This window comes from Meles meles, chromosome 9 (genome assembly GCF_922984935.1).
Source record: "Meles meles chromosome 9, mMelMel3.1 paternal haplotype, whole genome shotgun sequence".
NCBI classification, from domain to species: domain Eukaryota; kingdom Metazoa; phylum Chordata; class Mammalia; order Carnivora; family Mustelidae; genus Meles; species Meles meles.
This window is the reverse complement of record NC_060074.1, coordinates 55,321,883-55,443,846: the sequence shown is the minus strand read 5'-3', so window position 1 is coordinate 55,443,846 and position 121,964 is coordinate 55,321,883. Positions and strand designations below refer to the sequence as shown.

Sequence of the window (121,964 nt, the reverse complement as noted above, 5' to 3'; positions counted from 1 at the left end):
CATAGGATAAAATAAATATCCAAGTCTGCACTGATAAAACACATAATTGAACAAATAACTAAATACATACAAAAGAAAGGGCTGTTTTTCCTTACAGTGAAATTCCAATGAGTAAATGTAATAAGAACAGTGGAAATATAAAACCGACATTTGGCAAATGCCACTGTAATAATTGTTTTAGGGAAACCTCAATGGATGCTAAAATTAGTGGGCAAACATATAATTAGAAACAAGATATTTGCATAATCTCAGAATATCTCACCACAAGATATGAATTGCAAAGGAAAAAGTAGTATCCTTGCAGTGAAGAAACGTGGCAGACACTAACTTCACCAAGTAATCAAAATTAACATCACCAATAGCATGACGTATTGACATCCTGGACTTCCTAATAGGATGGCCTGGGAAGGGCATGACACCAATTCTGTGGTTTCTTGTCAAAAGTACATAACTTTCATTTAATCATGAAGAGACATCAGACAAACTCAAACTAAAGACCAGTATCCTCCAAAAGTGTTAAGGTCATAAAAGATGAAGGAAAAGAGACTGAGGACCAGTCCCAGACTGGAGGAGACTGAGAAAACATAACAGCCAAATGCAATGTGGGATCTTCAATTACATCTTGTTTGAGGCTTGCGCAAGGCTCTCTGGAGGGCCAGGCAGGACTCGGTGCTTTTAGAATAGGTGATTGCTTGAGTAATTTAAGAAGTCGGGCCAAATGCTCAATCCAGAATGTGGTAATGAGCCACAGAGTTCAAGAATGGTCTTGTGGCACCCTGTATTTTCCAGTGTAGCATTTACTAAGTTAAAATCACATACCTGTTTCTGCTACAAGAATATAAGCTCCATGAACACAGATAGGTACCCATCTATCTCATTCACTGCTCTGTCCCAGTGCTGAATCCCTTATTCAAAATATGTGCAGAAAAACATAGCCTCAGTCTTTGTTTGCTGGTCAGGCCCCTGCAAGCACATTCGTCTCTCACCTTTACTCCAAGTACCTCCACTAGTGGGAATGCTCTGGTCACAGGTAACTGGGGGCTCTATCCCTTTATTTAATGCCTCTCCTTCCTTTGGATTCAAAGTAAGCCCCATTTTTATTAGGCAGCGTCTTGGGCTTTGGAGACTAGATAACGTATTCAGGTGCCTGTTCTTTCACACTACAGCCTACAGTCCACCTCAGGACTCTCCTCCTTTCCAGGCTTGGCTACTTCAACAGTAAAGAAAGGTCTTTGTGTTTTTGAGCAGTGATCATCAAACCGTTTTTAAAATTTGTTGTTTTGTAATTATTGATGAGTAGATTGTTTACTTATGTTTACAAGCTCCATTTCATTGTATGATATAATGAATAAATTCATTATATAATGAATAAATTCATTCATTGTATGATACCCAGAGGTGTACATAAATAATACAGGTAAAATGGAACTACTCTCGTCTAGTTGGAGGAGGGGAGTGGAAGGGGGTGGGCTGGGGAATAATGCAGAGCGTTCTCAGCTGACCACCCTATTCCCAACCACCACTCCTCTCTGGGAGCATTTGAGGTACAGGAGACAAACCTTTTGTCCATAGTTTGAAAATTCTGGGATAGAAGATTGCTACAATTTTGCTGCCATCTTTAGAAGCACTGGTTGGTATCTCCTGAGAACTATGGCACTCGTCCTGCTCCCTTCTATTTTGTATTTACCACGTTACAATCTTGACTAGAAAAGATGGAGTGCATCTTTTTAGACCCAAGACCTAGTACAAAGCCTTCCCCTCTTGGTTCACTTGATGAAAGTTTCTTGATGATGATCACAGGACCAGGATTTCTAGAAATTTTCCTGAGATGGCCCCAAAATCGGGTCTGGGGACAGAGAGAGGATTTGAATTAACGGGCAGAGGTCATTATCTCTTATCAATGAGGACTGCAGTAGTAATGTCAGACAGAGGAGGTCAGGGAACAAGAAACCATTGGGAGTTTTGGAAGACACCAGGAGATATCATAGGTGCGGGATGGACTGAGGATAGGGGGCTGACGAGGTCCATAGTGTCATAGCCTACTGCTACCCAAGATGGCCTAAGTCTAGAAACGGAAGTGATCACCCCACGGTGACCTCCTCAGCAAGTTATTTGGATTCCAAGGTAATTGGAACTGGCCAGTTTCCAGGTACCTTAAAGATCAAATCCCAACAGAACATGGGCAGGCTCCGAAGCAAAACTTTCCCCGACATTCCCCAGTCCTCATCTCTCAGCCCCTATTCTCAGTTCAAGCCTGAGCTCTTTTTCCAGATCCAGATGAGAAAATGATGACGTCTGGAACGCTGGAGCACTCTCCACTAGGGAGTTGTGCGGGCTTGATGGGTGGCACAGGCTTGCTGGCTATTGGTGGGAGCATCCTGCCCTCTGCTGGATTTGGCAAGAAGAATGCATTTGCATTGCCTGCTAAGGAATTAATTAGATGGAAAGTTTTTTTTTATTTTCTCTGAAAACAAAAATTTGCTTGCATGTTGATGAGGTCTAATTAATCAGGGAGCATATCCTTTAAACGACAATGGTTTCTTAGGGGATTTCCAGGTATCCAGGAAAAAAAATCCTTTTCACATGTCTACTTCCTTGCTCAGAAAGCAGAGGTGTAAAATATACAGTGCAGACATTTTTAAAGAAATGTAAAGTCTCAAAGCCACATTTCTAGTAATTTTTAATGATTTGTATAGTCTGATGTGATAGAACTTCGGAGTATGGTCGGACGGACTGCTTGGGTTTAAATCTGCAAGATACTGAATCTCCCTGAAACTGAGTCTCTTCACGTGTCAGGGTCAAACCCACTTTGAAAGGTTGTCGTGAGGATCGAGTGAGCTAATCACATATGTGAAAGGACTTGAGTGTGCTCACTAACACCGTGGCATTTTATACATATGCACTGTGTGCAGGTTCACACGAGAGTATGCATGCACATGCTCATGCACACTCACACATGCACTCATGCACACACACACACATACACACAAAGTTCACACAAAAGCATCAAGCAATGTTTTTTGATTATTGACTTTTATTTACTTCCTGAAATTGATTCTGAGTAAAACTAGAAAACGGACACCAATATTTCAAATCTAGAGAATGAAAGGAGCCTTCTTAAACATGTTGAAAGAAAGCAGGATGCCCTTAACATAATTTTTGTAAGACGGCCTGGAAACAGAGCAACTTTTTGCTAAGTAGTATTTACCTTCGAGGGCCTGTCATCATGTTCCGTATAATCCATAAGAACATCTGTATTTCTCACTTTCATAAACAGAAAAATGGCCAAAATGAATTCTCATGAGAATCTCGTATAGGTATCCAATAACCTCCCTTCCTCCCTTTCCTCTTTTGTTATGAGTTCTTCTCTATTCCTTACTGTCCTGTTCTTTTCCTGTTTGATTTGAAAGCATAAATAAGTTATTTCCACCAGCATTGTCATAGCTGGCGAGGCTGAGCCATTTCTTGTCCCCTATAACAATTTTCTCTTCGGTGCTATTATTACTACTGGAGTAGAATACGGTCCCGGCTCCTGAATCGTTGGTCATCCAAAGGGTGAAAAGTTGAATGACAAAGGTGTTGATATTAATGTAGTAACTCTTTAATTAAAAAACCAGATTTTAACTGAAAATTTGTTTAATTGATTTTATCCTCTTCATTAGCAGATCTGCTTAATAAAAGGTTTTAAGGGGTGCCTGGGTGGCTCAGTGGGTTAAAGCCTCTGCCTTTCGCTCAGGTCATGATCCCAGGGTCCTGGGATCGAGCCCCAATCGAGCTCTCTGCTTGGCAGGGAGCCTGCTTCCTCCTCTCTCTCTCTCTGCCTGCCTCTCTCCCTACTTGTGATCTCTATCTGTCAAATAAATAAATAAAATCTTTAAAAAAAAATAAATAAAGGGTTTTAAACCTCCCATTTGTGCTTGCACCTGAAGAGCAAACCCAAGTAATTGATCTCCTTGCCAGCCTCAATAAGTGCTATATTGATGTTTTATAGAAAATTTAACTTCAAGAGAAATTTAACACGAGTTGTTGAAGACACAAAGGAATAAGATACGATCTTGGTACGTGAGATATTCAGGCTTTAGGTACCTATATAAATAAATAGGTGATAAGGTGGTGATGTGGAAATTGAGGAAGAAATAACCAGAAGAAGTCATTTAATCTTGAAGAACAAAACATTTTCCAGGTGGGCAAAGTGTGTATGTGTGTGTGTGAGTGTGTGTGTGTCGGTGTGTGGTTGAAATAGTAGGCAGGAGAGCAGCCTTCAAGGCAGAGTGTACCAGATAAGGATGATACAGTATTATGGAAATCTGTGCTGTCGCTAGAATAACAGGGCTGGTGAGCTTGAGGCTAGAAAGGTAGTTTGGAACCAAATGAAAACCCTATTTAAACACTAAGATATGGACCTTCAATCTCACTGGGTATGTGTGTTAACCAATACACTTGAGTGATGGATAGATACGATGCCTCTATAATCTGTTAAGGAAGTGTTTACTAGGGAGGAAATTTGGGTTTAGGGTGGTATTTTAATTCCCTAGTCTTTAAAAATACGTGTGACTTGCTGAGTGGGAACTGTACTAGCCTCTATGTTCCATGCAAACTGGGTTGAATTAGTGACTCCCAGAACAGACCAGAATCCTTAGCATCTTTAAAACACAACAGCTTAAATCCCTTTTGATGCATCAGAGAGTCATGCATTTTTTAAAAGTCGTTGTCTTGTTATTATTAGATAACCATATACTCTAAAATATCTGGAATTCAATGCCTGAAGAGAAGGGTTTGCAAACGGCATAAGTCATTTCCTATATCCGACCTGCCATTTTTTTTCACGTAAAATAAAAAGGACATCAAGAAAGGACCTGTGGATAAAAGCTTTCTGCTTTGCCAAACATGCTTGCTCACCTGACCAATCATTTTTAAAAAGCCAGATTATGTATACAAACTGCTTGGCGTGGCGTTACTGATCCTAACTCTCCTTGTCTGACTATAGTCATTCCATAAACATCATGAGAGACAGAATTGCTTCCAATAAAGCTTTGTTTATGGCATCTTAAGGGAAAGCACTTTGAATTGATACTCCCAATCCCTATCCTCATAATGAGATTTACCGGTAGCTTAAAAAAAATTTTCTTTTGTGTGTTTGCTCAGCACTTAGTTCGTTATAGACATTCTGAAGAATGGAGCACATTCCATTAAACAATTTGAACAAAAGTAATGTGTAAATAAGTATAAGTGGCGTAGCTTGGTGCTTAGTGCCCCCGCTGCAGCTGTAGGAGCACAGACCATGTCTGTCTTGTTTGTGCCTCTGTCTCTAGTCCCCGGCACAGAGCAGGTGCTCAGTAAACACCTGAGGAATAACGAGACAATGCATAGACTCCCTTTCCTTGTGACTTGGCTTGCCATGGTTATCCTAAGGGCAAAATAAAGTAATACTTGCTCCATGACTACTTGGGCTCATGAGTTAATGTTTGCAAAGAGCTTTGAACTTCTTGGGAAAAAGAATGGTGTTTTTGTTGGCACTGTGTCATGTTTGCAGTGGCTCATGAATTACTCCTCCTTCTCTTCCTCCAGCTGCTCGCACTGTGCCCTCCCCCAGCTCTATGCCAGGCCAGGATCTCACAGAGGACAGCTGCACTCCTCTTCCTGCCTTCTTCCAGCCACCTCCAGTACTCCAGGAGAGGTAGGGACAGAGCAAACACGGGAAAGATTTCTCTCAGGCCTCCTAAGAGACTCCGGGGTAATGGAATTTGGGTCGATCCTAAGGACTCTTGGAGCAGCAGGAGTAGAGAGGGATGCAGGTTCTTGTCCCGCCATGGAAGAAGCTGTTAGGTTAGACAGGCCGATCTGTGAGGACTAGATTCTGAAGGTGAACTAGAGGCCATCATACGGGCAACTGGGAGTAAGTGCCAGCACAAGTGGTTTCTTTTGTGTATGTTGTTTTAAATACATAATACAAAGCTTTGAGTAGTAACTGGCAGAAAATACAGTTTCATTACAAGGAACTCCTAAGACAAGCCCGATTGCTTTTATATGGGTAAAACTTTCAACTGTTAGGACTACTTTCTCTGTAATTCTTAAATATTTGATAGTGACAAATAAAGGGGTTCTATTTCACAGCATATACTGGCTTCAGTGTTTTACAATGTACTTATGATTACAAAAATCGCGTTTATTTTTAGGAACTCAATAATTAAGCAGTTCAAGTGTGATTTGGGAAACAAGAGTTTTTGGTTTTGCTTTGTTTTGTTTTAGTAAGAATGGCTGTCCCTTATGAACAAATTCGAGAAAAAGAGATTTGTGTTTTTTTTTGTTTTTTTGTTTGTTTTTTTTTTCAGGTTACCATATATTGACTTTCAGCTGATCACACACAACAAATATCTCAAAGGAATACAGGGAGAGCTGGTTACAGGCAGAATAACCAAATTGACAATCAGGGGCAGGGTTTACCTTAAAGGCAGGAACAGTTCCCATTTTCCACAACTTTGAAGTGACTTGTTTTCCAAACCAACTCATGAGGTTTCCTCTGTGTGTGGAAATTTTTTTTATTATATGTATTTTTTTCCATGATACATATTTGTATGCTTGTTGCTGTACATGTACCAGATCTGTTCTCTCTATATATTGTTCCTAGGGACTGGAAATGGATGTCATGTGGACAAAAACTAACCTGGTTTCCTGTTAAAAAAGCCACATAAACGATGCCTGTTTTGTTTCCAGAAAAATCTCAGGTAAGTCTGGCTTTAGTTGACAGCATGAAGTTAACCAAAAGTCTTACATTTTGTTTAAAAAATTATGGAAGGGAATGTCTCTGCAATTAAATTGGGCTCAATAATCTGAAAACAAACACAAGCAGAGTTTATTGTATAGTTATATAAGCAACATTTGAAACCCTGAGAGCTTAATGTCTCCATTAAAGCCACGTGTGAAACATTTATTTGAGAGTGACTCCAGATAAGAAATGGTTTCCTTCTCCACTTGATTCATTAGCAAATGAAGGACCCTGATTTTCCATTTGTTTGGGGCTTGAGAATCGCATAGGCATTATTGACTTTTTGTTGGTTTTTTCCCTCTTTATTTGTGAGGTGTTTGATACTAGGCAGTTTGCCCACATCTTAAAATAAACAGATGGGATCCCCCTTCAAGGAAAGAGGAGGAGGGCAGTAGGAATTAGGGAGAGATCAAATTTCTTTTTCAGAATGTTAGTGTCCTGTGGTATTGCAGGGGACTGTAAGTTCTCGTAGAGAAGACAGTAGGGAATCTTGGGAGCCCCGGCTGGCTCAGAGACCAGGAGGAATCACAGTCTGAGATTTGCCACCCAAAGTTCTATGGTAAGTTTGAGTTTGGAATGTGTGGGTTGACTCTCATTTTATGTTATTTTCTTGTGGTCGGGAGAGGAGGAAGTGAACAAGTTTTAATGAAGTGTTATATATTAAGATAAATAAAATATTGGAGGAAATATTGCTGGGAATTCCTCATTCACATGTTTCATGAGTAAACTGACAGGCAATTTTAAGGTTTCTTTCCTAAATATTTTGGACTTTCTACTCTTTGTTACTCAGTCTCTCTTTTTTGTTCTTGTTATTCTTGTTACTAGAATTCTTCCACTTTTTCTTTACTAATAGGGTAGGTGGATTTGCTAATAGGGTCAGTGGATTCCCTTGGTGGTGGAAATGTCTTCTGTAAAAAGAGATGTTAAGTTTGTGACAACCTGACTATTTTTTGCTCATAGCCGGAAGGTCCAATAAATATGGGAGTGTGAAATTACAGCAAGGAAAAGGGAAAAGAGAAGAGAATAGACTGGAAAGGTGGAAGTTCTTATTTAGAGAAAAGAAAGATGGTGAGGAGCCAAGTTTAAGTTGTTTAAGCACTGGACTCAAACACGATAACCTAGTGTTGAAGACTGTGTAAGGCCACTTATGGAAATTCACCGTGTGTGTGTGTGTGTGTGTGTGTGTGTGTGTGTGTGTTCTTAAATTCTGTATCATCTACAAAGAATAAACAATCAAATATTTATTGAACAGGGGCACCTGGGTGGCTCAGTGGGTTAAAGCCTCTGCCTTCAGCTCAGGTCATGGTCTCAGGGTCCTGGGATAGAGCCCCGCATCGGGCTCTCTGCTCAGCGGGGTGCCTGCTTCCTCTTCTCTCCCTGCCTGCCTCTCTGACTACTTGTAATCTCTATCAAATAAATAAAAATAAAATCTTTAAAAAGAAATTTATTGAACAAAAAAGCTATCTCTTTTTGTAGGTGCTACAAGAACTAAAAAAGTTTAGCAAGTTAGTTGCTCTTGGGTCCTTTCTGTGTGATGGGGCTCAAGAAGGTAAGCAGAACTCAGACAGAGGCTGCTGAAACCCAATAGAAGTTGCAGCCAAACAGTGAGCAAGCAGTGAGCAGATCACCTAGTGCTCCCTCAGATCCTCATGAGGGCAGTCACACTTTTGGGTTAGACCACCAGGGGTCAGGGCATTGTCGTCAGGAAAGCTTTTTTAAAGGACATTGGGTGTCAAAGGCACCGGGCAGTGGATCTCACGCTTTTAAGAATGACAAGTGTTTAAGTTCCTGGTTCCTGGGTCTTGCCTGTAGTGATTCTGATTCAGGAAGTTGGGGTGGGAAGTGGGGTAATATCCCTGGGAATCTTCAGCTTGTAAAAGAGGCAGGTATTGAAGGACCTCATGTTCCAGATAGATGTGTGGGGTTTCTCTAGCTTGTTAATCTTATCAGAGGACCATTGGTTCAGAGACCACCAGGAAGGAGCCTGGTTCTGAGAGAGACTCACGGCGGGGGAGTTGAAGAGGTAGTGTCTTTGCCACACAGACCCAAGTTTGAATCCCCTGTGGCTTTGCACAAAGTGCTTTTCTTGTCTGAAATTCAGGCTTCTCCTTTTTAAAAGAGCACAACCATATTGTCTACCTCTGGGATTTACAGAAATAATGGACACAAAGCACTTAGAAGAGTGGCACACAATAATGCAATTAATACATACTACCACCTGCAGTGGGGAGAGAAGGGGTAATATCAGCGATAACCCTCTGTGGCCAGGAAAATGGTTTGGGGCAGACAGAGCTAAGGTGTGACCAACCAGAAGGCTAGTTCTTAGATCTTGGGGGTCCAGGGGCAAGTTCTGAAGATAGACCATAGACCAGAAAATGCATAAACATGAGGGTGGGAGAAACACTTTCTCAAATGTTTCCCAAGAGTGGTAATAAGGAACCCAGATGGCACAGTTAATTGGAATTGTAATTGATCCCCAAATAGTATTTAAGTCAATAGTTCATTGATTTTCCTCAGGAAAACCTTTATAAGAACGTCTAGAAAGGAACAAAGTGAAACGCATCAAATGCAGTGATTTGTTCATATCTGCCACTCACCCTACATAGAAGGAGTAATGAATGAGGAGAAAAATGGAAAGGAACAGGGACCACAAATCATAAGGCTGTAATGAAATGAAATCCTTTTCTGGTAATTCAGTGTGATGTCGGGTCGTACTGAACTGGCTGGCTCACTTGCATGTGACTGTTGCCAAGGTATTCTCCCAAGATAAAGCACGAAGGGTAGAGAAAACAGGCTGATACCTTAGTTAGGTGCCTTTCTTCAAAGACAAAGATAAAATTTAGAGGCACTTAAGTGTATGCTGTTACTGAAACAGCCAACAAAATAATGGATGGAGGAAAAGAGGAACCGGTGGGAGTGTGATGCAACCAGAGTGTCCCTAGAACTTCCTTTCTACCCTGAATGCCCTTCTGATCCTGATGCACTGTGATAAGGCATAGATGGTGAGACAAATCCCAGTAGCTTCATATTTTCACCTGGGAGATAGTCCCTAAACTGGGGTACCTAAGGTATTGCCAAAGGCTAGCTATTTTGAAGAATTTTGTTTATTCTGAAATACAGTTTTTTTCAGTGATTTTCCATAAACCCAAGATTCAACTTAAATGTATTTTAACCAGTGCTGTTACTTCTCTGGAGGCTACTGATATCTTCTCAGTAAATAACCATGATAATGCATGGCAATGAAATAAGTGATGAGGAAAGAAATGTTAAGAGGAGTCACCATTTTGGGGGCTCTTATGCTCTCCTGGGTATCAGGCTGGTTTTATTTCCTCCTTGCTCCTTATACTGACCCTGTTAGGAGGCATCATTGTGGAGATTTTTCTATGAAAATTTTAAGAAGTCACAGAAGTAGCAAATAGTAAAACTGAGATTCGAATCCAGGTCTTTCTAACTCTAAAATCCATGTTTCTAGTCCTATAAAATACCATAAATCTGTCTACTAAGTGTATTTGTAGTAAGCCTGTACAGTTTGCTCCTTGATTCAGGGTGTCCTATTATTCAAAAATACAAAGCAAAGTGTGTGTATTGTCCCCCTCCTTCACCCTTCACATGTGAGCACTTTAAGGGAGCTCTTTTCCTAACAGCAAATATATATGAAATTTATTTATTTATATACTTACTTACTTATCAATTTGAGAAATGAGTTACTGACTAGTCTGAACTTGCTTGCTGGCATATACATGAGAGTGACCATTTTTTCTTCTCCAGTTACTTAAGCCTGGTCAAATTTCCCTTTTTCTTGGGCAGATACCATCATCTTTGTTTTTTCTATAAAAAAATGAAAACAAAACACACTGATTCTGTGTTCTAAAAATTCAGTCTCAGGGCGCCTGGGTGGCTCAGTGGCTTAAGCCTCTGCCTTCGGCTCAGGTCATGATCCCAGTGTCCTGGGATTGAGCCCCGCATCAAGCTCTCTGCTCAGTGGAGAGCCTGCTTCCCTCTCTCTCTCTGCCTGTCTACTTGTGATCTCTCTATCAAATAAATAAATAAAATATTTTTTAAAAATTCAATCTCAATCCAATTTAAAAATATCTCCTTTGACATCATCTGTTAGTATAAGGTCTTAACATGGAAGGATGGACTGTGGTATGCCTCTGGGATACAAGGTTCTCTCTCCCTCTCCCAGGCTACTATAATTTGAGGAGATTTAAGACAGGGAGGAAGGAGAAGAAAAGGATGAGTTTCTTACATTTCATGGTGAAGTTTTCATCCTTCTTCTGTTCAAGATTTTGACTCTATCTCTGGTTAATGTTGAGTAGCGGGTTGAGGTCCTGTGTACAGTAGGCATCCCCATGACAGTTTTCAGAGTGCTCTTTGGGGTCTCTCCAAATTACTGAGCTGGGAGATCCACCTCCAGTAAGATCTTATCCACATAACACCTCACTTCCCCAACACTACCACCCAGCCTCCTCCTGCTGGGTCTTCCTGGTCAGCAGCCCATGGTTGCTCATGGAATATGGGAAGGCAGGACCAACTAGCATCTTCCCCTGAGTTTGTTTGGTCCACAGAAAAAGGTTGCAAGTTTCCCCAGGAAACTCTCTCCACAGTTCTTTTTTCCCTCAGTTCAAATAGATACAGTAAGTGAATTGATGAGGCCACGGCTTATGCGGATGTCAAAGTTAGCCAGGGCACACTGGAATCCCCTTCCCACAGCCTCCCTGCCTGGATTGAAGAATAGTTCTCTTGGTGGCCCCTGAACTGGGTTCAGCAGTGAGAGGTGTGTCTTCGGGGAGTGGATCAAATACCAGCACTCTCTTCCAGCCCTCGTCAAGGGGCCCACACAGCTTTGAAGACTTGCTACTTCTCTTTTCTGGCTCCAGCCATGCTTTTAGACTTCCCTGGGGAAGGGGAGGGCACAGTCTGAGGTGGCAATCGAGAACAGCAGAGCCATTTACCCTCTCCTGCAGGGAGCCTGGAAGGAGATAGAAGCCGAAGTTGTTCTCCAGCTTCTTTATCCCAATATTGGAGTCCTAATGGCTCATTGCAGGGTGGCAGAAAGACTTACACTTAACAGCTTTGTTACAGGTGTACACTTCTTGGGGCAAAAATTAATTGATATAAAATGAAAAACATCTTCTTTATAGAAAACACTGTCAAGACAATGAAAAGGCAAGCCACAGACTGGTAGAAAATACTTCCTAAAGACATATCTAATGTAAGATTGTTATCCCCAAAATACCAAGAACACTTAAAACTCAATGATAAGAAAATGAACAAACCGATGGAATAAATGTGCAAAAGATTTGAACAGACCCCTCTTCAAAGAAGATATACAGATGGTTTATAAGCCTCTGTATGATGTCCAATATCATATGTCATTAGGGAATTGCAAATTTAAACAACAATGAAATACCACTACATACCCATTAGTACAATGAAATCCAAAACATTGACAACACCAAATGCTGGCCAGAATACGGAACAACAGGAATTCTCATTCATTGCTAGTAGGAATGCAAAACAGTACAGCCACTATGGAAGACAGTTTGGCAATTTTTTACAAAATTAAAAATACTCTTACCCTCAAATGCAATGATTGCTCTCCTTGATATTTACCTAAGTGAGTTAAAAAAAAAAACAAACAACAAAACTTATGTCCATAAAAATCTGCATAGAGATGCTTATCAGTTTTATTCATAATTTCCAAAGCTTGGATACAACAAAGATGTCCTTCAGTGGGTGAATAGATAAACTGTGGTATGTCCACACGACAGAGTATTATTCAGTACTGAGGGGAACCTGGGTGGCTCAGTGGTTAAGCTTCTTTCTGCCTTCGACTCAGGTCATGATTTCAGAGTCCTGGGATTGAGCCTCACAGAAGCTTCTCTACTCAATGGTGAGTCTGCTTCTCCCTCTCCCTCTGTCTATGTGATATCTATAATAATAATAATAATAATAAAATAATATTATTCAGTACTAAAAATACCCATTAGCTAAAAATAGCTCTAAAAATAGCTAAAATAGCTCATTAGCTATCAAACCATGAAAAGAAATGGAGGAATAATAAATGCATATTACTAAGTGAAAGAAGCCAATCTGAGAGGGGCAGTTGGGTGGCTCAGTGGGTTATGGCCTCTGCCTTCAGCTTGGGTCCTGGTCCCCGGGTCCTGGGATCCAGCCCTGCATCTGGCTCTCTGCTGAGTGGGGAACCTGCTTCCCACCCCCCTGCCTGCCTCTGCCTACTTGTGAACTCTGTCAAACAAATAAATAAAATCTTAAAGAAAAAAAAAAAGCCAATCTGAGAGGCTACATACTGTGTGATTCCAACTATATGACATCTTAAAAAGGCAAAGCTATGGGGACCATAAAGAGATAACTGATTTAGGAGGAGGGAGGGATGACTAGGTAGAGTGCAGAGGATATTTAGGGCAATGAAACTAATCTGTACATATTACAAAGGTGGATACATGTCATTAGGTATTTTTTCCAACTCATAGAATGTATAACAGTAAGCGTGAACCCCGATGTAAACTATGGACTTTCGGTGATAATGATGCACCAGTGTAGGTTCAGTAATTGTAACAGATGCCCTATTGTGGGACATTGATAGTAGGAGAGACTGCCCATGTGCAGGGGCAAGGGGTAGAGGAGAACTCTATACCTCCTGTTCCGTTTTTTGGCTCTAAAAAAATAAAGTCTATTGAAAATTAACTTATATTAAATCTATTCTAATAAAGAGTCACAGGTATCCAAAAAAGAGAAATCTGCTTTCCAAATGCATAACAGATTTCTTCACATCTGTACGGGACCAAGTAACCTGTTCTATGTTTGGCTATCCCTTGGACAGAGAATGCCTAGCAAATGATAGCTGCAGTTTAGTCTTCTATCTCCTCTCTGTATTTTATGCTAGGGGATGCTGATCCTGAGATGACTAGGCAGCAGCACAGGTGGAGGGGTACAGACACCTCTTCCTGGAAGCCTTCTCCTCGATAGTGCAGCCAGCCAACCTCAAGGCTGCAGAGAACTCTGCATCAGTTACAGTTCTGAATGATGTAACTCTACAGTGAGTCATTGTTACCTAAAAAAACGACAGCTGGGATTCTGTTTTCTTAGAACACTCTTTTCTCTGTTCACGACTTCAGTTGGTCTTTAGTCGGTATGAGAAGCAGAGAAAGACGGAACTGAACTGTCAAGTCAGACATGGTATAGCTCTGAGATATTTAGTCACTTGCACCAAACTGACATTTGACTACTGTAGTTTTTTTTTTTTTTAAGATTTTTATTTATTTATTTCACAGACAGAGATCACAAGTAGGCAGAGAGGCAGGCAGAGAGGAGGAAGCAGGCTCCCTGCTGAGCAGAGAGCCCGATGTGGGGCTCGATCCCAGGACCCTGAGATCATGACCTGAGCCGAAGGCAGAGGCTTTAACCCACTGAGCCACCCAGGCGCCCCTGACTACTGTAGTTTTATTTCACATTTAGTGTGGACATCCATTCTGTGCCTTGCTCTCTCAGACACCCGCTATCAACATGAGATGTGGCACACAACTAATGAAGAGTTAATATCTGGCGATTTCCTACAAGTATCTCTGGGTAATGGGGTTATAAGTGATTTTAAATTACATCCATGCCTTTTCTGAAAGTTGTTCCTATAGTGACTATGTATTGTTTATTGTCAGAAAATAAATAAATCTATTTCCATTTGAAAACTTAATGCAAGGAAAAACAGCTAAAGTAGTTATGAAAATTTTGAAATATGAAGGTTACATGGGCTTGCCCTGTTAACATCAAAGAAGGACAACAACAGAGAGAGTGCCCCAAAAGTGCAGGCTAGTTGTTGTCCTTCTTTGACGTTAACAGGGCAAGCCCATGTAAACTTCATATTTCAGAATGAATAGTGAAATGTTAGAAACTACTTAATATTTAATAAAATTGGATTAGTTGGTAATAACTGGAAAATATAGCATAGCTATAGAGTGCACTATCCCACCACAATCATGTCATGATTGGTTCTTAGTGAGAAAACAACATGGCCGTTAGATAGTGCCTTAAGTGTAATGGAAGAGGATACAGAATTATTTACGCATCCAGTCAAAAATAATAAAAATAAGAAAGAACTTGAAGGATTGTGAAAGTGTTCACCATGGTTATAAGTGGTGGTAGGGATTTCTGTGTCTTACAAGTTGCCTAAAACAGAGATAATAATGGGGAAAAGTTTATTTTCAATAAAAAAATAAGAAGTAGAGAGGCAATATGGGAAAAAAGAAAAAGAGCAGATCATTGAAAATGGTGAGAGGCATACAAGTATCATCTCAAATTAGAGATGATGACAGCGGGAAGAAGTCTAGAGTGAATAAAAATAATGAAACCATTAATGCTCTTGGTCAGCCCCTTCAAAACAATAGTCTTTTTTTAAAATATATTTTTTATTTTTTTATAAACATATAATGTACTATTAGCCCCAGGGGTACAGGTCTGTGAATCGCCAGGTTTACACACTTCACAGCACTCACCATAGCACATACCCTCCCCAATGTCCATAACCCAACCACCCTCTCCCTACCCCCCACCCCCGGCAACCTTCAGTTTGTTTTGTGAGATTTAGAGTCTCTTATGGTTTGTCTCCCTCCCAATCCCATCTTGTTTCATTTAAAAATAATAGTCGATAGAAAAACTGCAAGGACAGTTAGTTGCTTCTCTCTCTTAACTTTGGTCAGAGCTGCCAATCCATCCCCTGGGATATGTTGATAGAAGCTAGTGTTTCTCTAAAACAGACCAGTTCTCTGTCCAAACTCTTGTTTTTACAGATGTCACATAGATTTTCAGTGTTACCTCTAAAATGTCTGGCTAAGATGTTTTCAGAGAAATGAATCTTGGAATTCGGTCTGTAACATTTCTCTTTCTTTAAGTCTGTGAACTTTCTAATTCACATTTTATTGAAAATTGGGGAGGGGGGCTGCAACAAAGGTAGACGTAATTGGTCGATTAGCTGTTGCCTTCATTTTTCTATAAATACACACAGAATTGTCCAACTTCCCCCTGTCATTTCAACTGGATTTTCTAAAATGTCTTAGAGAAATTTGAAGGTCTAATTACATTTTTCAAATTCTTGTCCCCCCAACCCCCCCACCCCCACCCCCGGGAAGTTGGATATATTTGTCTCCTGTAGTCTCTGCTTCGTATTCAGGAGGATTTATTTCCCTGCATATTTAGTTCTCATCTCAAACCCTTCCAGAGTTGGACGCTAACATGCTTGTTTTCAGCATACTGGATCCCTGGTCCACACTCAAGTTTATGTTCTCAGTTTATGTCTCCTCAAGTTACTCTGGGATCTCTTCCTATGTTCCCTTGCACTGGCCTGCCTACCAGCACCTAATCCCAGGTATCCATAGTGAGTGGCCATGATGTAGGCATGGTAGAAAAGAGTGCTGTTTTTCTGTTCCTTTTTGGGAGGTATTGATGTATTTGGTTCAAACATGACTGTAATCATTTCTAATAAACTTGAATAGAAAAAAGGTGTACCTAAAGCTGAAATTTCCATTGAGTCATTGCTGAGCTGTTTTATGTAGAGAAGAGCATTTTCTTTCTCCTGCCTTAGTAACATCCCGTGGGCTTCTGCTTCAGCCCAGGATAGGAGATTCTGGCTGTTGGATCTGAAAAGGTGATGTCGCCAATGCCAAAGCATGAATCATCGTGGCGTGAGCATTGTTTCACTGCTATGCTCTGTGGCTCCTAGGAGACGATGTGTGTGAATTCACACTCCGCCATGCTCTCTTTCTTTCCTCTTCATCTCTATTTTCTCTCTAAGGGCAGTTTTGGCTGTCACCAAACACTGTCTCCCAAGTGCCAAATTTTCAAATGGTGTTGTGCCTATTTATAGGACCATCTTGTCACTTGGGCCAGTTTGTCTTTCAGTGAACACATGCCTACTGGTAGTATAGCTGTGATTTTAGCTACTGTTTTTATGAATATAGAAGTCACGAACAGAATTGTAAAATGCTAATTTAAAATCAGAATGTCTATAGGTGGGTTCAGATGCCTGTGGAGTCACTCAATCTCTTCAGAGTTGTGGGGCTAGTTTAGCTGGGGGTTGTACTCCATGTCACATAAACCCCTTTGTTTCCTGTTAGAAATCCTGGTGCTATGGACCTGTCAGGTAACCCTGTCGTTATGTCCACCTCTAGCATTCAGTAATTCGTTTAGCAAATCTGAAGAGAGCGCCAATCGCCAGGCATTCTGGTAGGTGCGAGGGAGACACAAGTAAAAAAGAGTTGAGACCCTGCCCTGAGGAAACTTACAACCTACTAGAAAATATGGAAAAGAAAGAGCCAGTTAATAATATGGTGTGGTAAGAAAAATCCCCCACGCTGTGGAAACATGTGTTGAAAAGAGGAATGCTCAGAATGGCTTTAGAAAGGATTGGTCAGGGAAAGTTTCCTGGAAAGGCAGTCTAGAACCTGAAGGAGAGAGGCAAAACTGTGTGGGTCTGACACTTTCGGGTCCTTCCTCCATGGGAGGTACATACTTGCACAATGTAGGTGACCAGAGCACACACAGGGATTCCAGAAGCACTGGGGTGAGAGGGCAGTTAATCATGCAAACCGAACTTGGCCAGGCTCCGGGAAAACAACAACCATTAATCTGCTGGTTTTGAGGGTGTTTGGCTTTGTTAAAATTTGGGGGCATTTTCTAAGTGTTACTAAATACATGTTGAACAAAAACTATATATAAATGGTGGGTGTTTTTTTTTTTCTTTTGTGAACAAAGTTCTGAATGTGTCTTGCTGGATCCTGGGTTTCTTCTGGTGTCGGACTGCAGATCTCAATTTTTTGGAACTTAGTGTGAGGCCCAGACCGACCTCTGAGAATGGACCCACCTCATGAATAACCCCATCTGAGAGGATCATCACCAGGATGCCTTCTGTAAATCTTCTTTGTTCTCCCCAGATTCTTTGAATCTTCCTCTCCTAATGCTTGCCATGATTGCTCTTCAACTTGATCTGCCTGTAATGTCCAGGGTCTCCACTTAACTCCTCCCTTCTCAGCATTCTTCCTGTAGTGTCCAAATATCCTCGTTCATGTTATGATTACCCACCACCTGCTATTACTTGCACAACTACTACAACCACTACTACGGTTTCTACTACTCCTGTTATTTGTACTTCTATTCCTCCCACTGCTGCTACTGCTAGTAAACTACTACTTGTACTACAACTACTACTTCTACTACTACTTCTACTACTGTGGCTGTTGTATCAACAGCCACTACTTCCACTACTGCTCAGAGTCCTACTACTTCTAGTTCTCTGTCTCCCACTACAGCTACTACTACCGCTATTGTACTACTACTACTATTTGTACTTCTTAAAGATTTTTAAAATTTATTCATTTGAAACAGAGAGAGAGAGAACAAACATGGACAGGGGAGGACCAAGGGGAGAGGGAGAAGCAGACTCCCCACCGAGCATGGAGCCCGCTACAGGACTTGGTGCTACCCAGGACCCTGGGTTCATGACCTGAGCTGACAAAGGCAGATGCCCAACCAGGCATCCTTTGTACTTCTACTACTATTTGTACTGCGGATGCTGCTACTATCACCACTTCTGCCCTTCCTCTTCTTACCACTACTACTAAAGCATTTTGTTGTTGTTGTTATTGTTAAGTGACTATGTTCCAGGCACAGTCCAAAGCATTTTCTCCTATCTGCAGAACAATTCTGCAAACACAAATATATTATCTTCATTTTGCAGGTGAGGTTACCGAGACACAGAGAGCTTAGAAATTTTTGGTTCATGGATTAGTATTCTCAGTTTATGGAACACATTAGAAGTTAATATACAATATGTAGCAGCAAAGTGCTCTTGGGCTCGGTATATAATCCCTGTGATTTAGAAGCCCCACAGGTCCTCATAGTGCTTCCTGGTCTGTGACCTACCAGCAGCAACATGACTAGAATGGCCTGGTGTGTTGGACAGTTCTCATTAAGTTTCAGGTATTTTAGTCTTGGACTGCTATAAGAAATACCACAGACTTGGGGTGCCTGGGTGGCTCAGTGGGTTAAAGCCTCTGCCTTCAGCTCAGGTCATGATCCCAGGGTCCTGGGTTCGAGCCCCGCATCGGGCTCTCTGCTTGGTGGGGAGCCTGCTTCCTCCTCTCTCTCTGTCTGCCTCTCTGCCTGCTTGTGATCTCTGTCTGTCAAATAAATAAATAAGATATTTAAAAAAAAAAAAGAAATACCACAGACTTGTTGACTTCACCGGCAAACATTTATTTCTCCCAGTTCACCCAGTTCATGGGACTAGGAAGTCCAAGATCACAGGGCCAGCGTGGTTGAGTTCTGCTGAGAGCCTGTTTCCTTCTTGCTCTGTGTCATATGCTGAAAATATCAGAGAGGCAGGCAAGCTCACTGTTCTTGTCTTATAAAGGCACTAATTCCGTCACTAGAGCTCCACCCTTATGACGCAATTACCTCCCAAATGCCTCATCGTCAAATACCAGCACATTGGGTATTAGGGTTTCAATATATAAATTTGGCGGGGGTGGGAATGTCAACATGCAGTTCATTCATAATACAAGCCAAACAAAGGGTCTTCTTGGGGGCAAGTGGGCCTCATTAGAGGAGAAACACAGTCTGGAAGGCTTCAGAGTCAGCGGTCAATGGGGAGCCCTGAATAGTCCATCCTGGGGCGGGTGTGTCACTAGATGTTCATTTTCTGTTTTGTTTTCTTTTTGTTTTTGTTTGTATTGTCTGCTGAGTGTTGGTTGTCATGGGCTTAGAGATGTTATTTCTTGGACAAAAACGTAATCTGAGGTACTGTCGTTGAAACCACAGCTCTTGGGGACAGGGAAAGAGGCTCCTGGATTATCAGACCGACATTGTTAACACCAGCGATTCCCATGTAACCCTGTAAGTATAGGGACTCTTTGACATACTATAAAAGTTTTATTATTTTTTAGAAACCACTTTTTATGGAAAATAATTTTACTTACTTTAAGAATACATAAAATAAAGAACACTAATTAAAAAGTTTCTACCCATGCTAGGTGAGGGGCTGTGTGCATGTGTCCACTTTGACAAATGGATTAGAAAGTGTAGAAATTCCTTACCTAGAGGGGATGAAGATAGAGCTGGTGTTAAATTGGTCCTAGTCAGATCACTGAAGAGGCAATTTTAGTGGTGGAGAAAGAGGTATGGACTGCGTGGCTAAGACTAGAACATGTATTCAACCTCAGGCTATTAGTTAGTAAGGCTCTATCTCTTGTTGTTTTGAAGTAATGTCAACCTTAATAGACATCTTTCTCCCCAACCTTATTGAGGTATAATTCACAAAATTGTAAGGTATTTAAAGTGTGTAACAGGATGATTTGACATATATATACACTGTGAAACGGTTTCCTTCCTTGAGCTAAATTATCTTATCACCGCCGTATTTATCCCTTTCTTTGGTGTAGGAGAACATTGAAGTTCTACTCTCCTGTCAAATTTCAATAATATAATATAATGTTAGCAACTACAGTCCCATGTTATACATGAGTTCCTCAGACCTTATTTATCTTAGACTGAGAGTCTTCTTGTTCATGCAGACTTTGCACTAAAGACTTGTGATAAAAGGGTACTTAAGAGATATGAAAGAGATTCATTGACTCTTTGCTATCTGAACACGAACCTTCGTTTCTCTTCCTTTTTCAGAATGTTGCCATAGACAGAGACAACAGAAGGCAGGGGAAAATGGTCTGGAGGAGGGCTGGCTATGACTGGAGTATCACATCAATCCTGTGTACAATGATTATGATTATTATTATTATTTTTGCTAGTGGTTTCTGAACCAACTTTCAGAAATCCCTGCTAAGTGTTGTCGCTGAATATTTGTAGATAATGCTTTTCCCCTTCAAGAACTTCATAAAGAGCTAATTAGGGATGCTCTGTGTCCCTACCCAATCCCACCCTATGTGTCAGGGAGAACTCGGAGTATGCAGCTTGTACAGTTTGTATATTCATTACAATTCACATGGACATTTGTTCATACTCACTATCCAGTGATGGAATCAGCAAGATTTGTTTGTTACATAGTCATTCTCTTGGCTTATTTAATTTTATCCCTGTTGATACCAAAAGGGATTTAAAGTGTCTACATTTTAGTAAAATTGAATAAGTTGGCTCTTAACCACATTTAGCACGATTTCTTTCTTTTACTATTTTTGTTGTTGCTTATTTCATTGTGAGCATAGAAAGTTCTCTTGCATTTGAGAAGCTGGTATTATCTCTAAGTAAGGAAAGGAAAATGGAGCTTTGAAACTGTGCCTGAAATGCCAGAAATTTGGAGAGATCAAATACCTGATTCATTAGAAAAGACATCAAGCCCAGTCGCCTTTAAGGAGCTGAAATAATAGTTCATCTGTTTCTAAGATACTTGGGGAAGTTAAATCAAACAGGAAACAACAGAAGTTTCTGAGTCAGAGAGGAACTGCTCATTACTCATTTGACTTTGCAAGCATAGTGATGATGCCATTGCCCTGAAACATACAGCGCTTTAGATAACTCATTGTCAGTTATCAAAATACTATGATAATACTCTCGCATCATGTCATCTCATAGGCAACTTCACCTTCTCCATTTCTTTAAGAGTACTCGAACCCTTCATACCCTTAGAACTAGACTGTTTTCACAAACGTTTTAGAACATGGGGCACTCTAAGGAAAAAGTTAACTTAATCCTCTCTATCTTTTGTGTGACCTACACCATCCTATATAACTCCAATGGGGAAACTACACATGAGAACAAATGGAAAGATCAGTGTTCCTCTGGTATGACTGAAACAATGCCCAGCTTCTTAAAGTACAGGGAAAAACTGAACGTTAGACGCAGACGTACTATAAACACTAATCTTGGCCTCCTGTGGATGGCAGTCATCTGTAAGTTGCAGGCAACTTGTTACACCCAATGAAAACCATGAAAGGGAGGGAGAATGGGGAAGAGGGATGGAAAGTTTTAAGTTAGTGGTCTCTTCACATTTTGGAAAAGGAGTTAGTCAATGTGGCATTGGCAGAAGTTGTTACATTGTAGTCACTGCTGTCATATGCTCTCTCTTGAAATGTACCTAAGAACGCTGGTTCTTTTTACTCTTTCATCTTTGGAGGAGAGAGACTGTCTCTCTTCCTAAAGCAACAGTCTGATTCTGTAACCTGGGACCCTCTGTCCACATGCCACGGCAACACTCAGCAGCTCAGAGGTGCTTAAAGTTTTGTATTCATGTTGGTTGAGTCCTTCCTCTGGTCAGGCACTTGTGCAGCACTTGAACGTTCACAGAACCTGACAAGGCTGGCGCTGTTTCCTACAGAGGTGAATGCTGGGGTATGGAGAGGAGATGCAGCCCTTCCCAGTAGCTCTCATCACTTCGTGGCATTCTGGCCCCATAAGATGCTTGAAGCACTAGTTCATTTTTTCCCCCCTCAACTTCCTTTATCATTATTTTAGACATTTAAATGGTTTTTCAAAGTTATAGAAGTAAGTATGTGTATAAATAAGGCAAGGCTTAAAACATATGAGGAGATAGACAAAAAGAAGTCTTCCCTCCCTTCAGCCCAAGGGCTACTCCACAGAGGGAACTACCATTAATTTTAGTGTATTCAAAAATTGCCTCTGCATAAACCAGGATGTACACACATATGTGTGCACATTCATTTTCATTTGTGGATCTCTTAAGGTCCTTGTGTTATACCTTGACATATGATAGTCGTTTGTGAATGTGCTTATTTCTCTGAACTGACTGTGAGCACTTGAGTTCACGCTATGCAGTCTGTTCTGGTTATTTATTATTAAGTAACAAGTGATCCCAAGATTCAGAGGTAAAAACTAATGACAACTTTTTTTTTTTTTTTAATTTCTCATGGATCTGCAATTGGGGGTAAAATCGTCTTTCCTCCGCTCATCATCACTAGGGATGGCTCAGATGCTGGGGCTGGAGTCATGTGAAGGCTCACTTGCTTATATGTGGGTGTTTGTGTTCCCTTCCAGCTGGGACCTCAAGTGATATGGTGGCTGGGATACCCACACATGGTCTTTCTGTGGAGCTGCTTGGCTTCCTTAGAATATGGTGGCTGCGTTGCATGCATCCCAAGAAAACAGGACAGAAACTATATATTTTTTTATAACATATCTTTGGATGCCACAGAGCATTATTTCTGTAGTGGTTATAGCCTTAACATAGACTCAAGAGGATGGAATGTATATTCTCCCTCTCCAAAATTGCATCGTAGGGGCACCTGAGTGGCTCAGTGGGTTAAGCCTCTGCCTTCAGCTCAGGTCATGATCCCAGGGTCCTGGGATCAAGCCCCGCATTGAGCTCTCTGCTCAGTGGGGAGCCTGCTTCCTCTCTCTGTCTGTCTGTCTCTCTGCCTACTTGTGATCTCTGTCTGTCAAATAAATAAAAAAACAAACAAAAAAACCCAAAATCGCATCGTAAGGAAAGTGTGTGGGTAGACTATGTCTATGAGTCCACCTTTAAAAAATACAATTTGCCTTAAGAAGCTTTTCATATTAGGCTCATCCCTCTACTGTCCTGATTTATCTCATAGCTTTGTATATAGCAGATGCTTAGTTAGTGTCCACAAAATTGAATTGTTGAATCCCAGTTAGGAGGAGGAAAAGGAATAAGTTTTCTGTACTGTGTTGGGCTACCAAGGATGGAGAGGTGGTGACTGCTCGTTAAGATATTTCCCATTACCTCAAAAGGATGATTGAGGTATAAAATCTCACCAGAGACAATTGCTAGGGGTTGCTGAGAAGGTGCTTATAAAATGACTCCCCTATGGTAACTGGCAGATGCAGATGCCTCTGAACTGTCTTCTTTGTCCAAAATGTGTGTGAAAAGTGTCATTTGACTATGCAGGAGAAACTGGGACTAGTGCTGTGCTGAGTTTCATGTGAGCAGGTGCACCAAACCTGCATCCTCTAGGGACCACAGGCAGAGCATAAAGGTCTGCTCTTTTCTTTGAAGCTCACATGAATTCCTCAAAAGCCTGAACAGTGGTTTGGCAATGGCTAAATGAGGATGAAAGTGAAAGCCCAGGTAGAAAAGATGTGGCCCAAGGTCCAGGCTGTGTCCTACTGGTTCCGAGACTTTGTAAAAATAGTTATTATAGGTGTTTATGAGAGAAAAGCCTGGACACGATGATATCTCTGTTGACCTTCTGGTACCAACACAAGGTCTATAACACCCAAGAGGTCTGGCATCAGAGAACATATCTCTCGACAAAGCAAAGCAGAGCAAGCTACGTATAGGGAGATGTGAACACAAAGGAAAGTCTTTACTCACAGAATTTGTTTCAAAACCCATTCTCAGTATGTCTGATTTTGTCTTTCTTGTTTCTCTATCTTCTCCTCTCCTCCTGCCCTTTATCCTCTCACACGTGGCTTCCTCACTCAGCTCTTTACCGCCTCTGCTCACTAGACATTGGCACATTTGTTGTCCTTTGGTGTCACATCACTCAAACCGAAAATCCCAAATCAGACCAGGCTGACCCCTGGGAATAATCTTTCTTCCACCTCCCCCCACACTCACATGTACACCTGCAATACAACATCGTTGTAGTCTCCCTCATAGGAGTTTTAATTGGGGCGTTCGAGCTCCAAGTGTTCTATTCTTCCTCCTAGTTTGGCCTTGGTAGAGTGAGAACATAGAATCACTAAGGTTCTGAGACAATGTGCTTATAAGAGCTTAGACCCCAAAATATAACTTCAAAAGAGTTTGTACTCATATTTAAGTGCATTTGGGAAAAAATCTAGCAGAGAGACAAAGGCAATATCTTTGGCCAAGTGTTTCTGGCTACCTGTAGGAGCTTTCTGTCGTATTGCCTATGTTGACTTCTCCCCCAATATGGGTACCCATTGTATTGCTTGATTCCATTTCCCCTTTAGTTTATTATTATTTTTAACATTTAAACTACTTTAATAAAACATTACATTTGAATAGGTCATTAAAGGCCAGCCTTCAGTTGCTTACCAATCACTGCACATTCTTCCTCTACTGATAAGATTCACTAGTAGAGGGTGACTTCTTGGTAACCATTAGGAGTTGTCTCATATAGAAAAAAACTGAAACAAATTCAATGACAGTCTTTGGATGCTCAACTCAGATTCTCTGGTTGGACATTAGTCTGAAGGGATGGTCAGACTGGAATTATCTAGTTAAGTTCAAGACATATATTTAGTTTACCTTTCAGAACGATTGTTTTTTTAGAAAACTACAGAATCTTAATACTTGTTGACCTCCAGAAATGCCTTCTGTAGCACTGGATAAAGAGAGAATTAGATTTCCCAATGTGATTTAATTGTTGGACCTCAGAGTTTGAACTAGAATTTGCTGTTTACTGGAGTTTAGCTCCAGAGGTGGCAGTGAAGTTGGAGTCAAACAGTGGCGTAAAATCATTAGGCCCCTTGCCATCAGTGTCCATGGTATCATCATCCTTCCTATCACCCAGAATGTGTCAGAATCCAACTCCCACTCCCGTGGCACCTTACATCTAGGAGTCACTATGTAAGTCCTATTCCTATCCTTCTCCTATGCTTCTTCTATTCTTTCCCTTTTTTTCTCCATAGACACTGCTCTAGTTCAAGCCTTTATTGTCTATTTCTAAGATTATGGCATTAGTCAAACTGGACTTTAGCTTTCTCCCTTCCAATTATCTTATAATCAAGTCAATTTTCCTAAAATTTCCATTTAGTTGACTTATGCCTCTGCTAAAAAAATCAGTGATTCCCCTTTTGACTATTGAATCAAGCCTGAAGTATTTAGCATAGTTGATAGAGCCCTCATCCATCCAGTCCTGGTAAGGTGTTTGGTAGCTCGCTCTTACCCAGCGGCCCACACTTCTGAAACACCAGCCTTGTTACCATCTCTGATCAATTCTTTGCATTTTCTCCTCCTGATAACTCTCTGTACTCTCATCCACAAGCAGAATGTTGATTCTTCCATGGCCACCATATCTAACTTTTGAAATTATACTAATATCTCTAAACTTATCTTCTTCTTCAAAGACAACTCCTGCCCCATCCCAAGGAGAAATTAATCTCTTGGTTTTGTCTTCCTGAAATTCTTTGTACCATTCTCTGTCTTTTATTCTGTGGAAGTAGGTATATTGATCCCTACTAGATTATAGGCTCATTCTGGGCAAAGATGATGTTTTAAAAACTTCAGCATTTCTTTTCCTTCACTTAGAGCCAGATATACAGTAGGCCTTTGCTAAATGTTGTTGTTTGGATTGAATTTTTCCAGCTTCTTTCTAGGGGTAAAAGTTAAATTTAATCCAGACTATCAACTCAAGTTTTTCTTTATATGAAGTGGGTAAAGCAAGTGTGGAAAATATATGATTGGTTTGTTTTCTTACTACTATGGTTTTACATTCCAAGTCAAACATTTTAAATATGATTGAATAAAGAATACTTAAGGTATATAATTGTTGAAGGACGATAAGACTCTTTGCTCAAACACCGGATGTACAGTGACTGCACTTATGTGTTAGAATTTATCAACTCTTGTAGATTAAAAACACCTACTATGTAGTAACACTGTTAGTTGCTCACTGGATATGCTGACATTGGAAGCCCTTGAATATTTTTGGTATATATAAATATCTAATATTTTTATTTTCCTCATCTCTTTTTAGAGGTGATTCTATTGTGTGGTGTGCTTCTGAGATGTGAGACCACAATGTCGATCTTCAACTATACTATCAAGATCCAACCAATGTGTGAGCTAGCCTGAGAATTAGGGTCACAGAAAATTGCATAATGAAATTGCACAAAACTGCTGTTTTTAAAGAAAAACTGCTTTTGTGATGTGTTGTTCTGAATCTTTCTTCCCTTGCATTAAAAATGATCACTTTCAGAACTGATTCTTTTTGCACCTTGTAATAATATTTAGTTATCCTGTTTTCAGTTTTGAATAGTGCATCGTTTTTCCATCCCTACCTTCAGGTAATGTATACTTTCTTGGGGTAATGTTATTCATAATGGACTTGCTTTTTCAGTCCCCCCCACACATTTAACTATTTCTCTTGGGCACAGATCTCTCTCTCTCTCTTTTTTTTTTTTGAAGCCAGTGGGAACTTTGTTCACAGATGAAATATGTGGCAGGAAGGGGGACATTTCCCACCTTCCTCTCTCTCTCTCTCTGACTCTTTCATCATGTGTAACAATGTTTTCCACTCCTCTGTAGATAAGAATCTTTTTGTGAATTTTCTATATTTAACACCAACACTAAATGCTGTTAAGCAACATCAGCCATTCTCACCACATCCACCCAGATTATAAAAGTGAGTCAAAGACAATTAGGTTACTCTAGCAGGAACTGTCATGCCACAAACTGATAATTTTTGACAGTATCCTCTAGTCCTTACAGATGCAAACAATGTGCTCTCTTCTGCAAATGCTAGGAGACAGACTAAGTTAATTTCTTTCTTTACCACTTAAAAAAATTTTTTTTAGAGAGAATAAAATATATTTTTTTGAATTTTGCATTCTTGATCTTTTGCTTGACTAGTTAGGGTGAGAAGGTTACTTGATAATACTCAGTTCTTCTACGTAATCACTTGGTTTCATCCAACACCCCTTCCCTAGATGTCTTGCCTAATTTTGTAAAATTTCAGGAAAAGAGACTTTACAAATTCCTTGATAGTATATGCTAATGCTGTGTGGTCTTCCCTTTCCAGAAAATGTCACCTCAAGTCACCACTGAAGGTAGTAATAACTGATTGCTCTTGTCTGGTCATCTGAGGATGTCAAGTCTTGTCCTCTTTTAGTCCATCAAAAAGCTAGTATCAGGTCAGCTCTCGTCCTTTATTTAAACCATGTAATTCATGTCTTTACTTCTTCCTGATTTCTTCTCAACTTCTTCTAAATATCCACAACTTATGACAGGCTAACCTTGGGGCTTTCTTTACTCTAAAGTTAGTCTCCATATTTAAGTGTCTTCTATATGAAATAAACCAAGTGGGAGAAGTTTGCTTTTCACCAATCAGTTCAACTCTGTCTGGCTTTCCTGGTCAAGACTAATAAAGGACATCCTTATTCCTATAACTGGAGTGTTTTCAGGTGCATGGGATTAAGCACTTGAAGGCTGGCAATATATCATTTCTAAATATGCAGCTGTAAATTAGTGTTAAACTGGTCTTTTAAACCAGTGTCATCACTCCCTTACCCTGAGTAATATTGTTTTGGCATTAATTTATTTCTTCTAATTTATTTAGAATAATTTTCTGTGTTCTTGGGCAAATCTAATACCAGATATGCTGACATGGGAAGTCCTTAAATATTTTGGTATATGTACATATCTTAGGCCTTAATTCTCCTCAGCTCTTTTACAGACAAATTTCCTTTCTGTCAAATGAAGCAGAGGAAGGGGATGTCCTGAGGACTTTTTTGCTTTACTAATATATATTTTTTCAATTTTGTGATTCTAGGTGAACTTTAGTGCAGATAGAAAGGTGCTTGAAAAGGACAGCAGGGTGGACAGACAATAATCATAAAGCTAAAAATGATTTGGGTGTTAAGTAGAGCCATCTTCCTCCCTCTGAAAGAGTATTTCCCTAACTCAGGACGTCGATGACTTTGTCTCTTCCCGCTACTTTCCTTCTTATTCTTTCTTATTTTCCTTCTCTTTCCCATTGTGTTCTGCTTTCTTTATCTTTCTTTTCATTTTATTCTTCAAGAGGCAAAAACACATAATTTTCTAAGCAGCACACTTGGAACGTTTTGGGAATGACCATCCTGAGTTCTTAGTCTTGTGTAGACGCATATTGAACAAAAAGACTGTGGCAGTGTCCATGTGTATTTTTTACACTTTACTACTAGTATATTAAATTGAGTTTGCATTTCCCTAGTTTTCCACCTGAGACAACAAGGGCTTAGGAGAGAGAATATTTATTAGAGTGCAAGACCCCTTCCGTACGCATTACTTTTTTCCTTCTCATGAAAAAAGGGCATGTTAATTTGGTGTACACTTTTAGTCCAATGGATTTTTATTGCTTCAATGATATTAATCTTATTTTCTAATGAAATTCCAGTTACCATGGTTGAACCTATCTCCTTTCCTACCCCACATCGAATAATCAAGTACAAGACAGTATTTTAGTTTATTTAATTTGAAGGAACAGGCAAAATAAAATCAGCATTTCAAGTAGTGTTTGTTTTTATTTTATTTTATTTTTTTCTTTTCAGTCTTCTAGCATTCATTGTTTATGTACCACACCCAGTGCTCCATGCAATATGCACCTTCCATAATACCCACCACCAGGCTCACACAACGTCCCATCCCCTGCCCCTCCAAAACCCTGAGTTTATTTCTCAGGTAGTGTTGTTTTATCTCAGACTTCTTCCAGGTACCAGAAGAGTAAATTTTTTTTTTTTTTTTTTTTTTTTTTTGCTTTCCTATAATTATGTTTTAGTATTGAGGGTTATTTTTTGTCAGAGTATATTTCTAGCAATTTGGTTAAAAGTTGTAAATCAGTCAGAGTCTTCAAAAAATTTGTCCTGCCAAGACTGTGAAATACATTCCTACATATTCATTTTTGAATTGATGGACGGCTGACAGGCAGTAGGCAGCAGGATTGAGTACTGAGCGACTCTTGTGTCAGGCTTCAGAAATCGTAGCAGTCTGATCTGTAGCACATGAGAAGAAGTAGGAAAAAGAGCAAAAACAGAAATATGTATGAGAATTTAGTTTTAAGTCAGAAAATAGCAGTGAAGAACTATTTTTATTAAGAAGAACAGAAAAATAGTAAGGTAAGACAGCTGGAACATCAGATAGATTATAAGCAAATGAACTGATTGTTCTATAGTTTATTGAAAAGTTACCTGCTATCTTATGCCATGTCAAAGTCTTAGAGGTTAATTGAAAGACCATAAAAATGGTGGAGGGTTTAGAAGGCTGGATTTATGCGGAAAGAAGAGAAAGAGGCAAAGTAGGTTCTAATGATGATGGTGCAATTTGACAGAAAGAACACTGGTCTGGGAAGTGGAAGTCCTGTGGCTTACTCTGCAGTAACTCCCAGGGGTCCACGTGTCTCTAGGCAAGTGGCTTCACCTCTTTGTTCAAATTGTCCATAGCAGTAAAAAGAAGGCATTGTATTGAGTTACTTTTAAGATACCCCCAGGTCAAACTTTCTAATGGCTTCTCATCTACCAGGAATACAGATAGAAGGCGCAGAGTGTATGAAGTTAGCTTTAGTAACAGAAAAATCTACAACATTTTTAAAGCTAGGGAAGAAATAGTCATAAAATTTGTGAAAATTTTATTCAGTCTATGATGTCGGCATTTGGGTGCAATGCTTATCTTCTTTTCCTCTCCTTTGCAATGCCCATTGTGTCTTGCTCATTCTTAGCGTTTTTCAAATACCAGCTGTAAAAAAAAAAAAGTATGTAAATAGAAAAATTAATGCCAAGTATAATTTCTTCTGGGGAGTCCACTGGTTTCCTTTCAGCCTGCCCCACTTTTTTCTCAAATCTTGTTTGCATGCCAATTTTATGTTTCTTTGCAAACCTTGTTATAGTTCTTGCAAAAAAGTGGAGGCAAAAGGAAAGGACAATTAAAAACTTAAATAAATGAACAAACCATAAATGACTCTTAATCTCACAAAACAAACTGGGGGTTGCTGGGGGGAGGTGGGATTGGGAGAGGGGGAGGGGGTTATGGACATTGGGGAGGGTATGTGCTATCGTGAGTGCTGTGAAGTGTGTAAACCTGGCGATTCACAGACCTGTACCCCTGGGGATAAAAATACATTATATGTTTATAAAAAAAAAAAATTGGAAGGGGAGGCGAACCATAAGAGACTATGGACTCTGAAAAACAACCTGAGGGTTTTGAAGGGTCAGGGGTGGGAGGTTGGGGCAACCTGAGGGTTTTGAAGGGTCAGGGGTGGGAGGTTGGGGGAACAGGTGGTGGGTAATGGGGAGGGCACGTTTTGCATGGAGCACTGGGTGTTGTGCAAAAACAATGAATACTGTTATGCTGAAAAAAAAAAAATAAATAAAACTAACAGACTACCAGTACTTAAAAAGAAAGTAACACAGAATTACATTCCTATCTAAACCTAAATCTTTCAGGCACCCATGGAATTAAGTAAATAATTAACTACTGCTTATTTGGGGAGCAACAAAGAAGGTCTCAGAGTTTGGTAAGCAAGGACTGGATGATCTTCAAAATCCCATTTAGTCCATAGTTTCCATGACATGATTCTCACTCACAGGGAAATCATATTTCAAAGGTGGTGGAAAGGGAAATTTACACTAAGCCAGGTGGTTCATTTGAAAATGACTAGAGCCATATTACCTCCCAGTGTGTCCCTAAACATTCCAAGCATTTTCAAGTACATTGTTTTTCCTGGGGAGTTCACTGATTTAGGTGGTTTGATTTTCCATTTGTTCCTTGGGAGAGTGAGCTATGTTCCAAAAGCTAAACCATTAAGCAAAGGAGAGCAAACAGTAAGCGATACAGTAGAGAGTGACAAATCTATAATGGTGTGCACTTGTGAACCATTTACTCTTGAAGGTAATTTTTACCCTTAGAAAAATTCAGAGACATAAGTTTAATAAAGTCATCAGTTAGCAATTGCTGGAAAACAAATCAAAGTTAATTGGAGTGAATACCATTGCTCATGTGATCCCTGCATTTTGGAAAGAATATTTCAAAACATTTATTCTAAAAAAATCTACTAGAGAAGCCAACTAGTAAACCAACTCTCTAGGCCAGAGGAAGGTAGGAGTGAACAGCCTGGCAAAAAAACCACCTTGTAATCCCTGGTTCAGGGAGTAAAACCCTGAGTCTGTTCTCTGGAGTGAAGAGGGAAGGAAATATTCCATTTTTGGCTACGTATCAGTGTGTAATATGTACAGAATTTTTTTTGCCAGATGTATGAGTGAGACAGATATGTAACACAAACTTACTTTGCCCCTGTGATTGCTGTTATATAGGGAGATGAAATGCAGTAGCATGAGAAAGACCTAGGGAATATTAACAATCAGGGAGGGAAAGCGTTGTCCTACACACTGATTATGAGTTGAATATCATATCATAGATAGGAGTGACAGATCGATACAATCTGGCTTTTCCTTCATTCACTTTCTTAGCTTGTGGCTAGGAGCCAGTGATATATTCTGCTGTCTTTGTTCTTCACTCCACACGTGCTCTGGAAGGCAGTAGCGATGCTTTCCTTTCTTTGCTGAGCCATGATCAGTGCTTCTCTGAGGTCCTAGTGAGAATTTTAATCAGTCCTGGCCAGTAATTACTGTCTCTCTGCAGATGCATCTCATATACAGACTTCATTTTTATTCTTCTCCCGTGTTACAGAGGAGGGTGGTGCCGAAATTCTCCGTGTTATAGGGTTTGTCAGCTGAAGTTGAACTACCAGCAGGGAAGATATAAAATGCTTCCTTTGCTTTTTCCATAAAATGGTGTATTTTTCCTTCCTTTTCTCTTTTCTGTAAGATGGTGGAAACTTTTTTTCAGACACTGCTAACCTAAAGCAGATATTTTAGTGATTACCTACACTTTAGTGTTCCCCCTCCTTGATCCCAAGAATTTTTAATATTTTATCACTTCTACCTTGTGTATTTTCTTCTTGGTCTGAACAAAAGAAATTGGTCAGGAACAATGTCTGTTTTACCATCGCGAGCATCCTTAAGTCTCCCAACACTTCCTCTACCACACTTCTGAGCACCTCACCAAATGAACATATGAGATAGCTTGAAATAAAATTCTTATCTTGAGTAACTTTTATCTGCTCCGTCTCCCTCCATGTCACCTCAGAAACCTATGTGACGTCTAATCAACTGAACTAACTGTTCTGAAAATCTTTTTTCATTTGACATATATCCCTTCAATTTTTACTAAACTAACATGTTGTTTAAGCCTATGAAGGTGACAAATATATATATATAAAATGGGGTTCTCATCCTAATAGGAGGATGGCTATTCAAATAAACACCTAGAATATATGGTGATTTGTCAAGGGCTGTGAGAATGGGGCAGATAGGAAATTTTATAGCAGTTCAATAGTACCAGTGAGATATGCTGGCGGCCATCATCAGGGAATATTTCACAGAGGAGGTGGGCTTAGCTCTTAACAGTGAGGGAAATTTCAATGAATAAAAATGGGGATTGGGTTTCAGGAAGAGAGGACAGTTTAAACAAAGATGCAGAGGTATGGCAGTGCCAGATGTATTCTCAGGAGGAAGGCTTGCGTGTCTTGGGGCCTCTAAATTTATTTAAATTAACAAAGTTAAGACTGGAAGACTGGGTGAGAACTAGATAGTGAGTGATTTTTAATGCAAGTCTAAGAAGTCTAAACTTAAATTCAGTAGGCCTGCACTATGACACATTGGATAGGAATAGTTAGGTTGGCAAGACTGCACATAGGGAAACCAGTTGCCTGCCATTTTGTTGTGTTGAAGGCTGAACCCAGGGCCCGAGCTGGGAAGAGGCAGGTAGGGGGTCAGATGTTAGACATTCAAGAGGCAGAAGTGACAAAAACATGAGGTTCGATCAAGTAGAAAAAGAGAAGTCTGAGACAAATGAAATGAGAAGCTGTGTTCTGCAGCATCTAGGCTGGGGAAATCTAGTTTAACGTGTGTAGTGTGGAGCACTGAGGGCCTATGTTGGGTAAAAAGAGCCCTGGCTGCACTCCTTCCGTTCTAAGGCATATCTTTTCCACAGTTTACAATTCTGATATTAGGATGCTTCATACAAGCTATGGGTACATTTAAGGTAGAAGTTTTCCTTGAAAAATACTGTAAATCCATGGTACATCTTGCAGTTGATGGCACCTTACCATCATAGAAATAAAGTATAATATGTATATTAGTGCTGTATTACATTTCCCTTTCAAACTGCCAAATTATTTCATACTCATTACAATTAAGCCAAACAATCCAGAAAACCTAAACTACATTTGAATATTAAAAACATAGTAAATATTATTCATCAAATACCTACATTGCCCAAAGTAAAGAATCACCAGGAGAATAAATCAACTGCCAGAGCTTTGGGCAGGTTATGAATGTATTCATCAAATGCTTACTGAGCAGCTCTTATGAGAAAGTCACTCTTCCAAGTGCTAGAAGGTTGCAAAGATGAATGAGGAAAGAACTCTGTCTTGGGGTGGGGGTGGAAAGGTGAGCTCACAACTTATTAAGGGAGAAGAGAAAATGTAATTCATCATAAGAGAGATCTCCAAGTTGTGTTTGGATGCCCTCCCTAATGACGTAATGTTCATATTTGCTTGGGGATATCAGGCAAGGCTTCATGAACGATATGGCATTTAAGTCAGACCTGGGAAAATGGGTAGGAGTCTATCCTCCAGATAGAGCTAGAGTCGGTAAATTCAGGTGAACAATGAGTAGTGAACAAAGGTGAGAGGGTGGACAGTGCCCGGGTGACTCAGTCATTAAACATCTGCCTTCAGCTCAGGTCATGATTCCAGGGTTCTGGGATCCAACCCCGTGTCAGGCTCCCGGCTTGGCGAGAAGCCTGCTTCTCCCTTTCCCACTCCCCTTGCTTGTGTGCCTTCTCTCACTGTGTCTATCTCTATCAAATAAATGAAATCTTTAAAAAGAAAAAAAGGTAAGAAGGTGGACAAAAAATTTTGTATGAAATGAAAACAGCAACACAGGGTAACTGTAAGGTAAATATGAGTAACACTAATAATGATTGTGGGAGGCATTTATTGAACAATACCATTTCCTGAGTACTCTTGTGTTTTACGTGATATGCGGTATACTTGGTTCTGTTTTATAGGTGAAGAAAATAAAGCACGTATCTGTCCAGGGGCCCAAGAGCTCAAGCTGAATAGGATGACCTTACTCCTTTCATAGTAGTGTATGTGTAAGGTCACACACGGGGACACACAGCTGTGAAAGGGTGCTGGGCACAGGCCAGGGAAGGTGCTACAAACTATTTGAAAGCCTCTGAAGTTTAGTCTGTAGCTGATGTGATGGCATTCACACAACTTCCCCACTGGTGTGTGCAATGGTATTGGACCAAAATGGTTTTTAGAAATATGGTCCCAGAAGAGTATAGGTTGTGTGTCAAATGCCAGTACCTTCCAGGAAACTTTAAGATCCTCAAATTCCTGTAAGACTATAATCTCATAGAACTTTTCCATTTCCTATGTCATTTATTTTGATCCTCATAATGATGTGGCATTCCTCCCTGCCTTGGGTCAATGGAGAAACGTACCCCCAATTGGCACTGACTTTGCCAAAGCCCTAAAACTGGTAGGTGGTAGAGCTGGGAAAGGAAGCAAGATCTTCTGGAGCCTAGGTCACTGCTCCTGTACTTACTCAGTCCTTGCTTACTTATATCTTAATAATTAAGATACTTTTATCTTTTAATTTATCTAAATTACTCAAATTAATTCAAATTATTTATTTATAAAAATAAAGAAATTGATATAATTATCTTTAATTAATTAACTTACTTTTATCTTAACAATTCCTCTTTACAATCAGAGTTGTAAATGGGCATACAAATCGTAATAGATGAGCTTGCTCGACACTGGAAGTCAGCACTCTTTGATGTAGATCGCATCCTTGCCCAACAAGACAAGTGCTCTGCTTTCTTTCTGGCTGCCACTGGCAAGATCACATGATCAGGTGCTCGTCCAGAGAAGCGGTAGGTTCTGTATTTTTCCACTGGTGAGGAGGGAAAAGCCCCTAGCTGGCTGCCTCTGGTGACTTAGTGTCCAGACTTTATGGCAATTTCCCAAGGCTTTTGTTTTGGGAACCAGTCCAGCTGTCCACCTATCTTAGATTAAATCATTCATTTCCACAACCTTCCTGCAACCCACCCAGGTCATTAGCAAAAAAAAAGAATGTTCAGAGATTGGCTAAAGAGAAAGTGTCATTGTTTCCAAGTTCAGCATGATTCTTTGTCACGAATTTGTGTGTAAAATGTCAATACTTGTGACTTCAAATCCCTTTCATTGTGTTCCGAGTCGATATGCAGACCAAAGAGGTGCTGAATGCTGAATGCTGAATGCTCTTGAGACTGACAACACATTTCACCTTTGACCTTATTATATGATCTCTAAATACAAGAAGAATGGATGCATAGTTTCCTAGGGCTGCTAACTTAGTGGCTTAGCTTAGAATTTTTTTCTCTCCTATTTCCAGAAACTAGAAGGCTGAAATCAAGGTGACATCAGGGCCATGCACCCTCTGAGACTCTGGGTAAAGTCCTTCTTGCCTCTTTCCAGCTTCTGTTGGTGGCCATTCATTCCTGGTATTCACTGACTTGCAACTACAAAGCTTACCATCTCAAATCTGCCTCTGTCACCTTGTTTGATTCCTGTGTGTCTCCCTTCAACGTGATGTTGTCTTCTTATAAAGACACCAGTCATCGCACTGGCTTAGGGCCCACCCAAATTCTCATCTTACCTTGATTATATCAGCAAGGCCTTATTTTTAAATAAGGCCGCAGGTACCAATCGTTAAGACTTCAACATATCTTTTTGGGAGATACAGTTCAACTCATAACTAACAATTGGCACTCTTCCTTTTATTATGGTTAATATATACAAATCATATCACTATCTGATTGCAAATTTCTTGGGCGAATGAGCTGAGCTATAGTAGAGGAAATACTTGACTCCTCTTTAATAAACCCTTGTATTTTTTAGAATTATTATTTTAATTGCTATCATACTGAAACTTTTTTCTATTTTCTACCTGGAGTCTGATCTCCATGAGGGCAGAGGTCATATCTGGCTCATCTTTATGTCCCCACAGTGGTAGAGCAATTTTGTGGAAGCAATATTGACCAGTGGTTTACACTGTTGTCATTGGAAGTTTATGATGTGGTTTTTAATTTTGGCTGTCCTAGGTATAACATTATGCAACTTTGTTAGCTTCAGTATCATCTGAAAGAGGATGATAAATATAATACTATTCTCATGGTTTTCTGAGAGTAAACACTTCAGGACATCACTTAGCTATTACTATGATTATATATTCAGTAAATGCTTACAGAATCAAAGGACAGCAAGTAGTCTAGTCAGAGTTCTGCCATGAAATTACTCTATCTCTTCAGTGAGACTTATATTTCCTAGGCCTTAGTTTTTTATTTGTTTGTTTGTTTGTTTTACCTGAAAATTAAGGGAGTTAGATGAGATGTCTCTCAGGTTCTTCCCTATGACTTCAAGGATAATTTCTTTTTTCAGTTCTATATTTAGTTGGTTCTATAGTGAAGATTCTAACAAATACTATGGATTTACCAAAGAGGGGTGCATTGTTATTGGTTTGTCTCCTATGCTCACTACCTATGCTGTGTCTACTTGACTTTATTATTTTAATTAAATAAAGTTAGGAAAAATATATTTGTGTCCATTGTTAGTCAGGCTCTGTGCTAGGTTATGGGCATGTAGAAGGAAAGACAAATATACTATTCCTCTCTGTATTACATTTGAATCTCTGAGAAATTAAGAGTTTATGTCTCTTCCTCTTATTGTAAGTAGACAGAGATAGAAGTAAGATAGAGGATTCTGATATTTCAAGAAGCTACTTTTTTGCTCTTCTCTAGTTCCCTCTGCTGCTCACATACGCACACGTACAGCCCACCTCTCAAGACTCTAAAGACAAAAATGGAGAAGGTGAGGAACATTCCATTAAGCTGTTCCCTTCTAGTCTCTCTGCTGACTCTCTTAGTATTGTCAAAGGCAAGTCCCGTACAGGCGGCAGGGCTGATCCAGGCAGCTCTGAATGTTCAGTACAGTGGAGAGTTGTCTTCTTACAGAACTCCTAGGCAAACACTCTCTCCAGGGTTGTTCCATTGGATATGACTTATTTAACTTCTTTATCCATGCAGTTGGGAATAGTTGGGGCCTCTCCAGTACGTAATATGTGTGCTGACATTTGGAGAGAGAGAGAGAAGGACAAGACACCTGAAATTTGATGGGGAGAGCACTGTTTCAGGCAGAGGAGAGAGTGAATGCAAAAAACCATGAGGAGAAACTGCTTTCTGTTGGAGGGTCAGAGGAAAGGGCCCTGTAACCAGGATGTGGTGTGATACGAGGTCATAGGATCTACTAAAACATACACAACCTTAAAGGATAGGCTAAGGAGTTCGGATTTTATTCAAAGGTCAGGAAGAAATTACCTACCTATTAGGTAGGTATTTTATTTTTCCAAGTAGTACACAAAATTCCAGTCTCAAATAGGCTTCTGGTTTTCTAAGAAGCTACTTTCTAACCACCCCCAACCTTTCCCTGCTCTGTGGGGCTGGCACTGCCCGCAGGCCCTGGGCAAGTGAAGGAAAAAACCAAGCACCAAGAGTGACGCAGGGTGTTAGCTAAGGAAAGAGGAAGGAACACCGTCACTTGTTTATCTTGAATTTTGATGAAAGATTTGGATTTTGAAATGGAACTCTGCGTGTGTTGTGGGGAAGGGGAAGGGTGATGAATGACTAATGAGAACTGAACTAGGCAGCTGAGAAATGCCCTTTACCTGCATAAAAATTGGTGGCCAGTGACTGTGTTCCTCTCCTTTGCTACACTGTTGTGGGGACTTTGGCAGTCCTTTCTGAAGAAGAAGTCTACTTGGTTGAAAGAAAATGATAAAGAAATATGAAAGAATTTCCTAAATGGGTGAAAAAAAAATCCCATTCAGCAAACAAAAATGTTAGCTCATCAACAAATAGCAAACATCCAATAATTCTTATCTATAAAAAAACAAGTACGAGGACCCAGAAAATGTGAAGATACTATTAGCAACAAAATATGATTGGCTTTTAAAAATTCTCTGTGAGTTATTGGTATTTTTAAACCTGACCAACTAATATATGAACACATACCTACTATAAAAGGTCCAAACCATATGTAGAATAAATTTTGTCAGTCTTCCTTCACACTGCTCCCTCCCTGCCCCCACTTCCCTTCTCCAGAGGGAACCACTACTCACAGGTTGGCATATATCTGTGCAGAGTTTTTTTTGTTTTTGTTTTTGTTTTTTTAGGTTGATATAATGTTAGAGTACATATACGTATGTGATCTTTCTTTAAGGAAAAAGCATGGGATTCTATTACTCACATTGTTCTTTTTTCTTGCTTTATTTGCCTTAACGCTATTTATGCATAAGGATGTCTCTTTCATATTTTCTAATGGGTGCAGAACATTACATGGAATTACCATTACTTATTTAGACACTTCTCAGTTTATATACATTTAAAACTCCAGTTTTTCAAAATTACAAGCAATGCCACAAGAGACCTTCTTGCACTGTTTTCTGCATGTGTAAGAGTACTTCTGTAGGGTAAATTCTTAGAAGCAGGATTCCTGATATGTATGTTTTAATTTCAAAACTGTCAAATTACTAATAAAGCTTTATTGATTTATGTTCCTACAAAGTGCGAAAAGCCCACTTCATTGTAACTTTACCAACACTAGACATGACCCATTTTTATCTTTTTGTTCATCTGGTAGGCAAAAATTTGTCTCTATTATTTCAAGTTAATTTCCTCACTGCTAACATGTTTGAATATCCTTTAATAAATGTGCCAGTGCTTTGTATTCCTCTTGCAGATTATCTGTTCACAGCTTTTGCTCATTCAAATACTTTTTTGTAAAGTGTAACTTTAAGAACTCTTTATATATTATGGCCTTAATCTAGTTGTACATCACAAGAAATTTCTTGTTATCTGCCCCTCTTAGCTTTAACTTATGTAAATTATAGCTTTCAGTAAACACAGATTTTTAATCTTTATGTTGCTAACACTGTCCGGACTTTTGTGTTGTTAGAAAAACTATTCCCAACCTAATCTTACTAAAAGATTCTATATTTTCTGTTATTATTTCATCTATGTAAAATTAATTTTATAATTAACCATTTAAGCCATCTTGAATTTATTATTATATTGTAATAAAAGACTATGACTTAATTTTTTCCAGGTGGGTACCAACCTCATTTATTGAAAGGTCTGCTCTTTTCTTAATGAAATAAATTACCTTGATGATACGATACATTTCTGAATATACGTGGATATGTTTTGGGAATCTCTATTCATCTGCCAACATTATATTTGTTCACATTCTTTTTATTGAGCTATTCTATGTGACAGTTTTAACTCTTATAATATCTTTTGATACAAATAAAGCAGTTTTCTCAATGCCCATTCTCACCCACCACTATTATTTTCAAATTCTTCTTGGCTAGTCTTGTGCACTTTCTTGTTCAGATGAATGTAAGAATGTATGTCGAATGTGAAAAAGAAGCCAATCAAACCTGTGGGGAGTTTGATTTGCAGTACATTGGCTACCTTAGAAAACTGGGGGATAATAGCTTTGTAAGAAGGACTCTTCTCATATAGGAACATGATATTCCTTTTGCTTGGTTTGGACTTTATAAACTTCATCAAATCTTAAACACCCTAGGTTCATTTCTATTTTATAGCTTTTGGTTATTTTAATTATGTTTCTTTCCCTCATTAATACAGTTCTTTTCATCCATTGCTGCTGTATGATAAATTCATTTCTCTTTATATGTTGTTCTTTGAATCCTACACTTAAAATCATCTAAGTCCGTTCTTTGGTGGATTGTGGTTTGTCTTAAATATTCTAATTATGCAACCATATCATCACTAAAGCTTACAGTTTTGTCTTTGTACACATTTTCTACCTCCTATCTGTGAAGCAGGGTACGACAGTGACAGGCATGAAGGTTATTGTCATCACTGCCTTCTCACTCCAGTGGAAATACATGTCAACATTGAGGGTGATATTTGGTGGGTGTTTCTGGCAGATACTCTTCATTATGTTAAAAAAAGTTTTCCTCCTATCCCTACTTGGAGTTTTCAAATCCCTACTTGGGATTTTCCAAAGCAAAGATGAATCTTGATAGATTTACCATCTATTGCATTGAAACCTTCTTTCATCCAGCAACTTAGTGATTTCTGTTAATATTTTATGTCCTAAAGTTGAACAATCCTTGTTTTCCTGGGATACAGCCTACTTGGTTGAGAAGCATTATTTTTAATTCACTAGTGGACTCAATTTGATTTTTTAAAAAATTTTATTTACTTGACAGACAGAGATCACAAGTAGGTGAAGAGGCAGGCAGAGAGAGAGAGAGAGAGGAATCAGGCTCCCCGCTGAGCAGAGAGCCTGATGCGGGGCTCAATCCCAGGATCCTGAGATCATGACCTGAGCCAAAGGCAGAGGCTTTAACCTACTGAGCCACCCAGGTGCTCCACAATTTGATATTTTAATTAGGATCCTTGTGTCAGAATTAATAAGCGAGACTGACTTAATTTTCTCCTTCCCCTTCTCCCCTTCTGTTTTTTTTCCCCTTCCCTCCCTTTCTCCCTCCTGTCTGTCCTTTCCTCCTTCCATCCTTCCTTACTTTTCTCCCTCTATATTTAGTTTAAGATCAGATTAGTCAGCTTTATGGAATGCATCTTGTTTTATGTCTGTGATAATTAATATAAAACTATCCCTATCTTGAAAAACTGGCATAACACCGATAATCACCTGGACCTCAATATTTTTTTTTTAAAGATTTTATTTATTTGACAGAGAGAGAGATCACAAGTAGGCAAAGAGGCAGGCAGAGGAAGAGGGGGAAGCAGGCTCCCTGCTGAGCAGAGAGCCCAAAGCAGGACTGGATTCCAGGACCCTGAGATCATTACCCGAGCCAAAGACAGAGACTTAACCCACTGAGTCACCCAGGCGCCCCTGGACCTCAATACTTTTTAAAGGTTTGACCTCTGACTACTTTCTCAATTTCTTCTATGATTTTTGGTCTATTTATGATTTCTATGTCATCTCTCTCTCCCTCTCCTTCACACACACACATATATATGGATACACACATATGTATATATTATCTATTTATAAATATTTTATCTTCTTGCCCAAATGCATAAGGTCCTACTCTTTGAAATGGATTTGAATAAACTCATTTCAATGAATTACTCCTATATACAACTGGAAACCACCCACTTTTTATTAGGTTTGGCTGATATTATCTGCTTATTTCATGGTTATTAGAGCAATAATATCTATCTATCTATATATAGATATATACATACATACCTATGTATGTTGTTTTGGGTAAGATAATACCTCTCAAGCAAGGAAAGTACTCGTAATAGGTAGCCACTCTTTTTCTCTTAGAGATTTAATACTTCTCAGAAAGGCATCTTCATTTCATAGTATGACTTTTTCGGGATGCAAATGTACCTCAATTTCTCCACTTTTGTCTTAATAAATTCACGAAGAAAAAATTGTTTAAAAACTGTTTTCAACAAATCCTGAATTAGGAATCTTTTGACTACTGATTATGCTGGTTACTTTGCGTTTATGCTTAAAGAGAGTTTTTACTGTTGCTATAGCAGTAACAGCACCTACAGGCAATAGCCAAGCAGGAATCCCCAAACCCAAGGCAGGACCCGCTTATGTGGATAAAGTGCCTTTTTTCTAACCAGCTGGAAGAACCTTGTCCTGATTGGTCAATATTGGCAGGTGACTCGGGAAGCTCATTGGTGCTTTTTGGAGCCGGGGCTCCTCTGTTTTTGAGTCTGGCTTGTATATGAGGCAGTGTCCCGGCTACGTCCTGGTTCTGCTGTGTAGCAGAAGCAGTTTAACAACAGCAGTGGACAGAAAGTACCTAGGTTCCCAATGTTTTTCATTTGGGGCTCGTTCCCATGGACCCTAACTGTCTCACTATTAGGGCTTTTCCCTCCAAAAGGGAGACATGTTTGGATTTTGGGAAACTCATTTGTGGACCGACACTTTCTTATAAAGTGACTTCAAAGGCTACTGTTGTTCACATAGTATGAGTTGATTCTTTTCTCTCTTCTCTCAGCCTGTTGTTTTCATTCAGTTTTAATCTTTTAACCCAAGAAAACCATGTGGTATAAGGAGGAACAAAGTCTAAAGCAAATAAAAGCAGAACTACTGTGGTTAAGGTCAGGGCTGGAAATCTCAGAAGCTGTCACGTCTACTTTCTTCTTTTCTCCAGGTTACACAAAGGATCTGCTTATATTTGGAGGAGTACACTCTTAAAATTATGGTAGAGACTGTCTTTTAAAGACTTGTCTTCTTTACCTACAGAGCATTTTGTATAGATAACATTGACACATCTGCAAAGATGCTATAAAACCCTACACACATACCTATCATCTCCAAGTGGCCCATGTATAACTTTATAGCTTTAACATGGAACCTCCCAGAGACTGATCTTTGGCATGTTTCTCTACACTCAGATGACTCGCCCTAAACCCGAAGAGGTTAAGGCAAAAAAAAAAAAAAAATGCAGTTAATGATTTTTCTATGTGATAAATACACAAAATGAATGTATCAAGATCATGTACTTTTACACTTGAAAGAAGGCTTAAAATGATCTTACTGAGTGGATTCATGAAACACTGATCTAGATAATCTGTTTAAGGCCCCAGATGAATTCGTAGCTAAATCTCTTGGCTGATACTATAATCTACCCAGAGCTTCATTATTTGATTGGATTAAGCTTTAAAAGATCAGAAAATTGTTTCCTTGCACTTGTAGTAAACCATAATAGATAAGGGGCACCTGGGTGGCTCAGTGGGTTAAAGCCTCTGCCTTCAGCTCAGGTCATGATCCCAGGGTCCTGGGATCTAGCCCCAAATCAGGCTCTCTGCTCAGCAGGGAGCCTGCTTCTCTTTGTCTCTGCCTGCCTCTCTGCCCACTTGTGATCTCTGTCTGTCAAATAAATAAATAAGATCTTAAAAAAAACCGTAATGGATATGATCTAGTGTTAGCTATTATTTACATTAGATTTAAAGTTGTACGCATGTGTATGTGTGGTTTTACGTCACAACTCTAAGCTAATATTTGGTTTGTATCCACATTAAGATTTCCCATATAGGGACTTCATGACCTCTTTTTCTGTTATTTCCCTTTCCTGAGTTTGCTATTTTTCAGAACTAGGCCTGATTGTAATTTACCCTTTTCTGAAAAAGGCTCCTCCTCTTTCAGGAATGCTCTCAGAATCCCAGTGACCCACACTGAGTGGGGAAGATAGAGAGCCCCATCTACCCAGTTAGGTAATTCAAATAAGATGAGAAATAGGACAAAACAGTTGTCACTGGTGGTTGGCTCTCAGATATGAGAGTAACCTTACCAAACCAAATCTACTTTACATAAATTCAAACATAAAAGAATCAAATATTGTCTGGAGGACTTTATCCTGTCTCTTTTGTCAGTCCATGTAACTAAATATGGGCTTCCTGTACAAAGAAAGACAAAACTATAAAATAAAACAAATAAACAAAATGAAAAACCGAAACGAAACAAAATCCTATGGTATTTCAGGAACCCAATAAAGGCCTTCTGTGCAAATAAAGGCAAAGGGCCAAAATAAAGCCAAAAACTCAACAACAATCTTAGAATCTGAAGGATACAGGGGAATTCTTATTTTTTGAGCAACTCACTTCTCTCCCATATCTACACTAATGAAGAGGTGAATCGGGCTAATGGTAATCTAGTAATTTCAGACATTGGCTCTGCAATGCTTTGCAAGCATAATCTGCCTGGTATACGATGGTAAGGATTTTCACATGTATTCTAAGCTCTAGACTACTCTCAGATGGATGAGGGCATTCTTGTTGCATTATGAGCATTTGGTAATAGATAATTCTGTAGAAAATTCAAGCAATTTCCTCTGAAGTTTTTCCTTTGAATTCTTATTACTTAAAACTCAGTAGTAATACTTTACTTTGTACCAAGTGCTATGCTTGAACTATTTGATCTGTTTCTCCCTACATATTTTAATTTTAGATATGTAAAAACTGAGGTTTAGAGAGTATATTAGTCAGCTTGGACCAATACCACAGACTGGACAGCTTCAACAACTGAAATTTTTTATAGTTACTATGGTTTATTATAGTTGGGAAGTCAAAGTACCCGAGTTCCTTGTGAGAGCCCTCTTTCTGACTTGCAGAAAACTATCCCCTCTCTATGTCCTCACATGGCAAAGGGACAGAGAGCAAGCTAGCAAGCACTAGTTCTCTGATGTCTCTTCTTTGAAAGACATTAATCCTATGGGGTCACGACTCCATGCTATGATTTTATTTAATTTTAGTTACTTCCTTAATTATAGGTCCTATCTCCAAATACAGTCACCTTGGGGTTTGGAACTTCCATACATGACTGTAGAGGGACACAATTCAGGCCAAAGCAGAAAGATTAAGTGACTTTTACAAGGTCACAGTACTGTTGAATAGAGAGCCAGGATTTGAGCAGTTAGCCACAAACCCCTGTTGTCAACCTTCCTATCACTGTTTGTGAATGTCATAGAGGTTACAGAGTTGGCCAAGTTTGTCTTCTAGACCCTCTGCTTTCTGTGTTCAGTACTTTTGTCATACCCTTCTCACCTGCTCCAGTACAACATCCCCACGTTCCAGCTCCTCGGGATTCATCTAATTTGTACTAAAGATTGATTCATTCCAAGAGTATTTGCATATTTATGAACAAAATGCCTCAAATAAGAATGCCCGCCCTGCCAATAATGGGATGTTAGCTTTCTGAATAGATGAGAAACATATTTTAGAAGAGATTCTTTTCACATCTCTCAGATTATTCCTTATAGAAGATTGTGGCACTTTGGAATATTTGGAATAAACATTTTCTGCTAGTTTAGTTTTTCTTCTTTGATGCCTTAGAAGAATATTGTTTAATTCATTTTGTTAAATATCTACTTCCCTGTCCTTTTCTTTTTAGTAACAAATATTTCTAGGCCTGCATCAGGCATGTTGCTTAGCAGGGGAGTCTGCTTCTCCTTCTTCCTCTTCCCCCATTCACGGGCTTGTGCGCACTCTCTCTCTCTCTCTCACTTTCTCTCTCAAATAAATAAAATCTTTAAAAACAACAGCAACCACCAAACCCCAAACATTTCTTGAACACTTTCTACACATAGGACATGAATATAAATTTAAAGATACAAAATGGCCCTTGCTTTCAAAGTATAAGTATAATATGCTAAGTCTCAGAGAAAGATCTAAGAAAAAGTAATATGACATTTGAGAGAATGAAGTTAGATAGAACTGCAATTTTTTAAAGTTTTATTTTATGAACACTGAGGTATTTCTGAAATCTTTTGAGTAGGTAAATAGCTTTATCTGATTCACTTTTAGAATCACCTTTATAATATAAAGGGGAGGATGAAGAGGAAGAGAGTTCAGAATAGTGTAATTGTCCTGAGGTAAATTCTATAGAAAAAAGAAGTTGTAAATAGTTGAACACATTTGTGAGTCTAGTGTTTGAGGCTTGAAGTCATATTTGTATAAAAAGTTTAGTGTTTCCCCACATTTTATCATAAAGGATATGGGATGTTATTCAAAATATTTAATAACTGGTATGACACAGGACTTGAACAATCAGAACAGGGAACTGGCCAATCAGAATAGATCCAGTCTCAATTTATAATTAACAAATGTGACTATACTGGTATGTACTGGTTGAACGTCAGATCTGCTTTTGTCTCTGGTTTGAAAAATTTGATTTGAAAAATTTTACTCCTTAAACACATTTCAGGGGCACCTGGGTGGCTCAGTGGGTTAAGCCTCTGTTTTTGGCTCAGGTCATGATCTCAGCATCCTGGGATTGAGCCTCATATCAGGCTCTCTGCTCAGTAGGGACCCTGCCTCCCCTGCCCTGTTCCCCCCCTCAGCTGCCTCTCTGCCTACTTGTGATCTCTCTGCCAAATAAATAAATAAAAAATCTTTAAAAAAAAAAAACCACATTTCATAAATTAAGTAAAAAAATCATTTTCCAATTTCTTAATTTAATAATATACTTTTGTAATTTATATTAGCTTAAGATTATAACATACTAAATTATACAATTTTAGCATTAATTTATGACACTTGGTTGTCAGTTGGTCTATGTGGTCTTATATCAGGCAAATGTTTAATCTTCACTTGGCATTTTGAAATGCTAAAATATTTACCTAACTTCATAAATACCTAGGGGACAGGTAGACTGCTGTCCTCAATTAACAGTGTTGATTTAAGTCCTGTACCTCACAGCCTAGAGATGTTTTAAAATCTCTCTCTCGGGGCACCTGGGTGGTTCAGTGGGTTAAAGCCTCTGCCTTCGGCTCAGGTCATGTTCCCAGGGTCCTGGGATCGAGCCCTGCATCGGGCTCTCTGCTTGGCAAGGAGCCTGCTTCCTCCTCTCTCTCTCTCTCTCTGCCTGCCTCTCTGCCTACTTGTGATCTCTGTCAAATAAATAAATAAAATCTTTAAAAAAAAGAATCTCTCTCTCTCATACACACACACTAAATGTTTTCATAATTGACATATTATTTAGTTGTCAAAGTCTCTACCACTCTCTTTTGTTTTATACATTTATAATATTTTACTCATCTTGTACCTGAAGGCAAACACATTTTTAATCCTTGATTTAGATATTTTTGTGTTTTTAGAGACATCATTTTGTTCATGTCCTAATCCAATTCCAATTATAGTGAATTACGTTGTGATCAGGTTTTAAAAACTCCTGAAGTAGCTCTATCTCTTGAAGCACTGTTAACTCGACTTTACCATTTATAGTTGGCAGGTTCTGCTTGAGCTGAATTCACCCTGACTTCCATTTTAGTTCACAACTTTCTACTCTTTTACATTCTACTTTTGACCTCCAAAATTACTTTGAAAATCACAGTTGACTTTTTGTAGTATGTAAAACTTCTTTTTTTGTATTCTGTTTTTATTCTTTCCTCTACTTACATCCCTTGCTCTTCCTCTGAAACCAGTCCTCTCAAAACTACATGTCCCAATCCCCCACTGGAAAAAGTATCTGTGATTTTGTGTACTTCATGAGGGTGCCCTTGACCCATCTGAGCCTTCAGGGACCAATGGGCAACATTCTTATGCCATCATGGTTTGCCTGCTATCTTCCTGTCCTTTCCATTCTTCCCCCAGGACCACCGGCTGATGCTGCTACAAAGTGCTGTCTAAGATAGGGCCAACTTTGAACTCTGAGTGTGCTGGTCTTCCCCTCTCATTGCTCCTTATAAAGATGATGGATCATTTTAGTTAGGACAAAGTAGTAGAAGGGCAACCAGAAGAATTCTGAATAGTTACAGCCCAAGTGGCAGATACAATGTCTTTTTGATGAACATTAATGAGCTAGGGTGTACTTCAGGGAAAGTACATTGCAAGGACTCCATAAGAGACATTATGACTGGACCCTGTCCTTCTTACTTCTATCCACAAAACTCAGTGTCTGCATATCCTGACTTTGACACTGCACTGCCATAGTGAGTAGGAGAAAGTGTGGGTAACACATGGCAGAACTTGGGGAAATTTTTCTTTCTTCCTTTAAAAAAAAAAAAAGGCAGATGGTGTTTTGAACACAACTTGCCGTAGAACATAAAAGCATGAGAGTTCTGGCTGTTTGAAAGAGAAAAAAATAAGTTGCTGTTTTTTAATGGTAAAACTAGTTTCTTCCAGGAGCTTAAAGAAAAAAAAACATTGAGAAATGGGAGTGAACTGCAAGATAGGGTTTGTGTAACAAGTACCTAAAACCACAGAAGTCACATGGGCTCTTTCTGCTTTGCTACTTTTGACTGCTTGTCAGAGAATTAGACTTTTAGCTTCCCCTGTCCTGCAAGGCCACTCAACCATGTGCGAGCTGGAGTAATCTCTATTCACAATGTCTTTACAAAGGCTCGTGCAACAGGGCAGCAATGGCAATTTGGCGGACTACTGTGCTGGTCCAGTGTTTAGTTCTTACCCCCAGCTCAAGGGCAGCTTGCGAATGGATGATAATAGAAGGATTCAAATGCTGGCAGACACCGTGGCTACTTTGCCTCGGGGAAGAAAGCAGGTATGATTACTGTTTTGTATTTTCTAAGTGTTCATGTTCTCTGAGCACAGAGTTGATATATTTGTCTGGCTTCACACCGAAATTGTATTTTAGAGGCTTTGGAATTAGTCACTAAGAGTATGGGTGAGGAAGGAGACGGGGAGCCCACAGAGCTCGTGGACTAGTCCAAAAGATTTAAGACCATAATAAAAAATTTTTTCCAGGCAAAAAATTGAAAGGAGATTGTTTTTCTCTCATGTGAAGAGGTATTGAGGTAAAATGGAAATCGTTAAGTACATCGAACTTACTTAGTGCATATAGACATGGCCAGTTTGAGAATTATTGATCTTTTCCCCTTGGATATGTCTCATTGATTCCTTCCCTCCCAGGTGCACTCCTTGATAGTTATTTCCAATCCAAAGAGAGTACTTTTCCTTCAGGACAAATTTTGTTGACTTCATTATTTTCAGTGCTGGGGCATAGACACGTTCCTAATGTTATTGGGAATTAAGGCTTTTATTGGATGTTTGAATGACTGATTGAATACCAGCTCAGTCCTTTCCTAGCTGTGGGAACTTGGGCAAGTCATTTGCCCCTCTACTATTTAGTTTTCTTTTTTCTATAATGCTGATAACAATAGAACCACCCCAAGGAGTTCTTCTGTGGCTTAAGTGAGGAAGTGTGCAGTGCTTAACACCTGACTGATATGTAGTATGTGCTCAGTAATTATGCTATTGTTTTTCATTTTTATTGCAAGGTATTTCCCTAGAGATGAAAACTTATTTGGAAAAAACCATGTCCAGTTGAGTTTGTTTCTTTCATTCTATAATTTCCAATTTTGCAAACAATATTTTAACCTCTTCAGGTTTTGGTTATGTAACTTGTTATCATGCTGCAAGGACATATCTGAATTTAGAATTAGAATTGCTTTAAAGCATGAAGTTTTGCCCTCAAATCCTATTGTGCATCACGGGCTCCTCTTAAGCCTCCTAATTTCAGGATTAGAGAGTATGGCATAGAGGGAGAGTCATGATCTTTTCTCAGTGATGTATATAGCTGATTCCTCATTATTTTTCACAATGAGATAAAGGCATAATTTGCCATGGCATGGATTTTTGATCTTTTTAAATCCGAAATGCTTTTATGACATTAAGCTTAATCAAATGATGAACATTTCTATCAATTTACTACTTGCCTGAAAATAAAGCAGCTGTGGGAAGCACCAAGATCTTTATTCAGTTTTCAGATATAGAGGAGTGTAGGAGGTACAGAGATGAGAAGAACACGTTTCCTGGTCTTGTAGGGTTAAAAATTCAGTTGGCAGAACCAATAGGCATTATACAACATAAATGCTCAAATCCAAGGACATGCCTTTTAAGATAACCTTGAAGGATACATATTCCAGTGATTGAAAGGTATTCCAGAACAAGGCAATAATTAATGCCTAGGCACAGATCTGGGGGCCTTCAGGGCACCTTGAGGTAACAGCACATTACTGTGTCCAGAGGACCAAGTAAGTGTCTGTGGGAGGGGAGGGGAGACCTCAGAGCTAGGCTGCTTTACGAAACACTTGAACACTTCCCCTGATGAAGTAGTCATTTGACCAGCACAGGGAGCCACTGGGTGTGTTTGAGCAGAAGAGGGTTTTAGGAAACTCACTTTAGAAACATGGTGTGCCGCTAAGTGGGTAGGGATGAGTGGCGAGGGAGCAACTTTTGCAGTAACTGGTGAAAGAAAAAGTGGGTGGAATGGAGAGGAGACCCAGAAACTTGGGTGTGAAAGGCAGTGAAGCTGGAGGAGTCACATCTGGTTTTAAGCATGGGTGAAGACTCGTGGACTAAGAGAGGACAAGCAAGAGGTTATCGGAAGGAGATAATGAGGGAGATTGAGGGAAATGAAACACTCACTGTGCATACTTATATAACACATACAAGTGAACATATCCATGCACACATTCCCACACCAATGAATTTTTCTGATGTTCTCCTCTTTTTAGGTCCTCTCTTCTCCCTTTTCTTGTATTCTTTCCCATAGTAAACCCTACTCAAACAAGTTTTTCTTCCTGTTGTGAGAATTACTATAAGAAAAAAAAGAAAGCAAAACAAGCCTCTTCAATTATCATCAATGAGACTCAATGCAAGTTTATCCCAACATTTCAGAACTTTCCAAATGGATGTTCATTTCTTTTAAGTGGTTTTTAGACAATAATCACCCATTTGGCACCTACTGAATTGCAGGCAACAAGATCCCTGTGAGGCAATCCCAGGAGCAGGTGTTTCTCTGCCCACTGTTATTTTCGACACTTTCAGGCTGACGTCAACAATTCATACTTCTCGTTATTGTTGGCTTTGGTTTCTGCAAAGCTTTATCTGGTGAGCCTCTAGTTTCAGATGAATCTTCAGAAGCATTTGGGTGTTTACACTCAGAATTGCTTAAAAATAGACTTGTGTGTGTGCATATTATCTCCGTACCTGTATTTATAGGAAGTGATAGACATCGCAGTGCAGCTTCTACTTCTGAACATGGTTTCAGGGGAAAAAAAAAATCCCTGCAATGGAAGACGCAGTGGGAAGGAGACCAGAGAAAGTAAGGAGAGGCTTTATAAATGTGGTGATGCCAAAGGCGTAGTGATTGTGCCTGATGGGACACTCGTCCGAGGGTAGTAGGTTGCATCAGGAAGTCAGTGTTCACCAAAGCTTGTCACAAGAGCCAGGGGCCTGAGGACCAGGTCAGAAGCTGGAATGCACCTCAGTAGTACCACAGGCTGCTTTTGCCTGCCAGTCTTGGGGTTATCGAATTATTGCTCAGATACAGAATTCTGTTAAGTGTGTATTTCTGGGGTGGACTCTGCCTTCCAGGAGCTTTCTCCTCATTTCTGGCTCTAGCCCCATCTGGAGCGAAAGCTGCCAAGTGTTCCTAACTGCAACAAAGTATTTTAAGCACCCAATGAATACTTCAGGTAGAAAACTGTATGAATTTCACTCCAAAAGAATTTGAAAGTGTCCTCTAATCTAATACTGTGACACACCTGGAATCAAGAGCCCACATTTTTTTCTTAGAAAAGACTCACGAGTCCACAGTGAGACTTTTCTGGGAAACTGCGATGTATCTTTGGGTTCCTTAAGGGCACTTACGAGTTAGGAAACTGAAGTCCACTCCATTAAGCAAGTATCTTAGCACAGTCTGCAGCACCCTGCTCTCTCAAGGCTCCTGGCTTAAAAGGGGAACAGGGAAAAAAGCTATATTCATGGAAGACATCAGTGAGAAGGAGGCAGGGACTAGAAAGTGAGCAGGGCACCTATTTTGTAGACTTTTGAAAGAGTAGAAACAAAAGAAACACCTTCCCTATTGATAAGGAACCTCTCCTCACCCCTAGGACTTTCAGGAAATGAACACACTAAGTGGGGACCAGGAAGTAACAATGTTACTTAGCAGCAGAAGTGGCTACAGGATTGAACTTGGAGCTCCTCCCGGCCTGCGGCTCTTTGGCTAACCCTAACCCCTATCTTTTGCAAACTGACGGCTGAAGTATCTGGTCTTGGCATCCTACTGAAAAGGAGCACTGTGAATCACTGCACAGTGGCAAAAATTACATTTTGAATATTAATGCCTGAACTTTTAAGTCATTTAACTAAAAACAAAAGAAGAGGAATCATAAGCTCCGCTCCCCCCACCCCCGGCATCTTTGTATCAGTGGCAGCGAGGGGTTAAGGAGCTTTGTCTAATCAAGGGCGGTAATTGAATGTGTAATTTGCAGGCCTGCCAGATTGCCCAACCTAGATTTCTCATATTAGATAATGTGTAATAAAAGACAGCTGTTGCCAGCATATGCTGTTCATCACACACCGGTTCCTCATTTGTGTGTCTCGGTGTCATCACGGCAACCCCGAGAAAAGGCTCTGGCTGTGAGGGCATTCGGGAGCACGGCCTCCACTGGTTAGATCCCAGAGCCAGACCGCGCGCTCTAGAAGGGCTGCAGGAAAACATCTTCCAAAGCTGAGGCCTTCCATGAGGCCGCAGGCACACTTCTTCCCACTTTAGCAGGTAGTCTGGTGTGGGAGCAAGGTTGAACCCTGAGAACATTCCTTTCCATATCGCCTGAGTCTGACAGCCCAGATCAAAGACAAGGAGGCTTTGTGTCAAAATGTGGCACGTGTCAGAGAATTTGATGGTTCCTAATTTATTTAAATTCTTTTTTATTTAAATATTAGGTGCCTAAAAGTGGTTCATCGCTTATCCAGAGTAGAAACTAATTTATAATTTGACTTAGTCTGATTTTTTTGTGTGTGTCACTGATAACCCAAATCAGTCAGTCCACAGGAACCGAGTCTCTGCCATGCGTCTCACGTTGTGTGAGGCAAATATTTTCAGTCAGACAATTAGATAGAAAGGTTAGGAAGAGAAAGGTGGGGCAGTTTCCTTCTGTGTGGAGGTCTTGGATTTGTCTTCTGGACTTACAGATTTTAGATTTGAATTTAAATAGAGTGTTTTTTTATTTAGAAGGTAAGTTTGCAGGTGGACAGATGGAATCTTGAGGTTCCCATCAATGCTATGATTATTTGTCTGGCAAGAGGGCATTTAAAATTGCTGAGGAAAGAGTAGAAATTTTAATAACTCATTAATTCTTGCTATCATTTATTCATTTGGCAGTTATGTATTAAGGCATTACTATCTTCCTTTGCTTTCTATTGGTCCTTTCTCTATGGTTCTTGTTGTTTTTGGATTGAGATTTTTTTTGTTGTTCTTTTTTTTTGGTTTGATTTTCATTTTTAATGTTGCCACATGTTTTGGATTTTTTTAATTTAATTTTACATTTTTAATGATTGCCCTGGAGATTTTCCTGTGAATATTTAAAATCTGCTGACAGACAAAATTGAAAAGTATTTTAACTCAGTGGATATTTTTTTTAAAAAAATTTCCCTGGGGTGCCTGGGTGGCTCAGTGGGTTAAGCCTCTGCCTTTGGCTCAGGTCATGATCTCAGGGTCCTGGGATTGAGTCTCGCATGGGGCTCTCTGCTCAGAAGGGAGCCTGCTTTCCCCTCTCTCTCTGCTTGCCTCTCTGCCTACTTGTAATCTCTCTCTGTGTGTCAAATAAACAAAATCTTTAAAAAAAGAAAAAATAAAATAAAATTTAAAAATTTCCCTTTATAAGAAGGTGAAAAAGGGGCACCCAGAACTACCTTCCACGTTCCAAATTGCAGTACTCACCTGACATTAGGAAGGCTCATTCTCATTTGCAAAACTGTTTCATTAAACACTCTCAGTCGCCCTGGGAAGAAAGCACTAGAGTGTGTCGCTCCATCCACTACTTAAAATGAAATGTCCTGCTTCTCATTCACACCAAAAAAAAAAAAAAAAAAAAAAAAAAAAAAAATTCCTCCTGAATTTGATCTTTCACCACTACTTATTTACTTATATTGGTGTCTAGTAGTTTAGTTCTGTTTGTCTATTTAGCTATTTTTAAGTTTCCACTCTATTCCAGGCCCTGCACTAGGCACTGCGGTGGAAAGTAAAATAAGTACATTCCCCAAGAGACCCAAAGGAAACCAATAATTATGTATAGAAGGGAGGTATTTGATCCAGCATACCCCTTACATAAACACACATACTTGCCTCTACATATATGAATATCTGAATAATATGACTATTGATAGCAAAGATAGTATTTTTAGAATAGAAACCCTAGTTATGATAACAGATAACATAAGTTGGTATGACCTACCTAAGTACCTTAAAATCGGAAATGATGGTAAAAGCCAGGCAGATAGAAATAATGAAAATAGATTAAGACAATGTGAGTGCAGTATTCCGGAGAGATGAGAATGCTGGCCATTGTCAAGTTCATCCCCTCCATAAGAAGACACCCCATTGTATAGCTGAGTGGTTCCTGCCCATGTGTGTGTTGGGGAGGGCAAACAGGCTGAAATAAACCATACAAATCATTGGAGGCCTTCTACACTTAGTCCTTACAAATTGGAAACAAATACTTTTAACCAAATTTAGAGAATTTTTGGAACTGGGCCCACCTAGTGCTGTCTTCAGAATGATATACATGGTTTGAGGCCTAGAACTGAAAAGACAAGGAATTACAAAATGTAATTAATTTACACCGAATCAACAAGGGAAGATCAGCTCTTCTTTATAGTAGCTTTATTGATCAATAAGCAAATTCTGAACACTGAGCCATTTCAGAAAGTTTGTGAGAATGCTAGCATTTGGTACTTGGTAATTTAAACTCATTAGCAGTGATAGAGGCTTCTCTCCTAACAAACGCCTTAATAAGGATTTTGTTTGTGCATTAATTTTTTAAATGTTTTTTTTCCCCTGATTTTTCATCCCCTTTTTGTCTTATTTGTAGTTGTTTGGACAATATGTTGCTCTTCTGGCATTTTGTAATGTATTCACTGATAGACGACAAGCATATCACAGGACAGTGAAACACTATGGCTTAGCTAGTACCATAAGCTGACATTTTTGGGCCCTGGACCAAGACTTGAGAAATGGCTAATTAACTTGTGTTAATTCCTAAAGGAATAAAATAAAGACGCACACAGACTCACAGCAATCACCTGAGAAACAAGATGCTTCCTTTTGCTTATTTTTCCTATTTACAAGGGTAGCATATATCCTGGAAGTTTATGTGTATATAATTTTTTTCCAAAGCATGCAGCGGGGGTGAAGGGGCCAGTATTCATACTGTTTATAGCATTCTGAGGCTCCCTTCCTTTCTTGGCTGTAAATCTCATTGACTTTTCCAAAACTATTGCAAAAATAAGTCATAAAACAGAATTGAGGTTTTAAGTCCCTGGTTTCACCTGAATTGTATTTCTGTATATGTGTTGGTTCTTTACAGATTATTATAGCCTTCTAAAAACAGTAACATATTGAATTTTTACAATAAATACAGTCATTTCACCAGTATCTCAAAAAAGTATTAAGTATTTGGGTTTTATATGTCTTTCTATGGGTGTTGTTTTCTTCGGATTTCCGTGTGATTATAAATTGTACTGGTTAATTTTTCAGGGGCTATTTTAAATACAGATTAGATATGACATTCTTTTGGAGGCTTTAGAGTTTTGCCACATTACATGGACTCTTTTGCGGTGGTATATTATTATCTGAGCCTCTTTTAGCCTTTTAATGCTTGAACGTTCCCTTTCTCGGCTCTCCTTTTCTCCCAGTAGAGAATGGAAATTACTACCCTTACATAACCATTTCCCAGATCTGGGCCAAAGAAGGTAATAAAGAACAAATTCCTTTGTGATTCTGAACATTTTATAGATGTGTCTTAGGACCTTTTGATAATGGTGTGCTTGTTATATTTTTCAGCTTGCTTTGACGAGATCAAGTTCTTTAGGTGACTTTTCCTGGTCTCAAAGGTAAAGAGATTCATGTATTTTTTGTCTCCCACCAGCATGCTCTAATACACACACACACACACACACACACACACAGTCTTACATACTACAGTTTACCTGAATGTCAGCCATCTGTAACTGTGACAGTTACTTCATGATAAGAACGTGCCAAGTGTGAAACTTTGATCTTCATGTGTATTTCTACTTCATTATTACAGAAAGCTCATTACCGTGGAAAAACAAGATAATGGAACATTTGGATTTGAAATTCAGGTGGGCAGTTTTCTATTTTCCAGATTTTATTTTTTTTTTAAGATTTTACTTATTTATTTGACAGAGAGAGACACAACAAGAGAGGGAACACAAGCAGGAAGAGTGGGAGAGGAAGAAGCAGGCTTCTTCCTGCTGAGCAGGGAGCTGGATGTGGGACCTGATACCAGGACCCTGGGATCATGACCTGAGCTGAAGGCAGACACTTAATAACTGAGCCATCCAGCCACCACTCAATTTTCCAGACTTTTCATGAAGAAAGTGGCTCTGTTAGTTTGATATTAGCGAGGAAATAGTGAAGTCAGGATTAGAGAGTGATGAACACTCTGACTTTTATTCAATGTGCTGTGGTTTGTTTGGAGTAGTTTTTCAGGATGCTAGGTATCATCAAGGAAAGAAAACATCGAAGCAGTTAAAATAAAACCCCTGAGACATGCTCACCTCCTTGTTCTCAGTTGCTTAATTTTCCTGTAAGTCTTCTGATCGGAAATGCTTGGTATCCACCAGGTCTCAAATGAGAAAGTGAAAGACTCTTTACAAATGTGCATTTTTTAAAAAAAAGATTTTATTTATTTATTTGAGAGAGAGAGAGAGAGAGAGACCACAGGCAGGCAGAGAGGCAGGCATAGAGAGAGGGGAAGCAGGCTTCTTGCTGAGCAGAGAGCCCAACACGGGGCTGGATCCCAGGACCCTGAGATCATGACCTGAGGCTTAAGGCAGAGGCTTAACCCACTGAGCCACTCAGGTGCCCCCGGATGTGCATTTTTATATATTTGCATTTCAGATATTTTTGCATCATCATTTTTATACTTTATATGAGATTTTGAATCTATACTTTCATATTCAAGAAGTACTTGAAAGCATGTAAATTTGTGTGTATGAGGCTGCATGTATTCATATCTATCTCCTGTTACATTTGAAATACTAAAACTTTCATCTCAGATATACAGAAGAAATTTGGACCTTTTTCTTTCTTTTTTTTTAAAGATTTGTTTGTTTCGAGAGAGAGAAGCGAGTGTGTGTGTGCATGAGCAGGAAGAAGGGTAGAGGGAGAGGGAGTGAGACTCCCAAGCAGACTCCATGCTGAGTGTGGAGCCCCATGTGGGGCTCAATCTCACAACCCTGAGATCAAGACCAAGCTAAAACCAAGAGTCAGAGGCTTAACCGACTGAGCAACCCATGTGCCCCTGGAGTTTTTTCTTAGTGGCAACACCTTACCGTTATTATTTGAAACACGTTAGAAAAGTTGGGTTTATTTGCATGTTGTCTCATGCTCTAGGATGTTTCTAAGAGTCTTTATTTTCTATTTCTAATAGCCTAAGAATTTCATTTTCTCATTTGCTCTCTGCTCTTTCATGGCCATATTTGTAAAGATGGTGAATCAGGTCAAATGTAGCCTAATCTAATTAAGTACAACAGTAATAGCTTAAGTATTATTATTTTTTTTCTTCCATCTTTTGCATTTCTTTTAGATGTCTTTTGCATAATCATACTTTTACACTGCATATCAGCTTTTAGGTCTTAGTTTTGATGCTGCTTTCAGAAAATTTTTGTGACTGAATATCAACCCCCAAATTGGAAAGTCGGTGTGTATTTGAAGATGAGGGACAGGAAACAGCCAAGTTAAACATACTTTCTGAATAAAGAAACAGAATGAGTAGGGAGAAGGCTACAAGAGGAAGAAAGATACTTTCTACGTTCTCTTCTTTTCTTTTTTAAAAAAATTTTATTTATTTATTTGACAGAGAGAGATAGATCACAAGTAGGCAGAGAGGCAGGCAGAGAGAGAGGGGAAGCAGGCTCCCTGCTGAGCAGAGAGCCCAATGCGGGGCTTGATCCCAGGACCCTGGGATCATGACCTGAGCCAAAGGCAGAGGCTGAATCCACTGAACCACCTAGGCGCCCTACTTTCTACTTTCTGAACTATTCTACTTTTAAATTTGGTGTACTCTGTAATTTTTCTCTCAGGGTTTAGAAGCATAGTACTCTCACTTATTCCCCATTCACACGGAACACTCCTTTTCCATTGGAGAGATGTGGCGCTCTTTGTGACTGCTTCTTTTTAAATGAGAATTATCCACAGGATGTGTGGCAGTTGCTACTGGAGACAGGATCAATGACCACTCATGTATCCTGTTTAGTGTGACAAATGGGGATCTTTTTTTCTCTTTCTTCTGTGATATATGTCACTGTTTCCCTGTGCTTCTCCCCCATACCACGAATGCCGACTCTACATGAAGCAAGAGTCAAAACTATCCGTAGTGGACAGCAGGCTGCAGCGCCTTGAACTTTTGTAGGGCAACACTGAGCTGATGACTTCACTTCGGAATTGCAGCATGAGCCAGGGAAGCAGGAACCCTTTCCTGTGCCAATTCCCATTTAGTGTGTGCTTTCCATTGTCAGCTCTGCCCCCTAATCTAGTCTTTAGCAGTGCTCAGATTCGCAGTTGTCACCAAATGGGGGAAATGCCCTGGGAACCTTTGGAAGACCAGATAGAGCCCCAAATACCCGAATTGTGTGCCCACTGTTAACATGGATTTGGGTCTTGGTTTCCCAAGTGAAGGGCATGTTAGAAAAGAAACAAGTCCACCTCCTCTGAATTTCCATGGGTGCCAGGTTTATACTGCTAATGAGAATTGCATGGTATGGTAGCAAGACAAACATCAGAGTCCCACATATCAAGTTCATACTCTCTCAGTGCTGCTTTGTGGGGTTTTTAGGAGTTTCAATGAAATAACACATCTTAGAAATTACTGAGTAGTGTGCCCGGTACCAGTAGATCAGCCAATGGCAGGCGTTGCATGAAGGTCACTGGGCCTGAGGGAGTGCAGTGTGTCTTTTGTAACTCTAAGAAATGAAGGCAATTGTTATGTCACTGGCATCTAAAAATGGGACCCAGAAGACCGGGTGAGAGAGAGGGAAATTATTTCTACCCATAACATTGGGTGCTCTGCCTTTTCTTCTCCATCCCCAACCCACACATTTTATACTGGTTGCAAACATATAAGCCAACTGTGTAAATCAACACATTTGCCCTCCCTCTACTTACTTTGGTCACTGGACCTGGAAGGTAGATGCTCACTGCTAACAAGAATTGCTGTAACAGTGGTTTCCCAAAGGAGTGACTGTTAGAGCTTTGGTTCATGTACCCCATGAACCAGATCACCTTTCCATTCCTGGAAGTGTTCAGGCTCTAGCAAGAACACTTCCTGGCCGAAAAGCTGTTTAAGAGGTCTCTGCCATAGATGGGAAGTATATTAACTGATCTTTAAAAGGTCTCTTCTACCTTTACGATATGCGGATTCAACATGCCTTGTAGAGAGAATAGAAATTCCTTAGATGTTAACAAAATCAAGTTTCTAGGAGTTGCTTGCATATGATTGATTTCTGGTTCTGGAGCCTGTATGTATAATAAGAAGGAACGAACATCAGTCATTAACTTCTCCACAAGGAAGTGGTGCTGTAATGTGGTTTAATTTTAGGAATCGCGTTACTTAACTCAGGTGCTGATTTTGATTCTCAGTGGAACGAGGCTTTATAACTTAAATGTGTGAAAAAGGCAAATATGTTTGTAATAGGTCATTGGGCCACTCTAGCAATATTTATGCAATGTTCTTGGTACACTTTGACACAAAAATAAAAATAAAAACAAAAACAAACTGCTTTTGCCAAACTGAGGCAAGAGATGAAGCATAAGTTTTTCTAATCTGGTTGGGGGGCTAGTGAACTAGTGAGTATTCAGGGCAGGCATAGCAGAAAGCACTTAGACAAGAAGGTAATCGCGTCAATTATAGTACTTTTGAAAAAATGCAGGGCAGATTGTCATTATTTGCAGAGCTCTGATTTAAAATAATTATTGTTGGCATATCTCCCTTCCTGGATGTGTAGTGTTCCATATGCTGCTGTAATGAGTGGTTTAGCTTGGGAGAAATACACAGAGATTTTTCTCTTTGCTTTTGGCTACTATTGTTTTATTCCATTGGGAAATAAAAAACCTGATTTTTCTTTTTTTAAGATTTTTATTTATTTATTTGACAGACAGAGAGCATGAGCACAAGCAGGGGGAGAGGCAGGCAGAGGGAGAAACAGGCTTCTTGCGGGGTCGATCCTAGAACTCTGGGATCATGACCTGAGCCCTTGAGCCAAAGGCAGACGCTTAATGACTGAGCCACCCAGGCTCCCCCAAACCTGATTTTTATTAATAGATATATAATAATGAGAGCATTAGATGGTCTTTTAGGCTTGGACATACAAAATCTTGAATTAGAGTGATCATGAGAGGCATGGGGGAGTGTCAGGCAGAAGAAGAGGCAGGAGCACACTCCCCGGCTGGATTCTGGGATTCTGGATCAGGACCAAAGACGAAGGCAGATGCTTAACCGACTGAGGCACCCAGGTGCCCATCCCCTCCCCCCCTTTTTTAATGGATGTGGCTGGCTACAGATTGCATTATAGAATTTCAAGCTTAGTATTTTTGATTCAGTTCATATTCAAGAAAGCCTTTCCAAATTGTTCTTGGTATTTACCTACTATAGTGCTTAAGGTAATCAATATCATTTTATTTTTTGACACATAGATTTTGAGGTTTTTTTGAATAGTAATTATGTATCACTTTAATTTTTACAGACTTACAGGCACCAGAACTCGTTCTCCTCAGAGATGTGCACTCTGATTTGCAAAATCCAGGAGGACAGCCCGGCACACTATGCTGGCCTGCAAACTGGTAATTTGTCATTTTGCTCATGTTAGGAATTATTTAAATAGCAAGAAAATTTTTATGATGTCAAAGGTTGGGATATGATTGCTGCTGTGAATTTTCTTCACTCCTTCATGTTGCTAGGGTTTGGGGCTTGCTTCTTTTATTTTATTTGGATGTCAGGAGGGGTTATTTAAGCAACTGTTCTAACAACTCACTTTTCTTGGCATCTCCCAGGTGATGTCCTTGCAAATATCAATGGCGTGAACACAGAAGGCTTTACCCACAAACAAGTTGTTGACCTGATCAGATCTTCGGGAAACCTGCTAACGTAACTATACATCTGCTTCCTGTAGGGGCTTCAAAAATGTTATGGTCTCTCATAATGCCTGTTGAGTGAATGAATAGGCTTTTTGTTCAGGATCACAAGAAGGGAGGCCGTGCACCATAGCTTTGGGACTGGGTACAGACATTCTTTATCAGTTCCTTTTGTTTCTCAAGGTTTCCTCAAATTTGAACATACTGTCAACATCTGAAGTCAGAGGACATCAATAGCTCAAATGTCTGTGTGGGAGGGATAGCATTTAGAAAATTTATTTTTTTTATGTCAAATTCAATGAAACTGGCACACGTTCTCTTTGGTCAGAGAGGAACTGGTCCAGTTTCCATGGTTGATACAATCTTGTGGTTAGAACAAATGAAAGGTCAGAAGGGCTGAAGTTTTTATTCTGATACCACAAGCCCATTGTTTTTCTTTTCTAGTGTCCCATTTGGAAGGTAGGAAAGTCTGCTCAATCCTTTCTGCCCTGCAACACACAAATTCACACTTGCTAATATTCCAGACTTACTAATAGAAGAGTGGCCTCCTCAACTAGAGATTTGACTGATTTTTCCACCATACCATCCTTAGACCCTAGTAAGACTTCAGTAATTAGTGGAAAGATGGAATTTGCTCGATCATTTAAATGATATTTATTGAGCAAATACTATGTTCCCAGCTTTGCAATAGGCTTAGGAGAGACATGGGCAAAAACTTTCGTACTGCTTTATTGATTGTGGGAGGAGATGGACAAGGAAAGCCTCCAGAAGAAGTAATTTTGATTATTTTAGTTATGATAGCTGCTGTTAAGAAAGTAAAATAAGGCATGGGATAGAATACTGAGTAAGAGGACTGCTGTGTAGCTTAGGTGTTGAAAGGGATCTTCTCTGAGGAGAGGAAATCTGAACTGAGACCTAAGGAAAGAGAAAGGATGGTCATGTGAACTCCTGCTGAAAGCATTTCAGGCCAAGAGGGAGGTCTCTGAACTCTCAAAATGGGCTTGGCATGTCCAAGAGAGAGAGACAACCAGTGTGATGGGCGGTTGGTAGATTAGGGAGAGTGTTAGATATGAAGGCAGGGAGAACATGGGTCTTGTCGGGCCAAGTAGTTTAGGATTTATTCTGCCTAAGGTGGGTCTTGCATTACTTCCCTCATTCTTCTCAGTCACCTTGTGAGGTTAGTTTTATTTCTATATAGAGAAAACGACAGAAGCTTAAATTAGGTAGAGTGGAGATCAGTGATCTAGTAAGTGACTGGGCTAGGATGTGACCACCTGCTCTGGATGCCAGGATCCATTCTCTTCAACTGCCCCACTGTTGCTCCTTGCAAGCTGCCCATAGAAAGTCTGCAGGATGCTCTTCAGTGATCCTTGTCTAAAACTTCAGAGATGCTCTGGGTGTACGTGGGAATAGTTTTGAAAGATGACTCCTGATGGCAGAGGACTTAGTCCAACTCTGGATCTTGTGAGTTCAGGGTAGAGGATGGGTGTGCTCTTTCCTCCAGAGAAACAAATCTGTGAGGTTGGAGCCATGTACAATCCAAAGGGAAAAGGTGGCAGTTAGAATCAGAAAGCTACGTTCCAAATGGGTGAAGTGGGCAGAATGCAGGGATGTAATTAAGGAATAATGGAGATCCAGAGATCAGGAAAGTGAGAGACATTTGTCTAAATATTGAAGAGAACAACCGATGTATGCCTGTGGCTCTGCGCGTAGACATCTGTTGCTTGGGTGGGTCAGATGGGCAGTAGGAGTCCTATTGAAACAGATTCACAGGATCCTCACTAGTGCCCAGAGACAAGACCACCATCATGAGAAAGCAGACAAAATCCTGGCTTGCATTATCATCTCATTATCTTGGGAATGATGTTGTTAGAAATAAAGAAAACAGGTCTTGGTATTTCATGCTATTGTTTTACCATGACTTGAAACATTTCTGCATCTTAGTATAATATTTACAGCTTACTTATCAGAAGGAATTTGAACCATTATTTTAAAAATGCCTAGGTGTGTGACTCACATATGAAATTTGTTATCTTATTCAGATTGCTGACTTAATAGTCAAAATAAAGGCATCAGCATGAGCCCACAAAATAAATCAGTCAGGATAGAACAAGTCTTTTTATTTTTAGAAAGACTTTTGGTGTAGGGAGAAACAAACACCTTTAAATTGATAATTCTGGGATTGAAGTTTATACACTTAAAAGGTTCTGAGATGTGAGAATGATACGAAGGTTATTATCTCATAGTGGTTCTGGCTCTGTTCTAGTTGACAAATTAAGGCAATTTACAGAGGTACAGTTTCTTAGAATCCTAGGAAAGAAGGAACTTTTTCCCTTTTCCAAGAAATGGCATGATGATTATACTGTTTGCAGATCCCTGTTATATGTTCTTTTCATTGCTGGATCCCTCATGCTTAGCACGGGGTCTAAAGTCTGGCACATAGTAGATGCCCGGGAAGCATTCACTGAATAAAATAGGTGATTTAGCCAGAGCCCATAAGGATAAATTCCAGTAGAGACCAATAGTCATTGCCATGTAGTGGCGTCTATAAAACGAGCTATAGTTTACAAGTTAGCCAATATCTTTTCTTTCAACCACCCTCTCCAGGGGATTTTTGTTTTGTTTTGTCTTTTTTGTTTTGTTTTGTTTTGTTTTGTTTTGTTATTTTCTTTCCCTGCATATTGTCAGAAGATTCGGCCTAGGTCCAGACACTTGAAGTGCCGTGGGGATTATAACATTTATGTTGCTTTTTAAAGTATAGTCTGCTCTCCAAGTGTAGTACTTCATAAGGATGGTACTTGTTTGAAAGGATCACTCATGCTGCTCCTGTCCCCCACCCCCTTTTTTTCCCTTAAAACAGGATAGAGACTCTTAATGGAACAATGATTCTCAAAAGAGCAGAGCTTGAAGCAAAGCTGCAAGTTTTAAAGGTAATTTAATTTAACACAGTGAGACACACTTTTCACCCTTGAATGTGTGAGTGGTAGAATAAAAATGTATTTGAGGGATTGAAATAGCCCTTGAAGATGAAATGTCGTGATGAGTCTAAACTGCTGAATTATCAAGAGCCACACAATTACCTTTACAGGAATATTCAATTCTACAAACCAGGGCAAATCACTTTCTTCCTTCCTCCTTCTGTGTTTCTAGGAGGCTCAGAAAGGAAACAGGAAGGCACATCACTTGAAGAACTTTTCACTAGTGCACCTGTGATCTCTCTTGATTTACATTATGGGGGTGGGAGAACAAAGGAGGAGTTGCTGGTTTTTCCTCATTTTTTCCAAGTGCTGCATGTCTGCAGGAGGGCCCAGAAGCTTTGCTTTTCCATTGTCCTCTTCTGGGTCCTTCTGCCCTGTTTCGTTCTTCCTATAAAAATTATCTCCCTCTTCTGCGGCTGTCCTTGAATCGACTTTCATTGGCAAACACACAATCAACATTGAAGTGGAAAAAATGAATTTTCCGGGAGATAGTACACAATGTAGAGAGTTCAGAGAAAATTCCCTGGGAAGGCTCTTTGAGGGTCTTGAAAATCTCAGTTTGCTAGACTGGTGAGGCTCTGCCAGGCTATGGAGTGCAGACCCTCATTCATGTGCCTTTGAATCATGATCCTGCAGACCCCACTGACCTCTTTCTCCCAGAGATCTCCCCTGCGTGGCACTGAGGTGGCCAGGCTGAGCAGAGACCCCAGGGCTTACAGGCAGGCTGCTCAGTTGGACTGTGTTTTGCAATAGTTGGCATTTATGAATTCCTTTATGAAGTATGTACTTCTTAATTATTGAGCCCATGAGGGTAGAGTTACTATGTTCAACTTTTATGTTGTATTCTTCCTCCCCTCATACCTAGTTCATCGATGAGCCCTGTTTCCTTCTGCATCAACACTGATTTTATACTCTTGTCATTTTACTTGTCATTGGGATATTTTGAATGAATTTGTAAAATTCCTTGAAAGTTTCCTCTGTTCAGAGTATGATAGGAATTGACATTTATAGAATAAATATCAGCTGACGCCTTTATGGTTTTCACCTTTCCTACATCAAACACAGGATCTTGACCTCTTAATTCAGGTCTTTTAGGCACTTCAAAAACATTTATCTTTTCTTTATAGACTTTTATGTAGCTTTTATTATGTTTATTCTTAGGTGCCTTCTAAGTTTTCTTGCTACAATGAACATGATTTTTTAATTTTCAAAGATCTTTTAATTTGTCACTATTAATTTTTGTGTCAATTTTTAAATCCGATAGTCTTGCTGAACTCTCTTTATTCCAATGTTTGTAGATTCCCTTAGATTTTTTCATAGAGGCATAATAGCTGCAGATACTGACGGTTTTGCCCCTTTACCCCTGGTTATTCAACTACAGTTGATCCTTGAACAGCACAGGTTTGAACGCTTGGGTCCACTTATATGAAGTTTTTGCTCTTTTATAAATGAGGTACGACATTGCAAATGTATTTTCTCTTCCTTGTGATTTGTTTAAAAATATTTTCTTTTCTCTAGCTTACTTTATTGTAGGGATACAGTATATAATATAATGTTTAAAAATCTAAAAAATATCTGTGTTAATCAACTGTTTATGTTATCGGTAAGGCTTCCAGTCAACCCTAGGCTATATTAGTAGTGAAGTTTTTAGGGAGGCAAACTTATACATGGATTTTTGATGGGGCAGGGGTCAGTACCCCAAATCCCTGTATTATTCAAGGGTCAACTATATAATTTATTTTTCTTCTCTTACAACATTGATCAGGACTCCTACAAATAGTGATAATCTTATTCTTGACTTTAAAGGGAATGCCTCTAATATTTTATCATTAAATTTTTTAATAGTTTTTTTTTTTTAAAGATTTTATTTATTTGACAGAGAGAGATCACAAGTGGGCAGAGAGGCAGGCAGAGAGAGAGAGAGAGGAGGAAGCAGGCTCCTCGCCAAGCAGAGAGCCCGATGCGGGGCTCGATCCCAGGACCCCGAGATCATGACCCGAGCCGAAGGCAGAGGCTTAACCCACTGAGCCACCAGTTTTAAAACTGTCAAAACTGAATTTGTTTTTACAAAAAAAGACAGTATTAGTGAGGATCTTTTTTTTTTTAAGTAAACCTGGCTTTTTCACCTTCTCATGGAAAAAGGAAAGAAATGTACAAAAACTGGTAGTGTTATTTAAAACATAACTGAGCAAATAGGTCTTCATTTCATGGAATAAAGCATTCTACAAAAGCACATTTCATGTTTCTAAGCAATTTCTGCTCCTTCAGTGTTTTCTCTTGAAATTTTAAAATTCGTAGGTACCAATTTTTTCAAATGAAGTATACTTTTTTCAATATACCCATCCTTGCCCAGAACATCATGAGGACCTTAACATATTTAAATGTTGATCTTAAGGCCCCATCTTTCCTATTATTGCTTTACTTGGGAGAATTTTATCAATTTTTAGAATGGAAAACTATATATTTTTGTTCTGAGTAGCTTGCGAGTTGAATTGACGTGCTTGCTGTTTTCTGTTCCTTCCCTCTGGGTTTACTTTCTTTTTTGCTGTAGTACTTCCTGCAAGGGTAAGCAGGGCTTTCTTTGTCCAAACAAATCTTTCACCGCTAATGTTGAAGGAGAGTTTTATTAGGGGATTGACTTCTTCTCAGATGATGTTTTGCCTCCTTAGCCTTTTAAATGTATTGTGCCTTTGATATTTTTGCTTATGGAAGAGCTCTTATTGTTTATCCTTTGTAGGTAATCTGCATTTTCTATATTTTCTTCCAAAAGTTTTAAGGTTTTTCCTTTTTATACTTAAGTCCTGGATTTGTCCAGAATTGATTTGTATGCATGGTATGAGAGAATTCTAATTTTCTTTAATTTCCATATCAATACTCAGTTCTCCTAGTACCATTTCTTTTAGTCCTTCTTTTCCTCCAAAATGACCTGCAGCAAAGTTTCTGTTTTTAAGCAAGTTTCATATATGCTTGGATTTTGTTATAGGCTCCATATTCTGATCCATTGTTTCTCTTAAACTCAGTTATTATACCTTTGTAATAAATATTGGTATCTGGTTGAACAAACCCTCCAGGTTATTTATTCTTGATTCTTTTGATCCTCTATATAAATTTTAGAATCAGATTATCAAGTTCTATAAATAAATTTTGGAATTTTGGTTGATACTACATTTTGTATAGCTAGCTCAATTTGAAGACTTAACATCTCTATAGTATTGTGTTTTCTTAGTGATAGACGATATCACCATCTTTTTTTTTTTTTGCCCATCCCCCCACTCCTTTCCCCTTCCAGCAACCACCAGTTCTCTCTATTCATGAATCTGTTTCTGCTTTTTTTGTTTGTTTGACTGGGGGTTGTTTTTTTGTTTTGTTTTGTTTTGTTTTTGCATTCCACATGAAAGTGAAATCATATGGCATTTGTCTTTCTCTCTGACTTATTTCACTTAGCATAATACCCTGGAGGCCTATTCCTGTTGTCACAAATGGCAAGATTTATGGTTGAGGAATATTCCATTGTGTATGTATACCACATCTTCATCCCTACCTCTACTGATGGACACTTAGGTTGCTTATATACCTTGGTTATATTTTTAAGTGCTACAATAAACTTAGGAGTGCATATATCCTTTTAAATTAAACAGTTTCTGTTTTCTTTGGATTAAAAACTCAGTAGTGAAATTATTACATCATATGGTATTTCTATTTTGGGGAAACTCCATACTATTTTCCACATGGCTGCATCAATTTGCATTCCCACCAATAGTGCATGAGTATTTTTTTCTCCACATTCTTGCCAACACTTGATAATTCTTGTTTTTGCTGTTAGCCATTCTGACAGGAATAAGGTGATATCTTATTGTGGTTGTGATTTACATTTCCCTGATGATTAGTGATGTGGAATGTCTTTTCATGTAGCTATTAGCCATTTGTATGCCTTCTTTGGAAAAATGCCTATTTAGGTTCTTTGCCCATTTTAAATGAGATTATGTGGGGTTTTGATGTTGATTGGTATATAGTTTGGATATTAATCCTTTATTGTATATATTATTTGCACATATCTTCTCTCATTCCATAGGTTCCTTTTTGCTTCAGTGATGTGTAAAACTTTTTAAATTTTGTTGTAGTCCCATAGTTTATTTTTACTTTTGTATCCCTTGCCTAGGGAGACATATCCAAAAATAGTTTTTAAGACCAATGTCCAAGAGATTGCTGCCTACGTTTTCTTTTAGGAGTTGTATGGTTTCATGTCTCACGTTTAGGTCTTTAATCTATTTTGTATTTATTTTTGTGTATGATGTAAGAAAGTGGTCCAGTTTCATACTTTTGCATGTAGCTGCCCAGTAGTCCCAATTAATGAAAAGACTGTTTTTCCTTCATTATATATTATTAACTCCTTTGTCATAGATTGATTATCCATTAAGTGTGGGTTTGTTTGTGGGCCCTCTATCCCTATGCATCCCTGTTGATCTATGTATCGATTTTTGTGCCGGTACCAAACTGTTTTGATTACTTTGGCTTTGTAGTATACCTTGAAATCTGAGATTGTGACACCTCTAGTTTCATTGTTCTTTCTCAAGACTGTTTTGCCCATTTGGGGTCTTTTGTGGTTTCATACAAATTTTAGGATTATTTGCTCTAGTTCTGTAAAAAATACTATTTGGATTTTGACAGGGATTACACTGACTCTGTAAATTTCTTTGGGTAGTATGGACATTTTATTAATATTAATCCTTCCAGACCATGGGCATGGTATATCTTTCCATTTGTTTGTGTTGTCTTCAGTTTCTTTCATCAGTGTCTTATATTTCCCAGAGTATAGATATTTTCACCTCCTTGGTTAAAGTTTTTCTTAGATATTTTATATTTTTTGGTGCACTTAATTTCTCTTTCTGCTACTTCATTATTAGTGTATAGAAATGCAATAGATTTCTGTACTTTAGTTTTGTATCCTGCAAATTTACTAAGTTTATTTATTAGTTCTATTAGTTTTTTGGTTGTATTCTTTATGGTTTTCTATATAAAGTATCACATCATCTACAAAAATTGACAGTTTGGGGCGCCTGGGTGGCTCAGTGGGTTAAACCGCTGCCTTCGGCTCAGGTCATGATCTCAGGGTCCTGGGATCGAGTCCCGCATCGGGCTCTCTGCTCGGCAGCGAGCCTGCTTCTCTCTCTCTCTCTCTCTCTGCCTGCCTGTCTACTTGTGATCTCTCGCTGTCAAATAAATAAATAAAATCTTTAAAAAAAAAAAATTGACAGTTTTACTTTCTCCTTAATCAATTTGGATTCCTTTTAGTTCTTTTTCTTGGCTGATTGCTGTGACTAGAACTTCCAGTACTATGCTGAATAAAAGTGGTGAAAGTGGACATCCTTGTCTTCTTCCTGATCTTAGAGGCAAAGTTTTCATAATTTTAACCATTTTTAATTTTTTATGTCTTTCAATAAAGAGTTATACCTTTATGCAAATAGATTCTATACATTTCTCACTAGATGTATTCCTTTCTACTCATGATTTTTGTTCATACTATAGTTTCTTCATAAAAACAATGAATGTTTTGATTGAGGTTGATGTATAGATTTGTAAAACCAATTTTATGCTGTTATTCAAATTACAGAATTCAAACTATTCTAAATAGTTTTTAGAATAGAAATAGAATAGAAATAGTTCTAAATATTCTAAATATAATTTCTAACAAATTATCTGTAGATTATTTGGGGTTTTCTGTGAAGATAATAACTGTTAAGGATGACATAAAATTCTCTTTCTTCACTCCACTGGGTAGGGCTTACAATACAGTGATGAATAGAAACTGTAATTATAGGCATCCTTGTTTTGTTTTGACTTTAAAGGGAATTTCCACTTTTTCCTATCAGGAATGAGCTCTCTATGAATATACTTTTCAGATTTGAGATGCTCTCTTCCATACTAAATTTTTTGGTAGTTTTTATAGTGTTTGTGTTTTGAATTTTGTCAGGCACTTTTTTGTGCATGTGTTATTCTTGCTTATTTATTTTAAAAATATCTGTCAATATGGTGAATGACATTTAAAGATTTTCTAATGTAAAACCACCTTTCCATTTCTAGAATAATTCAACCTGATCATAATTTATACTTGTTTTTATATAATTATAGATTTGATTTGTTAATATTTTCTTTTGGATTTTTGAAGGTAACTTTATTTTATAGGTAGAATGGCCTGCAATTTTCTTTTCTCAAACTATCTTTCTTTAGTTTTGGATGTATCATGTTTACTGGACTTTTAACACGAGCTGGGGAGAGTCTTCCCCTTTTTCTTCTCTGGTAGAATTCTTGTAACTATCTGAATCATCTGGGGTTAGGGTTCTTTTTTGGTGGGAATTATTCTAAACTCTGTTTCAGTTTCTTTATTAATTATAAGCTATCTCAGGCTTTCTGCTTTGTTTGTTTTGTTTTATTTGGGCCAGTTTTATTGAATTAATGTTTTTGTTAAATTTTTAAAATTTTCAAATTTATTTTATGTGTTGATAAAAAAATTCTATTCTCATGTTTTTCTTTTTATGCCTCTCTCTCTTTCTCTCTCTCTTTTTCCCCCCTTGGTTAAGTCCAACTAGAGGATTTTCTATTTTTGAGGCTTTTCAAAAACTGGTATTTCAATTTGTGGCATTCTTTTGTCTGTTTCTGGTTACTTTTAAGATGTTCTTTTGTCTTACTGATCTAAAAAATACACTGAAATATGATTAGGTCTAGATTCATTTCTAAATTTATACTGCTTAGAAATTGCAGTACCTTTTCAGTCCAAGGATTTGTGAATTTCTTCAGTTTTGGAAAGCTATCAGCTTGATCTCTTGGAATATACATTCCTCACCATTCCTTGAATTATCTTCTGGAATTCTTGTTAGGCATATTTTTAGAGTCTTTTGATTTATTTTCTTTGCTTCCTAACCATTTTTTCATATTTTCTATCAGTTTATCTTTTTTCTTATGTTCTGTTGAGTTCTTCAGTAATGTCTTTATTCTGTATAGAATGAGTTGTTCCCATGAATTTTAAGAGTTAATTAATTTTTTATCTTCAGATCATTCTTTTTCATGTCTATCTGTTCTTGCTTTATTTCTTTGTTTCAGGTTTCTTGTTCTGATTGACATTAATCTCATTTCTTCCTCAAAGGATTATAAATATTTTTGTTTTAAAGTCTTCTTTGGACACTGTTCTGTTTTCTTTCTTTCTTTTATTCTTTGTTTCTTTTTTTGAGATAATCTATGTACTGACTATCAATTTTGTTGTCTTTCATACAATTTGGAACTCATATTGCTTATTTCCCATGCATGGTGGTCTTTGCCTTCTACTCCATATGGTTCTTGGGTTGCCTCCACCCTGCATTTTCAAGGCTCCCAATCCAGAGCCAGGTCTGGCAGCTAGCCTGCCTTTCTGGAGGATTCGTGTGCTGTTTGGCTCAGGTCATAGGCTACATTTATGTACTCCTGCCTCTCCAGATACTAGCTCTACATGAGCCATGGTCACCATCAGCAGCTTTTCTCACCCCGCCTTCATGGTAGTAGAGCTCAGCCAAGGTTCAAACAGGAAACTTGTCTCTGTCCTGTGCCCTGATAACTAAGTGCATTCAAACTATAGATTGCTGCAGGATCCAAATTCCTAGCTACCTGTTTCTGCTTCTCTAGGTCTGGCAGATCTTTGGGTTCATCCTTGCTTATCTTCTTGAATTTCTTTTCCTTTTCTAATCTTGAAATTATGTGATTTCCAGTTTACTTTCTGAACCAGAAATGTCTGGATCTGACCTGTAACCAGGGTCAAGTTGGCTTCCCCTTCACACAATGACATTTAGTTGGTGTGTCCTGTGTAAGTATGCATTCATCTTTTAAAGACTCCAGAGGCCACAAGCTCTTCTTTAGAAATAGGGGTCCATTCTGAGCTATGTTTTCAGGGATTCCCTTTCTTATAACCTATGATTCAGTTGTTTAACATGAAAACAGCACATCCACGTGCTAGCTGAAGGAGCTACTTTTCAATCTGGCTCTGCTTTTTACTGGGTTTGTAGCCCTACATTGCACCTTTATTTTCTAATCTGGAACTTTGTAGGACTGATAGGAAAATTAAGCAGCGTGTTATCCACAAAAGCAGTGTAAAAGTAATAAAGATGGAAATGTGTAGCTATATGTCTCATGTATATTGAAACCATTGGAAATATATCCAACTCAAAATATCCATCTGTGATAGTTGACTTTTATTTCAGGAAGCCATTCTTTGATATAGTCATTCAACCAATATTTACTGAGCAGTTGCTATATACCAGGCTCTGAGCTAGGTACAATGAGGTGATAGGGCCCGGTATGGTTAGTTCTCCCACATGCTTTAATTTTCTTCTAATTGTGAGAGGTCTCATTTGTCCAAATAACAAATGTAATGTTAATAACAAGCAGAAACAGATTGTGAGGAAAATGGGGAAGCTGAGATAGACACTAAAAACTCTTAGTCACATTGGCACATCTGCTCTTTACACTGGTGTTTTCTTGGTTTAAGTGATGACGTACTGAGATGACTGGGCCAAGTCAACAGATTAGATATTTAAAAACCTTTATTTTCATAAAAAATAGCTATCTGGCAAAGCCTGACTTTCTGAATAGCTAGTGCAAAAATACAATTTCCTCTTCTCTCCATATTTAGTTTTGACTGTCAACCTATCTTTATGCTCCTCTCCGGGACTCTATTCTCTTGCAGGAGAAAGACCCCTTTAAGAGAGAAGGAAGGGGTTAGATCCTTGCTAGTTCTGTTTGTTCTCTGTGGTCCTTAACTCTGACCTTCACAGGACCACAGTTGGCACAGAAAAAGGAGCCGTGACTCAGAGAGCCCAACAGTCTCATAACCAAACTGACTATCCTATAGTGAAGAAAGAACAAGCAATTAATTAAGCCAGGCATTTGATTTAGTGCTTGCAAATTATATAGGGTACCTTAAAGATTGACGCTAAATGTTACCGTGATCAAGGCTTGGAGAATCCCGCCCTGTGATTGTTTAGCCCCCGGAACTGAGGAACCAGCCATTCTTCCCTTAAGCATTTGATGACATTCTTAAAATGTTATGATTTTCTTTTCCTTCGGTCTTCCCTTTCCAAATGTACTTTTTTCCCCTTTTCCTTTTTAGCCTGCATCTACCTTTCCCAGACTTCTTCTTACAAAGGATTGCTTGTTTCCAATAGGCCATCTTTCCATGTGATAAACTGTCCATAGGCAAAGCTGAGCTGTGCCTGTCTGCTGGACTTGCTGTGGGGGATCTGAGCCAGCAGGGAAAGGGACTGGGGAAAGGCCAAAAGGTGGAAGGGAGAATGAGCCTCTGGGTGTCCTTGACATGGCCTCTGCCTGGTTGCTTTGTCTCTCATCACCTCAGCCCCTTTGATGGGCTGCGCCAGGCCTTGTGAGCAGTCTGGACCGTGACAGCAGCCTCTTCATTACCATCCTGGGCCACTGCTCGCCTGTGCTGCCCGGTGGAGGAAGGAAGCAGTTAAGAAGTCACAATGCTTATCAGTGTTCTAAATTTAGCCTACTAAGGAAGCCTTTCAGACAGGCTGGCTTCCCCTTTTTGCTGTGAAAAATACATAGGTGTGTAGCAATAAACAGAGCTTTTATGCCCCAGGCTTACAGTATGATGATATTTGCTGAACAATTTACTAAGCTCTAGTCACTGTTCTGAACATTTTACATCTACTAACTCTCCGAATTCTCAGGACAGTCTCAGGGTTTCGATTCTGTTATTGCCTTCATCTTATACATGGGGGAGGGAGGGAAGCCTGGAGAATAGATCCTTGCCTGGACAGCTAGTAAATGGACACAAATCCAAACAATCTGGTTCTCTAATATTTTTAAAAATATACAAATAAATAAATGTCATGGTTTCTCTTGTCTGTTGTTTCTATTGAAACAATGTTATTCAACTTGATGCTACTAGATTATTAGATGTTACTAGATTATTTACTGAGAAAGTAGTATTCCCAGGATCTCCCTTTTATGTAGAAAATAATCTTCCAATGAATGGGAGGCGTTGTTAGTGTTAGAAAGAAAGGAAAAAAATTATGATAAATCTCATCATCTAGAAGTAGATTGTTATCTTCAATGGGGATTCCCAATTATTAACACTTTTTTTTCTTTTTTATCAGCAAAACTTGAAGAAAAAATGGGTGGAGTTCAGATCTCTGCAGTTACAGGAACAGCGTCTGCTTCATGGTAAATGTAATTTCCTGTTCAGAAACCACACTAACATTCAACTTTTTGTTATTTCTGCCTCTAAGTTATTGCAAGATTATCATAATTATAGGAAAAAAATTGTCTAGCATGGATCAAGAATACTAGTCTGTGTTTTTTGGCTTGAACTTTGGGGAGACCTGTTTTTGGAGGGTGAGTAGGTCAAATCACATCCCCTCCTCCATACATATAACACATATGCACACGAAAACATGCACACACTTGTATATATGCACAAACATGAAAGAGGCACCTGAAGTTTTAGAAGAGCGGTAGGAATGATAGCCTGGTTTTCCTACTACTGCTGTAGATGTATTAAATTTCTGAGAATGTTTGTGGCTCCGAGATTGTGTAGTTCTCAGAAATTATTGAGGCTGGAATGGTAGCATGCTTCTTGGGTAGAGCTCCTATTATTTGTTCATATTATACAAGTTATGTGAATGCAGAGAAATGCTTCTTCATGGCCTGCAAACCCGTCAGAAATACCAATGATCATTCTAACAGTAAAGGCGTGGCTCTTGCCACTGTGTGAATTCTGAAAGGAATGGTTGAATTTAAATGTTGTTGATTTGGGAGCATCTGGGTCTGTCAGTTGGTTGAGTGTCAGACTCTTGATCTCAGGGTCGTGAGCTGGAGCCCTGCATCAGGCTCCATGCTGGGTATGGAGCCTGCTTAAAAAATTGAAATAAAAATTTGTTGATCTGACATTTGCTATGTGAGTGGTGTTAACTGAGGAATGAACTTTTTTGTACAAATAATACACTGAAACCACTAGCTATGTGGGTGTGAAATGTAGGTTCTGCCTTCTCAAGATACCACTGAGCTAAAGTCTTTATTTATAACCTAGAATGTTTGTTTCAAGTAGTAATTTATTTATAGGAAAAAAGATACATTTAATTCATAATTAGGCACTAATTATGGCTTAGAGGTTTGCGCAGAAATTTTGTTTTTTAAATGAAACTTCTATGTAAGTTACTTCTATTTGGTATGTTTTTAAATTCATATGCTAAAAAATTCTTAGTAGATTTTTTGGGGGATCTGAAACTTCCTAGCAGGATAGAGGTATAAAATCCAGCCACTCCTGGATATCTGTAGACTTGAGGGTGTTTGGGAAAACTTTGCCCCCACTTCTGAACATTCTGGAGTGGAGATGGGGTTTGGCCTAAAATGTATAGGCAGTCCTGGGGTTCTATAGGAATAGCTTGTATAGAGAAGGTCTTTAGTTCAAGATTAAGGGGAATGACTCCTCATTAAAGCCATTGTTGTACACATTTTTTTTTTGAGAAACTGAAGGAGTTCTGTAGTTTACTTTTTCTGGACCTAGAATAAATATACAGGGCTTGAGATTCTCAATAGCTTTCTGATCAAAAGAAATTCATCAACTCGTTACCCCTTGAAATAAGGTAGGCTTTATTAGTAAAAAAGGAAAACATTCTGACTAGTCAGTGCAGAGCTGGCTGTATTCAACCTTGCAGATTAAGTGGAAAATCAGTCTCTTTTTGTATTGCTAATCAAGGACAAAGGAGAGCAACAGTAGAGAAATAATCAGCACAAAGTAAAACCATTTCTGAGTTTGCAATGTTCTATTACTTTTCCTGAAGCAGAGTCACCTTCTGACTATGTTGTTCTCAGGGTGGTATAACAAATAATCCCCTTCCTTTAAGTAGCAAACCAGCCAGCTCAGATAGTGCCCAAGCAAGTGGAGGTAAGGACAGGATGTTGGTGGTGCGATTAAAATTTGAGTTTGGAGAGCCCAGATACAGGTTATGAAAGGTTGATTGAGAAAAAAAAAATTCAGCTAAGAAGATAAAACTCAACTTCTACAGATAAATTGTTACTTATTTAAGGACAGGGCTGTTTTTTGGGTACTGTACCATTCCAGAGCATTTCAGTATTTAAGGATTCTAGGAAGAAACATGGAATATTGAGACTAGAAGATATCCTCTCTGTTGTAAACACCTTTGAGTTCTCTATAAATCAGCCTACAGGTGCAGGTTTTTTTTTTTTTTTTAAGATTTTATTTATTTATTTGGCACAGAGATCACAAGTAGGCAGAGAGGCAGGCAGAGAGAGGAGGAAGCAGGCTCCCTGACGAGCAGAGAGCCCGATGCGGGGCTCGATCCCAGGACTCTGAGATCATGACCTGAGCCGAAGGCAGAGGCTTTAACCCACTGAGCCAACCAGGCGCCCCAGGTGCAGGTTTTTTAACTGTGTTTCCCATACGCTTCGAGTGATGTTATGATAATTATATAATTATTTTAAAATTTCAGTAACTGAAAATCAGAGGAACTTAATGGAGGAAGTCTATAAGATGGCATTCCCTTAAGTATGTTATATTTTTTATATTTTTCCCATATATTTCCAATAGAATGCCATTTCTGTGAGGACTTTAATGAAAGGTTGCAGGGTCACTTCCGTTTAAGAAATGATGCTTTTGGCAGTTGACAAGTCACACTGGCATACTATCAGAGGAGTTGACTGTTCTTGTGTGAAGAATCTATTTACATTTATTTAATTCAGCATGACTGTTTCTGTGACTGTGGAACCCTTTTACATGGAAGCTAGTCCATGAACAATGGTTTGGGAAACACCACTCTAAGGTTTATCAAGTGGCCTCATAAAGAGTCACTTATTCATACAAGTGAAGCTCAGTGAAAAATATTTTTCAATTTTACTCTTTCTTGCACCCTTTCAAGAGAAATTTTGGTGTATTTGCTGGTAGGGAGTGATGCTCCTATCCATTCCATAGAAGTCTTTGTTTTCTGCATTCTAGGTGACACAGGTAACCACCCAAGTTTCGAAAACATGGACATAGATGAGTCGGTTTTGTTTGGAACGCTGCCGGGGTCGGGCTCAGCCCTCCTGGACCGGAATCGACTATCCAGTGAGAGCAGCTGTCTGAGCTCCATGACAGTGGACAGCGAGGACGGCTACCAGACGTGTGTGTCTGAGGACTCAAGCAAGGGAGGCTTCAGTCGACAGACAAGCACAGATGATGAGTGCTTTGTCCCCAAGGATGGGGACGATTTCTTGAAGAGGTCTGTTTCCAGGAGGGACCGAAGTTTTAGTTCTGCCAGCAGTGGGTCCATGTCACCCTTGTGGGAGGGCAACTTCTCAAACATGTTTGGGACCCTGCCCCGGAAAAACAGAAGGGGAAGTGTCCGGAAACAACTCTTAAAATTCATCCCTGGCCTTCACCGTGCAGTGGAAGAGGAAGAGAGTCGCTTTTGATGGGTTGTCTTGACCTTTCCTAGTAGCTTATTTCGTAAATATCTTTAGACTTGTTTAGACTAACTCCACTCAGCCTGCTGGGAAATTGCAGATGGATTGCAAAACTGAAACACCATACTATGACGATGTGACCTTTATTTAAATTTTTGTACCATAAGTTTTGCTTCTTAAATCTTTTTATTTTTTTTAACCAGAAAAGCTCAGGTTATAAACAGAAAATAAGGGAATTGAGTAATAAATTGGAAAATATAACAAATTAATGGACATTCCTGCTCATTCTAATGTTGCCTGGGAAGGCAAGGGTAAATATTTATTTTCTAGATTATGTGGAAAACTGAGAACTTTTCAGAGTCAAGTGTAAATAAAAGAGTGAAGGAATATAATTATTTGGATTACCTTCCATATGTTCATTGTAGGTCATACAACTTTGTTTAAGATCAGTAGCCTCCAGGGAGGCTTAACAATAGGTCATTTTGAATGCTTCTCTTTACATCTGTGAAAGATCATAAACCAGAGGATCACTAGCTTTTTTCCACATCCACAGCAACAATAAAGCAAGAGGTATAAGATACAAAAAGAGCATGAAGTATAAGATTCAATATGAGAGTTTGGGATCCATGGGAACATGTTGTCTAAGATGGGTACTGAGCAAGATTATGATAAGAGCTTTAGATAGCGTAGACAAAATGGGTGAAAATGTCATTCTTATTCGATTTAATTTTTGTCTGTCTAAACGTTGATGGGGAGTCTAGAATTCTCAAGATCCTGCATATAGCTTTGTGGTTTTTGTTTTTGTTTTTTTTTTTTGAGTAAGTGTCTGTAATTTGAAAAATTAGAGCAAGGAAACAGATTTTCCTCCTGTAGATTTTTTTCACATTATTCCTCACTTTATATTATATATTCCAAACAGTTATTGTCTCGGCATGCTTTTGACCTTTGGTTATGTTGGTATCACATTACTTCAAGCCTTTTAATCACATTTTTATTCAGTACCCACTCAAGTCCATGATTTCTCTGTTCTGGTGATACAGCAGCTCGTGACTGCTCTACATTCTAGTCATATTCACGACTACCCTATATTCTAGAGTAGATAATGCCAACAATGCAACAAATAGTGCTCATTGATTTAAAGCTGTGTGTGTGTGTGTGTGTGTGTGTGTGTTTGGTGTTTGGGAGAAATAGAGACATTTGCTAAGTGACTCTGAGTGTAACCACGCTTAAATAAATTGAGTAAAGAATGAGTCATTTTAAGAAGAAAAAGGGGAAAGTAAGGAAGCTTGTAGGGTAAGAAATGAATATTAAATAAAATATAAAAAGATTTCTAATTGGAACCTACTTTCTACGGGCGCCTGGGTGGCTCAATGGGTTAAGCTTCTGCCTTTGGCTCGGGGTCCTGGGAACGAGCCCCTTTTCGGCTCTCTGCTCAGTGGGGAGCCTGCTTTCCCCCTCTCTCTCTGCCTGCCTCTTTGCCTACTTGTGATCTCTCTCTCTCTGTTAAATAAATAAATAAAATATTTTTTAAAAAAAGACCCTACTTTCTATTAATTATTTGAACTCTGAATTACCCAGTGGGCTCAGCTAGGGAATCATTCATATGAAAAGCAGGGTGCATTGTTTTGCAGGAAAAATAACAATGCTGTCCACCATTTACTGAATACCTAGTAAGTTAAAGACGCTTCCATGTGATCCCTGAAACAACTCTGTTAGACAGGTGTTAGCCATACAGATAAGGAGGAGGAATTCAGAGAAGTTCCCATGGCCAGTGGCAGGACTGAAATTGAAAGCCAGTTCTTTTGGGCTCTGGCCTAGTCTCAGTGTATCTAGATACTGTTTACTCTTTTGCTGATTCTGTGTGGTCATCTCCGTAGGACTTCCTCCCAGCTCCTGCCCCTCATGGAATACTTACAGCATACAATTGTAGATACCGCATGGATAAAGATTGTCTTTGGTAAATAAGAGAACAAACAGACTTTTAGAATGACTCTTTCTCTTGGCCTCCACAAGCAAGTTTTCAAATAAAGGCACATTAATAACTTCATGGTTAACAATACATTTATGTATTGCAACAAAGGCTTGCAAGTCCAAGTTGTGGTTGGACTGACACTGCTTGTTTCCCATCGTAGACTAGAATTATCATGTTAAAGATCTGCTTCCATGAATGCTACATACCTTGTTAATCCTGTTTTGCCAAATCCAGGGGAAAGAAATAATCCCATTTATTTAGGGAAAGATGACTTTAAATACTTCTACAAGAGATCAGTGTTTTGAGAACTTGCACAAGTCATCTGGGAAAGCAAATTATGGGTTGTTTGCTTTCCTCATGGTTTTAAGTGTTGAATATAGTGTAATTCTTCCTCCTTACAGTAAGGATCAAACCCAAAAAGGTTCAGGGAAGGGACAGAGCGAAGAACTAGAACTAGACTAAGAAGGACTAGAGTCAGGAGTTTGAGATGTTCTGGAAAAAAAAGAAAAGCAGTTGTTAACCAAAGTACAGGAAGGAAGGGTATGTCGTGTTTTGTGTGTTCACAAGTTATAAGAAAACTAGCTATCGTTTAGTGGAAATGTGGGTAAATTTCTCACAGCATAGCTTTTCAGACTGTCTGACCTCCGTGGGACTTTAGAAGATTTCTCATTTCTCTAATCTGGTGCACAATGACTCACTTTGATGTAGCTTACTGGGAAAAGAATTGAAAAATGAAGTGTTTTGTTTTTGCTTACCTGAAGTTGTTAAATATGCAGTATTTGTGGATTTTATTAATTGACAATTGGTCATGAAAATGCATTTTTGTAGTATGGCATTGATAAACCAAATTCGAATCAAACATAGTGAGAATTACTCTGTCCTGTGGCGAAAGAAACACCAGCACCCATGTCAAACAGGTTGGTACTCTATTTTTTAAAATGATCTTTCATTTATCACTTTCCATTTTACAGTACTTTTATATCTTAGTTGCATGTAAATAGTGTTAAAAATCAAGTTTGAACTGAAGAAATCAAACTTGGGTACAGTTTGTGTGTACTGATCATATAGTATAAGTATTTATGGATGTATATGATCCAAGTATAGTAAATAATACATAAAAACTGTATTGAACCCTTCAGATCACAAGAATATTGGTACTTTGCATCCATTTCCTTACAGAAATATGGGCAGTAAAAAATATCGATACCTTTCTGAAATAAAGAATACTATTTTTCAGTGTCAGAGCATTCTTCTCTCCCTTTCTCTCCCCTGTCCCATCTCTCTATCTCTTAGTCTCTATCTCTTTACCTACCTACCTTAAATGAAATGATTGTTTTCAAGGCAGATTTTTTAAAAATCTAGGACAATGTCTTCATACTTACCTCTTTGAGGTTTTTAAAAGGCATGGCCTATTTAATTGAGGCTTTGCACTTGTATTACCTTTCTGATGTTTAACAAATTACTATATACTTAGAGGTTTAAAACACATTTATTACCTCAAAGTTTCTTTGTGGATCAGGTGTCTAGGCAAATTTTAGCTCGATCTGCTCAGGGAGTCCTAGAGACTTGCCTGGGGAATGATACACTAGGGAGCTTTCTCGGGTTGTCAGAATCATTTCCTTGTACCATAGGATTCATGGAAGCTTGTTTAGTTAAAGCCAGCAGTGGAAAGAAGAGACTGCAAACAAGACAGTCTTAAATAATGCAATGTAACCATAGGAGTGACATCGTCTCATCTTCGTCATATAGCAGAATATATTTATGTAAGTACCATCCTACCAAATATGTCATGTTATGTTTGTTAGACACAAGTCATAGGATCTGTCCACACTCAAGGAGCAGGGATTATGCAAGACATGAACATGAGGAGGTAGGGATCAAGGAGGTAACTTGGGATCTGTTCACAACATAATTCAAGGAGTTCACAAACTTGATAATATATTGAGTCTTTTCTAAACTCCTTTGAGCAAATATAAAGCAAATATAAAAAATGTTATAATTTTTAATAGAAAAGTAGTAAGATCTCTGAAATTAAAGAACCTGGCCAAGATCGTATAATTAGCCAAATGTTGAGTAGGAAACTGAACCCAGGTCTGTTTCTGACCTCCTGACTTTGTCCCTCAAGTGCATGAAATGATAGGAAATTTAAAAAGAATATTAAAATGTGAGCTAGTTACTTGTCTTAAAATTCTTCTCAGGGAATTTGAGTGTATTTAAGTGAATCAGTGATTGGCATGATGAAATTTATTGCCTCTATATGGGTACATCTTTATGAGCACAGGATAGGAATTCCATGGAAAAACAAAATTCTTGTAATCAAAACTACAAAGCACAAAAGGAAATGATCAACCATGAACAAAAATCAGGAGGTAGTGCAAATACCAGAATTATCAGAACTAGAAAAAGTAAAGTAGTTTGAAAGAATATAGACATATATTACCTAGGAATAGAGGACAAATAAAGAACATAAATGAAGAACATGTGCAATTCAATAAAGAACATATGTAAATATCATAATGGTGAGAAACTGGCTGTTTTCCCCCCGAGATCAAGTACAAACTCAGGATATCCTCTTATCACTTTTATTTCCCATTGTGCTGAAAGTTTTAGCCAGTGTACTAAGACAAGGAAAGGAAACAAAAGGTATACAAAATGAGAAGGAAGAAATTGAACTTTTTGTTTGCTGATGACACAATTGTCTATCTGGAAAATGATGAAGAATCAACAAACAAAAGAATTCTGGAAGTAATAAGTGAGTATATAGCAAGGTCACAGAATACAAATTACTACACAGGCAATGAACAACTGGTGTTTGAAAATAAACAAACAGTAACTTTCTAATAGTACCTCTAAATGAAATACTTAAATATAAACCTGACAAAATATGTATAGTATTTATGTGTGAAAAACTCGAAAACTCTGTCCAAGAAAACATAAATAAGTAGAGAGATATTCTGTGTTCATGGATTAGAAGACTTAATAGTGTTAAGATGTGACTTCTTCTTAACTTAATCTATAGATTTAATGAATCCCAATCAAGATTCCAGTAAACTGTTTCATAGGACTTGACAAACTGACTCTAAAGTTTATATGGAAAGGCAAAAGACCTAGAATAGCCAAAGTGAGGAAGAAGGAGAATGAGGAGGAGTAAGAAAAAGAGGAGGAGGAGAAAGTTGGAGGAATTACAATACTCAACTTCTAGACTTTCTATAAATCTGCAATAATTAAAACAGCATGGTATTGGCAAAAGAACAACATATAGATCAGCAGAATAGAACAGAGTGCCCAGAAATTGACCCATACATATATAACCACTGACCTTAGACAAAGGAGTAAAGGCAGTTAAATGGAGAAAGAATAGAGTTTTCAACAAAAGGTTCTTGAATATTGGACATGCATATGCAAGACCATACATATTTCATAAATTTCATAAATTATGGACATATACAAAAAACATAAAAGTATAAAACGTCTATAAGATAACATAGGGGAAATCAAAATCAGTTTGGTTATTGAATATTGAGTTTTGTGATGAATTTTAGATATAATAAAAGGATGATTTATGAAAAAATGTTGATATATTGTACTTTATTAAAATAAAAAAACTTCTGCTTTGGGAAAGATACTGCAAAGAAAACCAAAAGAAAAGACATAGACTGAGAGAAAATGTTTGCAAAAAACATATTTGAAAAAGGACTTGTGTGCAAAATATAAAAAGAACTTATAAAATTCAAAACTAAGAACTCAAGCAATGTGATTAAAACATGTTCAAAACATCTGAACAAACACACCTCCAAAGATAATACATAGATGACAAATAAACGCATTGAAAGAATACAGTATCATTTGTCATTTGGGATTTGCAAATTAAAACAACAATGAGATACCCATTATATGGCTGTTAGAATGACTGAAATCCAAAAACCTAACAATGCCAATTCATTAGCAAGGACGTGGAACAGCAGAAATGCTCTTGCATTGCTGGTAGGAATGCAAAATATTATAGCTACTTTGGAAGAGAGTTTGGCATTTTTTCTTTCTTTCTTTTTTTTTTTTTTTTTTACAAAGCTGAAGATCTGAAGATAGTTTTACCATATGGTTCAGCAATTGTGCTCCTAGGTATTAACCCAACTGATTGAAAACTTATGTTCACACAAAAACCCACACACAGATGTTTGTAGCAGCTTTATTCATAATCACCAAAAATTGAAAGCAACTGACATATCCTCCAATAGGTTAATGGATAAACTCTGGTATATCCATATAATGGAATATGATCAGGTCTAAAAAAATGAACTATCAAGACAGGAAAAGACATGATAAATCTTAAATGCATGTTGGTAAGCTAAAGAAACTATTTGGAGGGGCACCTGGGTGGCTCAGTGGGTTAAAGCCTCTGCCTTCGGCTCAGGTCATGATCTCAGGGTCCTGGGATCCAGCCCCGCGTTGGGCTCTCTGCTTGGCGGGGAGCCTGTTTCTTCCCTCTCTCTCTGCCCGCCTCTCTGACTACTTGTGATCTCTCTCTCTCTATCAAATAAATAAATAAATAAAAAAAATATTTTTAAAAAAAGAAACTATTTGGAAAGGGTTATTATTATATGATTCCATTTACATGACATTCTGGAAGAGGCCATACTATAGTAATAGTAAATAAATCAGTGGTTTCCTGGGGTCTGGGGGTAGAATGGGGTAGGATGGAGAAAGTTGAATAGCTGGAACTTTGGTGAGTTTTATAGAGTTGCTTAAGTCTACTTAGTCTACTGAGATAAAATACTACACACTAAGCAGATTAAATAAGAGAAATTTATTTTCTCACAGTTCTGGAGAACTGTGAGAGAACCATGCAGGGGGAAGGTAGGAATGGCCATTTGAGGACAAAGCAGCCATCTGCAAGCGGGAAGAGAGATTTCCTCAGAAACCAAACACCATGGAACCTTAATCTTGTACTGGATCTGGAAGCAGTCTTCAGAACTGTTAAAAAACTACTGTTTAAGCCTGGATTGAAAGCAGAATGGGACAAGAGACTCTGAATGTACAACTAATGTATGAAAAAACCTACTTAAGATAATAGAAGGACTTTGGAAATGATTTGAGTCTCTAACTTAAAGGCAAAAGAAATCATACATAAACATTTTCATCCAGTTGAGAATATTGTTTCCCATGGGGGTAGCTGTTAACTATCTGATACAGTTGTGCATATATATATTGGAATTGAACAACTGATAAATGACTGACTGATGATAGAAGCCAGGGTATTTTCTGTTGGAACAGTAGTTTACAGTAAGTAAGGGAAGAGGCTAGGATGATCCATGCGGAATTGGGTTATTAGAGATAGGGACATCAATATGACTCAATATTAGCTTAATATAGATACAGATAGTTACATAGAAAAATATTTATATATATGTTATATACAAGTGTTAATATACATACACATACTAATTTGCTGTCAGCAGAAAAGACATAGAAGGAATGTGAGCAAACTTACTATCAAGATCTTGGTTCCCTCTTCTTTTTTTTTAAATTGTGTTCAGTTAACTAGCACATAGTACATCTTGATTTCTGACACCGTTTCCAGTAAAAGAAACCAAGATTCCTTGGGTGAATGATTGATTCTAGGACTGGGGCAGGAAATATACAAGAACCTGGATTATTTTACAGTGCCAGAATTTAAAGAAGTATTTAAAATATAAAACAAAAACTCACAATAAGAGGGATATATCAAAGGGAGAGAGGTCAATTGAATAACTCCAATAAATGGCCAAATTTGGAAGTCTGAGCAACAAACTAAGTAAAAAAGCAGCCTCTTCTACTATAGCCAAAGATATAAAATAAATATTCATGGATGGGTCCATATTGATATAAATAGATGAATATTTACTGTATTTATTGCATAGTATTTATGATAAAATAAATAATAAATGGAGTGTAGAGACAAATCTTCCATGCAGAAGAATTTCAAGGAACTTATGTAAGATATTCCACTCTCAAGGAGCTAGAGCATAGTAGCTCACTCCTTAAACATGGTCACTTCCTTCCAAAGAGTAGTGCATAGAAAGGGAAGAAAAAAAAATAACTCTACAGTAGAGATATGGGACAAACAGAGTCATGTCATCAAGATCAATATCAAAAGTGACAGTTTATGTGTGCTTGAGATATGATGTAGTGAGAAGGGCTACATATTTGTGGTCTTCTGCCTCAAATCCATAGCCTGAGTCTAATAATGAGAAAAACATTAGACAAATCCTAGTTAAAAGACATTTTTCAGGGGCGCCTGGGTGGCTCAGTGGGTTGGGACTCTGCCTTCGGCTCCGGTCATGGTCTCGGGGTCCTGGGATTGGGCCCTGTGTCAGGCTCTCTCCTTGGTGGAGAGCCTGCTCCCCCCAACCCTGCCTGCCTCTCTGCCTACTTGTGATCTCTGTTAAATGAATAAATAAAATCTTAAAAAAAAAAGACATTTTTCAAAATGCCAACTGATACTTCTCAACATGATCGCGGTCTTAGGGAACAACTAAAGTCTAAGAAGCTGTCATAGCCGAGACAACTGTGCATGATTACTAAATGTAATAGGGTATCTTGTGTGGCGCCCTGGAACAAGAAAAGGACACTAAGTAAAAAGAAATTCTGAATAGAGTATGGACTTCAGTTAGTAAGAACGTATCCATATTGATTCTTTAACTATAGCAAATGTACCGTAATAACATAAGATGACAGTAATAGGGGAAACTGGTTACAGGGTATATGGCAACTCTGCAGTATCTCCAGGATTTCTGTGTAAATCCAAAATTGTTCAAAAAATAAATTTTATTAAAAACAAGTATGTGTGGCACAGGGTGGTTTACGTGGTTGAGCTTCTGACTCTTGGTTGCAGCTCAGGTTTTGATCTTCGGGTTGTGGTAATGAGCCCAACCTCAGGCTTGACGCTGAGTGGGGAATCTGCTGGAGATCTCTCTGCCCCTTCCCCTGCTGCTCACCTGCACACACTTGCTCATTCTCTCTCTAAAATAAATAAGTAAATCTTTTTTAAAAACTACATGGAAGTTAATTAAAGAGAATAAAAGGAGGGAATAGAAACCATAGTGGAATTTTTAAAATATCAAGATTAACTGGTAAGAGTTAAATAAATGTTAACACATTTTTATTCTAAAAATGTTGTCATTGAAATTAAGTCCTCTGGATGGGAGGAGCTGCACATTGAACATAAATACGGACAATCTGTGAACTAAAAGATCTAGGTAATTACCTCAATGTAGATTAAAAAAAAAAATTAAAAAGAGCAAAAGATTAAAAACAGGTTACAGATAGGAAAGAGAGAATGTAAACATCTAATATACATTGAATGAAACAGAGAAAATGAGAGCGATGCTGTATTTGAATAGCTGATGGATGAGAATTTAACAGAATCCATTAAAAACAAACAAACCATGAATTATGAGAGTGAGAAAGACTGCATTTTGATGAACAGGGTAAATAAAATAAACCCACACTCACACGTTATAGTGGAACCGGGGAGCACTGAAGTCAATGAGAAAATCTTTAAAACTACCAAAGAAAAAAGGCAGATGACAAGGAACAATAATGATCCTGGCAGAATCAAGTTTCTAAATCTCCAGCAGTGAGGACACCTGCTACTAACTGAATCCTCCATGATAAAGAATGCCACTTTGTGACATCTTTTGTGAGACTGTCTGCTAGATTTTGTAGGTGCACAACTTAATTCACTTTTGGTGGCATGTACAGTTTTCCTTCTTATAATTCAGTAGCCACTAGCTGAAGAAACATTTATTAAAGGGACAAGAATTTTGACTAGCAAGAGTGCCTATGTTCAATTTTCTTTTGTTTCTTCAATCAGTCAAGAAGTCAATGAACAATGGACCAATTTTAATAAGTGGGAACTGTGTTAGAAAGTCAAAATGAAAGTCTCCCACTTCAATACTTAGAGTTGCGTCAGAAGGCACATATTAGAGTACGATAAATTCTAAAGTAAAGAAGATATATAATGTATTTTAAGAGTCTTTTCAAGGGCCACCTAACTCAGTTTGAAGTTATAAATGTGATCATTTTTTACATTTACCAGTTAAGGAAGGAGTGCAAAGAACTTCACTTAAACTATGACATCAAGTCAGATATATGATAAGGGAAATTATAAAATTGTTCATCCAATGGAACTAGAGGGTATTATGTTTAGTGAAATAAGTCAATCAGAGAAAGAAAATTATCATATGGTCTCCCTGATATGAGGAAGTTGAGAGGTAACGTGGAGGATTTGGGGGGTAGGAAAAGAATAAATGAAATAAGATGGGATCGGGAGGGAGACAAACCATAAGAGACTCCTAATCTCACAAAACAAACTGAAGGTGGGGCGGGGAAGAGGGGAGGGAGAAGGTGGTGGGGTTATGGACATTGGGGAAGATATGTGCTATGAAGTGTGTAAACCTGGCGATTCACAGACCTGTACTCCTGGGGCTAATAATACAATACTAATAAAAAAAATGTTAATAAAAAAATAAAAAATTAAAAAAAATTGTTCATCCAAGCAAATAACCTGGATTTGAAGTAAGCTTTCCCTTTACTTTACAGTAGTGTCAGTTTGGTGGTTATAACTTGGGAACATTCTGGCTGGAATACAAATTCTGTACTGATGTCCATGCTCAAAATGCTGAACGTACAATATACTGCCTATTACCCACTGCCGTTTTCCATGGATGTTTGAAGACAGTGTCTTCCATTCTTGCTACAATTGTTTATAACCTGAATCTCCAAATGCTAATGAACCCATAGTGCCAGTAAGGAAATGAGATGAACGGTATTTACACTGTTTGGAGAGTTAAATTTACTAATTGCTTTTTCCTCAAATGTTCAGAATTGAGATACTGTATCTTTCAACCTCATCATTATCTCAACTAAAGAATGGAGAACGAGGGGTGCCTGGGTGGCTTAGTGGGTTAAAGCCTCTGCCTTGAGAGAGTCAATTATCATATGGTTTCTCTTATTTGTGGAGCATAACAAATGGAGGACATGGGGAGATGGAGAGGAGAAGGGAGTTGAGGGAAATTGGAAGGGGAGATGAACCATGAGAGACTATGGACTCTGAAAAACAACCTGAGGGCTTTGAAGGGGCGGGGGGTGGGAGGTTGGGGGAGCCAGGTGGTGGGTATTATGGAGGGCACGTATTGCATGGAGTACTGTGTGTGGTGCATAAACAATGAATTCTGTTACGCTGAAAAAAAAGCCTCTGCCTTCGGCTCAGGTCATGGGCCCAGAGTCCTTGGATCAAGTCCCGCATCGGGCTCTCTGCTCAGCGGGGAGCCTTCTTCCCCTGCTCTTTCTGCCTGCCTCTCTGCCTACTTATAATCTCTGTCTGTCAAATAAATAAATAAAATATTTAAAGAAAAAAACATTGGAGAACGAGAAACTAATTGACTAGACAATGCAGTTTAATGCTATAAAATTACATAATTATGCTTAATTATGGTAACTGTCATTCTTGACCATCAGTAGATGATGTCTAGACAATTTTTTAAAAGTGTTTTTATTTGAATTTCCCTGATGGCTAATGATGATGAACATTTTTTCATGTGTCTGTTAGCCATTTGTATGTCTTCATTGGAGAAGTATCTGTTCATGTCTTCTGTCCATTTTTTGACCTGATTATCTGTTTTTTTGGGTTTAAAAAGTTCTTTATAGATCTTGGATATCAGCCCTTTGTCTGTAGTGTCATTTGCAAATATCTTCTCCCATTCTGTGGGTTGCCTCTTTGTTTTGTTGATTGTTTCCTTTACTGTGCAGAAGCTTTTGATCTTGATGAAGTCTCAAAAGTTCATTTTCACTTTTGTTTCCTTGGCCTTTGGAGACATGTCTTGAAAGAAGTTGCTATGGTCAATGTCAAAGAGGTTACTGCCTATGTTCTCCTCTAGGATTTTGATGGATTCCTGTCTCACGTTGAGGTCTTTCATCCATTTTGAGTTTATCTTTGTGTATGGTGTAAGAGAATGGTCAAGTTTCATTCTTCTATACATGTCCAATTTTCCCAGCACCATTTATTGAAGAGATTGTTTTTTTTCCACTGGATATATTTTCCTGCTTTGTCGAAGATTATTTGACCATGGAATTGTGGGTCCATATCTGGGCTCTCTACTCTGTTTTTATTAAATAAATAGGTAAAACGCAGAAGATGATAATGGGTAGGAGTCTGATCCTAACTAGCTTGAAGACACAGTTGTCATTTCCTTACCACAGTGTGTGACTCTTTTTATTTTAGTTTTAAAACTATAGACAGCCACTGATTCAAAACAGGATGTGGGTGAGTAGTCATGCATAAGACATGCGGGACTAGACATGAACTAAGAGTGGTTCTAAAACAAGTCTTCAGACTAGTACTGCCTTGTTGCATAAGAACAACCTGGAAGATTTGTAAAATGCAGATTCTGAGACATTAGAGCCCAGAAATTCCATCAGATAGGTCTGGGTGGGGTCCAGGAATCTTCTTTTTAAAATGGATTCTTACACAGATAGCCAAGGAACCATTCTTTGCGAAACACTGCTCTAGAAGCTTATTATTCTCTGTCAGCTCTGTTATTGGTAAAGTGTTGGACTCTGAGTGAAAAAGGAAAAAAGTATAAAAAAATTTGAAAAATGTCAAAAATTAAGTGTCTTTAAAACATAACTACCCTCTAGTAGTTTCCTATTAGATTTCCCAACATGGTTGTGTGAAACCTTTACTCTTTCCAATCTCAATTTTCCCCTCAATTTTCAACAAGGAGTGATTCTGACTCCTACTTCACTGAAATGGAAGGCATCTGAAAGGAATGCCCTCAATTCTTTTATCTCCTATGATTTCTGTCTCCCTTTCCCTTTGCCCCTGTTTCTGAAAAAATGTACTGATTGATGTGAATCCATGCTTTTCCCACATTTCACATTTTTCTACTTACCCACAGTTTCCTTCCAATGGGCCTATAAGTGCTTGCCATTTTTCTTTGTTTGAATTTAATCTGCTTTTCTTTTCTTTTTTTTTTTTTTCTTAAAGTGTAAGTTGCTCTGAGAGAGGATAGCAGGGGAACCACTTTTTTTTTTTTAAGATTTTATTTATTTATTTGACAGACAGAGATCACAAGTAGGCAGAGAGGCAGGCAGAGAGAGAGGAGGAAGCAGGCTGTCCTCAGAGCAGAGAGCCCGATGTGGGGCTCGATCCCAGGACCCTGGGATCATGACCTGAGCCGAAGGCAGAGGCTTTAACCCACTGAGCCACCCAGGTGCCCCTAATCTGCTTTTCCAGCATAGAGTAAAAAGAAGGTCATATGTCTTCAACATTGAAATTAATTTTGTGAGCCTCTAATTTGCTCAGCCTAGCAAAAGGAAACTATCATTCATGGATCCTATTCCATATTTTTCCCCAAATTCTCTGAGAATGTTGAGGCCTTAGTCGGTCATGCTTCCAAACTTCCTGAAAAGAGAAATGGAGAATGTGAAAAGTTAGTAGGCAGCCCAGGTTCAGTTACTGTTGCTTCTTCTGGTGTCACAAAATGTTGTTTTGACATCTTGCCTTCCAGAATTCAAGGCACTGATACTGTTTCTGGTCCCAAGGCTTCAATATCTTGGGACTTTTTGGAAAGAGACCAGTTTAGGTCATCTGGTGTTTAATTCAGCTGGGAGAATGTGAGCTTCCAAGATGGCAGTTCTTTTAAGCTTTAATTTGTATGCTTAGTCTTTTGTCCTCAAGACCTATTTCATGATAACATGGCTGAATTGGAAGGAGTTACGGTCTTGAATTTTCAATACTGGAGCAACCCTCTTTGAATGCCTACCCAGGTTCTGGTGTTGAGCAAAGACCATCTGTTGAGACTACGCCTTTCCTTGTGTGAAATCTCCTTTGGATAATTTTCTTGTGAGTGGATCTCATTAAGGATAATCTCAATGCATCAGAGGTCTTAAATCATTAATTTTAGAGCCTAAAGAAAGGGATCAGTATTTTTTTCCTGATTTCTTGACTCAATAACAATGTTATCCAACTTTGCATATCAGGAACAGCTGTTGTTAGCTGATAAAAGGTCCTAATATTTCTTTACATCTAGAATAGTAGGTTACATTTAGTAATTAAAGAGCCACTGTAGTGGCTTCCCTTAGTAACAAAATCATAGTTATCATCATTGAGGATAACTTGTCTCCACTCCTAGGCTTAGGGAATTTTGTCATAATTTTATATGTTTTAAATATGTGTGTATATCTAGAGATGTATGTAAATACAAATACACATAAAGGCATGTATATGTATATATCAGTATATGTGAATCTTCTCTTGGCTGATTTCCCCTTGAATCTGTTACTGTATCTTCTTCCTTCTCTTAACATAACCCATCTTAACTGTCTTCACATCCTTCTAACCCGGTTACTTGTTGGCTCATCCTCTGTGATCTAGTTTCTGTCCAGCTCAATGCCATCACTTATTCTTGTCATTGATCACCTTCTAAAGAACAACGCTAAGGTTTTTTTTTTTTTAATTTTTTTAAATTAATCTAGGTCTTTCTCAATCTCTTAGTAATATTTGCTATCTGCGATCAGACTCTCTACATTATGAAATGCTGTACTCCTCCCTTCTTGATTATTCCTTTTCTAATTCCTCTTTCAGAGATCTAAATGGAGTCGGTCCTTGAGTTTATCCTCTGCTCTCTACTTTTCCCTCTCTCTGTTCTTTTCTCTGGGGTTCTCATCTTCTGTCAGTGTGTGAAATATCACTTGTATTCCTCAGTCATTTTCCCAGGCCAGAATTCCTTGCTTCTATTTTTTTTTAAGATTTTTAAAGTTTATTTGAGAGAGAGAGAGTGAGCAAAAGAGAGAGAGAGAAAGAGAGAGTACAAACAGGAAGAGAGGCAGAAGAAGAAGGAGAAGCAGGGTTTCCACTGAGCAGAGAGCCAAATGTGGGGCGTGATCCCAAGACCCTGGGATCATGACCTGAGCCAAAGGCAGACACTTAACTGACTGAGCCGTCCAGGTGCCCCAAATTCCTTGTTTCTCATCTAACTCTCTGCCCCATGACTCCCTCTCTCCCCTAGATATCTTTTCAATTATATCAAATGGACAAACTTTTCTGTAACTACAAAGATTAGGGCGAATACAATACATGAGTGAGTGGTGTGGGCAAGAAAAAGACAAATCAGCCTCAGTGTCAGGACAACAGAGAGAGATGGGGACAGCAGGGCTTCTGGCTAGAAGGCCAGCTGCTACTCGGCTCCAGTGAATTGTTTTCCAGGTTTTCTGTTTTTAACTTAGCTGTACATGGTTTCTAAACATTGACAACTCAATTCTGAATTTTAGAAAACATAGTGCAAGCCAAAGAAAATATATTTTTTAGCTGTATTTAGCCTTCTGGAAACCAGTTTGCAATTTCTGACCTAAATCTAGATTGTTGAAGAAACTCCTTATGCAATCCACACTCCTACTCCACTCTCTGCCTACTCCTGCTCACCCTACTCAATTGCTAGATTAATCTTTCCAAGGCTAAAGTGAACTGCAGAACATGTCGTTTCCAAAGTAGAATATTCCACTGTCCAGCAGATTAACCACAAAACCTTATCAGACATCAGAATGCCCCCTTCAACATAGTCACAATTTTATTTCCGCCTGCTTCCCTACATGCATCTCATGCATCTGGAGTGAAGGTGAGGGTTTTTAAACAGACCTCTGCATAAGTGTCTCATCAGACCAACACAAGCTCTCCATGTCCATGTTAATTCACAGTTGATGTGTTCGTATGATTTCTGCTTTCTCTTGTTGAGGTGGCGTACACTTTCCAAAGTTTGGTTGTGCTCCCAACTTGTCATTTAAAAATTTTTGCTGAAATTGGAAAGAACAATATAAAACATAGGGAGAAAGGAGTAAAAATCCAAAATTCTGCACTTAGATTTCTTCATGAGGGTCTTTTAATTCTCTCACTTTAAGGAAACTGGGGCTGGATATTCTGGATAATACTTTATACAAGAATGATACTGTTGGCATTCAATTAGTGAATCCATACTCAAAGGAGAGGACTTGTTTTTAGGTCAAAATGTTGGTGAATGAATTTATACTTGTATATTTTAGGTGAAATCTTCAGATTTTTATGATTACATGCTTTAACAAACTTTGTAGTTTGGTGAAATGGATGTTAAATTATCTTGGGTTAAATGTGGTATTTTGTACTTTCCTTTCATTCCAAGCTTTCTTGACATTGTTGTCTTTTTGATGCTGTTCCTATAGTCTATTGACCCAACTCTCTTCATTTCTAATTTTCTCAAATTCAGCAAATTGTTTACAAATTGTCTCAGATGCCACCTTCCCCACCACCTTTACAGATGTGCAAATACACACATGTACACACACCCATACACACATCTACAATTTTTCCTGTGATTTTTCCTCCTTGATATGAGCTCTCCATCCTTTAGCTTTCCTTGGTCTTTACACTTCATTTTCCTAAAAGCACGAATTATGTTTTTCTTTGTTATATTATATATAATGATGTACAATATATAGTCATACATGTTCTTATGCCCCTAAAAATGCCATCTTCTTTAAAGGTAGATTTGTTTACTTATTCATTTTTATGTTTACCACAGTACCTAGCATTGTCTATGCACATAGAAAATATTGGTTTCTTGTGCCTCAAAACTTTTTCTCACTTGGGATCAGATAATGCTGACTGGCAGTCTTATCTGGGCTTCAGATAGATGCTCAAACTTATTGTTAATCAGAAGGTTTAGAATGGATTGTATTTGAATACTCAAGAGACTTAGAATCTGTCTCAGAATTTGCAGGCCAGTTATAACAAATGAGTGTCTCCCCCTTTCTCTGTCATTGGTGATGACAGATGAACCAGCCTCTGGTAAAAAGATACACTGAAATTAGAAATGGTATGTTGTCAGACCAATGCTGAGTTCATTGCTTTTAGCAAAATCTTTGGATTTAGTGTGTGATCGATCATATTTGCAGTATCTAGGCTGACTTTACCCTTTGCGGGATTATAAAAACTATGCATATGCTTTACCTTTGTGTAATTGGAGGGCTTTGATTGTTGCTATTTTAAGGGAAAATTTTAATACACAAAATGATCCAAAAGATATTTATTGGAATTTTTGCCTTAGAAGCAAATTTTTTTTTAAATGTTGTGTATGCATCACTAAGCATGGGACACATGAAAATCTGGCAGTCATTTAGAAAGCAATAGAAACATGGGTGCCCTTTAGGCTTATTTTAGAAACAAACAAACAAAAAATTCAAAATGTCAGGTTTATAAGAGCAAAATCCCCTGTGAGGTGTCAGAAAGAAAGAACAAACATGTGTTACTTACCAGGAGTCAAGCATGGATTATCAGACTATCCTCCAATTAGAATGTCCATAAACATAGTTGCTTGGCAGTGACCAAATAATTTTTATGCTTTTATTAAGTTGAGTTAAAAATATTTCCAGGTAACTGCAACTCACATCCTCAGAGATATTGTTGTTAATGTTTTAGTGAGTTTTCCTACAGATCTTGTGCATTTACAAGTTAAATGGTACTTAGAAATATTTGTAATTTATATGTTAAATTGCAGTTTTTAATATCTAAAAACCATAAAACATTTAAATATAGTCACATAAGCTGAATTTTGCCATTCATAATGCTCTGCAACTTTATTTTTAAATTTCACCAGATGCATGTTTTCTGAACCTTTGATACATGAAAACGTCTCTGCTTTGCTTTCTCACACGCTCTGTTAGTGGGATAGTGCTTTATGATGGCGGCCCTCTCTCAGGATGGTAATGAATATTGTTGCTTTTTTGTCTTCTCATCTTGCATGTAAACAATCCAAAGCCAGCTTTTTTTTCCCCCCCTCTTATAAAGTATATTTTGTAATATTTATTCTTGGAATTCTTGGATACTTATTCTTGGAAAACTTTCCTGGAAAAATTTTACCTATGAATCAGACTAAGGAGTGTGAGTGGTGTGTGTGTATGCAGTCAAATGCTCTACCACTGAGCTATACCCCCGTGGTGTGTGTGTATGTATTAAACTTGTTTAGATTGATCTTTTGACCTAAAAAATTCATCTTCTTTTTCACTTCACTGATAGTTTACTCCTATTTTGTTCTGTGCCTATTGGCTCTGGTTTATATTTTCTCTTTTTCTTGAATTCCCACTTTTTATAGTTTAAAAATATGAATATTCTGTTCTCCAAGACTTTTCTCTTTTTTTCCCTCTGGGTTGACATTGTTTTTCTTCATTTTTCTTTATTTATGTTGGCATTTCTTCATAAATCAAAGTCTACTTTTCCTTTCACTGCCATTGACTTATTTTTGTAAAACTTAGAATCAAGTTCTTAACATCTAAAACCCTTTAAAGTTGAATTTACTTTTACTTTTTACTAATTAATTTTCTATAGATTCTATACTAAGTAGTATATTAATTGGATCTTAGTAAAAGGTCTTTGTTCACTGTGATCATCCCTGCACATGCTGATGATTATTGATTTTCTTATTCCTTGTCTATGTTGCAGATATTCAATCACACCCATCCTTCCCATCCCATCTGAGGTTTAAGATTATCCCAAATTTCCTGGCATCTTCCATGAACTCTTCTCTGAATCATCTTCATTTTTGCTGGAGAAAGATAGCCTTGGGGACTATCAAATAATGCTAGTGTAATGACGGAATTAAGGAGTGTTCCCTCTTTTTCTCTTCTCTGGGGATTTTCTGAAAGATTGGCATGATCTATTCCTTGAAAGCTTGGTAGTACTCAACTATAAGGTCATTTGGGTCTATTTACTTTCTGAAAGAACTTTAAATTTTTATTTTATTTTCTCCTCTAATTATAGGACTATTCAAGAATTCTGTTTCTTCTTGGGCTGCCTGACTGGCTGAGTCAGTAGAGCATGTAACCCTTGATCTCGGGGTTGTGGGTTTGAGCCCGGAACTGGGGGAGATTACTTGAAAAAGTAAAATCTTAAAAAAAAAAATTCTGGGAGGAGTCAAGATGGCGGAGAAGTAGAAGGCTGAGATGACATCAGGTAGCAGGAGATCAGCTAGATAGCTTATCAAACCATTCCAAACACCTACAAATCCAACAGGAGATCAAAGAGAAGAAGTGCAGCAATTCTAGAAACAGAAAATTGACCACTTTCTGAAAGGTAGGACCGGCAGAGAAGTGAATCCAAAGTGACAGGAAGATAGACCATGGGCGGGGGGGGGGGGGGGGGGGGGGTCCAGCTTCTGGCAAGTGGCAGAGCAACGGAGCACAAAATCAGGACTTTTAAAAGTCAGCTCCACTGAGGGACATCGCTCCAGAGGCTAAACAGGGGTGAAACCCACGCAGGGACAGTGGGGTCTCAGGTCCTGCGGGGTCACAGAAGGATCGGGGGTATCTGAGAGTCACAGAGCTCACAGGTATTAAAACAGGGAAGCTGGCTACAGAGACGGAGCTGAGGGGTGAGCTCTCAACTCGGGGTTACCTTATCATGATCCATGGCACAGATCACTGCTCTGTGAGCGGGAGCCCCACAAGACCTGGGGAGACTCCCCTGGAAGAGCTCTGGGATCTGTGGGGTTTGAAGACTCCAGGCAGGGCTGTGTCCAAAGACAGAGAAGCTTGGTCACAGGTTTGGTGAGCTTGGAGCTCAGCCTGAGGCCAGGGAGATGGTAGTGATTTAGTGCTTTTCTCCGAGGGCGTACTGAGGAGTAGGGCCCTGTGCTCTTGGCTCCTCCAGACAGGAGATTGGGAGGTGGCTATTTTCATTACCATCCCCTGGAACTCTATGTAAAGCACTTAGGGAACAAAAGCTCCTGAAAGTGAACCCTAGCGGATTACTTAGCCTGGCCTCTGGTAAGGGAGGTGCAATTCCGCCTTGGGCAAAGATACTTGAGAATCATTACAACAGGCCCCTCCCTGAGAAGATCAGCAAGAAATCCAGCCATGACCAAGTTGACTTACCAAGGAGAAAAGCGGAATTCCAGAAGAGGAGAAAGCAAAGCATGGACCTCATGGCTTTCTCCCCATGACTCTTTAGTCTTGCAAAGTTGATTAATTTTTCTTAATTTTATTTTTTTCCTGCTAAATTCTTTTTTAACTTTTACCCGTTCCTCTTTCAGCATTTTTAAACTTGTTTATCTTAACAATATCTTTCAAAAAAAATCTTTTTTGAACCTTCATTATTATAGTCACATTTTATCCTTCATTGTATCTAACTTTATATTTTTGTGTACACATAGGGTTTTATTCTTCTAAAAATGTTTGGGATACAACTTCTTCTAATAGATCAAAATATACCCTAAATCTAGCATAGGGCTTTGTTCAATCTCCAGTCTGAGCAAATTCTCCCCACTTTCTTTTTCTTTATTCTTCCAAACAACTTATCTAATCAACTCCTTTTTTAGAAATTAAAAAAAAAATTTTTCATTTTTATAGTCATATTCCATCCCTTCATCATGTTTATCCTTATCTATGGTTTTCATTCTTTAAAATTTTGGAAGGTAGTTTCCTCTAAGAGACCAAAATACTCTGAAAATTAAGTGGTTGAACCTGTTCTAATCACCACTCTAATATAAATATATTTTTCTATTTTATAGTTTTTCTTTATTTTTTTTCTCTTTTTAATTTTTTTTTTTCTGAACTTCTTTTTCTTTTTCTTCCTTCCCCCTACGATTGGGGGTCTCCTCTGATTTGGCTAAGCACATTTTACTGGGGTCTTTGCCACACTTTTAGTATTTTATTTGCTCCTTCATATATTCTTATCTGGATAAAATGACAAGGTGAAAAAACTCAACACACAAAAAAAAAAAGAACAGGAGGCAGTACTGAAGGCCAGGGACCTAATCAATGCGGACATTGGTAATATGTCAAATCTAGAGTTCAGAATGATGATTCTCAAGGTGTTGCTGGGCTTGAAAAAAACATGGAAGACATTAGAGGAACACTGTCTGCAGAAATAAAAGCCCTTTCTGGAGAAATAAAAGAACTAGACTCTAACCAAGTTGAAATCAAAAAAGCTATTAATGAGTTGCAATAAAAAATGGAGACTCTTACTGCTAGGATAAATGAGGCAGAAAAGAAAATTAGTGATATAGAAGACCAAATGATAGAGAATAAAGAAGCTGAGAAAAAGAGAGACAAACAACTACTGGACCATGAGGGGAGAAGCCAAGAGATAAGTGATACCATAAGATGAAACAACATTAGAATAATTGGGATTCCAGAAGAAGAAGAAAGAGAGAGGGAAGTAGAAGGTCTATTGGAGAGAATTATTGTAGAGAATTTCCCTAATAAGGCAAAGGGAACAAGAATCAAAATCGAGGAGGCACAGAGAATCCCCCTCAAAATCAGTAAGAATAGGTCCACACCCTGTCATCTAATAGTAAAATTTACAAGTCGTAGCGACAAAGAGAAAATCCTGAAAGCAGCCAGGGACAAGAAGGCTGTAACATACACTGGTAAAAATATTTGATTGGCAACAGACTTATCCACAGAGACCTGGCAGTCCAGAAAGAACCAGCATAATATATTCAGAGCACTAAACAAGAAAAATATGCAGCTAAGAATACTGTAGCCAGCTAGGCTATCATTGAAAATAGAAGGAGAGATAAAAAGCTTCCAGGACAAACAAAAACTAAAAGAAATTATAAACACCAAACCAGCTCTACAGGAAATATTGAAAGGGGTCCTCTAAACAAAGAGAGACCCTAAAAGTAGTAGATCAGAAAGGAACAGAGAAAATTAACAGTAATAGTCACCTTACAGGCAATACAATGGCACTAAATTCATATCTCTCAATAGTTACCCTGAATGTAAATAGGCTAAATGCCCCAATCAAAAGACACAGGGTATCAGAATGCATAAAAAAACAAAATCTATCAATATGCTGTCTACAAGAAACTCATTTTAGACCCAAAGACACCTCCAAATTTAAAGTGAGGGGGTGGAAAACAATTTACCATGCTAATGGACATCAAATGAAAGCTGGGGTGGTGATCCTTATATTAGATCAATTAGATTTTAAGCTAAAGACTATAATAAGAGATGAGGAAGGACACTATATCATACTCAAAGAGTCTGTCCACCAAGAAGATCTAACAATTTTAAATATCTATGCCCCTAATATGGGAGCAGCCAACTATATAAACCAATTTGTTACTAAACAAAATCAAAGAAACACATAGACAATAATACAATAATAGTAGGGGACTTTAACACTCCCCCTCACTGAAATGGACAGAGCATCACAATTCCAGACTTCAAGCTCTATTACAAAGCTGTTATCATCAAGACAGTATGGTACTGGCACAAAAACAGACACATAGACCAATGGAACAGAATAGAGAGCCCAGAAATACACCCTCAACTTTATGGTCAACTAATCTTTGACAAAGGAGGAAAGAATGTTCAATGGAATAAAGACAGTCTCTTCAACAAATGGTGTTGGGAAAATTGGACCGCCACATGCAGAAAAATGAAACTGAACCATTTCCTTACACCACACACGAAAATAGACTCAAATGGATGAAGGACCTCAATGTGATAAAGGAATCCATCAAAATCCTTGAGGAGAACACAGTCAGCAACCTCTTCGACCTCAGCCGCAGCAACATCTTCCTAGGAACATCGCCAAAGGCAAGGGAAGCAAGGGCAAAAATGAACTATTGGGACTTCATCAAGATCAAACGCTTTTGTACAGCAAAGGAAATAGTTAACAAAACCAAAAGACAACAGACAGAATGGGAGAAGATATTTGCAAACAACATATCAGATAAAGGTCTAGTATCCAAAATCCATAAAGAACTTATTAAACTCAACACCCGAAGAACAAATAATCCAATCAAGAAATAGGCAGAGGACATGAACAGACATTTCTTCAAAGAAGACATCCCGATGGCCAACAGACACATGAAAAAGTGCTCCACATCACTCGGCATCAGGGAAATACAAATCAAAACCACAATGAGATATCACCTCACACCAGTCAGAATGGCTAAAATTAACAAGTCAGGAAATGACAGATGCTGGCGAGGATGCGGAGAAAGGAGAACCCTCCTACACTGTTGGTGGGAATGCAAGCTGGTGCAACCACTCTGGAAAACAGCATGGAGGTTCCTCAAAAAGTTGAAATAGAGCTACCCTATGACCCAGCAATTGTACTACTGGGTATTTACCCTAAATATACAAATATAGTGATCCGAAGGGGCACATGCACCCGAATGTTTATAGCAGCAATGTCTACAATAGCCAAACTATGGAAAGAACCATGGAAACTATGGAAAGAACTAGATGTCCATCAACAGATGAATGGTTAAAGAAGAGGTGGTATATTTATACAATGGAATACTATGCAGCCATCAAAAGAAATGAAATCTTGCCATTTGTGATGACGTGGATGGAACTAGAGGGTATTATACTTAGTGAAATAAGTCAATTGGAGAAAGACAACTATCATATGATCTCCCTGATATGAAGAAGTCGAGAAGTAACATAGGGGCTAGGGGGGTAGGAAAAGAATAAATGAAACAAGATGGGATAGGGATGGAGACAAACCATAAGAGATTCTTAATCTCACAAAACAAACTGAGGGCTGCCAGGGGGGAGGGGGTAGGGAGAGGGTGGTGGGGTTATGGACATTGGGGAGGGTATGTGCTATGGTGAGTACTGTGAATTGTGTAAACCTGGTGATTCACAGACCTGTACCCCTGGGGTTAATAATACATTATATGTTAATTTAAAAAAATTCTGTTTTTTCTTGAGACATTTTTAATAATTTACATACTGCTGGGACTCTGCTCATGTCATATAAATTTCCAAAGCTTTTAAGTATAATAGTTTTCACAGTATTTTATTTTCTTTTTAATCTCTGTTAAATATTTGGTTATCTATAAAAATCGTAATATTCATTTTTCTCTTCTCACACTCCCCTTCAATTTTGGATGAAGCTTACCTATTTCAGTAGTCTTTAAAGTACACATTTTATCTTTGTTGCATTTGCTGTATTTGTCTTTTATTTTATTGATTTTTGCTTTTTTTTTTTAAAAGGCTTTATTTTAATTTAATTGACACAGAGAGAGAACACAAGCACAAGCAGGAAGAGGGCCATAGAGAGGGGGGAGGCAACCCTCCCTGCTGAGCAAGGAGTCCAGTATGGGACTCAATCCCAGACCTCTGGGATCATGACCCGAGCATAAGACAGACTCTTAACTGACTGATCCACCCAGGCACCCTGGATTTTTGCTTTTTAAAACTGTTCTCCTTTTTGTAACTTTCTTTTAATTTAGTCTACTTATATATTTCCAATTTGTTAGGATGGATTTGTGTTTTTTAAGTAATCATTTAAGGCTACAGATGTCTTTCTAATTCTTAGTTTGGATGCATCCCATGGGTATTGACAAATATTTGATATGTATTATTTTTATTATTGTTCAGTTCTAAACATCTTAAATTTGCATTATGATTACTTATTTTGTGAATGAGCTATACAGAGTTGTGTTTTATATTTCCAAATGCATGGGATACTTTATTTAACTTTTGTGTTATTTCATCCTTTAATTACAATGTAAATAATACAGTTTTCATGATACTTACTGTTTAGGAATACCTGTGATTTGTTTTAAACTTTTTACATGGTTGCCTTTTTGTTGTTGCTCCATGTGCATTTGAGCAGATGTGTAATCTCTAATTTCTGGATGCAGAATTAGCTGTACTTCAATTTTTTATGCTTGGTTGTTAAACGGAGGCAAATACTTGGAAGCTTTTCACTTTGTGATTTGTCAATTTCTCATGTTTAAAAAAATTTTGCTTCACATATTTTGACGTTACTTTATAGATATGTAAGTATTTAGAACTATTACATTTTTCTGACTACTGGAAAATTCTATCACTATGTAGAGATATCTTTGTCTCTAATTTTTTTTGGAATAAAGTCCATATTTCTAACATTGAATAGCTATTATGGAATTTTTTTGTGGCAGTTATTTATTTGTCAGATCCTTTGCCACAATTTCAACATAGTTAGATCTTTATTTTTCTGATGTGTCTCTTATAAATAGAACATAGCTGGATTTTTAAAAGTCCATCCTTAAAAATCTATCTTTTATTTGCAATATTTAGTTTTATTTGTTTTGAATAATTATTTTATTAGTATGTGTCCCACTATCTTATATTGTACTATTGATTTGCTTTTTCTGTGCTTTTAAAAATTTTCCTTAAAAAAAAAATAAAGGGGTGCCTGGGTGGCTCAGAGGTTAAAACCTCTGCCTTTGGCTCAGGTCATGATCTTAGGGTCCTAGGGTCCAGCCCTGCTCTCTCTCCAGCCCTTCCTCTCTCTCTCTGCCGACCTCTCTGCCTACTTGTGTTCTCTGTCAAATAAATACAATCTTTAAAAATAAATAAATAAATAAATAGATAGATAAATAAATAAATAAGATAAATACAGGGATGCCTGGGTGGTTCAATTAGTTAAGCATCTGCCTTCAATTCAGGTCATGATCCAGGGGTCCTGGGATAAAGTCCCATGTGGAGCTTCCTGCTTCTCCCTTTGCCCCTCCCCCTGCTTGTGCTCTCACTTTCTCTAATAAAATCTTTAAAAAAATAAATTCATAAAAATAAGTTAAATAAATAAAAATTCTCTTTTTTAAATGAATGGGTTTTGTTTTTGTTTTCCACTCTATTAGGTTGGAATTAAGGTTATGCATTTCTAGTTTGTTCTTTCAATGGACACACTTGAACTTGTACCATGTGTACTTAATAACCTAGCAAGGTCTGAAGTTAACACACACAGTTAACCTCCTCTTTTGAAGAAAGCAAGGATATTACCTATTAACTGTGATCACACTTCCCTTGACGTGTATGCTATTGTTTCTCAGCATTTCAGTTCTATCTTCTACCCATACAAATTAAATAATAACAATGATTATTTTGTAAACTTTTATTACTCTTATCTTTATTAATTCCTTACCTTTTCTTCTTATATCTTAGGCATTCTTTCTGACATCATTTTCTTTTCTTTTTTAATTTTTTATTAGTTTTTTATAAACATATAATGTATTTTTATCCCCAGGGGTACAGGTCTGTGAATTGCCAGGTTTACACACTTCACAGCACTCACCATAGCACATACCCTCCCCAATGTCCATAACCCCACTCCCCCTCTCCCAACACCCCCTCCCCCCAGCAACCCTCCATTTGTTTTGTGAGATTAAGAGTCACTTATGGTTTGTCTCCCTCCCAATCCCATCTTGTTTCATTTATTCTTCTCCTATCCCCTTAACCTCCCATGTTGCATCTCCACTTCCTCATATCAGGGAGATCATATGATAGTTATCTTTCTCCGATTGACTTATTTCACTAAGCATGATATCCTCTAGTTCCACCCACATTGTCACAAATGGCAAGATTTCATTTCTTTTGATGGCTGCATAGTATTCCATTGTATAAATATACCACCTCTTCTTTAACCATTCATCTGTTGATGGACATCTAGGTTCTTTCCATAGTTTGGCTATTGTAGACATTGCTGCTATAAACATTCGGGTGCATGTGCCCCTTCGGATCACTATATTTGTATATTTAGGGTAAATACCCAGTAGTACAATTGCTGGGTCATAGGGTAGCTCTATTTCAACTTTTTGAGGAACCTCCATGCTGTTTTCCAGAGTGGTTGCACCAGCTTGCATTCCCACCAACAGTGTAGGAGGGTTCTCCTTTCTCCGCATCCTCGCCAGCATCTGTCATTTCCTGACTTGTTAATTTTAGCCATTCTGACTGGTGTGAGGTGATATCTCATTGTGGTTTTGATTTGTATTTCCCTGATGCCGAGTGATGTGAAGCACTTTTTCATGCCAACATCATTTTCTTTCTTCCCAATACTGAATTTTTTTTAGTGAAAGTCTAATGAAAAACTCCCATTTTTTAACATAAAAAATTTCACATTTTTTGAAATGGGCTTAGCTGTTCATTTCTTTGGTTTATCCTGAATGCCATTTATATCATTTTCTGTATATAAGGCATCTTACCTCTCATCTGATCAGGGATTTTTCAGCCATATCTCTTGAATATCACCTCTCCTTCATTCTCTCTATTCTTCCCCTCCCTGTATTAAATTAGATGTATGCTACAGAATCCCATTCTGTGTTTGCACATCTTTTTTGCGTGTTCCATTTCCTAGTTTCATCTTGCTTTCTCCAAAGATACCTAATTCTTGAAATTTTTTTCAGATGGTACTTTCATCTGTGCTTATCTCTTATTTAATCCATCCAATAAATACTTAAGTTCAATGCTTCTATTCTCTAAATGTTCTACTTGATTCTTTCTCAAATTTTATTACTCTTTCATTCCTTGTACAATAAAAGAGAAGTCCGTCTTTTATTTGTAAAAATACCTAGCACACTGCTATTTTATATTCTGTATCTGATAGCTACAATATCTGAAGACCATGATGATACAATCTGTTGCTTCTTGTGACTCTTGCTGAGGGTTACTTTTCTTCACAGTGTGTTCTTTTTTTTTTTTTAAAGATTTTATTTATTTATTTGACAGAGAGAGAGATCACAAGTAGGCAGAGAGGCAGGCAGAGAGAGAGGAGGAAGCAGGCTCCCCGCGGAGCAGAGAGCCCGATGCGGGGCTCGATCCCAGGACCCTGAGATCATGACCTGAGCCGAAGGCAGCGGCTTAATCCACTGAGCCACCCAGGCGCCCCTTCACAGTGTGTTCTTGATCACTGTAGCTCTTCATTGATTCCTTTTTCAAAATTCATAATCTCTTTGATTTTATAAGAGCATAGAACATGATAGCTTGTCTTCTTAGTGTATAATTTTATTTGCTTGTCCTTGGTTTTTTTTTCATTTTATTTATTTATCTTAATTTTTTTTAAAAGATATTTATTTATTTATTTATTTGACAGAGATCACAAGTAGGCAGAGAGGCATGCAGAGAGAGAGAGGGAGAAACAGACTTCCTGCCGAGCAGAGAGCCCGCTGTGAGGCTCGATCCCAGGACTCTGGGATCATGACCTGAGCCGAAGGCAGCGGCTTTAACCCATGGAGCCACCCAGGCGCCCCTTTTTTTTTTCATTTTAAATAAGAGTTTTTTTTGTAGCTTCTGGTAGAGCATTTTGTGCTGGAATCTTTATGTTTTTTACTCTTCTTGAATGACAAAATTAATGTTTCTGGCACTTAGATTCAGAGCAGTATGGAGAAGCACCAATGTCCTGAGCTGGGGCCACGGATGTCTTCTGATCAGAAGGGTTGCCTCACTAATCCTCATCAACTCAACATTGTTTACTGACCTTGTAGCATGTTTCTTTTAAGGGTGAGCAGGTGAACTGGTCCAAGATCATCTTGGGTTTCAGCAGAGCCTCTTGGCTTACTAGGTTTTAAAAGTGATCATTCTGGATTTATTTCTGCTCAGTCGCATTCATCTTTACTATAATTCTGATCTTTGTTCTCTTTTTATTCTTCTCCTCCTCATGTTACCTCCAGATGGCTTTTTGAGGTCAAATATCCCAGCCTTAGTGTCAGTTTCTCCTATGCTATTTGCATAGTGTTGACTTTGACTTTCTTAGGGCAATTTTCTCACTCTTTTGTGGACTACCATGCCCTTGTTTTTTTCTTCTTTTATATAAAATGCCATTGGGAAAGTCTTTAGCAATCCTTTTACTTACTTTAAGAAGTATTAAGTTTATAGCTTTCTCCTTCATTTTGGCTCATATTATACAGAATTTGGTAGGTTTTGTGTGAATATGTTCCCATTATTTTTTTCTATGTTTGTCTGTTTTATAGCTCTCTCTCTCTTTTTAAAAGATTTTATTTATTTATTTGACAGAGAGAGAAGGAGAAGGAGCAAGTGAGCACAAACAGAGGGAGTGACAGAAGGAGAACAAGAAGTAGGCTCCCTATGAGTAGGGAGCCCGATGTGATCCTTGATCCCAGACTAGGATCATGACCCAACCTGAAGGCAGATCCTTAACTGACTGAGCCACCCAGGTGCCCCGTAGAGCTTTTTTCTGAACTTATAATGTTCTTCCCATTTTAAAAAGTTTTTGAAACTTTTAGTAGATTCCAATGAAAAAATACAGAATAAATGTCTTTAATCTGCATTATTTCCCTGAAAATCCAAATCAAACAATTTTAGAAAGATAGGACTAGATACAAGACCTGTTTCTTTCTCAGTGTAAGCCTGAGGGATAGCCATTTCATGTGGTGTACTATGAGATGCCATCTAAGGTGGCCAACCTGAACAGCAAAGCAAAAGAATGCATACACTATTAACTTCTTCCTGGAAAAACATTTTTAAGAGAGTCTTTTTCCTCCATGTTACTTTGATCATAAAGAAGTGGCATCTTGCATTCCTGTTCTTCACCAGAGTCTTATAATATTTTGGATGACAGAAATAGTATGGGAGCTTTCACTTATGGCCTCCCATCTCCATAGGAATTGGACACTAATTCAGGTGGAGAGTGGGGTTGGACACAAAGGACAAGTTCAAGTAAGATTAACCATTGACAAGCAACTGTAGCATTTTAGCAATATGTGATTGGGTCAAGGTCTTTCTAGGAAGTTTCACTCTGATTATTGCAATGAGGTGCTTCAAGGATCTCAAGAAATACCCAAAGGTATTTGTATGGAGTTTAGCATTCTATTAAAAAAAAAACATTGTTGGGTAGAATTAAAATTTTAGTTATTATTTAATACTTATATGCTCCTGCACTCTCTAAACTCTTACCTGTATGTTATATCATATCTACTCATCTTACTCCATGAGCTAGTTATATTATTATTCCCATTTTTCACAGGAGGATATTGTGGCTCATTGAGGTTGTAATGATGAAGTTTTAGAATATAAGTGAGGTTCAGTGGGGTAGAGTCTGGAGCCCATGACCAAGGAAGAATTCTTGAGACATCTTTGGTGCAAAATAGTGGTTTATTAAAGCACAGGATGGGAACCGTGGCCAGAGAGATGCTGCCCTGGGATGTGAGGGGTGGCAGGTTTTGTAGGATGGGGTTGGGAGAGGTAAGGAAAAAGGGAGGTTTCAGTAGAACTTTCAATATACTGAAGAGGACCTATAAGATACCAGATGCCTTGAGGCCTTGTCATTGTCAAGGTTTTTCCCTCTATCAAGGTATTAACATTAAGATAGTTGGGAGATTCCTAAAGAATGTTGCAGTATGTCCTACCCAGGAGTGGGGGTGGGGGAAGGTTGCTTTTGCTTTGTCCTCAGCCAGCCTTCTGTTCCCACATCAATATGTCTTACCCAAGGTACATACACTTAGTAAAATGTGACTTTCAATGAATTTTACAATGATTAAGAGTTCGGATTTGTAATCGGATAGCTCTGGAATCAAATCTTGCCACTACTTTTTGCTAGCTTTGTAATGTTGGGCCAGACAACAACTTATCTTTTCTGGGCCTATTTCCTTAGCCATACCATGGGAGACAATAGCAGCATCTAACTGGAGAAAACTGTGAAAATCAAATGAGATAAGTTATACAGTGAGCTTAGCACAATGTCTGGCACATACTAAGCTCTCAATAAATGCTAGCTACAGAGACAATAAATAACTCCTATCTCCACTGAAAACAAGAGATTACACCACAGGAGGGAATTCCTGCGTATCAATCTGACAATGGGAGTTTACTGAGATTCGGACTGAGTGCCACTTACAAGAGGAAAAGAAAATGGCTCATTGTGTTTATAAATTCACTAAAAATAGGAAGCCCAATATGGAGAATTTCACAGGCTCTTAAAGAAAATGACAACAACAAATTGTCAGACTGTATCTCATATCGTACTGCTCTGTTTGAAGAATTCAGTCCCATAAAGTATGGCTAAATACCAGGAGACTGTGTAAATGGAAATGTTTGAACAGAGGCTCATGACATTTTCCAGTGCTGCCAAATGGTGCAGTGGGGTAGTTGAGAGCTAGGACTTTGGAATCAGATGCTGGTATCCTCTGTCTAAAATTTGTATGATCGTGGCTTCTTTTGTTAATTTTAAAATGTATGTCAAAATATTACATACTTCACAACATTGTTGGGTAATTAAATGAAATTGTTAATAGAAGCTCTCAGTACAGTGCCTGGTCCACAAAAAAAGATTCAATAAATGTTAATTATGTTTAAAAACTGACACACTTTGTTATCTATCTTCCCAACTCTTTTAAAAAGGTGAGATTGATAACTTTTTCCATTGGTTCTAGAATTTCTCTTTAATTTTGGATAATCCTACTTGAGTTCCCATAACTTACATCATTACTTTCCAACTAATAAAATTCACCTTAAATAATTCCATATTTGATGCTCTTCTCTAGAAGCTCTGATCCCCTTTCTAAAAATACCATTGAAAGAGAAGAAATTGCCTATCTTTTTAGCCTCTTACTTTAACTTATTCCCTTGATCCCTAAGCCTGTAAAAAAGGGCAAGTTTCCCATTATCTTTTATACTGAGACTCGAATGTAACAGAAAGAAGTATACTTGTGTGAAGAGTTAGTTAATTCATTGCCACTAATAAAATCCCTCAGAAAAACTACAGAGGAGGATGCAATATTTTAAAGGGAAATGAAAATATGGAATTCTTTTAGTTTTCTTCTTTCTTTCTTTTTTAAGATTTTATTTATTTATTTGACAGAAATCACAAGTAGGAGAGAGGCAGGCAGAAGGGGTGGGGAGTGGGAAGCAGACTCCCTGCTGAGCAGAGAGCCAGATGCAGGGTTCGATCCCTGGACTCTGGGATCATGACCTGAGCTGAAGGCAGAGGCTTAACCCACTGAGCCACCCAGGCGCCCCAGTTTTCTTATTTCTTGAATAATGCAGATTTTCTCTAAATACAAATTGATGTAATTTTGCTACCTATACTAGTGAAGACACTGAATTAGATATGAATATGTTTTAGGTATTATATATCAAGGGTGAGGCATTTTTAAGGTTATGTCTCATTTATGTCTTCCAACAGCTCTATGAGATTAATTTTTGAACTTTAATTTTACAGTTTAGTACATTGAGGCTCAGAAAGTAACTGGACCTAGATCACCTGGCTGGTAAATGTTGGGGTATGGATGCAAACATATCTTTCTTACTAGATACTCTGTGCTTTTTTTTTTTTTTTTTGGTAATACCATATAGCCTTCCTATAAAGTATCCCACATATATATATTAAGCTAAAATCTTGCTTAAGCATTTTGTTTTTGACATTTTTTTCAAAGATTTTTCTTTTACTACTCCTACCTACTAGCTCTTTTTCCTCCATTGATGGAATATATTGCTTCTGGAGGAGCACACTGGAACTAAAAAAAAAAAAAAAAAAGGAAAACTTGTTCTCTACTATTATGTCACCAAAAATAATAGTCCCTACCTCCAGCCCCATTATCCAATTTACCTTGGCCATTTTACTGCTAATAGTTCTATATACTTATTTAGTGAAGCAATACTTCCAATTTTAACTCAAGTCACACTTGGTTTTATTTATTCATGTTGACAAAATATTTTCTGTAACTGTGTAAAAAATGAGTTAAAAGAGTTTAGAGCTCTCAATATTTAAATTTGTTCTGCTCTTTATTCCATGACTAAAAGCAGCTGACTTATTTCCCAAATGTAATGAACTGATAAAAGTTAGATGTTTACAATTACCTCAAGACTTACAGAAGTAAAGCTTTATAAAATTTTCTACAACCCAGGTCTACTTTCGTGACATTCATATTGAAATTCCCTTGCATCATTTATAAGGCTATGCAACTAGGTTTATCAAGTACCAAGAACCATGAAGTTCAAAGAAGCAGCTTTTTCTTGGAAGCCTTGTGCAATCATATTTGTACTTCAAGGACTTAGCATGCGATCCCACATTATTCTTCCACTAAATACAACAGGTCCTGGTCATTATCCCTGAATTACCAATACAGATTGCAGACTTTTTCTCTTGATCCTTACTGTTTACCTCCAGAAATACAAAGCTTTGACAGACATAATGTGATTATTTCCAACTCTCGTTACAAAGAGTTCAGACCTTTGCATTGCCTGACAGCCTGACCCATGGTTCCTAGATGAGCCAACAAAGAGGATAAAAAAGATAAATAGAGGGGAAAGGCTTAAAATGCAATGGTTTGCAGCCCTAATTTTCTGCAGCATTTCCCTTTCAGCTTTTCATGAAAGTTCGTTCACTAGATTCCTCTTTCACTAAGAAAACTAACATACTGAACTTAAAAGATCAGGTTCAGATTTTAATTTTTATTTACTTTTAAATTTATTTATTTTATTTTTTATTTTTTTGCCACTGAGAAATTCAATAGAGGACTGCTCGATATCTTCTCCTGAATAGATTCGGTTTTAAACTTTTTCGGTTTTAAACTTTTTTAAAAGACACTTTATCTGTCTTGGCCACCTTTTGAACTTGCTCAGTTCAAAACTTCCTCAGTTCAAATGTGCACAGGAGCTAATCAGAAATGAACTTTCTTTGTATTTCCTGGACATGTTTCAGGCTTCTCCCCTATATTTCTTTCATCCTCTTTGCCTTTAGATATTTTTTTCACTTTTATTTTGCTTTCTCTTTTCATCATCCATGTCGATGCTGACAAAATTTCATTGAAGTTAGGTAATAGGGCTGTGGGCTTAATGTAACATTATGCAAAAGGTACAGTCTTGGGTAAAATGCAAAGACAAAGTAGACTCATCTGTTACTGCATAGGAAGGAAGAAGAAAATTCAGAATCGCTGGTCTTCCTACAGTCATCACAGAAGAAGACTATGCAATGCACAGACTAGTATAAAATAAACTGAGGGACAAGGTTCAGAAATTTCTGCCTTCATCCCTCATTTTGGCTTCACATGTCACATCAATTAAAATATCCATTGACCTTGGTGGTGGGTATTATGGAGGGCACGTATTGCATGGAGCACTGGATGTGGTGCATAAACAATGAATTTTGGAACACTGAAAAAAAAATTAAATTAAAATTTTTAAAAAATCCATGGGCTTTGTCTCCTTGACATGTCCTAAATCTGACCATGTCTCACCATAACCATTTCTCCCCACCTGCCTATAACAGTCGTCTAAGCCATTAGCTTGTTTTTTGTCTGTGCTACTAAATGTTTCAAAAGCTGAAGTGATTTCCCCAATTCCATTCTCCCCCAAATAACCAGAGTAAACTCTTAAAAATGTAAATTAGATCTCGTTGCTTCATTGCTAAGACTCTAATTGCGTCCCATTGAATTTAGATTTAGTACAAACTCCTCATCACCATGCACATGCCCATGCAGAATCTGGCTGTTGTCTGTCATGCTGACCACGTCTCCAACCTCATTCTTGTTTCTGCGGTAAGCAGCGCTGGCCTGTCTTCCCCAAATGTGCCATGTCGCTGTAGTTCCCTGTGCTTTGACTAGTTTGTGCTCCGGTGTTCAGGCCACAGGCTTCTCTCCACTCAGCTCCTCACCTCTTAGGGCCCGCCATAATCACCCCATCTAAAGATGTTCTTCCTCATCCCCATCGCTGTTGCTTCTCCTTATTCTCTTACCCATTTTCTTCTCTTTCAAAGAGAAATGTGTTATGACCGTCTCTTGGGTATTTCCTCTAGGATTTATTGTCTAAATTGGAACTCAATTTGGTTTGCAGAGATTAATATGAAATATAAAATAATTGGAGGTTCTATACTTAAGAATCATTGAGGGAAAGCAAATGGTAGACCACGAAGAGAAAGATAAGAATCAAGGCAGAGCTGCTGGTGTAGTAAATTCATCACCTAGAAGGATGCCTCAAGTTTTTTTGTTCCTTTGAAAATTTCGGACACCCAGTTTTCTTCTGAGCACCAAATAGGCACACTGCATTTGCCCAAAAGACTTTATTTTGCTAACTGGGTACTAAGGGAAACAAAATCCCGTGATGTGAGTTGTTTCTGGATTATTGGTTAAGGCATTACAGAAACTTGTGCAACTTATGAGGGAATCATCATACTCATGTTATAAGATGTGATTCTCAAACCCTGAAGGTCAGGTCAGAGTCTTTCTATTTTCAAATGAGGAAACCACATCTTGGAGATACTGAGATCTCCTTAAATTCAGCAAGTAAGAGCCAGGGTGGAACATGGAAAATAGATTCTTGTATCCATGTATATTCTCATCTTACTCTCATTTCTCTTTTGTCTCCCTTGTTAATAAATGGTCTGGATTAGAGGCTTTTATTGGAAGAAGTAATATTATGTTCAGTCAGTTATGTTTTGTATTAAATATAGTACCAGTAATCCATTATTTCTTTAAGACTTAAGATTTAGTTTACCAATATGAACAAATTAATGGGTTAGAGTTATGCCCTAATATAATAGAATATTGGCATTAGAAGGGACTATACAAGAGATATTACTTAATCCCTCATACAAAACAGAAGTACCTTCTAGAGCATTCCTATGATGTGGTGGTATTAGATGGACCATTTAAAATGTCTGCCATTTATACCCCCTCCTGAGAACATCTCTCATATAGGTTATAGTGTTTGCTATCTTGTGATCACATCCTCCTGGTCATGCTGAGTAGACCATGGCTGGGTGGCTGTCTCAAAGGCAGCTGACTGGAGCATGCCATCTATAAGATCATGGTAAGAGAAATCTAACAGTGCTGGACTCTACTGAATGTTAACAGGCCAATCCAATAAGATGATCTTCTAGGAGGTTTTAAGGTTAAGTTGGAGAGAAAATCCTCAGAAAGAACAGATGTCAGAAGCCAAATAACAGAGAAACTAGTGAGAAGAAGCCATGAGGCAAGTCCTGCCTTGAAGTATGGAAAGCCACGAGAGGGAAAGACATTAGTGGGTTGTGGGGTAGGTCAATGCAATTAGAGCAGCAAAGATGAGAAGCACTGTCCCAAGCATAGCCAATGACTAAAGTCACCATCGGGCCAACAAAAACAGTTCTTTGATAATCAAAGGGGTTATTTGATTCTGGCCACCAGTAAATCAAATTTTATTTCTTTTTAAAACATGGCTATGGCATTTCTGAGATTTCCTTTTTCACTACTACTGAATTTTCAGAATGTACTGCTGTTAAGTGAAGTAACTGGAAAAATACCTCTGATCCTTGGTGACTTTCAAGAGATTATCTAACAAGCCTAATCTTGCAATAGTCCATTTTCTTCTGAGACAGCTTATTGAATCATTTTGTTATATAACACCTCAACTTAATCCCTTATAACTGTAAACTGTTACTCCTAGTTCAGGACTCTAAGAAAACACCAAGTAAGTCTATACCATTATCCTTATCACAGTCTTCACTATGGGAAGAACGTTAACTATCACATCTTAGCAACCTCATATCTCTAGTCAAGTATTTACATCAATTAAAATATTCCCAGAGTTCCAGTAAAGTCATGTGATATAGTTCCCAGAACTTTCAACTTCACTGTCAATGTCTGATTTTCTTTTAAATTGTCAACATTCTATTTTAAGATTCCATTTTGGGTTAGACATACACCTAATCTCCCTTGACATAGACAGCATATTCTCATTAATGTAGTCTAAGATTTCAGTGACTTTTAGCTTTGTCATCATCTTTAGACTTACCGTAGCACTTCTCCTGGACATTTTAAAATACACTGTTGGCCTGAATTTTTGTTTTTTGTTTTGTCACTGGACTTTTAAAATATCTAATATCTAATTTAAATTTATCTGTATTAAATTTAGTCTTATTGGTTTAGTTCTATCATAGCCTTTGGCTGCCTTTTCCAAAATGCTTCCAGTGGAACATTCCTGTGCTCACAAAGGGAGTAAGTACACAGCCACATAGACACACACAGACACAGACACACAAACACATTTCCCATCATGTTATAAGTTTAAGAAGTTCTGCATTAAAAAGATATTAAAAAGGTTAAAAAGATTGAGCTCTGCATGACTTCTTAGAGCCTAATCTCTAGAAGAGAGAAACAGTGGGAGCTGTTTTTAAAAAAAAAAAAAATTATTTATACCATATATATACCATATATATACCATATACCATGGAACTCATTTTGTAGAATACTTACCAACTTTTGCAGGAACATGAGTATCTTTGTGACCTCAGGCATGTTATGAACCTTCTAGAATCATGACCTCCTAATCCATAAAGTAGAAATAATAATATTCATCTTCTAGGTTTATTATGAATGTAAAGAAAGTGATGTATTTGACCCATAGAGAGCTCAAGGTTTTCTCTTGTTTTATTCTTTTGTTAAGATTTTTAGCTCACTCTTTATGATTTTTCTTCATATATTGTTATATTTAGTCATCTAAGTCCACAAAAATGTTGACATTTGTCTTCAGTTTTCCAATGGAATTGCTAGACTCCTCTATGATCCTTTCTCTATTCTTCACAGCATTTATTTTTACCTAGAGTTATTTTCATCTTGTGTTCAAATATTGAGTTAAAATTCCACTTTGTTAGCTAGTTTTGATTTAGTTCAGTTCAACAGCTGTTTCCTGAGAATGCTTGCCAAGCGTATTGACCTGGCCTTCTTTGCTGTGCCTTATGGAGTCCTCATGTGCCTCTCCATCTATTTCTCACTTCCTAGGGTTGGTTCACATTGGGTCTAGGGACATTCAGACTTTTTTTTTGACTATCTCAACACAACTTCTAAATCAGACACACAGCTCTTGCCTATTGAGATGAATAGCTGGTTGCAATAAAGTAATTATTTTAATTAAGAACCCAATCTCAGTGTGATCTTGGTCAATATTTGCAAAGGCTTTTCAGGTTTGGTTTTGTTTTGATTTTTGTCTCTTTCTGTTTATGCTGTGGTAGAAATTGAAAGAAATACATGAAAGTCAGACAGGCGTTAGGACCATATTTGCAACTTCTCTGTTTTGGTGGATCCTCTCTTTATATAGAAGTAACAGTGCTTCCCTTGTATTCCCCACCCAGGTGTCTGGGGCAGTCACAGAGAAAATAGCCCAGCTGCTGGTTCAGCTGCGGTGTGCAGACCAGAAAAGAGAGAGGTGGTGAAGGGAAGGAAGCCAGAGCAGGGAGACGTGGCTGAGCTAGCATATTTGCTTTAAAATACAACTCATTGTCATTTGGAATATTAGAACCTATTCTATTTTACATTCTCATTGCCTCCCTCTAGTAATAATCTGTCCACAGAAAATTTTATGTTAGGAACCTGTGTGTAAGGGCAGAACTCTTTTAAAAAGATTTTATTTATTTAACAGAGAAAGAGAGAGTGCACGAGCAGGGGGATCAGCAGGAGGGAAAGGGGGGGGAGAAGCAGAGAAGCAGGTTTTTCACTGAGCAAGGAGCCTGATGTGGGGTTCCATCCCAGGACCTTGGAATTATGACCTGAGCCAAAGGCAGATGCTTAACTGACTGAGCTACCGAGGCGACCCTGGGCAGAACTCTTGAAATTATCCTGAGTCTACCCTTTCCTTTTCTTTGGAAATTTGTAGTCCCCAGGCTGGGTGTCACTGCTCTGGAGCATTTTATATGTGCGCATTACCCTTCAGCCCTTCACCTGCCAGGTAGTGGCTGCAAGGGATCTGGGTCCTCTCAAACACAGATGGGAAATCAGTATCCCCACTCTTTCATACCTCACAGTTTCCTTTACTATTTCAGGGCAGATTTTCTTCCTTAATCCTACAGAAGGCAGCTCTGTTAGAACCATACTTTCATTTCCATAAATACACATACGGGAGTGTGTGTGTGTGTGTGTGTGTGTGTGTGTGTGTGTGTGTGTGTGAAGTATGTGGGCAACATTTGGAGAAGACAGCACTCATCTTTAATACCTCTCTACTCCTAATTTCCTCTGTGAAGTGAAGACTCATCCTGATTTGTCTCCCCTTTCTTAGCAAGACCACAACCTGTCCCCGTCTTGAATCTAGTCACAGGACCCTTTCTTCCTGTGTGGTGACATGGAAGTTAACGAGTTAATCAATATGTGTCCTTTTATGTCACTCGAAAGACTGTGCTCATGTTATCACTGTGCCACTTTCTATCTGGGTGATTCTGGCAAGTCTCTTAATAATTCTGGGCCTTGGTTTTTTTCATCTGTAAGAATGACTCTTAGGTGCTATCCAGTTGTAAGCTGAACTTTAGTTTGTAACCAAGGAGATGGAAATTTTCTTAATTCCACAAGTGTACCATTTATTTCTTGGTAGAAACAACATGGAACTCAGAGTCAGATAACTTAAGTTCTCAGTCTCATTTCTTATTAAATTACATCACTGTATCAGTCAGGGTCTTACCAAGACAATAGAAACCACTGTGGGGAACATAGTGGGTGCCCTATGACTTAGGACACTGTTTTCTCTTCAGAGAGATGTGGCAGTTTGTTCTTATGGGGAACTGAAGAGTGGTGGTAATAAACTGTTCCAATAAATAATAATAGTGGGCTTTCCGAAAACTATGGTCCAAAGACTTCTAGAACTTCATAAGAACATTGTTGGTGTAAGAGGTCCTGTTGGGGTTTCGTCTAACAATTGTATTTTTAGAAGAATTCAGAGAAAGGTAGCCCATGTAGAAGGAGGGTATGTTTTAGAGAGAAAATAGAGTTTTGACTTAAGGATATGGTAAAGGAAGAAAACACTATTTAGGAACATGAAGAAATATATATAAATATAAAATCCCTATATTCCATGCTGTCTCTATATGCAATAAACAGGTGCTAACATGCATTCCAGGTCAGAATTTGTGAGTCACAGACTTACATATGGAAGCTTTCAGAAGACATCCAATTTTCCCAAGTTTGTTCTTCTCTAGCTGAAATCTTGTCTTCTTTGAGAAAGATGAAGGGAGTATAGAATATTTCCCAAGGCTTCATATACATTCATAGGAGCAATATTATTTGCAGTCTGCTCATTCTTATTCCAAGTGCTGATATTGGTGTGTTAGAAATGCTGGCAATGAGCTCCAGAGGTATGACTTTCTTGAACTTGATGAAAAAGAAACAGTCAAATTTATTCATGGTAAACACACACACACACACACACACACACACACACAGAAGGTAAGTAGAAAAATAGAACTTGAACAGAAGAAGCTTGGGAATCTGCAGTCAAATGCTCTACCACTGAGCTATACCCCCAAAGCTTGGGAATCTGAATGATGGTCCAGTTGTAAGCATTAGTAAGACTTGAAAGTCCATTTACTTTCTGTTTTCTGCAGAGGGTACAGGAGCATAGTAACCATCTTTGATTTTAGCCACATATATATGAACTAACAATAATAGCATTTTAACAGAGGAGCTGTTTCACCATCAAAAGTTGCCAGAGAGGATACTAAATATCTTTTGAGAGTTAAATTTCTGATTGGACAGATGAAGAAGAATAGTTGCTTTTCAAGGCAAATGATAAGCTAATATTGGATGCAAGTCAATTGAAATACTCCTTTTAATATTCTAAGACATTCTTAAGATTGACATTATGAATAACACTATTATGGCGCTAGCTGGTGTAATAGAAAGAGAATGGATTTTGCATTCAGACAGACCTGGATTTTAACCTTGCTCTGCCCTTCACAAGTTCCATAACCTTGAATAACTTACTTAACTTTCTAAGCTCAGGTTTCTTACTCCATATAAAGCAGCCAGCAACACTACCTCACTAGGTTGTTGAGAGGATGATAGGAGAAATTGTTTAAAGGCAAAATGGTGCTTGGTCTTTCACAAAGTAGTTAAACCAGATTCCTACTTGAGGGCAGATGGAGACTGCTAGAAAGCTTGTTATCAGCAAGCAGTCAGCCAGCCCAGTATTCAGAGGATTCAGAAACTGAGGCTCCAATGAACAATCTAGCACGCCAGACAAATGTCAGAATTTTGGCTTCTAGCCAATTATGTTATTTTGGCAGTCATCCATGTCACTTTCTTATTAAGGGCCTTAAGACCAAGAGTCGGAAATAAAGGAAAAACATAGTACTAGTTGAGAGGATTATATAGGCTTAAAGAAGCAGCTAACCAATTGGAATTGGTACGAACCTACTAACCTGGCTTCATGGGCAGAGGATTTTAAATCTACCTTTGACTGGCCTTCCTCTACAGCTTTTGGATTTCCTTTTGGATATTCTAATGAAAAATAATGCTTCTCATGAATATTTAAATATCTTCCATGATGAGGTTCTGGAAACATTTTACATTTCTTTTTGGCTTAGGACTTTGAGCAACTTTCTTTGTGATTAGAATGTAGAGGGGTTATTTTCCCTTTCTTATTAGTTATATAGGATTCAAGTATTTCAGACATTGAAATATCAGCAGCCCACAGAGAGTATGGATGTAGATGAGATCCCTGGAGAGTAACATCAAAGGTCTCACCTTATGACTGTTGATAAAGGTGCTCTTTACAAGATATGTGTTGTCATGGTGATGGGGAGAAGGGACTGAATTGGGAAGGAATTAGAGAAGACAGTATAGCGTGTAAAAAGGCTTAGCATGTATAAACTACGGAGAAAAGTACAGTTCCTTGATCTAGTCTTAGACATCGTACAGACTGTTTGCAGGTCCTGGCACATGTTAGAGAATAAATATACAGCGGAAGATTCTGCGATTCCCAACCGGATTCTTTTGTCTCTAATTTATCTGACCTATAACTTCAAATTTGAAAGTACAAGTTAGGTGTGGAAATTGTCCTGGTAGTTAATAGCTGGAGGTACTTTGAGGAGAGCTGAGAGGCACTGATATCTTACACAGAAACTTCCCCTATATGCCTAAATATCATTTCAAACATTTGAATATTTACTTAGCAACAGTTGTGCACTAAACACTCTGATGTTAATGTAGGACGTGCAAAGGAGGCAGGATATTACCACTAACCTAAAGGAGATAAAACCAGATATCAAATACAAGTTGTATTTTTATTATTTATTGATGAATCCTTCTAAAATTATATGCAAGAAGTTCCGAGAATCAGTCTGAGAACCTGTACCAAGCACTAAAGAACTATTTTTTTCGTAGTAATAAGAAATAATTCATAATAAGAATATTACTTCATTGATAATACTGTATAATACATAAGAAACATATACTTTGAATTATAGAATATTTCCTCAGTCTTTTATATACTAAGTTCGTGACTTCTGCCAAAGCTGAACACATCTGTAATAGGTTTTATTTGTTATTTAAATAAATCAATTAGAGGTGCCTGGGTGGCTCAGTCATTAAGTATCTGCCTTTGGCTCAGGTCATGATCCCAGAGTCCTGGGATGGAGCCCCATTTTGGGTTCCCTGCTCAGCAGGGAGATTGCTTCTGCCTCTCCCACTCCCTGCTATTCTGCCTGCGTGTGTTCTCTCTCTTTCTGTCAAATAAGTAAATAAATTAAAAAAAAAAACAATTTAAAAAAGGTTTAATTAGTTTATTTGAAAAAGAAATGGGAAATTGAAAATAAAATTGCTTGCCATAAATAGAAGGTAGTGTTAAAAATAAATACAACTGAAACAAAATAATGTAATTAAATCGGAGATAAATGCTATTGCCAGCTGAAGGGTGGCCTGGGACCTAGTTTCTCTCTGTTTAAAAGGGAGATTAACAAGTGCTAGACAAGTGTGAAACCATAGTAGCACCAAAAAGAGATTTTCTTCTTTATATAACTAGAAAGATTAAAGAGAGTTGAAATAATTTTCTTACAATGTGACTTAGTAATGTTATTTAATTCATGTCCAACAACCATCTAAAACATCAAATCTCACACTGGAATTCTTGAGGTTTCAAGGTCAAGTTCTTGCACACTATTTTATTTACCCATACGAGAACCTTATGAGATCGGCACTAACAGAATGTTTATTTATTTACTAACCCAATTTTAGAGTTGTGGAAGCAATGGCACAAAGAGGTTAAAAGATCCCTTCTATGTTTAGTTGGTGTTAAACAACAGACAAACCTAGTTTTTGAAAAACAAAGCCCTTTTCATTATAAGATCATTGTATTATATCATTATGTTATATATTATACAACTATATTTCCAGCTCTTTTTTAACCTCCCCTCCCTAGCTTTATTGAGATATAACTGACTTACAAGTTGTGTACAGTCTATTGATTTGATATGCTTATATATTGAGAAATGATTACCACCATTAGCATTACCTAACACCTGCATCATGTTACATAATTACTTTTCGGTGTGTGTGTGTGTGTGTGTGTGTGTGGTGGGAATATTTAAGATTTACTCTTTTAGCAATTTTCAAGTGTATAATACAGTATAATTAACTATAATCACGATGCTATACATTAGATCTCCAGAACTTATTCATCATATAACTGGAGTTTGAATTTTTCAACAATATCCCCCAATTCTTCCAACTGACAGCCCCTAGCAACCTTTATTTTGCTCTCTGTTTCTATGAGCTCAGCTTTTTAAAGATTCCACATGTAAGGGATATAATACAATATTTGCCTTTCTCTGACTTATTTCACTGAACTCTTTTATTATTAAGTATCTCAAATAAGTGAATAACAATAGAAATCAGCAAATATTTTTTTCATCAAGAAACTGATTTCCCTTATTTCAATATCTTGATGATATTATTAACTAGATATTATTAACTAGAGAGGTAGTCAGCCTCTACTAGTGAGTCATTTCAAGAGGGCTCTAGATTGGAAGTAAATTTTATTTATCTGCATCTGTATAGAGTGAATTAGATGGATGGAGAAAAAAGATATTCGATGTGGGTGGCAGTGTAGGAAGTGTATAGACTTTCTGATGACCCCTGATTTAGAGCAATGGAAATAAGGGAGAGTAAGAGTTAAAAAAATATAACGTGACAACACAGCGGAAAGCAAAGATCTGAAGATCAGAGTTAGAGACGCTCAGGTCCAAAATGGGTTGCAACTTTAGGATAAAACCAAAAATGATCGAAAGATCTTAGTTACATTTAGGACAAGAATAAGATCATCATAAGAATGGGCTCAGGAATAGGACAATATGTCACAGTTCGGGGATAAAGCCAACGGCTGACATAGCAGAGTAATACTCTTTAATTCTTATGTTGCTTCGTCTTTTCTGTGAGAGAGACTGACTTCTACGCTAAACTTTATAGAGTGAGAACTGATATGGAAGAACAAAGATAAAGATGGGATAAAGTAGTGTAAGATAAACCTGCTGCTAAAAATGAGTTCAAATTTTCTGCGGTGGGAAAAGCGAACCCCACAGTACAATATCATGGGGTGCAAATGAGGACAGTGATATATGAAGAAATTTTAAGGACAAAGGGGAGATGGAAGATGGGAAAATGCAAATGTAGATTCAAATTTTAAAAAGAGGAACAAAAAAAGAGTGTATTCTGCCGTTCCAGATTAGTGAACTTTAAATTAATTTTGGGCAAGCTTCCAGAATGAAATTTTAAAGAGATGATTCATAAAATCCTAGAAGACGATTAGCAAAAGTTCAGTATGATCAATTCATGACATAATTCATCATTTTGATT

At 38.3% G+C, this 121,964-nt stretch overlaps 1 protein-coding gene across 8 annotated transcripts; it reads left to right on the top strand.

The window, feature by feature from the left end:
• Positions 1-5,594: 5,594 nt before the first annotated feature.
• LOC123951018 (cytohesin 1 interacting protein) lies at positions 5,595-78,055 on the top strand. Of its 8 annotated transcripts, XM_046019586.1 has the most exons (11): positions 5,600-5,677; positions 6,629-6,725; positions 7,219-7,325; positions 12,609-12,662; positions 55,924-55,973; positions 56,171-56,225; positions 60,849-60,945; positions 61,156-61,249; positions 64,097-64,166; positions 74,357-74,423; positions 77,215-78,055. In XM_046019586.1, exons 4-11 carry the CDS (start codon positions 12,660-12,662, stop codon positions 77,670-77,672), a joined length of 894 nt encoding a protein of 297 aa, XP_045875542.1. In that variant the 5' UTR covers positions 5,600-5,677; positions 6,629-6,725; positions 7,219-7,325; positions 12,609-12,659; the 3' UTR covers positions 77,673-78,055. The 8 variants fall into 8 exon arrangements, with proteins under 8 accessions (XP_045875538.1, XP_045875542.1, XP_045875541.1 ...); XM_046019585.1 differs by lacking the exon at positions 12,609-12,662; XM_046019587.1 differs by lacking the exons at positions 5,600-5,677; positions 12,609-12,662 and adding an exon at positions 5,847-5,896 and having other exon boundaries at positions 7,193-7,325.
• The last annotated feature ends 43,909 nt before the right edge of the window (positions 78,056-121,964 follow it).

Bases quoted from the DNA above. Each gene is read 5' to 3' on its own strand.
- LOC123951018 (XM_046019580.1), top strand. From the start codon at position 48,442: ATGTCTTTACAAAGGCTCGTGCAACAGGGCAGCAATGGCAATTTGGCG. The intron at 61,250-64,096 runs GTAACTATACAT...CCCTTAAAACAG, and splicing joins TCTTCGGGAAACCTGCTAAC to GATAGAGACTCTTAATGGAA. The intron at 74,424-77,214 runs GTAAATGTAATT...TCTGCATTCTAG, and splicing joins GGAACAGCGTCTGCTTCATG to GTGACACAGGTAACCACCCA.